Source organism: Castor canadensis, chromosome 6 (genome assembly GCF_047511655.1).
Source record: "Castor canadensis chromosome 6, mCasCan1.hap1v2, whole genome shotgun sequence".
In the NCBI taxonomy this organism is placed as follows: Eukaryota; Metazoa; Chordata; class Mammalia; order Rodentia; family Castoridae; genus Castor; species Castor canadensis.
Genome location: NC_133391.1, coordinates 142,687,879 through 142,832,057, shown reverse-complemented (window position 1 = coordinate 142,832,057; position 144,179 = coordinate 142,687,879). Strand labels below are relative to the sequence as shown.

At 34.6% G+C, this 144,179-nt stretch overlaps 1 pseudogene; it reads right to left on the bottom strand.

The window, feature by feature from the left end:
• Positions 1-14,926: 14,926 nt before the first annotated feature.
• On the bottom strand, positions 14,927-15,823 carry LOC141424308 (dnaJ homolog subfamily B member 6-like; annotated as a pseudogene).
• Between the last annotated feature and the right edge of the window lie 128,356 nt (positions 15,824-144,179).

The following is a 144,179-nucleotide window of genomic DNA, read 5'->3' as shown; positions in this document are numbered from 1 at the left end:
AAATTTGCTCATGAATCAGATCAAGGACAATTTAAGAAAAACAGACCACTGCCACTTTTAAGGGCTCTGCAACTGACTTCATCTGTTGTAACTTCCGAAGAAATAGACAAAGTACTTTTTCCATCTAAAACAGAGTGGGAAATTGAATCTTGCTGCTAACAACATAAACAGGATCATTTTCAGAACTTGACCTTTATGCAAGGTATTTTTTTCATTATAATGCATGTCAAAGAGGAGAGAGAGAGAGAGAGAGAGAGAGAGAAATTGGTGTGATAAATATAAAACTCAATCTACTTTCATGATAGCAAGTCTGAAATAGTTGGAAATCTTTGTTTTCCACAAAATTACATGGTTTATCTGAGACCATGTATCCTAGTATTTGAACACATTTTATATGCAATAGAAGAAGTAGGCTTTTAATTTATTGGAAAGGGTTTCTGTTGTTGGCTTCTCACAAATATAACTGAGAGTTTCAGAATCACTTAAGGAAGAAAAAGTTTACTAAAGTAATACCACATTAATGAATAGAGAATGTTTAAATTGAAAACAATCCATAGCAAAAGATGTTATTTAAATTTCTATGACTTCTAAATCTAGAGAAGTAATTCGTACAGTGTCATTTGAAGAGTGAAAATGTGCACCCTAGAATAATGTAATAAATTTCTCTGGGTTTTTATGGCATTTTCCCCTTAAATTGCCAAAAAAAAGTAAACTCAGTTTCAACCACACAATTTTACAATTATCTAAACAGCGTAAATTTCCCCAAATGCTCCCTCCAGTCATATCTCTACTGCTAGCACTTTAGCACTTCTTAGTCTTGATTTGTGTGTGTGTGTGTGCTTCTTCTGACTTTACTTCCTTTTACTCCTTTACCTTTTATAGTTCTATACTGTCTCAATGATTATAAGTATGTATTTTAAAAATAAACATGACATAAATGGATGTATTATTTTTATTGCCTTTATAGAATAGTAGCTGAACAAGTAAAAAGTTAGAAACACCAATAACTTCTACAGAGAGCTTTAAAAGGTCATGCAATTGCAGACAACCAATGACTGTTAAATCTATGAATCTTAATGCTTTCTAATTCAGACATGAAAAGTGGAAAGGGGGTGAGAGGCAGAGCCTGCAATCTCATTTCTTGGAGAGAGAACATATTGGTGAGGGTACACATTTTGAGTTTTTTCCTGGGTGGACAAGAGTTCATACCTTATGTCTGATAAGAATAGATAAATATTGTATCTATTTGAATGTACTCATTTGCAGAGGGATTGCCTTCCTGGTGGGGAAAGAAGACTGGAACCCACATTAATATATAAAACAACAATTCGCAAACATTTCTGATCAGCTTGTGTGACCCTAACAGTGCCAAGATAACAGAAAATGACAACCAGACCCCATATTCAAGGGGAGTCTGGAAGTGTGAGTCCACAATTAGCAATAAGTCCTGTTGATATAAGGACAGATGATTTTGATACTTTTACGATTTGGGGCATGTGTTTAAACAGCCAGGACTGAATGACTAAATATGTGAGCATAGAAAAGGCTACAGAATTTTAGGGGTTCATGCAACTTTGCTATCAGGTATCCTCTGACCGAGTAGAATAGATATGAATTAATAAATATGTGCTATTGTTTGCCTCACTGCATGTAATATTGATGACTGGCAAAGCAGATATCTACAGAAGAGAAGTGATATTTAACAACCAATGTTGAGAAAACCGGCAATCCAAGGGAATCTTCTTGGTGGGTGTCTTGTAACACAAGATGCTGCATGGTTAGTCATGTAGCAAATGGAAAGAGCTCCATCATTAACTACAAGAGAGTTTAAAGAATATGTGTCCTTGGTAGAGGGGCTTTTCCCCAGTTGACCATCATCTAGAAAGTGTTGATATTAGTAATTGTTCAATGATAGGTTTTCAGCAATGGAGGCACTTTGACAGAGAAATCAAACCAGGATAGAAAGCATCACTTGTAGTAGGAAGAGGCAAAAAGGCCAAATCCGATAAGTCTTATATGTACCCTTGAGAAAGCCTGAGGACATTTAAAGAGGAGCTCTCAATAAAGGGAGTTTTGCAACAGTAGGGATTTGCAGTGTCAAGATTTGTGTACTGATAGATATTAATGTTACTATTCACATACTGTGTTTACTTTATTGTTAGTGTGTTAGGGAGAAGATGTCTCTCACATTACCTAAGATGAGTCTTGAAGAAGATTTTTCACAGAAAGAAAAATTGGAAATTACTTTTCAAGTTATTGTGGCAACTTTTCATTTATACATATTATCAGATTATGATTTGTGGCTTTCAAATATTTTAGATAACAAAAGTTTATTTTTGAGAGTCATAAAACTTTATTTTCAATAAGCAAGGTTTTAAAAATGGTTCAGCAGTAAAGCTTGGAGAGTTTAGTTTTCACAATCTGTTTTATGCATCATAAGCCAAAATATACAATTGTAATTAATGCCGAGCAAGTGACACCACATTTTTCAGACTCAAAGGCCTAGGAATTGATTTCTCGGCTTCCTTTCACTGTTTAAGAACAGGAGTGAGAACTTGAAGCTGGACCTGATAGTTCTAAAGTCCCCCACCCATATAGTTTTCTGAACTCCCCAAACATCACTGCATCCTTCCAAAGGGACATTGGGAGGCAGCTGGTCCAACATCATTATCTTTCATCTGAGATAACTTGCTCCTTCCCAAAGTCAGGTATTTTCTCTGTTAAGGCATACTTTCAGTGACAGCATGTGTCCTTACTCAAAGACCTGCTTTTACACCTTGCTTTGGTATTTTTCTGGTATTCCTCTTCTTACCAAAGTCTTCTTCTCTAAAAATAAAAGATGTTTTAAAATATCCCGCTGTCTTTTTTCAATTTCCCTCACTTAGAAGCATGTTTTCATAGCAACAAGTGAGATTATTTTAAAATAACATTTTCTTTAGTTTATTCCTTTAGAATATATGGTCGGGGATTTTGTTTTCTTGCTTTTGTTTTTGCTATGGGAATAATACTTGCCTGACTTAGGAAGATCTAATGATCAAGAAATCCATGAAAAAAAATATCATTCATCATCCTTTCACTCATTCCTTTGAAAATACACATGACTGGTGATTGGGATCTGTAAAATCAAGGGTTTCTTTTATTCCTTGCTCTGTTATTGACCCACTTAAGGATGTAATTCCTCAAATTCCTTTTATCTCAGATATTCTATCACAGAAGTTAACTGACTATTCATAATCTCTCAAAATAAAACACTATGCCTATGAAAAATGTTATTCCTCATTGTTGGCCTGGTAGGTTGCTTACATGGCCACATAGCATAATGCTATGAATTACATGATGCCAACAACATGTATAGATTTTGGTATCACATTTTGGCAGCCAGGGCATCCTGTCTCACATATTTTGCACTTACTATATGTTAATCTATGTCACAGAGATTTACTTGAGTTGTTTTTACTTTGTCTTCACAGGAAGTGTAAGTGAATGCTATCATTATCTCTGTCTTACAAACGCAGTAAGAAAGGCACATAAAAGTCAAATTATTCAAGGCTACCTGGCTACAGTCTGTGGTCACATAGGTAAAGCAATTGAAGTGTATTGTCTCATGGAAATTAGTAGATGGGTTGGCATTTAAGTTTAACCTTTTTATTTGGAGTTGAATAGTCCCATAAAATTCCTTGGAGTTTTTATACTTGTGAGTTTCTGAAATCAAATAGGGGTTGTATGTGAAAGGCTGCATTTTAAAATGCCAGTTGAATGGGCTGTAGGTATAGTTCAGTGGGTAGAACACTTGCCTGGCATGTGTGAGGCCCCAGGTTCAAATCCCTAGTACCAAAAACCATGAAAATCCTAAAATGCCAGTTAAAAAACAGCATCAGGGAAAGCTATTCTCTTGGGAGGATGTCAATCACCGCTGACTCTTTAGTTAAGGAAAGGTTGAATCATTGTGCTTTTAATTATAGATCACATTTCCAAGTTTAATAAAGAAGAGACTTACTTTCCTACATTTTAAATGTCAGCATCAGGCAATGTGAAATTGACCAACTTCTTCTGCTCAAAGGAAGCAGTATAGAATAGAGTATTATTGTAAATTCATGTTAGTTCCTACAGCTCCTTTTCTAAGCATCTAAGTTTAGCTTCATAGTTTTGGTAAATCTAATAAGCTGAATGAGAACACATGCACACAAGTGCAACATTTCCAGTGAATGTGGAAAACCTTATGCTCCCACGTTGTCCCCTAAACCACGCAAGATACAGAAATGTTAAGCAATGAACCTTATAACAGAGGTTTATTGGTGTCCGGCCATACCACCCTGAACGTGAGATGTTTATTCGTATTTTACCAGAAATTACACTTGATGTGATCTATGTCGTGTCAGCCTCATTTGTTTTGGCTCAAGAAATATAGGGAATGGGAGGATGGAGACATCATAAAGAAATTTAATCACACAGAAATCCAGTGTGGATAATATTCACAGTGTATAAAAGGGGATCTTTCTACTTAAAACATCACCTGCCTAAAAATGACCAAACCTGAATGTTATATTTCTTTAACATTCATTGAAATAACAAAAATGACTGTGAACACTGACAGGCCCATCAGTCAAAGGTGATAACTGATGAATAACTTTGAAAGTTACCAGATTTAACTGATGATTCTTTTCCAAAGAATGAAAAACAAATGTTGTTCTAAGCAACCATTCCTTCCTATTCAGAATGTGATTTTCAGGACTTAATGAGCAGGACCATAATGAACCCTACTTTCTAGCATGCTAAAACCTGTAGTTTTAGCCATTAATGTAATTCTTCAGCAAATTGCTTTTTTGTGTTCCTTTGTCTGAGAAGGAAATAAGAAACTCATTGTGTTATTGATCACCCTGCTAGTAAGTATCATTTACTTACATGTGTATACATTGTTTTGGCCACCTCAACTCCCTCCACCCCCAGCCTCCAGGCAGAACCTGTTCCACCATTTTCTCCAATTTTTTGAAGAGAAAACATAACAAATAATAAAAAAAGACATAGCACTTTTGCTAGTTTGAGATAAGGATAGCTATACAGAGAGATTCTTAGCATTGCTTCCGTGCACATGTGTATTGCAACCCACATTGGTTCATCTCTACCAGACCTCTTCACTACTTCCTAGTCCCCTTTCCATAGTGGCTTCTGCCAGTTTAAGATTGCTATATTCACTTCTCTACAGTGAGCACATCAACCACATTCAAGTTTTAGGTTTCCTTCCCTTTCCCTATTCCTCCCATGCATGGTCTCCCCTTAGTGTGCGACCCATGTCTAATTTATTACTGCATTTGTTTTACTTATAAACCACATATGAGGGACAACATGACATTTTTGACCTTCTGAGCCTGACTAACTTTGCTTAAGATAATGTTCTCCAGTTCCATCCATTTACCTGAAAAATGACAAAATTTCATTCTTTTTTTGTGGCTGAATAAAATTCCATTGTGTATAAATACAACATTTTCTTAATCCATTCATCAGTAGTGGGGCATCTTGGCTGTTTCCATAGCTTGGCTATTGTAAGTAGTGTTGCAATAAACATGGGTGTGCAGGTGCCTTTGTAGTAACCTGAGTCACGTTCCTTTGGGTGTATCCCTAGGAGTGTTATTGCCGGATCATATGGCAGCTCTAGTTTTGGTTTTTTAAGAAGCCTCCATATTGTTTTCCAAAGTGGTTGTACTAGCTTACATTTCCACTAGCAGTGTATGAAGTCCCCTTTTCCCTGCATCCTCACCAACATGTCAACATTTGTTGTTTTTGGTGTTCTTGATGATAGCTATTCTAACAGGAGTGAGATGGAATCTTAGTGTGGTTTTGATTTGCATTTCCTTTATGTCCAGGGATGGTGAGCATTTTTTCATGTGTTTTTTTGGCCATTTGGACTTCTTCCTTTGAAAAGTTCTGTTTAGTTCAGTTGTCCATTTCTTTGTTGGGTCATTGATTTTTGATTAAGTTTAGTTTTTTGAGCTCCCTGTATGTTTTTGTTATAAGTCCCTTGTTTGATGTATAGCTAGCAAAGATTTTCTCCCATTCTGTGGGTGGTCTTTTCATCTTAGAGACAATTTATTTTGTTGTGCAGAAGCTTTTTAATTTCAAGTAGTCCCATTTGTCAATCCTTTCTCTTAGTTGCAGAGCTGTTTGAGTTCTACTGAGGAAATCCTTGCCTATACCTATTGCTTCCCTGCTCTTTCCTGTACTAGCTTCAAGTTTTCAGGTCTGATATTAAGATCCTTAATCCACTTTGAGTTGATACTAGTATTGGGTGACAGGCATGGATCTAGTTTCAGTTCTCTGCAGACAGATACCCACTTTTCCCAGCAACATTTGTTGAAGAGCCTGTCTTTTCTCCATCGTATGTTTTTGACACCTTTGTTGAAGATTAGGTGAATGTAGTTGCATAGGTTCATATCTGGGTCCTGTATTCTGTTCCTCTTGTCTTCATGTCTGTTTTTGTGCCAGTACCATGCTGGTTTTATTGCTATGGCTCCGTAGTATAGTTTGAAGTTGGGTATTGAGATACCTCTAGCATTGTTCTTTTTGCTCAGTATTGCCTTGGCTAGTTGCAGTCTTTTGTGTTTCCAAATGAACTTTAGGGTAGATTTTTCAATCTCTGTGATGAATATCATTGGGATTTTGATGGGAATAGCATTGAACATATAGATTGCTTTTGATAGTATAGCTATTTGTACTATGTTGATTCTGTCAATCTATGAGCATGGAAGCCCTAGTTGTTCTCTCCCTTCTCTAACAATAACTTCTGCTCTTCTTACATGTGTTAACATGCTACATTAACTTGTCTATACTTAAAAATTTTACTTTTTCCACTTAAAACTCAAATACAAGCTATGCCACAGTATAATTTTAATGTATTTAATTCTATGTAACTAAAACATTCTAAAGTTCTTTTTATCTTGAAAAGGGATTTTGTCACCTTTGGCTGGAAAGTTGTGCAGCAGAGTTACTGTAGAGATATATGTGTTACCATCATTAAGATCATGTGTCATAGGCTTAGGTGCCAGCCACCCGCATTCTATTAGATTTTCCTTGTACTGTAGTCATCATCTGAATGCCTAATTTCTACTATCCACACATCCCTTACTGGAGAATTTCTTAGTCTAACACTGTACGATGGCTCCTTCATTCTGAATCCCCTGATTCAGTGAGATTTCTTCCTTTAAAAGCTGTTTCAAAACTCAAGTCTAGTAAATTTTCTGTGATCAACCCTATTACTCTTGGATTTTGTCTCAGTTTTTGATATAAGTGTACTTAGATATGTTGTTTTTGATGTGTTTCTTCCTAGTTGTACTTTTATTGCTGGCTAGCTTACAAGAATATTTCAAGTTCTCTATTATTCTTCACAATGTCTCCCATGTCTTTTACAATCTCTCACATCATCTCTTGGCAATAACAATGCACTGTCCTTACAGAGACTGAACACTGATCAATGCAACCACTCATCAGTGTAATCAGAGGATATCTCTTTGAGTGGGATAGGTTATCAGTTCTAACTTTTAGGAACTCCTTTGTGGTATAAAAGGATGCTTAAATCAGTATCTGTAAAATATGCAGTAATTATTAGAAAGGAGGATCAAAAACAGTCATACACTCTGCTTTGTTGTAAACTCAGAGAAGTCAGCTGTCCTTAGCCAATTTGAGTAATCACCTTGCAGGAACAAAATATAAGAACCCAGGTGGTGGCATCCTAATTCCAAGTTTTGTTTTATTTGTTTTCTTTTGCTGTCAGATTTACTGAGGTTTAATTGAGAAATAAAAATTATATATATATTTAAGGTACACAATGTGTGTCTTAATACAAATATAATTGTAAAATATTACCACAATCACGCTAATTAGCATATCCATCACTTTATATACCTACCTTTTTGTGAGATGAGAACACTCAAGATCTACTCTCATCAAATTTCAAGTACAAAAATATATTATTATAAAGTACAGTTATCATACAGTACCTTTGGTCTCCAGAACTTGTTTATGCTATTTGGAGTTCGTAGCTCTTGAACAAAACCCTTACTTCCTCCCATTCCGTAACCTCTGGCAACCGTGTTTCTACTTTCTGATTCTATGAGTTTGGCTTCTTCAGATTTCACATATGAGTGAGATAATGTGGAATTTGTCTTTCTGTGTATGGCTTATTTCTCTTAGCATAATCTCTTCTAGATTCATTCATCCATGACAGGACTTCTTTCTTTCTCAAGGTTGAATAGCGTCCAATGAGTGTGTATAATCACATTTTCTTCATCCATATATATGTATATTCTATTCATATATTTACATAATGTATTAATGCTCACTTCCTTGAGGAACATCCATGTTTTCCCTAATGAATATACCAATGTACAATAGTGTACAATGGTTCTCTTTTCCCTACTGCTTTGTTGATGTTTGTTACTATTTTACTTTTTGATTATGGTCATCCTAAGAAGTGTAAAGTGATAGCTCATTGTGGTTTTTATTTTCATTTCCCTGATGATTACAGATGTTACACACTTCTTCATACATTATAAATGTATAATAGTCTGTATAGTATGGTATTGGCATAAAAAGCAACACATAAACTCATGGACAGCGAGAAAGCCCAGAAATAGACCCACAAGTACACAGTCGACTTATCCTCAACAAAGACTACAAGAATACATAATGGTGAGAGATAGTATCTCCAATTAATGGTACTAAGAAAACTGGATAGTCACATACAAAGGAGTGCCATTGTACCCTGATCTTACACAATACATAAAAGTCAACTCAAAATGCACTAACAACTGAAGCATAGGACTGATAACCCAAACATTCTAGAGGAAAACAGAAGGAAAAAGTTTCATGACATTGGTCTTGGCAATGGTTTACAAATATTACTCCCAAAGTATTGCCAAAAAAAACCAAAAATAAGCAAGTCAGACTACATCAAACTGCAAATTTTCTGCGTAACAAAGGAAAAAAAATCTGCAATGTGAACAGGCAACCTATGGGATGGATGAAAATATTTGCAAGCCATATGTTGGATAGGACACTAATACCCAAAATATATAAGGAACTCATACAATTCAATAGCAAAAAAAGCCCTCCAGGTTTTTTAAGTGGAACTTGAATAGATATTTTTCCAAAGGACATAGATAAGTGACGGAAAGGTAAACGAAAAAGTGCTCACACCAAAACTCTGTTTTGTCCTGTGCCTTCACTCCTATCACACAGGAATTTGTTGCTTTACTTTATTAAGAAACCATAATTGGTCATACCATTAAAAAATCATTTTATCACCCCAAAATAACCCATAATATATTTCCAATCAATGTGGGAGACTCACACCAAATCACAGTATCACCAGGAAAGTATTCAGGAACACTGTTCAGATTTTGCAAAACACATTTTGGGTATACTTAAAAAATAGAAAATGACTGGAAGTGAAACAGTATTCAAGAATCATTATTTTTATTAGATATGATTAAGGTGGAATGCTATATGTTTACTGCAATATTTGGCTCTTCCCTTCCTTTATCTCTCCCACTTTACCCCATTTCACAGGGGAATCATTGTGCATAATAACTAGAAGGTTATCTGATTCTGCTAAAAGACTAACATTAAAGTTAGATTGAGAGACTTCTGAGGACAGAGAAACCAGCCAGCTTGCATGACTAGGTTGGATGACTTCTTCCTGTTTGCGAATAAATGTTTGCATGTTTGGCTGAACGTGGTTTAAGATTTGCTTCCACTGTAGCAAGTCTCTTGTTAGCAAGAAGGACATAGTGTTCTCTCATGGTTGGAGGCTTTCTACTACATACAACACACAACAAAAACTTCCTGGTTTCTGAAAGTAAAACTGGCTGGATAGGTTTGCCTTGATAAGATTTTATCATTGACTGGCCAATGTCAATGATGCTGCCTAAATGTTCTTCCCATGATAATACACTAACCATCGAAGAGAAACTACACTTCCCTATCTTATCTCTAAAATAGTAACTGCTTCATGAAGATATTATCTGATGAGCTTTTTAAATTACCATATCTCTCAAAGTATGTGTGTATTCTTGACACATTAGCATTCTGATACATTTCATTTATCAATGAACTTCAGTACGTATATTTCACTTAAAGAATGGTTGGTGTGAGGACCCATCACTGTATATCAGTTGCATTTCTAATGGTTATTTTCTTCACAGCCTTTGATGCAGCAGAGGGCAGTAGTGATCTATGCATGTCTTGTGCTTGTCTGGAAACAAACCAAATAACTATAACAGTAATTTGAAAGCCATATCGAAAATGTCCCATATTCAATACTGTTTTCGCTCCCCTGAATGAAGAATAATTCACTTGGGCCATAATCCACTATGTAGTGCTTAACTATTGATCTCAGACTTATGCTTCAGTTCAAGTTACTTAAGATTTGAGTATAATACTGTTTTTCATCTAGTCTTTACAACTGAAGTATGAGCAAAAGTTAGACATTTCATGTTTTTTTTGCTAAGAAGAATGTAATTCCCTTAAGGAAATTTTATAATACACAGGTATTTTAGCTATTTTTAGACTTAAAACATTGTCTTCTTCAAGAAAAATATATTTTTATGAAATGTGAACTTTCTAGGTCTTTCAAATAAATTATATAAAAAAATGCCTCTTATCAAATAACATTTATACAACTTAAAAATTGTAGAGTTTTGTAATAGAAAAAAATGTCTCTGCCATTCTTCAAAGTTTATTTCTATTTAATCAACCTAGTCAGTTCCTCTTTGTTTTTTTTTTTTTTTAAGGTCTTGGAGCTTGAACTCAGACCCTCATCCTTGCTAGGCAGGCGCTCTTACCACTGAGCCACTCCACCAGCCCAAGTTGCTGTTTTTTGTTTTTCCTTTGAGTCAGGGTCTCACTAGGTAGCCCAGGCTTGCCTGGAACTTGCTGTTTGGTCAGGCTGGTCTCAAACTTGCTATCCTCATACCCTCAGCCTTCTAAGTGCTGGGATTATAGCTGGAATTGCACTACCATGCCCATCTAGTTTGGGGTGTTTAATAGTTTCCTATTTCCTGATATTTTCCTAAATATTTTAAAACCACATTTATACTAATTTTTCTTACTTTTACCTTAAATATTATATGGAATATCTGAGGAAGTATAGATGGTAGGAGCAGAGAGCCTAAGATGTTTCTGCTCTCAGACTGACAGTCTGGAGACAGAACCTAGCAGAAGTCCAATGGATGAGAAACCTAGAAACTGACAACAATGTCCCAGCAGGGACGGAGGCTTCCTCAGCTAACCTGGTACCCTCTACTGTACAAACCTACATTGGAAGCCAGAGGGCAATGGAGGCAATTGAAAGGTCAGATTCCCACAGCACAGAACATTATGGCAGGATGGCAGATTGTATCTGTAGGGGCAAAGACTCAGCACTGTCATTAGTCACGGTTTCTTTAATCACGTGTTTATCTATATATCATTTATCTATGATCTATCTGTCTATATCTATGTTTTAGATGTTTTTGTTTATGTTTTGGTAGGCCACTTGAATTTTTATGCAGTTAAATATATCATTTCTTGTATTATCTTTAGTATTAGGGGGCTCTATTTAAATTGTAATATTAAATTCACTTAATTTTATTGTCATTGAAAAGAGAGACTTAATGTTACGTATACAGTTTTGCATCACCTAATGATAGGTTAATAACAGGGATCCATTCTGGGAAATGAGTCAGTAGATGATTTCATTGTTGGGTGACATAGAGCATACTTACAGAAACCTAGATGGCATAGTCTACCACACATCTAGCCAAAATGGTAAAGACTATTGCTCCTGGGCTGCAAACCTGTAGAGCATGTTACTGTACTGAAAACTGTAGACAATTGTACACAATGTTGTATATTTGTGTATATAAATAGAGCTAAATGAGAAATGATACAATAAAACATGGTACAAAAGATTTTTTAGGGCACTCGCCATGAATGGAGCTTCAGGTCAGGAAGAAGCTCTGGGTGTTGGGCAGTGAGCAAATGATGATCTGTACACTGCTGTACGTTACTATAGAGGCTATAAGTACTGTAAACTTGGGTTACTCTAAATTCACAGACATATTTTCTTCCTTTGATAGCAAACTGCATACTTTAATTTTGTTAACTTTGTAATTTTTAAACTTTATGACTCCTTTGTAATAATATTTACCTTAAAAACACATTTTTCAGTTATACAAAAACATTTTCTTTCTTCATATTCTTATGATACAAGATTTTCTTTATTTTATTTTTTTACTTTTTAATCTTTTCTGTTTTACCCTAAAATAAACACAAACCTCATTATAGCCCCTCACAGGCTCAGCATCATCAATATACGTCTTCCACCTCCACGTCTTGTCACACTAACAGTCTTCAGGGGCGATAACACGCACGGTGCTGTCATCACCTATGATAACAGTGCTCCCTCCCGGAACATCACCTCAAGGACCTGCCTGAGGCTGTCTGTAGTTAATTTTTAAAATATAATTGAAGATGTACACTCTTAAATACCTACAAAAATATGATATAGTATGTAAGTAAGCCAGTAACTCAGTCATGTATTATCATTTTCAAGCATTATGCAATGAAGATAATTGTGTATGCTATACTTTTATATGACTGAAAAAACAGTAGGATTGTTTACACCAGTATCACCGTAGACATGTAGATGATGCAGTGTGCTACAATATTTCAACAGGCACAGCCTTACTAGGCAATAAGAAATTTTAGTGCCATATGTTGTCGGACCACTATTATATATGCATTCTTTTTTGAAAATTAAAAATTAAATTTTAATTTATCATACATCAATAAAAGGAGGGGATTTCATTGTAATGATCATGCATGTGTACAGTGTACCTTGAACAAATTCACCTTTCCATTATAATCTCATTCCCCTCTCCCTCTTCCCCTTTTATATATGTGTTCTGTCATTGAGCAAAATATCATTATATGGTGGATGGTTGTGTGAATGTGTGTGTGTAAAACTTTTCAGGGTAATCCATAGTTTCTTCACTGGATTGTTTTGTTCCTTAGCAAATTTTATAACTTTGATTTTGTTTCATGTCTTATAACAATTTCCAGACCCTCAGATACAATATTGGTGGCACTATTTGTAAAACTACTAATTCATTTTTTAAGGAAAGAATGCAACAAACACGTTTACACTTCTTTTCTTTTTTAAAAATCAAGTAAAAAAGACCTAGCATTCCAGTTTTTTAAAACCTAAGGCTAACATTATCTATTTAAACAATTGTCAATACCTACTGAATTGATAGCATTCATGCATAACTTGAAAACATCCTTAATTTGTAACAAGCCAGAAATATATTACCACTAATGCATTAGTATCTTTCATAACTGAATACTGGAAGAAATTGAAATTACTTCTGTAGAAGATTCATCCTGGCAATAACTTGACAGCAGAATCACACCACTTGGCTCACGTTTCAAACTCAGTGCAAAGCACATTCATGATGGTGAGAAGAAACTTGTCTTAGGACTATTCAAGAGACATAGGGCTCACTTTGGATTATATGTAATAAAAAAGCAAACTCAAAATGACATTGAAATATTACCTTGCTCTAGTCAGAATGGTTATCATCAATAAATACAACAGCAAATGCTGAAGAAGATGAGGCAAAAAAGGAATCTTTATCCACTGTTGGTGGGAATGTATATTAGAGCAACCACTATGAAAAGCAGTGTGGAGCTTCCAGATAAAACTAAAAGTAGAACTACCATAGGATTCAGTGATAGTACTCCTGGGCGTACACCTAAAGGAAGGTGGTTCAGGACACAATAGAGCCACCTGCACACCCATGCTTATTGCAGCACTATTCACAATAGCCAAGTTACAGAAACAGCCCAGATGCTCCACAACTGATGAATGGATTAAAAAGTTTGGTATATATGCATCGTGGAGTTTTATTGAGTCATAAGGGAGAATAAAATTCTGTTGTTTGTAAGTAAATGGAAGGAACTGGAGAGCATCATGTCAAGTAAAGTGAACAAGGCTCAAAAGGTCAAAGGTCACCTGTTTTCCTTCATGTGTGGAAGCTAGACCTAAAAGATCAATGTACACATAAATACATATATGATCTTTTACATACATACATGAAGGAGAGAGAGAGAGAGAGAGAGAGAGAGAGAGAGAGAGAGAGAGGAGAACATGATGTATTAGTGGGTCTATTTGAGGAGGAGACAACAGAGGGAAAGAGAGTGTTAGAGAATGAAAAATATTGAAACATTGGATCTGTGTGTGAAGAAAATATAATGCAATACATTGAAAGCTGTTGAATAATAGGAGAGCAAGGCAACAAGGAAAGAGTAAGTACAGTAAGCAATTGATTAAAGCAAAATATATACATAAGGTGAAAACCCCTTGAATTATTAATTGATGCTTTAAAAAAGTGAAGGACAGGTCCTGTCCAGGGGTGGGTACAAATGGGAGCAGGGAGGGCATAATGAAAGGGTGAAGGAGGGAGAATATGGCAGATGTGTTTTGTATTCATGTGTGAAAATAGAACAATGAAGCCTGTTCAAATTGTTCTAAGAGGACAGGAGGGTGGGGGATAGAATGATGGAGGAGATGAATCTAATTAAGATATTGTAAGCACATATATATATATATATATATATATATATATATATCCTCCATGTACAGCTACTATATACCAATAAAAATAAAAACGTAAAGTGCATACAGATATTGTAACAATTTAAAAGACAAAAACGTGGTCCTATTGTGTGGTCCCAACAATAAACTCAAAAGTCTATGACAAATTTGAAGCTCCAAAGAACTTCCTATAAGTACTTCAGATTAAGTACCGTTATACTGAATGTTGAGTTTAATTGAAGTCTTAAAAAAGTGTTCCTATTAATCCTCAGATAGTGCTTGTTACTGTTTAAGATTTCAGTTAAATGCATGTGTTGAATTACTTATTATCCAAGCACAGCAGTTTCTCTTACTATTTGCTGTTAAAGACTTTAAAACCGGCCTTCATCTCCATTTTCTACTCTTCCTTGACCCATCATGACAATTCTCTTTGTAGTGACTTTTCTGCCATTAACTATTTTAGTAGAAGTGAATATGTATTTAAAGTTACTTATCTGACGGGTAACAAATGATGTGAAAGAGAATGGAGTGAGGCTATAGGGACCTAGTGATCCTAATGAAATAAAGCTTGTATCTTTATTTCCAAAAGATAGAAATTAACTGAAGGCTGAGAAAAATGAGCCTGTACCTCAGTTTCTGCTTCCTGAGTCCTCTTCGATTTCCAAAAATGTCTTCAAATGGTTCTTCAAAGAGGTCTAATGAAAATGGGTCCCTTCCACAAAAATTTCCCTGAAGACATCATCTGGGTTCCAGAATGTGAAGCCAAACTCAAGTGGATTATCAAAATTAATTCCACCACCTTCTCCACCATTTAATCCTTCTTAATCCTTCCTTGCCACTTCTGTCATAGAAGTTTCTGGTTTCAACATCTGAACATACTCAGATGTTGTTTGAATTTTTGCTTCTTTTTTTAATCTCAAGATTTTTATCTGCATGCCACTTTAGTGCCATTTTCTGATCTGCCTTTTTGATATCCTCAGGTGAGGCATGTCTCTGCACACCTGGGGCTTCATAGTAATCCACTGTGTTTTGACAGATTGTTGGAACAAGTCTGAGGATGAGGGGAGAAGGAGGGAGGCAGGCAGCCGGGTCCTTGTCACTCCTGCACCACTGTGCTGCTGGCTTCTTTTCAATTTTATTAAAAATTCCTTTGCTACTGACTATGTGATAATTCATTCTTCCATCACCATTCATAATTTGATTTATGACTCTCTGATCCAAAAGCCATTATGGAATACTCTTAAATTTTTAAGGTATGGCTGGATAGATATGTACAGCAGTGAATGAAATTTAGTGATTGTGCTTTCATTATTTTTTTGAATTGCCTTTGTACTTATTTGTAGGAAAATTAATATTTGTGACATTTGCATTTTAGGACTTAGTACAGAATTCTTTGTAATCCACTGAGTGTATTTTCCCCTGATGATTATTAAACATTTGAAAATGTGTATTTAAAAGTTAAGTGTACAGTTATTAATTTAATATTTTAAATTTACTTTTTGTCTTCTTGATAGATAATGCTTAAAAGATGTACTTTATAGTTAACATGTATAAAAAGCTCATTCTGAACATAATAAAACAAAATAGCATTTCCTTAATGCCTTCCACGTAGAGTTTTGTGTTGATCTTAGCACTGCACTATTCTTGTTTGAATTTCACAGTTCTGCCTATTTTTTCTTTTGTGGCAGTACTGTGGTTTGAAGTAAAAGCTTTGTGCTTATTAGGTAAGTGCTCTACAACTTGAGATAAGCTTCAGCTATTTTTTAGCTATTGTCTCACATTCTTGCCCAGGCTGGCCTCATTTGTTGATCCTCCTACCTCTCATTCCCATATAGTTGGGATTACAGAAGTGTACCACCATACCTGGCTTTAGATTTATTTCTTAAAAGTCAAATACTTTTGAGTTTTATTAATAACTTAGTGTATTATCTTAATAGAAAGATTTAACTTATATTAATTTCAGAGCAAATTATCATGTCTGAAATGAAACTCATCTAGAAGAATTTTCATTCTTTACTAGCACTGACAATAAATAGCACTGACAAATCCAACTCCAAGTTGCCAATCACAAGTTCTCCCTGTTAGATAATTTGAAAATTCAATCCATCAGCAAATCCTATTTACCATACCTCCAAAGTGAATTTCATTTTTACCTGTGTACCTCATTGTCTAATCCATTGCTATTTCTCTCTTAGACTCTCCCAATGCTCCTGTAGTGAATTCCCCATTTAGAAGCCAAAATTATGTCTTAAGAATGCAAATCAGGTTATGAAATTCTTCTGCTCAAACCCTTCCTGTGGATCCTCATATGTATTAACCTACATGCAAACTTATTTGTTCACACAAGCCCTATATTGTTTCACTCCTGAATCTCTCCTCAACTTCAGATCAGTTCTCTCTCTTATTCTCTACTGTCCATCCAGAGTTCTTTTATCTTTAAACAAGCCAAGTTCATTCTGTGATATTGCTTTGAGAAGAACAATTTAAAAGAAGAAGGATTTATTTTGGCCCCACTTTCACAGATTTCAATCCATCATGGCAAGGAGGACAGAGCAGAGCAGAGCAACTCATATCACGATGGCCAGGAAGCAGAGAGAGACAATTTCTGCACTAGGTTGCTTTGTTCTTTTCCCCCTTTATTTACTCTGGGCACTAGTCTATGGGATAATCCACCCTTATTCAGGGTGGGTCTTACCCCTTAGTTAATCTTTTCTAGAAATGCCCTCACATACACCCAGAGATGTGCCTTACTGATCTCCTATGTGCTTGTCAACCCAACGAAGTTGACAAGATTAAACATCACACATATCTTTTATCATACTCTACCATAAGTAATAATTTTAGCTATTGATATTGCCTATAAATTAATCATGACAAATATAGATATATTTATATATATATTTATTATGTAAACATTTATAAATATATATATGTAAATATATAGAGATATATTGCTAACAATAATTTACAAAAATGGATAAACTGGTTATATTATTTGCATATCTTTTTAACCTTGACTGATTTTCATGTATACAGTAGTTTATTATTTAGTAGTTTTTGTGATTGCCCTTGCAATATATTATTAAAACTTCCTTGAAGTTAAAAACACATTTTTTCTAGAGTAAAATAAGACTAATTAGTATGTTTGGACTGACAGTGAGGATATAATTTACTGACTTAAATAATGTAAATTTTTTTTATAAATGGAGTATGCTCTGAAAATTAATTAAAATATATGTTTCACATATATAGGAAAAAACCTTTTATCTGAAAAATTATATTTGTAAAGATCCAGTGCATAAAACCACTTCAATTTTCCAAAGTGTTCTGAGATGATTGGATTAAATGTGGGAATGTGAAATTCATAGCCATTTGATACTTCTTGGAAAGGTCATTTGAGTATCCATCTCAGAACTTGAAAAACTGAATTCCATAGAGGTCTGTCACCAGCAAAATTTTAAATAAAATATCATATGAAAATTTAATTCAGCCTTCATTCAATGTCATTTTTGACATGTAATTCAGATGATCAAAGAAATAAATGACATTTCCATGATACCATCTTTGGTTACCATCAATTATTTATGTTAACTAATATGACTTCTTGAAGCTTATAGGCCTTAAAATGAAAAGTACCAATTGTATGGGTTGACTTTCTAGCAGCATAGTTTGTTTTACTCTACTTCTTTCATTACGTGGAGAATTACATGCATGTTACGTCATTTTGGTACTAATGCATATAATGATAGCACAATACAAATGCATTTTTAGGCATGTAGTGTAGTGGCACAGGAAATAAAAATAATATTTATTTAAATAAATATTTTTTGTAACAGAGGTATAAAAGATGATATATAAAAGATTTGAGAGCTTAGAAAGTACTTTATTAGGCTAAAATCCCTCTATAGAAGTAGAATGGAAATATGTCTTCAAAAAAAGAGAGGAAAAACGCAAAATTTCCAAATATGGGTTTCTTCATGTAACATTTGGGGATAGTTTTAAAATGATTATGTTATCTTCCATTGGCTATATTTAAAAGGGAATTGTAAGGCTGGGATGTGCTCAGTTGTAGAAAACGTACCTAATTTGCACAAGGACCTGAGTGTGATCCTCAGCAGTGCAAAAAAAAAAAAGTTAAGAAGTTGGTTTCAACAAGTCTATGTTTACAGTTTTCTGCTAGTGTTTATGCTTCTGTGAATAAATTGAATATCACTTTAAAACATGCAAACAGTCCATACTAGTTTAGAATTTCTTGGGGGAGTTGTGAGCAAAGAAATTTGGAGACCACTTCTTTCTGTTACCAATCTCTATTTTCTTCAGCCTTCATGGCCTTTTGAAACTGATTGCTCTATTTCTCAGAAGTTCTCAGGTCTAAATAACAGGTGACACTCTGACTGATATCAGAAGGCATGGCAATTATTAAATATTGTAAACAACATTCAGGGATTTCCAGGAGAGCTAAGGATATAAACTTTGAGATTATTAAACCAGTAACAGTTCCCAACCATGTTGTGGTCTCTCAAAATGACTCTCTTGGCACAATCACAGTCATGTGACAACCCTGGACTGAAGTTCCTCCAATGGCATCCCAAGACTCCAGATGTCTCTGTCTCTGACTTCCAAGTGACTGCTTCACTGCACATATTTTTCCCTTGTTTTCTCCTGTGCTTGGGCACAGTGGTTGAAGGCACCTAGACTGTATGCTTGTACCTGAGCTAGAAGAGAGTTGGGTATGCCACTTATAAACTACTTAGTCTTAGTTATTTTGTTATAGAAACAAACTTTGGACTAATTCATACCCTGCTCATTATTAATCTATTTACCACATTGTTCTATTAGCTTAATGTAAACTAGTGATATTGCTTTTCTCTGATTTCTGCAAACATGTATTACTACTAAAAAAATACCCACAACCTCTAGTAAATACTTTTATCCTCATAGCATAGTATAAAGCCAGCTACTGTCCTCATGACAGTTTATGTCAACATAAACCAGAAGCTCTTTAAATTAATCTTTGTTATGGATTGAATTGTGTCTCACAAACTCATATAATAAAACCATAACCCCTACTGTGGCAGAATGTTTCTTTACTTGGAGGGATAGGGCTGGTATAGAAACAATCAACATAAAAATGAGGTCACAGAGTGGTCCCTAATACTATATGACTGGTGTCCTTATAAAAGGGGTAAGCGCCATCCCAAGATTCCAGACAGGCACACAGGGAGAGTACCTTATGAAGATGAAGGTAGAGGTCAGAGTTATGTTTCTACCAGGCAAGGACCATCAAAGATTGCAATCTATCAGGAGAAGCTAGCGCTGAGTTGTGGAATGGATTTTTCCCCAGAGTCTTCAGAGGTTTGGTCTTTGACTTCCAGTCAGGGAACTGTGAGCAATGACGTTTATACTGTTTAGACCGTTCAGGTTGCTGTACTTGGTTATGGCTTCCTTAGCAATGATATTCAACATCAGCTCCTCACAAAATTTCTCTCTCTCTCTTAAACCTGAGTTTTTTGTAGCTTTAAGAAAATTTTAGTTGGTACCAGTGGGAGCGGGGAGGATGAGAGTGATATGGTACAAATACTGTGTACACATGTATGTAAATGAAAAAATTAGTCCTGTTGAAGCTATTCCAGAAATGGGGAGAGGGAGGATATAAAAAGAATTCAACTATTATATATTTTGATATATTCTAAAAAGTTTTGCAAATGTCACAATATACCCTAAGCACAACAATAATAAAAATATAATAAATAAATGAATAAATAAAAACATTATCTTTGCCCCACCTTGAAAACAATTCCAGTGGAAGTTCAAAGCTCCTTTTTATATCACACTACTGCTTGAGGAATGAAGCTGGGAGACTAGGGTCAGATCTAATGCCATTTGTTGGACTTCCATGCTGGATGTCAGTTTTTCTAGGGAGCCAAGGAGAGAGGAATCCAAAATTTATTGGAATATACATTACTTTGAGTTACTTGTCTCCTGAGCACAAGTGGTACATAAGTTTCCTCCTCCTCCTTCTTTTTCTTCTTCTTCTCCTTTTCTTTCTCCTCCTCTGTCTTTTTTTTCTTCCTCCTCCTCCTCCTCCTCTTTCTTCTCTTTCTCCTTTTTCTCCCTTTTGTTTTTGCAACAAGGTCTTTCTATAACCCATTTGAACTTGAACTCTCAGTCTTCCTGCTTTAACCTCCCTAGTGCTGGGGTTAGAGATGTGTACTACACTCCCAGCAGCAAATGTTTTTTCCTGCTTCTGAGAAGCCCTAGCTTAAGCAAACTGGAAGTGAGAATTCAGAAAGGCTGAGGCAAGTCTCAGGAACAATTTGTTCTACCCTTGTCTTATCTTCCTGATCTTTTCTTAGAGTTAGTTTTCCTGTTTCTTTGCAACAAAATAGTGGCATTTGAATAACTGAGATTATAGTGGGAGCCAAGAAGACAAGGACCAAGGAAGCAGTTTGAGATCTTGCCCCTCCATCTCATTCAGTCTCATTCACCAGGAGACTGCATTGAGGTGAGGGCAGTTATTAAAAGCCTATATAAGCTTGCTCTTATCTTAGACGTTTATCTCATGACCTTGAATTGAACTTGGTGGTGAGTCAAAGATGGGAAGATTCTCAGTCTCAGTTAAGCACCACATAATCCTAATTAGTTGCATTACTTGGGGTCTGTCCTCTTTTTATTCTCTACTAAGTTTTCATTCCTATATCCTCAATAACCCCTTCTCAATATACAGTACCAATCTGTTCTCAATGTGGAGTACCCTTCTCTTCTTGTCACTAAAATTTTATTGTTCAGGTACCACTGTCCCTCTCAAATTATTTTGTGTATTTTTTCTCTAAAATACAAAATGGGAGCCTCCTATTTTTGTCTTTCTATCCCATGAAAAGGAAATGGAAAGAAGATAAAAAAGTGCACACTGATTATAGGCATAATAAAAGTTGTCAAAGCATATCTCTCATTCCAGCAGTAATCAAATGAAATGGTAATATGCTAGCAAGGCATTCCAGCAATTCTTTGCAGTTTTGGTGCTGCAGATATAGCACTGGAAAACCAACTTTCTAGAGAGAGAGAAAAAAATTGTTGGAAGTTGTGTTCTACGAAAACTTGAAATAAAAGTGCTTTAGATTATTTGTAATAGAGGGGGGATGAACCAATTCAGGTTATAAAACATATATATGTAGAAATGTCACAAGCAAACACCCTGTATAGCTATCTTACACAAACAAAAGTGTCTTTTTTTCAAAAACAGACAACAGGAAGTTAAAAAAGATCCCGTTTGGGGATTGTCACCAATGGGAGAGAGAAGAATATAAGGAGAGGGTGTAGGTGGGTGAATAAGGTGGAAATATTCTGTACTCATGCATGAAAATGGGAAAATGAAACCTGCTGAAACTATTCCAGAAATAAGGGGAGGAGGGATAAAAGAAAATGATAGAGGGGGTGAAGTCAACTATGATATATTGTAAGAACTTTGGTAAGTGTCACAATGTGCCCCTAGTATAATCGTAAAAAGAATAAGCTTTATAAATAAAATGCCCAGGTGTCTGTTTGGTTTTGTTGTACTTTGTATTACTTAATATTCAATTAATTACAGCTTATTGTTGTGCTTGATGTTTCCAGATGGAATTGCTTTTATAGAACTCATGGGGAGGTTGTTGCCAGTATTGTTACTTAATTTGTACGGCCAGTACACAATGAGAATGCAGAACCTCTTGTTAAAAAAATTATTAAGAATTTCAAGATTGCAGAGCTTCAAGCCAGGCATGAGTTCCTTTTAAGTGTGAGTCCTGTGTAACTGCACAGGTCATATTTTCATGGATCTCTTAAAGCAGTGGGAAAGGGCCATTTAGTGCCTCATCCCCAGATTTGTTCCACTAAGCCAGCATCTTGGTACAGTTTCTCCATGGTTCCCAATAGCTTCTTGTCTCAAAAGGCTGCCTAGATCCTATTTTCCTCTGATACTGACAGACTACATAGATTTTAAGATGTCTGATATTTCATGTTCTTCACATGTGAATGTGTGGTACAGATTTATTTCTACTGCTGTGTAATGAGATAGGGTGATAAAGGAATCTGGCATTTTGTTTTCCAATGCCATACTTGGATATCTGCACAATTCAGTGTGAGCACTGGTTCCGTACACGTTCTTTTGTGCATTTTTAGTAACTCTCAGGGTTTTGTGTCCATGGAGTGAGGTGGTGTTATATTTTAGTGCATCTCATAGTTTAAAAGTTATGTGGAAACAGATGAGAAAAATATAAGAGTAAGCCGTTATTTATTTTACATCTATGAGAAACTTCATCAAACATATCATGTTCATATATTATGTCCTGAATAAGATCAGTTCTTAATTTAGAAACTAATACACCAAGTATTATCCCGAAATGCAGTAGGAGTTGCCAGTCCCACAAGATTTGAAAGAACCTATAATGATATCTCTCATGTATAAAAATCAAGCATCCTGGACAAATATTTATGTGAAAGTAAAGCAGTCTGAGGTCTTTTTTGCTACTTACAAATAAAAATGATTTGTTTTCCACTGTGATTATTCACTACCTCACTGTTATCGCAGGCAAAAAAGGGGAAGATTAATTCAGGATTATTCTAAGTTTTGTGACAGCAAAGGCAATGCCTCTGGCAGAACTGTCTTCACAGCTGGAGACCTATGCAATGACACAGAACTCTGTTCTCAGAAGGGCCTGACCTTGGTTTAACAGTCTGTTTTGCTGTCTTGAAATCCTTAATTTTTAAAACAAGTGACTCCATATATTTATTTTTAAATTTTAGTCTGCAAATTATATAGTGGTTCAAGTTCTTAATTAGTGAGATTTAGTGAATTTTGTGTACTCGCAGCACATAGTTTATTTGCCAATTCTTGAACGTGTTTTCTTTTATTCTTGACATCTATCACATTTTAAAATCAATTACTTACTTAATTATTATTGTTATCTTTTTTGTGGAACTGGGGCTTGAACTCAGGGCCTTCACCTTGAGCCACTCCACCAGCTGTATTTTTCTTTTTTTGGTGAAGGGTTTTTCAAGATAGGGTCTCGCTAATTATTCATCTGGGGCTGGCTTTGAACCGATCCTCCTGATCTCTGTCTCCTGAGTAGGTAGGATTAGAGGCTGAGCCACCGACGCCCAGCACACTTTTTTTTTTTTTAATGGAGGAAAAATTCACCCTTATTTCTTGATTATATTTCTGGTGTTTTTTATTAGGGTATATTAACTATACATAGTGAGAGGTTTTAAAAGTGCCGCTGACCTCCAGGCAGCCTCAGACTCTTCATCAAATTCCTGGCTGGGCTAGACCACTACACAGACTATGGATGATTGAGATTTGGTGGGAGTAAAACTGGACTCAAGGTTTCTGTCCTAAAGTGCTCTCCTTTCTGCATTTCCAGTCTCCATTGGGGGCAATGTTGTCTACTTGATCTCTCAGTTGGAATCTGGAAACCATGCTTAACACCATTCTGCAAATCATAATCTGAAACGTTTCTTAGCTCTACCCTATTTTTTTACTTTTATCTCCAAGCTATGTTTTTCATCTTTTTTATAAAGTACTCCAAGTTAGTTTGGATTCTGTGTTCTAATCTCTCCCCAATATACTGCTTAATGTTAAGCAAAAAGTTACTTAAAATATAAATATTGAAGAATTGTGCCCAGGATAAATCTTCAATTTCAAAGTAAGGAACTTTATTTTCTCCTAAGTACTGCCTTAAATTATGACAAAATAAATTATGACAAAATAAACTCTTTGTGTATTTTTCTGTTTTCAAAATTAATAAGGATTCAATAGATTAAATGAATCTATTCATTATACTGTTCCATTCCGGTATACCATTATTCATTTTATGTTCAAGTTGTCACACTCCGGCAAACAGTGACTCCATTCATATTGACTTCTGGCTATCTTTGAAAGCACTCCATCTTGGGAAATGTTCTTGTTCTTGGATTTGCCCCAATTCAAGATTTTACTTTTATCCTTGGTCATGGAATAAGTAATTTCTCAAAGAAGACCTTTTCATTTTTTATTAGGAAATGGATTTTGAGCCCTTATGTGCATGCTCAATGGGCAGGGCGATTGATTCTTGGCTGACAATTTCTTTTAGTTTGTTTGAGAAAGAGCTAAAATTTATATTTTACATGTAAAGTTTTTATTTATCTTTCAATTCACTATGAATTTTGCTGTGTGCATTTTTTGGGAACAGGGTCTTGCTACATAGCCCAAGCTGACCTTGAACTCCCAGTTCTGTCTTGCCTCCCAATTGCTGAGATTATAGGTATATGCCATTACTCCTGGCTTAACATTTTTTCTTTGAAATGGTGGGAATATAAAACTCAGAACTTCATACATACTAGGCAAGCAATCTAATACTGAGTCACATGCCCATTATTATGCTTTAACTTAAAAAATTTAGTTTTGCAAAATTGTCTCTTTTATACTGTATACCTTGATTTCTAAGGTATACCTTTATTACTTACTTTAATATACAATATAAGATAAAAGTAATTTCAGGAAGTCCTGATTGTTGAGGCAAATCTCTAAGTTAAGGAATGCTAGCTAAAAGTGGAAGAATTGATAAAATTAGAAAACTGAATTTTATAAATCTAAGTGTAATTATTTATTCAAGAAAGGTTGTCACTTAGTTGATGAGAAACTGGACAGTTTTATAATGCCCAGATGTACCCCAAAGATAAAAAGCTGAAGTATAACTGTTCAATAACAGAATTAACGTGTGGCAAGTTAATCAGGGTTACACTTATCATCAGTAGTGGTATGTGGATCAGATATTGTATGTTTTCTAATTATATGCTATACAAAGAATATTAATGTGTATACAATAAAGAGAAAAAATGAAACAAAACTTGAAAACAAATTTCATTCCATATGCATCTTGGCAAATAAAGATTATACCTCAATAATGTCACACTTTGGTATGTTAGCAATATTTTCAGTATTTGCACTGAATTAGTCCTGTGGGGGAGGCAGTATTTCTATAACTCTTTAAAGACTACATTTTATAGAACAAAACAAAAATCAAATACATCATGGTCATTTGATTAAGTATGATTTTTCTGATGAATAGATTAGACTGAATGACTTTTTCCCATTTTTCTTTCCTGAGATTTATGTTATTATTATTACTACTATTATTTCAGGAGTGTGTTTTGAAATTTGGAAGCACTTTTTTATGACCTGTTTCAATGATCACATAGTAATCTTCAACTTTGTCATTTAAAATAGTAAAAGATTTTTCTTTTTTGTATTTAACTTTTTATTCTTAGAATAATTTTTATGAAACTGAATTTGATTTACTGTCCTTGAATTTTTAAAAATAGGTTTTATTTTAGGACAGTGTGTTACAGAAAAATTTGAAGATACAGAGAATTTCTGTTTTCTCTGTAGCCAGTCTCCCTTTTTGTTAATATCATATATGAATATATTTGATATAAAGAATGCATAATATTGGTACATATTATTAAAGATTTTCTTAGTTTTTACCTAATATCCTATTCTGTTCTAAGATCTCACCAGGATAATTTGTCATGTGTCTTTAGGCTTATCTTGGCTGTCTAAGTTTCTCAGGCTTTCCTTGTTTTTGGTGAACTTAAAGAATTTAAGAGTACTGGTTAGGTACTTTGTAGGATGTCAGTTGGCATTCTTTGGTATTTCTCATTATGTTTTTTATAGGAAGACCACAGAGATAAAATATCCCATCATTTCAAGACTGCATACTAAGACTGTGATTTGTTAAGTTTATATTATCATGACTAATTGGCAAAGGTAGGCCTTCCTACTGTAGACTTCCCTCTTTTAGACATTGTGATACATTGTAATCTTTTTTTGTTTCCTTTTGTTTTGAGATGGAGTCTCTCTGGTTTGCCCAGGCTGGTCTAGAACTCCTGGGTTCAAGTGACCATCCTGCCTCAGTCTACCAAGTAGTTGTGTCACTCAGTGACATTTTTTTCTGTAAGGAAGACACTACACAACCCCCACTTAAGAAATGAGGAGGGACAATCAATATATTTAAGTTATTTGAAATTCTGCATGGGAAATGTCTCATCTTCCATTTATTTACTCATTCAATAAATCACTGTTTTTATAACAGTATGAACCCCTGAATATTTATTGCACAGTTTGGATTATAATTCCCAATGATTTCCTTGCTAAAATTGTTTCAGCTTTGGCCATTGGGAGCTTTCAGTTGTTCCTTGTGTTCCTTTGACATACTGAGTCATTGTGGGGATTTATTTGTTTGTTTGTTTGAATGTTTTCTTATTTTCTGGCACCCAGAAATGCATGAGTTATCATATATTTCTTATCTAATTTCTGAAACCCATGACTTCCTCAATGGGTCTTGATTCCTTACAGGTTTGTGCAATTAATTAATAAAGCTGTTATGCAGGTTTTTATACAGATGTGAATTTTCAAATCAGGTAAATTTCCAGAAGTGGGATTGATACATAGTGTGGTAAGACTATATTTAGTTTTGATACCATTTTGTATTCCAACTAGCAGAAATTCCTATTGCTTTGCATTCTCAAAAGTAATTGGTAATGTCTGGGGTTTTTTTTTTTTTTTCCTCTTTTTTTTTTTCACATTTTAGCTTTTATGATAAGTGTGTAGTGGCATCTCCTCATTGTTTTACTTTGCAATTTCCTAATGATAAATGTTTTTTCAAATGCTTTTTTGTTATCTGTACATTTTATTTAGTGATCTGTGCATATCTTTGCCTATTCATTACTTGGACTATTTGTTCTCTTATTGTTGAGGTTTAGGAGTTCTGTGACTATTTTGACTGCACATTCATTACCAGAAATGTGTTTTGTAAATATTTTTTCCAGTCTGAGAATTATCTTTAGATTCTATCAGTAGAGCCTGTGCAGAGTAGACATTCTTAATTCTAGTAAATTATATCTGATAAGTATTTTCTTTCAACAAAGGAATATGATATTGAAAAATGTTCTAAAAACATCATAACCCTAAATTATAATATTGATTTTTACATTTTTGCATATGGTCCATTTTAGATTACTCTTTGTAATATATATAATTTTTTTGGGCATGACATCTAAGCATTCCATAACCATTTTTGTAAAAATTAGCTTCTCTTTATCATGTAGCTTCATCTTTGGCAAAGGTCAGCTAGCTGTATCTGTGAAGGTACATTTATGGCCTTTCTATTCTGCTCCTTTGATCCTTACATCTGCTCTTTCACCAACCCCTTATTGTCATGATTACTGCAGCTTTACAGCAAATCTAAAAGTCAGAAAATTCATTCTGCCCTTAGATATTTTTCTTTCTTCCTGAAGCCCAGATGTTCATTATAGGGAGATATTTCTTAGTTATACAGTATCTCATTGTATGTTATTCCTTTTTAATCTTAGTCTCCACTACTCCATTTACCAAAACATTTAAGCAATTTTTGTATTAACTAGCATTCTATATTAGGTACCTCCCCACTCCTACACTTAGTCTTTTCAGCAGTATTATCAGGTTACGAATTATTACTGTTCCCATTTTACAGATAAAAGAAACAGGCTGAGAGATGCTAAACAAGGCATCTCTCTGAGTACAGCTGTGTCTGCTCCAGACCCATCGCCCCTTAATCTCTCAACATAAATCCTCAGTCTGGCTAGTGTACTGATCATTATTTGATTTCCCCCTCCCCCACTATTCCTACCTATACTATTTACTTGATAATTATTTAGCTATTTTTATTTTAATATGCATATAACTACTTTTCCAAACAGGGAATTAGTTTCTTAAGAACATAATACATATCATTTCCCATGGTCCTTAGTGGCACATCATATAGTGCCATGGAAAAATTGTTTAACAGATATTGCTCAAATTTTTAAAAAATTAATTGTGTCTCAAATCTTAATGGAACACTTTTTTCTGAACAAAGCTGTCAGAATTATATAATACGAATTTTGAATTAAGGTGTACATATGTAGCAATTGTCCCAAAATAAAGGACTGCTTAGACCACTGAGGAAAGTCGGGTCGAAGGAAGAGTGGGGTTTGGGCTTAATAGTATGTTACCAAAATTTTCAAAAAGACTATAGCTTTTTTGTTCCTTATCGATGCATCAGACTTCTGTTCTCCATTTCTGGGTTGATATTCTTCTAAATGAATTGATCTTTCAATTTTAAGCATACCTAAGTTTCTCACATTTTCCCAAGGCACACTGGATGATGATGTAAAAAGCAGGCATCCAAAATTAGCTTGTGGCCAGGACCACAGTTGGTGTTGACAAAAAAGAGTTGCTAGTATTACGGTAATGGGCTGACTCCTTTGACACCAAGAACATGCTTTTCTTACCGCAATTTGTTCCTCCATATTATTTCACCATCATGACTCCTTGTTTAAAAGCTGTTTACTGAGCACCTTGCCAAGTATTGTCTAGAACCATTTCAGGAGACTTGTGTGTGGAATTCAGATTTTGTTATTAGACCTTTAACTACTTTTTGCTTGACAAGTGCATAATGCTGACAAAAATTCAGGTTCCTCATGGCTGTTGTTACTTGCCTATCTTCCTCTCCACTCATCTTTTATTTTGGTTTCAGAAAATATACTGCCTCCTGATACATTCTTACTTTCTTGGAGTCAGTTCCAGGAAAGTTAGTTATGCGGTGGTCTGGTTCCTTCTTGTTGCACTACAAGTTGGCTGTTGATTATTATTTTAAATGAAATGATTTTACTGCCTCACTCATTTCTCTGTGTATGAAAAATCTCAGAATACTCTCAGTGCCTCCTTTTTAGATGAGTAAATTCAGCCGTAGGGAAATTGTGGTGAGGATTTGGTGGTTATTGATATCCTGCAAAAGAACTCATGATGGATCTGTGATTCAGAAATGTCTGGAGATGGAGGCATGTCTACAGCCATACTAACTAGTCCTATAACCAGAGGGGCTAGCAGGAAGAGGTGGCAGTCTGGGACACTGGAGCAGGGATCTGAGGAACCTAGCCAAGAGGTTGCTGCCCTGAGGGCTTCCCAGCTTTCTCAATCACTTGCAACCACTCTGACATTGCTGCCAAATACAATCAATGGTGACAACAAGAAAAACTAACAAGATGATAGACAAACATATGAAGGAGAGCATATTAAAATATTAGAAAAGAACACACAAAATCAGAGATTAGTGTGAAAGGACAAAATTTCTCAACCAGTATCTGCACTATCAGCCTTGCATAGCGAGGTGCTTGAGTCTTGTTCAGTCTTGGTACTACAAAGCAAAACTAGAGAGCCAAGCTCTGATGCCAGTGAGAATTTTCAGCTTCATTTGTCACTCAGCAGTGATTCTGAGGAAAATATTGTATTGTTCTTACTGAACACGTGTTATCTTATGGATTGCAGTCTTGCAACAGGTTCAATGTGAACTTAAAGCACAATGACGATAAGACTCACTAGTTAATTCGTTCTTGAAACTGTAGGATTTTGTGCATTGTGAAAATGTGTTTCTTCATTTTGTCCAGGCAATTCTTTTCTTTCTTGTTCTTTTTCATCCAGATCACAATTATACTTCTTGGTTGAATGACTACTCCTTTGAGAAAGCACTTAGGGGTATAAATTATTATATGTTGGTATTGCTCTTCAAAACTAGAAAAATTCACTTATTTCTTGATATAAGTACTTCTGGGGTATTGTAAAAGTTCTTTAATTGTCAGTATTTCCCAGAATTCTGAGATATAGGAATTAATATACAGACAAACACAATCATTAGCACAATGTTTAGTGTGTCATTTACAAACTTTCTGTGGCCATAAACCAAGATAGCTAGAATTGGCTGAAATTCCTATAAGACAAGGTTAAAAATGATTTAAACTGGGAAATCAGGGCATGACTTTAAAATCTAATATGAGATAAACCACTATCAACTGTAGGTATTTTAATAAATTATTGTAACTGATGCATAGAAATAGTATATAGTTCAACTTCTGCTCTTAATGTGAGAGCAGAACTAATTTTTCCCCATGTATGCAAATTTTATAAAATTTTGAATTTTTTTCCCTCAAATTTTCAAGGTGAAATGAATCCTAAAAGTCAATAGAACAGATATTAGTGGCACCGCACAGGCTTTCAAATCAATACTTTTAACTGAGACGATGCATGGGTCACTTTAGCATAACGTGTTCACATTTTCCTGTAGCTGATTTGGAAACCAATGATATTCTTATAGAAAGATAGGGTGAGCAAAACTAAAATAGATAAATTAAATTAAAACAAAATTTAAAATTTCAAAATTAAATAAAAGTGAAGTTAATTTTAAAGTTACTAATTTAAAATTTGATATTCTAAGACCAAGTACCAGTGGCTCACACCTGTAATCCCATCTACTTGGGAGGCAGGGATTAGGAAGATCCTGGTTCAAGTCCAGCCTGGGCAAAAAGTTAACATGACCCCATCTCAGCCAGCAGGTGGTACCTGTCTACCCTGCCATGCAGAAGCATAAAAAGGAACATTGCAGTCCAGGCCAGTTGGGGCATAAACGTGAAATCCTACCCCCAAAATAAGTAAAAAGTGCTGGGAGCATAGTACCAGTGGTAGAGCATCAGCCTAGCAAGCTCAAGGCCCTGAGCTCAAATCCAAGTACTGCCACAAAATTGATATTCTACTTTTTCCTGTAAATTTTGATAATTTTGAATACTTTGGAAAAACTCATTTTGATACATATATAAAAGAATTTCATTATTTTTTGGCTTTACTTTCACTTAGGTTTACATTTTTAAGGAAGCTGTACTTAGACTTGTTATGCTTTAAATATGTTTGCATGTTATTTAATCATTTATTCTTATTGTCAATACAGTGCAAATTATGAAAAATTTTTAATTATACTTGGCTATTGTTCTAAAATTGAAGCAATAAGAATAAATTTTACTAGATAAGCATGAATTAAATTCTGAATTATTAATGCACTTATTTAAACTTTTTTTTCAGTGCTTGGGGCTCAAATCCAGGGCCTTATGCATGTGAGACAAGTGCTCTGTCATTGGAGCTGGATCCTAGTTCTTTTTATAAAGTTTTATATTGGAACAGAATCTTGATAGATGCCTAGGCTGACCTTGAACTTGAGATTCTCTTGTCTCAGGCTCCAAAGTAGCTGGATTATGTTTTATAATTCATGTACACATCACTAACACATCAACAGGACGACAGATGTGCTATAATAATGTTGTGCCCAGGCTTTGATATTTTCCTGACTGTTAATTATAAAAAATCTGTAGCTTCACAAATACGTTGAATTTTATTGTTTTGAGATAGAGTTAGCAATGTAAAAGAATAAGGCATCTTTAATTAGTTTGTTGTTTGATTCATAACTTTTAAGCAGGCAGGCATATGGTGTGTGTGTGGCTCCATTTGTTCTCTTGCCTCAGGCCCTACAAATGTTAGGGCTAGCTAAGGCTGACAGTCCCACATAGCTTGAATTTTACCTTTACCAGACCTGTGGAAGGGGCTTTTTCTCTGTGAATGAATGTTTCATTTTTGTGAGAACCCTGAAAAGATTATAATAAAATATAGAAGCTACATCATATGATGTTCTAAGTTTGTGAGATAAATTATTTAAAACTTTTAAATTGCTTTCTTAAAATTATAATTTCAGGAGTCTTTGCTCCCATTTCCTGCATGAGGGCAGGAAATGTTTTTCTCTCTTTTTCTACCCACCCCCACCCCTTGTCTATATTTTATCCTGTTATACTAAAATAAATCCTTGTTAAAATTATAATTTCAGTGATGATCCTACAGTCTAAGTTTGGAATTGTTTAGTAACATGCCCCCAATAAGGCAGGTCTTATGAAAAAAATTACTATTTATTAGTCATTATCATTTTGCTTATAAACTACATGTTTTTTAGTGAGGAAGTCCTATGTGATGTATTGTAACCATTTGAAGAATGAAAATTGGTGCTGTCCTCAGAGCACATGAGTGTTGAATCTGTCTGATCACTCATAATTTCTCCTCACTCAGTTGCTTGACCTCTTTGACTCAGTCCTCATGATTCAAGATGAGAGTCTGTCTGATGCTGTGGACTTCTCATTGCTGTCAGATCCTTTATCTGACTCAGTTGCAAACCTCCTTCCTTTTGATAGTACTTCATGTCTCACCATAAATTTTCCTAGTTTGCTTTTCTTTCCTTTTTTTTCTTTTTAAAATTTTTAAATTTTTTGGTGAGACTGGGGTTTGAACTGTGGACTTCACACTTATAGAGCAGTACTCTACCTCTTGAGCCACATCCCCAGTCAATTTTGCTCTGATTATTTTAGAGATAGGGTCTTGTGAACGATTTGCTCAGGCTGCCTTCAGACCCTGACCCTCTGGATCTCAGCCTCCTAAGTAACTAGGATTACAGGTGTGAACCACTGTCCGCTGGCTTCTTCTCCGTTTTGTATGTCTTGTACTTCTCTAATTATCTTTAGTTTCAAATAAATCTTAACTTGCAAAATTTTACTTACTTTCCACTCTTCCAAGATCAAGCAGTAATGCAGGGAATTAGGGTAAGTTACTCTGCCACTAGGTAATGGAATTGGTAACTGGTACACTGCCTTTAACAAGTTTTCCAGACACTTTCTGGACTTCTTTGAGACTTTTATTTTATACTACATATAAAATTAGCATTAGACAGACTAGCACTTCAGACCACTTGCAACTCCCTCATTTTCTGAATCATTACTAGTCACTCAAATACTCAAATTTGGTATCCATTTGATCAGTTTAAGATTAGTAGGTATGTATTTATAACAATATGTAAATTGTTACATAAAGAAGCAAGAAAATCAACTTTTATTTTTCCTCTAACTGCCTCCTTTTTTCCCTTGGTGATATACTGGAGTTTAAACTCAGGACCTCACACTTGGCAGGTAGGCAGGTGCTCTGTGATTTGAGTCACGCCTCAGCCCATTTGCTTGCGGTTGCTTTTCAAATAGGTTCTCATCTTTTTGCACAGATTGGCGTTGACTGATTTTTCTATTCATGCGTCCCATGTAGCTGGCATCACAGGCATATGCCAACATACCTACCTCTTATTGCTTGTGATGGAGTCTCATGAACTTTTGGCCTAGGTTGACCTGAAACCTCAGTCCTCCCAATTTCTTCCTCTGAAGTAGCTAGGATTATAAGCATTAGCTACTGTGTCAGGTTCTTAAATCCCTCTTTTTAATTTCAAGGAGTACTATACTATTTTATTATTGCAAGAAACAGTAAATTTGGTGATGTGGGGTATTTTGTTGTGTGTGATCTTATAAGTCTGATTCTTCTTAATCTATGAATTAAAGATGTTTTGTTCAAGACTGTCCTTATATCAGTGATCCTCATTGTATTCAGATGCTAGTTTCTCAGCTCCAATGTGTCACCTTTTTAAAGAAACAAGATCTTTAATGAGATGTAACTTACACACCATATGATTTTTCACCTGGTTAAAGTTTGTCATTCAAATGTTTTATAGTATGATCAAAGATAAGTTACATCTTAAATCAACATCTGAGTGAATAAAAGTTTATACGGGGATTGGTTAATGCATGAATTTCATTTGTTTTACTTATAAATGTTTTGTAATGACCTCACCTCACCACCCCTGTGCAACACACACACACACACACTCACACACTTTTTTTTGAGTTGGAGGGAAAAACAAGAATAATACGGAGTATATTTTTAAGCTATGTATCATGTTATACTTTACCTGGTGTGATATAACAAAATATAAACAAGCCGCTTAATAGGTTAGCATCCATTCCTCAATTGCACAGCAAAAGTGACCTACTGGGTATTAAGAAATCCTGATTCCAGTTATGATGCGCAAAGGTAATGTTTTACCTCCAGGTCTGCACCATATTTCTTCTATTAAAAAACAATAAAAGGTGAAAATTTCCATACAGCATGCTTTGTTCATTTTCCTCTACTATCCAGTCTTGTTTTGGGGACTTTCATCCTATTCTAAATAATCATCACTATTTTTAGACTTTCACAAACAACATTCTTCAAATGGGGGAATGTGTATCCCTGGGATACATATAAACTTTTCATGTAGGTAAAAATGGTATAAATGATCATTTTAAGTTACTAGATCTTCAACATTTATATACACACTACCACCTAAAAGGTATCTTTCTGAGGACACGTGTATGGTCTAAACATCTTCAAAATCACTTTTCTCCCATTTTTACACATAAACACACTTATTAACATTCAGTCTTACCTTGGCACATGCCCCCAGGTCTCAAAACTTTTGTGGCACCACATAAATAATTTGAAATATTTACGAAAGTGATGAGAAAATGTAGTGAGTTAGTAAGAAATATTTTTGCAACTCTAGTGTTTTTCAGTTATGTGCTTTAAAATATTGAAAGAACACATAATAAAACTGTCAAACAATAGAGCATTAAAAATACTTTTGGGGAAAGGTGACTTTTGGTATAAAACTCAGATGGTAACTTGAAGAATTGATAGAAAGACATCCTGTTTATGGATCTGAAGACATTAATAAATATCTATACTATCCTAAGTGATTGATGCAATTGGTATCAAATACCCAAAGATATTTTTATGGAAATAGAGAAAAAAATAATTCTAAAATGACAAGAGACTCAGAATAACCAAAACAGACTTGGGGCCTTATTCTTTTTTATTTCAAAAACAATACAAAGCTACAGTACTCTGAACAGTATGGCACTGGCATAAGGATATACATATACACCCACAGGACAGAATAGAGAGCCCCGAATAAACCTATGACTGTATAGTTAACAGATCTCTCTGTGTTTGTCTCTCTTTCTCTCTCTCCCTCTCCCTTTCTCCTTGGACAGTATCTCACTATGTGGCCTAGACTGGACTTGAACTGCTGATCCCCCTGTTTTTGCCTCGTAAGTGCTGCCATGCCTGGCCCAATTAACTAATCTTTGATAAGGGTACCAAGAATACACATGAGGAAAGAATAGGTTTTTTTTAATGAATTGTGTTGGGAAAGCTGAATATCCACATGCAAAAGACTGAAATTGTTTCTGTATTTTATACCTTACAAAAAATGAACTTAAAATGAATTGAGGGTTTAAATGTAAACCCTGAAACTATAAACCTCTTATAAGAAGCATAGATGAAAATCTTCAAGGCATTGCTTGTGGAAATTATATAATCTTAAATGGCTACATTATGAAAATAATATGTTGGGAATAAGTGGTCAAATTCCACACATTATAGGTTGAGGACTGCAGTCTCTCCCTTGCCACTGGTTACATGGGAGACCAATGTGGTTGGAAGTGGGCAAAGGACAAACACCCTTAAAGTGTTTTGGGTCATTATTCTACACTTTCTAACACTGCCTTAAGAAGTTGTCTGCATTCAGAAATTGTATCACTAGAAAGGCAAAAAAATTAAGTATACTTTTAAGTTGAAGGGTTTTTTTTTCTTGGCAAGTAAGTCTGAGTTCAAAAATCAATCTGAAATTAGATTTGGTTGCTGATGTTAATTTGAAATAAAAAATGAATGTGTTTTCTAAAGTTGGTTTATACCAGTCCCAACCATGCAAAGGGAGAAAAAGAGAAGCAATCACATTTTGTACTTGAAGTATATAATGCCTTTCATATAAACTGGCATTCTGAAATGTTTTATACTGTCATGGAAACTGTAAAAGGCATTCACTATAGGCACTGAAAAAACCAGAAAGGGTTAAAATAAAATTGCATTTGGTAGCTTGTTTGCTTTAATGAGAAAATGTTTACCAGACTTTACATATGTCGTATACTCTTGCGTGATTTCCTGAGCCACCCTTCACAGAAACTATCTTTAATCATCATTCTGAGATTATCACAGTAGAAAAATAATTTTATAGATGCAATGACAACCATGAAAGAGGTAAGTTTCTGAGCCATGGGAAAAGGAAAGGGAAACCACCTTTAAAAAGTCAAAATTACGAGAAAGAACCAGAGTTAAGCGAAGGACAACATGGTATGTAAAGTTAGCTAACTTAAGTAGTTCATGAAGTGGAAGTAAGAACACATTTGATGTTTTAATGGAATAAGACAAAGGCTAACGGATTAATAATTTTAAAATTAGATGTTTCTTTTTAAGATTTGAAGAAGATGAGTAGAATACTAATGACTGTCCAAAATAGGAGACCTGCAAATCACCTTCCATAGCATATTACTTGAAATTATTATTAATGCCGTTGTTGACTTATTTTTAGTTATAATTTAATGCCTTTTTAGAAGACATATTGATATATTTAGAAGACATATTGATGTGTACATTGGATTGTATAGGTAGAGATTTACAAAGGATTGTGGAGTTGAATGGAAACTTCCAAGTAGTTAAATGTAACTATCATTAATTCATTAATCATGCAAGAAATATCCCATTATTTAATTAATAAGTGTATTAATTAACTTGGGATACATCAGTTTATAAGCAGGTAAAAATCATTGCCTTTGTGGAGTGACATGGGCAATAGCAATCAAATATATAAAATAATGCAAGGGTAAAATGAAAAGGGGAAGGAAAGGTCATGAAAGGAAATGTTGATAGTTGCACTATGAAATAGGATGACGGGGGAAATTGTTACTGAGAAATGGCACAAGAGTAAGGTCTGAAGGAAGTGACGAAGCACAGCTGTAGTTATCTGATGGTAGTGCTATGCAGGAAGAGCCAAAGCAAATGGTTTGAAAAGTCTGGTCTTTCAGACTGATACCAGAAGTACAGAACACACCTAAAGGACACTCTTTTAGGAAGGCTATTTAAAGATGTGCTATTTTAATGTATTAAGGAAGAATTTGAGTCAGGGATGCCATACAGTATGTGGAGTGCCAGGAAAATAGCTTCTGAGGGCCCAAAGTTTATAAACAATTTGATTAAAATCCGTTGCATTCTAATAGACCAGGCATGAAGATTTAAAGTGATCAGTAGATAAGAGGTACTTTTCCTAACCATCAATTCAATCTCTAGCCCTTTGCAAGTCTGAGCAAGTGTTATCCAATTTTATTAAACCAACCAGTGTACTTGCAGTGGAGATAGTAAGAGACTTTTGTAAAAATCCATAGATAGATAATAGTTATCAGCTGTACCATATACTACCGATACATCACAAGAGATGAGGGCCAGGAAATAAGTGAATGCTAGCTAATGAGTAAACAATATCAGAGAGAGGAAATTCCATGCACTGGTCTAAATTTGATCTTCTGACGATACCACAAAGAACATAGTGACATACTAAATCTTCCTTCTTCATTGAGCCTGCTTGTAAAATCCAGATTCAGCGGAGACTTTGTAGATTGGTCCAAATAAGCTTGAAATTTTTGCTAAAATCTTAAAACTAGATCTACCATATGATCCAGTTATACAAATTTGGGTTATATGTCCAAAGGAAATGAAGTTAGCATACAAAGGAGATACCTGTGTAACTATATATTTGTGTCATTCATAATAGCTAATATATGGAATTAACTTAAATGCCTGTCAATATACATATATAACATGGAGTATTAGTCAGCCACAAAGTATGAATTCCTATCACTTGCAGCATGGATGAATTGGAGGACATTATGAAATAATCTAGGACAGAAACATAACTACTGCATGATCTCTCATATGTCAAAAGTGAAATATGTCAACCTGAACTTGAATAATGATTGTTAGAGGTTGTGAAGAGTGGAAAGTGGCAAGGGGGAAGAGAAGATAAAGAGAAGTTGGGTTTGATCAAAGCACCCTCTATGTGTATGTGGAAATAGCCCTCTGAACCCCATTAATACATACAACTAATGCATGTTAACACAACATAAAATAATTTTTAAAATTCTTATTCAGTTTCTTAGCTTCCTATGAAATGACTTCAATGTTGCTTTTATGTTAACAGCTAGAAACATTAGGAGCAGGGTGCATGGCTCAAGTGGTAGAGCGCCTGCCTAGCAAAGGCAAGGTCTTGAGTTCAAAGTCTAGTACCACCAAAAAAAAAAAAAAGAAACATCATTGGTGACTTAGCAGAGCAAATGAAATAGGCAGTGGAGATTAGTAGGATGGCAGTAAGTGGTTCAGTTAAGGATCTGTGTACCAAAGGCTGAGAACAAAGGAGCCAAACAATTATTCCTGACCCATCTACAGCCCAAACTTGGTTAGGTAAGAGGAACCCACATGTTTTTTACCTTGGACCATAGCTAATATGAGCAGTGAGACAAAACAAACTCATAGATAAAGACAGATAAGTTGTTAGGGAGTATTTGGCATCAGAAAATGATTAAGAAGGGAGTAATCATGGAATGAACCCAAATATAAATACTTAGAGGTAGGTCTTATCCCAGGTCTTTGTAACTGAAAAATGTGGCTGTTATGTAGCCTACATGCACTAATATATGGGAGTATTTTACTTACACAACTTAAAATATCATTATAACTTACACAACTTAAAATATCATTGTGACAGTTACCTTTTATATATATCTTATATTTTATGTCATTTTCAGCCTTACTTAAGATATTTCTGGTAAATGAAGTACAGGACTCAAAATATCAATAGGAGCTGCAGATGAATTTTTCTCTTTGTGCTTTATTTTCTGAAAGTTATTTTAAAGAAATTACTTGATAATTTGGTTCAGGTTATAAATAAGGAGCATTCAGGGATAAGAACAATCCATGAGTCATCATGAGTTAGCAATTCAGTGAGCCTGGGAACTGGAAATGAGTTGGAATGTAATAACTTTCTAGCACTTTAATGTGAGTAAAGCTTTTGAATCCCTAAAATTTCAAATGTTTGTGGTTGCCTGTTTGAAGACAATTTTGTAATACAAAGCAATTCAGGGAAAGAACTTTCAGACAAGACAAAAATTGCTACTGTGTCACACTAAGAAATATATTACTTGAGTAACTCTACTAAGTTGAAGTAAGAACTTTTATTATATGAAATTCTGGGGCACCCACAACTAGTGAAAGTTTGGATTGCCTAAGAGGAAACTGAAAATAAATCATTTCAGGGAAGAATCTCAATGACTGTAGTATTATAAAGCAAGTTGCCAACCACGGTAATCATAAAAGAAGGGACCCCACTTTTTTCAGAAGGTAACTGCATTTTATATCATCACTGTCTTCGGATCTATGGAGAGTTGGGGCTATGACAATAATGGGAAAGTCCTCATAATTAGCTGCTGTGAATTTGTTATAGAAAAGCAAATAAACAGGTAATTATCCATGATTGACTATTGAGTTAATTGGAAGTGAAAACAGGGATATTAGAAAGTTATAAATTCTAAACAATTGTGGTTGTCTAAGTAATTAATAAACACAATAACATAGTTATGGACAAACCAGAATGGACAGCACAGTCCTTCAGAATGGACATCAGCTGTAGCTATCAGAGTCTTACTGGTATTTGTTGGAATAGAAATTGAGATTATGAGTAAATTCATCTAAGAAATGAATGACACAGGTACGACTTTAATTTCAACTAAGTTTATTGAGTAACTCCCTTTCATGTACAAAAATTTATTCATATTTACATGCTAGAATTTGATCAATATCTCAGAAGCAGTTTGGAAATGTTTATTAATTTAAAATTTTTCAAAAAGTAAGTAAAATAATTTGGATAGGGGTGAATGATAACAGATTGAGTAACAGTTTTTTAGAACCCTTGTATGAGTGTGGTAGCTACATATTTGATTAATAAAAGAACTAGACAGTGGCTGAGTTGGAAGGACATACACAACTGAGGAGCCTCAGCTAGAAGATACCTTTTCCTATGTCTGAGTAATGTTCTGTGGTTTGCTTTGAATGCTTACTTAAAGAGATAGGGTCAGCATGGCCCAGTTTCTTATTTATGATGCTGTAACTCTAAAAACAGCAAACTGGGATTATTGATGTACCAGCTTATATCTTACCTCACTTCTAAATTATATTGTTGTGAATTAGAGCTTGATAATCCTGGATGTTTTCTCAAACTTCTTCTGATTCACTGGTCTTGTAGGCCAATGCTAAGTTAGTGAAAGTCAATAAGTCACAATAAACCGTCCACTTAAACAAGGAATTGTGGAGAAAATGCTTTAAAATTTTTTTTCATTTTTATTTTTAGGATAGGGCATGTTTTCCTTTTTCCATTGTTATACTCAGTCTGATTTACCTTATTAGATAATATGAAAGGCTTTTGCTTTTCCTATATTGTCCCATTGTTGCAAATTATCCCAAGACTCATCCCCTTTTTTCTTCTTATAAAATACTTGGAAATATGATGTATTGAAAATAGGCAAAAATCAGTTTTGTAAGAAGAAGAGCTCTGGAGATTGGTGTCAATCATGTGAGTGTACTTAACACGACTGAGCTGTACATTTAGAATAGGTTAAGATGGGAAATCACTTTTTATATGCATCTTACCAAAAGTTTAAAAAGTACTGAAAAAGTAGTCAAAAGGCAACTAAAAATGCTTGACACATGCTTGAGAAACTTCTTGGCATTTCACTGAAGGAAGTTCTGACAAAGAGCTTAAAGTGTCTTTACTCATGTGGCTTCATGATCAGCCTGTGCATTTATTTATGCATTTATTTTTTATTTTTATATGTATGCATGTATCTATTTACTTACTTATTTATACATTGTTTTTATTTTTGAGACAGTATCTTGCTATGCAACCCAGGTTGACCTCCTGCCTCAACTTCCTGAGATTATAGGATTAAAGGCCTGTGACACCACACCAGCCTTTTAGCCTCTCTTTTGAGGCACTCAGAGTAACTTATTTCCTGTAGGTTGAATACAGGAGGTCAGAGACTTTAATTTCTTCAATTCTGCATTGCCAATGCCTAAACAGTGCCTGGTACAGCAGAAAAGACACTCAACAAATATAGGGCACATTTCTTACTGCTTATGAGACATACTTGCTGAAAGTAAAATAAATCAATTTGTGAACATTTATATTTTATAGCTTTAAAATCTAGAAGCAATTTATTTTTAAGTCTTGTTTTTAAGCATGAAAATTTATAAGATGTTCTGGGCACAAAAGTATTTTGGATTCTAGTAAGACCTGGAAGTCTGGGTTACACCTTTACATTTGTCTTTATGTCTGGAATTTTCATATCTTTTAATAACCCAGTAAGCAATGAAGATCCTTGAAAGGGGAATTCCACCATGCTGTGCTTCCCAACACTTTTTTTTCTACTTGACAACATGCTTTATATTTTCATCTATATCTTGGACAATATAGAAATTACATTGGGAAATAAGAAATATAAAATCTGAACACTTTCACAAGTATCATTTCACATGTTTTTCATCCCAGCATATGGAAAACATAATAGAGTCTTGCGAGTGAGTGTATGTGTGTATGTGTGATACTTATTAAATATTTCCTGGAAAGAATGTTCCCCAGGCCCAGCCCAGTGATCCACAAAGTTTGGTAAATACAGTCACAGCTGGAATGAAAAGGGGCTAATTTTAAGTCAGTGACACCATGATAAATAGCTACTTGGTTAACTAAAAATTTGCCTATATATCTTGCCTTTCAATGATGTAATCAAAGATAGGTTTAAAATATACAAAATCTCAAAGAAACTCATAAATATTCTTTTGGTATTAATTTAGCCTTCTGAGATATGCTTAGGAAAACAGCATTCTCAGAACTCTTCACTTTCAGATACAGCCTCCTAACAGATTCTCCATTCCTGCCTTTTACCATAACTCTCCAACGCTCATCTTCAAAGATAAACACAGGTGTTTTATTTCTAATAGTAAGCAATTTATTTTAAGCTTCTGCAACATGAGACTAGTGTTTTTATGTTGAGTACAAAGACATTTCATGTTGATGCCATTTACTTAATTATATTTAAAATATATACCCAGCAAAGATTTATGTATACCTAAATCATCCAGTTTGTATGTATTGCACACATTCTGTTTAAACTGATGTTATTAAGATGTTAAATCTAGGTTTGCAGAGTTGAGTCTTGATTCTTTTTTATTGAGCTACTTAATCTCTTGCTAAGAATATGAAGTAACTCAAGCAAGTTAGTAAGTGAATTTTTATGGAGAATTCTTGGGAGAGGAATTGTGGGAACAAAGGATGTTGTGTTAAAATTTTTATATGTGTTATCAAAATCCTTCAAAGACTGCTGAGTCAATTACATTTTTCTCCTGGGAATTACCATGCTATTGTGGCCTTAAAGAATTTGCATATTATTAAATATTTAAAACTTCTAATTAATTGCTCCTCCAGTAGTTTTAAATGGTGAGTTATTTTGAGAACCTTTTAATGCTGTTTAGGTGTACATTGTTCTGCTTTTATAAAACACCCTTTTTTATGCTGTTTTTAGAATAAAAATTCTCAGCTTTTCTTATTGATTTGTAAAAATTCACTGTACTTTATGAAGATTAGCCAGAATTTATAAATATAGAACTGAGTGTGGAATCAAACTTATACTTTTAATAACACTCTTCCACTCAGTTACGTTCCCATATACTTTTGCAAGGTCAAGAAGGAGTGGGGTTATCCTAATAGGTTGGGAGCTCTGTATAATCTGTGGTCTGTTTCAACTGTGCCTTCTTGTGTCGATAGCACTATTACCTTGATTTCTGACTAGATTTTCTTTTTGTTCCAAATATGTTCATGGGAAAGTCTATGAATGTCACAGAAAAAAGTCTGAGAAATGAAATATTTATCTAGCATATTGTCTCACTCTCTTAAGAATTGAAGGGTGTGGAGGAGAGAGAGGTAAATTGGATGGAAAGGAAGAGAGAACTTATCAAGTGTTGTGGGATCTGACAAAGCTGCGTGAAGACCCCATTAGGACCCTCACATTTCCACCCTTCTCTGACACCTCGGTTCTCTGCCTGGTGGTCTATGTCTTCTTCAGACTTCAGCAAGGGAAATAGCATCTTAGAAGGGCTGCTGCATTCTTGATAAGGTTTCCCATCAGCCCCCCCTTGATAATTAGCTAATAGGAAGCAGTCACATGAATTTATTTGGGAATTGGCAGCTGTGTTGTTTGCTTTGATATTGCTGCTGCTGAAATAGTTTGCATCTGAAATCATTCTGGCAGTGGTCACATTTCTTTTGCCAGAGGATATTGTGAAAGCCTCCGTCACCACAGAAACAAACGAATGTTCCCCAGCTCATACTGGAAAACAGAGTTGGTGACAGCAGCTTGAGCTGCTTCATGGGAGGCCTCGATCTGTGACTCAGTCTCCTGAACAAACGTCCCCAAGCACTATGGTCCTTTCCCTCTCCTGCTCACCCTTGCTGCTGCTTGCAGGATCCATTGTTCAGTCTTTTAGAAAAGTTAAATTTTTATGAGTTTTTCAGATTTCTCATAACTTTTTGATGACTTCCTTATCCTGTCTAGAGAAGAAACCTCTTTTGTGAAACTGAGGATTAAAATTTTTAGGTTCTGATTCTTTTTTTTTTTTCATTGTTGTGCTGGGTGGGGGCACACTGTGGCATTTATAAAAGTTCTTACAATATATCAAATACATCACATTTGAGTTCACCCCTCCACTGCTCTCCTTTATCCCTCCTCTTCCCATTTTGAAGCAACTTCGACAGGTATCATTTTTCCATTTGCATAATGTGTACACAGTATCTATTTACCTTCTCATACCCTTTCTCCACCTCCTTCCCCCTTTTACTGCCCCCCGCCCACAGGATCTGTTCTGCCTTCCTGTTCTCTGATTTTATAAAAGAAAAAAGATGACATTTTTGTTTGTTTCAGACATTTTGTTTTTGTGACATTTCCATGTATATATGTATTATAATCTGAAAAAGGAGCCCTCATACACTGCTGGTTGGAAAGTAAGCTAGTATAACCACTATGGAAACAGTATGGAGGCTCCCCAAAAAACTAAAAATAGAACTGCCATATGATCCAGCAATTCCACTCCTAAGGATGTACCCAAAGGAATGTCACTCAGGTTACAATAAAGGCACTTGTATACTCATGTTTATTGCAGCATTATTCACAATAGCTAAGCTATGAAAATAGCCAAGATGCTGATGAATGGATTAAGAAAATGTGGTATTTATACATAATGGTATTTTATTCAGCCACAAAGAAGAATGAAATTTCGTTGTTTTCAGACAAATGGATGGAACTGGAGAACATCATCTTAAGTGAAGTTTAACCAAGTTCAGACTGCCAAAAGCTGCATATTTTCTCTCATATGTAGAACATAGACCTACTATAAATACAGAAATATTATGAAAGTAGGTTCTGATTCTTGAGTCATAATCATTTATCCTAATATTCCAAGCTAACAAAAGTAATTATAGAATATTTACAAACTACAAATAAGGAAGCAAAACAGAACAAAATCCTAAAGAAATAACTCACTATGCCAGCACTCCAGTATTAATCTTGTTGACATTGTCATGGTTTCCTTTCTATGAATTTATGTTATTTAAGATCCATGAAAGCTTTTGTTTAGTAAAAACAAATAAGAAAAAAGAACAGACTATTTTTATACTCAAATAATATGGTACTTCAATTTAGTGAAACATCCATTTCTATGGTATGAAAAATAATTTAATATGTAGTGAGTATACTAGTATGGCTTAAGAAGACTGTTTTCAGAAGACAGGTATTACCTTGGTGTTTTAGTCTATTCAGGCTGTTATAAAAGAATACTACAAACTGGATTTCTTAGAAACAATAAACTTATTTCTCACAGTTCTTGAGGTTAAGAAGTCTAAGATCAAGGCATTGGCAGATTGGTGTTGGTACTGGCCCATTTCTTGCTTTGCAGATGATGCTTTATTGCTGTGTCCTCACAAGGTAGAAGAGGCAAAGCAGCTCTCTAGACTGGCTTTTATAAGGACGCCAATCCCAGTCGTGAACGCTTTGTCCCCATGGCTTAATCAACCCCTAGCCTCACCTCTCAATAACACTACTCTGGGGGATAGAATTTCAACACATAGATTTTGAGGAGATATGTAAATGCAGATCAAAACATATGGTTCTTCTTTTCACTTAGACATGAATCTTTCAGTAAAAAATTGCTTAGTGTGTTTAGGCCTACTTTATCCATCTTTACAGTGGGGGGTTGAGGCCCCTATGTTTTTTAAAGAGCCTTACTTTATGATTCTACTCTAAAGCTAACATCAAAGAAATCTCTCAATTCAGATCTCAATTTTGAGCATGAGAAGCACCATGGTCTTCTCATAAGAGCTTAATTTACCATCTCAGAAACACCAACAATGTCAGATTATTATTTTTAGTCACAAATATCTTTCAGTTTTGTGAAGACCAAGAAAATGACTCTTTCATTGTAAGCGTACTATTTGTTGTCTTAGTTTATTATTTCCTTTTAGAATATGGCCATAGCCCTGAAAGTCTTCTGGTATATATCATATAGAATAATTTTTTCTTACAAATAATGACATGTATTAAAACTTCATCACTTTTATTTGAAAATGTGTTTCATGAAAAATTTTTAAAATTCCAAAAAAAGCACAAAGATGATGTAAAAAAATGACTTCAAATTCTACCACCACAAAAGAACTAGAATTAGCATTTGGTGAACATCATTACAAATGTTTTCTGTGAATTTATTTATACAGAAAGACAAATAGACTAATAGAAAGATGGAAGGAAATATGGTAAATATGCATAGTATGCATAGTTCAACTGTATAGGTAGGACTAGTTAACATTGTAATCATGTTATACATACAATTTTAATAATGTTTTATAGCTTTAATATATTTGAAACTAATGAAAGAAATGATGGAACTGAATTTGAAGTGAAATACTGTTGGACTTCAAGTCAATGCTTCTTTAATAAAGGAGATAGTTTATGTGTCAATTTTCTTGAAATACTTACTTCTCAAAATAAGTAGTAAGGAGGTTAGGAATCTTACATTTCCCCTACATTTCCTACACCACCCCCATCTTACTGTTATTGATTATATTGTCAATATTGATTTTCATGGTTTTTAAGATTTCTGCAGACACAATTGTTACTCTTGTTTAGTATTTGTTCTCTATTAAATTGATTCCATGAACATTTTTGGTATTCTTTTTCTAAAGCCCCTCATGAGTTTCTGAGTAGTTTAACATAATCTCTTGATTAGTCAGATTTGGTCATCAATAAAAATTTTTGAGAAAGGTTTTGTCAGAGTCCTCAAACTTTCTTGCTTAAGTTTGTCAGCCTTGCCTTCATTCTTGAATTGTGATTTTGCTAGGTAAAATTCTGGAGTCTCAGTCTTTTCTATGTGAATTCTATAGTTAGTAATTATATTTCCATTGTATTATGTCACTAGACATGACTGAAATGCTGGTTGAAAGGGAGTTAGAAGAGAACCTGGAAAGCACATAGAAAGTTCTATGCAAATGGTTTTTAATAATTAACAGCATGAATACAGACTTTATGTAAATGCAAAAATGATACCTGTTGAAAATGTTCCAAGAGTCAAGAGAGGGGGAATGAAAAAGCATGGTAGAGGGGATGAATTCAAGTATGATATATTTGATATACTGTAAGAACCTTTGTAAATGCCACAATGTACCCACATGCAGTACAATAATAAAAAAATAGATTTTAGAAATTCCTTTATAGTATTATTCAGCTTGTGTGCATGTTTCAAGGTATTATTATCTTTCTATTTCAGTGCATTGAGTAGAATGCCGTAATAGTGTTTTGCCTATCTTGGAATATGATATATTACTTCAAATAGTGATTGCCTTTTCTCTTCATTTTGAAGAACTTTCTTGATTTTTTGAATACTTTCTTTCCAATTGTATTTATTAACATCTCTTTTAGGGATAATAATTTTACTTAAATTGTTTCAATAATGCTTCTCCTGTATGCAGTCAACACCTTACCTCTTAAATCTCTATATTTTTCTCTGTGCTTACTGTGACTATCCCAAGCCTTTTCATATTAGTTATATTTTTAGTCATGAATGTCTTTTCTTTTCTTATTATTTCTAAATAATTTTCTAGATGTATAAGAGCATTAATTTGCTCCTTAAAGATGTTTCCATGGCTGTGCAATCACCATTTTTTCTTATTGTTGTATCATCTTTTCTGTCATTTCCAGTTTTATTGATTTACTTTTATAGTGCTATCAAGGGGATCTATTTCTGTTCCTTGGATTTTATTTTTGTAGAACTTCTTTGTATTTTCCCTTTCTCTCTCTCCCCTCATCCCGCCCTCAGTGCTTGCCTGAAGCTTTGTCATAATCTTTGACTTCTATAATGGTGTAGGAAAAACTTATTTCACATCCTCTCTGGATCATCTTGGAAGTTTTGTGGCTATAGATTTAATTAAGCCTTAAGATTATTTGTAGTCAACAGTCACTGGCTGAAGATGTAAAAGTTGAGGACAGAGGCAGAGATCATCTGGAACTGCCTTTGGTGAGGGAGAGTGACTCATTTACTCTCATTTCTCCTAATATCCCTGTGCAATTCCTGTATTAAGGGATGAATCCCATTTCTATGGACTTTGGCTCTATTTCTAACTTAATACAATGGCTATAGCAGAATGGCAAAGCTTGGCAAAGAGACAAGATATGCTATTTAATAGTTAACAGTAGCACATTGCATCTCAGAGTAGTTAGAACAGAGGACTTTGAATATGTTTACCATAAAGAAATGGTAACAGTTTAAGGTGATGGATATGCTTATTACCCTAATCTGACCTTTACCTAATGTATGCATGAATCAAAACATCACATTGCATCTCACTATATACATGTATATGTATATATATATATGTTTGACCTCAAAATAAAATTAATAAAATAAATGATAATTTAAAAAAGATATGCTATATGTTTTGAAATGCTGTGCCACATAAATAATAATAAATTTCTTTATCTGTTCTATAAAATGATATAAGTTAGGAAGCCCTGGTCTAATCACTGCCTCCTAAACTATCTGGAGTGAAGGGAACATTACCTAAATACTGCTTTCAGTGTGTAGAAGATCATTACTTTTGGATAAATTAAAATAAATATTAGTAAAAAATGAATAACTGAAAGATGGCACAAAATACACACCATTGTTCTTTTAAAAACATTAATAAGTTTAACATGTACAATGTTTCCTTACTTAATTGCTATAAAAACTCAAAGTCTACTCTTAATTTCTTACTCTTTCAAGTCAGTGACTCACCAACACTAGTTTTCAGGTCATACTTGGAGTACCTCTGATCTCCAGTGTCTCATTCAAATTTAGGGCTATTGGAAGCAATGCTTCATTTGATGTTGCTATGTGTACAGTTTTATTAAGTTTTCTCATCATTCCTTTATAATAAACTATTAGGAATGGAATAACTGGGGGTCTTTTATTTTTCCATTAGATTATACAAATTCACCTTTTTGCTTATAACATCATTTATTACTGAATATTGGTGTGAGCCTTATCCTTTGTATTGTTAGATTTATGTATTTCTAGAATATGACTACTTTTCCATATTAAAAAAAAAGATGTATCCTAGAATACACAAAAATGATTTTAAAAAAGAATTATAAAGTAAAAGGAATCTTGCCCCCTAATGTTAAATGCTACAGTAATCAAGACAGTACAGAAGAAGTGGAGGGAAGGATGTGTAAATTGATGTCACAAGGCAAAGAAGTAATAAAAAAAATTCCACATGTGTATGTACATGTGATTGGTGTTTTGAGAAAAGGAAAAAGCAATAGTGTTCCCATAAGTGGTGCTGAAGCAATTGGCTCTCCATAGGCAAAGAAATGAACATTGGCCTAAACCTTACACTTTATGGAAAAATTATCACAAAATGGATCATGAAATTAAATATAAAACACAAAATATAATTCTTATAGAAAATCTGGGCATGGTGACACATACTTCTAATCCCAAGACTTGGAGGCAGAAGTCAGAGGTCACTAGTTGCTGGGCTACATAGCATGACTTTGTATGAAAAAAATTTAAAAGATAATAATGAATAAAAGAAAAAAAAGATGAGAACATTTTTACAACCTAGGATCAAACAAAGAGTTTTCATACTGATACCAAAAGCATGATCTATGTGTTAATTCTGCATTACTGGAACAAAACACTTGAGATGATAAACTTGAAAAGAAGAAAAGTTTACTTTGGTGCAATTTTGGAGGTTTCAGTCCATGACTGGTTGGACCCATTGCTTTTGGGCCTGTGTAGAGACAGCAAATCATGGCAGGAAAACCTGGTTGGAAGAAGCTGTTTACCTCACAGTATCAGAGAAGCAAAAAAGAGAGGAAAGGAAAAGACCAGAGTCCTACAATGCCCTTCAAGAGCACCCCTTAATGATTTAAATCTTTTACTAGGTCTTAGATCCCAAAGGTTCCATCACCTTCCCATTGCACCAAGTTGAGAACCAAACCTATAAAATATAGGTCTTTGGGGAAAATTTAGAATCAAAACTGTATAAGCTACAAAAGGAAAAGACTGGACTTCATCAAAACTAAAAATTTTGTACTGTGAAACACCTTTTTAATGGGATGAAGAAAAAATTCTAGATGAGTATAATATTTGAAAATAACAGTAAAACATGGACTTGTTTTTAGAATCCAATGCACAAGATGCACACAGAGACATTTAACTGAGGAGGCTAGACAGATGGCAAGTAAGCACATGAAAAGATGTTTACTGTCCTCCAGGGTCATAATCCAAGAGTCAAGGAAAGGCAAGTTTTGAAGGCAGTACTCAGGCAAGAAGGATGAAAATGGTATCACCATTATCATTGCCATCAGCCCTGAGAGAAATGAAAACTAAACCCAAAATGAGATGTCACTATATAACCACCAGAATAAAATGAAAATGCTGTAATAACAACAAATGCAGCAAGGGTGCAGAGAGCATGTATCATTCATACTTTGTCTTTAGTAATGTGAGGCGGTATAGCCATCCTGGAAAATAGTTTGTCATTTTTTCCATACTAATAATAGACCTATTATGTGACCTAGCAATTGCATTTTTGTGCAGAAAAATTGGATACTTGTAGTAGTGTTTTTTAAATCCTAATGGCCAAGAATGGGAAATAACCCAGATACCCTTCAGTTAGTGACTGGTACATGGAAGTTATCACATGTTATTCAATAATAAAAAAAAAGAAGGAGCTATTGATACACACAACAACTTGGATGGACTCAAGGACATTCTATCAAGTGAAAAAGAGCCAGTTTCAAAAGGAAATGTACTTTGGATTTATTCATGATCCCATCTATGTAACATTTCTGAAAGAGCATGATTATAAGTATGGGAAACTGACTCCTGTCAATAGGGGTTAGGGATGGGGTTGGGATTAGAATGGATGTGGGTAGGATGAAGGAGTTTTATGATAATGGTGATAGTTACAAAAAGGTACACTTGTGATAAAACTGCAGAGAAACACTCATGAGTGAAAATGTAACTGGTGAAATAAGAATAAACTCCATGAACTGAATCAGCACGAATTTCCTGGTTTTGGTGCTGAATTATAATAATGGGATATGTTAATAATGAGGGAGACATTAAATATTAGATAGATATATCTGTATGTGTGGAATTATCAATTTCATAATTTAAAATTCTATTTTCTAGTGAGTCATTGGAAGAAGAAAAGAAAACATGAAATGACGTGAGGATAGGAGGCTTGGAGATTTTTCAAAACTGAAGAGACAGCATGACATTTACCAGTATAAATCATCTGTATACTGACATCTCAGTTTTATATCCTTATTTTATGGTGGAGACAACAAAGAGCTACTAACAGAAGCCATAGGCAGACCTGTGAGTTGGCACTTGGTAGTTAAAGCGCTCAACATTCCTTGGTACAAGGGCACTGTTCAAGTTCATGACATTATGATATCTATGACCTCAAATGCCTTGTTGAGTAAAGCAAGGAAACTTTCTTTAAACATGATATTTTTATCCAAATGATTTCCTAGAACAATACTGAAAATGATAGTGACACATTAAAGGAATGGGCACCAAGTAAGGAGATAGCTTTGAAATGATGTCTGGAGATATTTATACTTTACATACTAAAACTTGAAGGAATTCTCATTTCCCATCAATGAAAACACCATTGTTGTGATGGAATTACTAGATCATCATGTAGTTTCCTAAATGAGGTATTTTCCCCTAAGTTGGCTGGAAAATCTAGGGTTTTTTATTCCTTGTGTGTAATGGGACCAATGGGAAAAGAGATCCCATAGGAACTTGAGGAGAAAAAAAAGTATTAAAGGGGAAAGGATGAGAAATGGATGGCTCAAGTGAAAACAAAGCAAAACAAACCAACAAAATAAACCCCAAAACATAAAACAAGTAAACCCCAAGCCCTCTTAGGCGTTTACTAGAGATGACCAACCACCCAGTCTGCCACTGATAGCTATAATGCCCTGTGTTGCTTCTTCTCAAAGGCAGAAGGCAGAGAAAACATTCTGAGTACAAAGCTGGCCCTGCCACGAGGAAGCTCACATGGAAGTCTTCACCTTTAGCCACCTCAAGTGAAGCGACTTACCCTTAATATGAGACATGGGGTGATGTGTACAGTATGGCATAGGGAAGGGAACGAAAATGCATCAGCATTCTTTTCTGATTCCTGAGTTAAGCTTAACATTCAATTTATTTTGCTGATTATCCTATATGATGCCTTAACTATCACAATTTTTACTAAATGAAATGGATTTGCCATAATTTTAAGTAAAACATCTTCCAAGGTCAAGGTAAAAACATACTTGGATAAAACCACTCATGGACCCTTAGAAAATCAAGACAGTGATTAATTTTCATTATATTTTTAATTGATTAAAGGTAATTAATTACCTTTCAGTGTATTATGAGGCAGGGGTCCAACCTACCTCAACGAGTAAATTATAAGATACAATTTTTTTCCTTCCTTCCTTCCTTCCTTCCTTCCTTCCTTCCTTCCTTTTTCTTTCTTTTTTCAGTACCAGGAATTGAATCCCAAGCAGGGCCTCATACTTGCTAGGCAAGTGTTCTACCATTTGAGCCATGCCCCCATTCCTATTGTTTTTATTTTATTTTTGAGACAGGGTCTTGCCTAGCAAGATAATTTTGAAATAACTTTGCCTAGATTGGCCTCAAAATGACTATCCTCATGCCTCCACCTCCTAAGTAGCTGGGATAATATGTGCACCACCCTGCCTAGTCCTATTTATTTTCTTTATGATAGAACAATTAATTTTCATGATTCTGCTAAAGGAGATAGAATTCTGATATGTGATTAGATGGAGAGAGAGAGAGAGAGAGAGAGAGAGAGAGTTGAGAATATTTAGAAGAACATCATTTTAAGTTAGAAGGGAGCATCATTTTGAGTAAGAATGAACACTGGAACCCCTCTGCCTAGGGTGTAATCCTGACTTCACTTACTAGCTGTGTGAATTTGAGTGAGTGAATTAACTTTTGTTCATCCATAAAATAAAGGAAATAAGTAACTTATCTTGTTTTGAAGATTAAAGAAGTCATACTTTATAAATATAAAAACCTTACACTTCAAGAGAAACCATTAAAAATGAAAAAATAAGCCACAGACTGGGATAAAATATTTGTAAATAATATAGATTAAGGCATTTTACCCTTAACTTGCCTAAACTTTCCAAACAACTCAGGGAAAACTACCCCATTTAGGAAACTATTTGATGGACTACTAATTCAATCAGAATGATGGTGTTCCTTACAACTTGACAGTAAGAATTAAATGACTCAATTTTAAAAATGGGCAAAAGATATAAATAGACACTTTTTAGTAAGAGTAGAGAGGTACATAATGGGTAATGGGAACATGAGTAGATTATTAAGAGTCATTAGGAAAATTAATATTAAAATCACATTAGACACCATTGCTTATCCAACAAGAATGGCTTTAAGTTCAGAAGACTGAATATACCTGAGCTGTCAAGGATGTGGAAGAACAGAAGCCCCCACAGAGATGGTGGAAAAGCAAAATGATGCTGTCACTTTGTATAGCAAGTTGATAGTTTCTGAAATAATTGAACATATACATACCATCTCATTATGAAATTACACTGAAATGTCCACCTATGAGAAATTAAAACACATGTCCACACAAACTTATATGTAAATACCCATAGCAGTATTATTTATAATACCTGAAAACTGGATATAAATCAAATGTCTATCAAGTGGATAGAGAACAAATTGTGATATACACATAAGACAGAATGAAAATGAAAAGAACAAACTATCAACACAGCAACAACATGACTGAACCTCAAAACCACAGTGCTTAGAGGAAAATGTTAGACATACAAATCCAAGTATTGTATAGCTTCATTTACCCAAAATTTCTAGAATAGTCAAAATTATAGCAATAGTAAGCAGATTGGTGGTATCCTGGTACAAAGAGGATAGCAGGAATTGATTGTAAATGGGTATGTGGAGTTTGGGGGGAAGTATGTAAATATTTCAAAACTAAATTGAAAATAAAGTTTCACAAAGGTGCAAATTTGCCAAAATGTGTCAAACTCTACACTTACAGTAGGTCAGTTTTTGTGACATGTAAATAATATCTCAATAAGGCACTTAGGTAACATTATTTCTATATTATTTTATTCACTCTCAGAAAATACTCATTCATAATTCACTACTGAAAACATCATTTTATGGTGTAATAAAATTATATCATAGCTTCTATTAAACTCTTATAAATTTTATTTTGAATACTCTGTTAATGTAGTCATAAAACCAGACTAGTGTTTCCTGTAGTTGCTATAAAACTCTGCTATCCAGAATTCATATATGCAAGAAAATATGTCAAGAATAAAGACTAAAATAAGTTTTTTTATTGATTCATAATGAATGTTTGAATATCTTAGAGGCCAGTGACTCAATACTGAACAAATAAAAGTAATACACCTTAGAAATAATTGTGTAAAAGTACAACTTAAATCCAAGTTACCTTTACAAACCATCCCCAATTCCTCTTCACCTGACAGTAAAGGAAGAACACCTGAGAGAAGAATGGCACGGAAAGACTGAGAATTTGCTTCTATGTTCAAACTGGTTTTGTGATCATGAGGCTAAAGAGGTCTGATTCCCCAGCACAGGTAACAAAGTAGCTGACCATGTTTTATTAATGATACATTGGTATTCTGATATACAAAGCGTCATGCACAGATATGCAAACACTTTTTATTAATTAGAATACTGCTACAAGGTTTCCAAGTGTCAGAATAAAACATGAACTATTATAGACAATGAAGATAGAGTTTAAAATATTCATCTTTTGGTATATTATGGACTGTATACACATAGTAGAATCTATTTTACTCAATGAGTGTGTTTAAACTACTGACCTAACTGCACTTTTATAAAGACAAAGTGTTACATGCAATAGGTTAAAATATCTGTCACAAAGAACATTTTCTTACAGCTAATTCCAAATCAAGTTTGGCTAAAGTTTCACTGGAGAAAGGAGTCATGCCCAGTTGGAGAGAATAGTCATTTCCTTTAATCTCATTGGCTTTTCCTTTTTTTCAGAAGAGGCCTACTGTAATTCACAAGCCTGTTGAGATTCACCCTTGGCAAAATCTGGTTCAGAAACCATTGTGTGGCAATACTGGGAGAATATATTTTCATTTTTAGCCCCATGGAGTTTGTTCTGAGGATGTTACATAACAGATTTGAAATATTCTTAGTAAATTTTATAAGCTATCCAAAGGAAGATCTCCCAACTTGAAGCTAGACATTCTGGGTTTCAACCACTGCATTATTAGCTACCTGTCTGAATACATTATGACACCTCTCTGAGTCATTTTTTAATGTGCAAAAGGAGAATTTTATGTAATTTTGTTATCCCTGAAGTCACTTCTAGCTCCTACATCCATTAGCCTTCATGACATTTAGTTTGATGGTGTTGCCATGCATTATTTTCTTTTCACTGTAATCATAAGGAGAGGTTTCTGCCATTCATCAAAGACCAGAGGAAATAGTCATTCTGGGAAAGAATCTTGAGTAAGAGGTATAAAGAGATTAAATGTTCCATTCTCTAGTACTTGCTCTTGTTTTTTAGTAACCCTAAATAGATAGTATGATGCTTGGTGGTATTGAATCTATAGTCAAAGAGCAGAATGATCAGAGGAAACAATGGAAAGAAAATTTTAAAAATCTAATTACAGAAGTCTGGAATTGGTTTAGGAACAATAGTAGACACTTGAACTGTATTTCACAGCAGAGATGACATCCTTCAATCTGTCCGTCTACTAGGAAACAGTCATAAGAAACAACCAATGCAGTGAGTTAGCTAGGTATTTACTTGATGAAAAATCTATCCATATCATGTTTGTAACATCACAACACACTTTCACTAGAGAGAATAAAAAGCTGATTGATCAAACTCTGTCCCATGTACCCTCTCTTCTGCTTGAAATGATATATTTCTGTTTTTATTAGGACACATACAACCAATCTATAAGAAAGTGCTTATAAATCTAATGAGCTATTTAAATTTGTTCAAAATTTTTAGGTTAACAAATTTGAATGGATACTACTAAATTGAAAAGCACAATCATATATTTGCCTTGGCAGGAAACAAGTCCTACATATGGTCAAGAACCAAAGGTCAAAAGAGATAACAAGACCTCCAGAAAAAACAAATTATGCAAGAGAGTCTGATAATAATTTTGCCATATTTTCCCTATACATACTGCATGTCCTTGTTTGAAGTCATAGGAATGACATGCTGTGTTTTCAGTTACAAAAGAGTGAAAATACATTTTATCACATTGGAATTGCATTAGTACCAATGGTATGCTCAGTTTGCAATGCTCTAAAACATTATGATGAAGCAGCTGTGCTCAGTGTGAGCTGACAGGGTGATGTTGTCAAGTTGAAGGGCTTTTGCAGCTGCTTTCACCAAACCAAGTGCAATACTTTTTGTTATTGTCTGCCCTGTGGAGAGATTTTCCTAAAGTTGGCAAAATATTTCCCAGAAACACTCAGCGTTGAGTCTGACTATTTTATGATGCTGGCCAGTCAGTGAATGTGAATATGTTTGGCACTGTTTACCTCAGCCAGGCAGCTACTGAAGTTTAGCTGTTCTGGGAAGAGACAATGATGGTCCCAAACATTCCAGTGCTTTCCTTAATTGTATTCCCTGAATCTGCTTGAGGAAAGTCTTTTAGCAGATGTCCCAACAATATGGAGCTGCCCTAGCAATTAATTTTTATAACTCATAGTTTGAGAATGTGTTCAGGGAAATATGCCTGTTGGAAACATATGTGGTATTGACACTTTTTATAGAAACAACTCAGTATATTGTGGCAAATATCATATTTACGGAAAGTTGAGAATCTTTTGTACAGCATAACTTAGACATTTTTGTTCCATCGTATTTCCATTCTGCTTGTTAAAATGCTGGATATCCTTTGTTATGAGCACTTCTGTCCTTTCACTGAGGTCTCTGATGCTGCTTTGTGTGTGCGAGTGTGTGAATCTGAATGGATAAGCAGCTAGGTGTTTTGTTTGTTTGTTTACTTCTCAGGTACCTCTCTCTGGCCACTTCATTAAGTCCCTGAGAGTCTTATCTTTATCTTTTCACACTTGGCCCAATAGATGCAACAAGAGTTTTTGAAACTTGTCAATATCTTGCTTCAAGATTTACATTGACAACTTGACTTCTTTTTTTTTTGGGGGGGGTGGCACTTGGATTTGAACTCAGGGCCTCACTCTTGCTTGGCAGTCACTCTTACCACTTGAGCCAACCTGCCAGCCATCTGCTTGCCTTTTTTATTGTATTGTTTCCTCTCCTGGAACATATGAACACCTTTTTGGGTGATTATAGAAAGGTGCTCATAATCTTCCAGATTTCTATCAGATTCATGCTAAAAACTTATAAGACAAACAGGAATGCAAATGAATGCCAGAACACTATTGTGTGAATCTTTGTTAGCTTCCTACAAATATATTGTGGTTATAAAAGGACTGGTACTTAATTAAGAAATTGGATTTCTTAATAGATTTATTTTTCTCAATAAATTTACATTTTAATTATTATTACTATGATTTTAATCTGAATACCATGTTTATTCACTGGATATCTAGGAAGTACAGTACTACATTTGACCTTTGTCTAATGAGGCTGAGAGTTAAATTTATGGTCCATAAGAAAGGAGGCCAGAATACCCCTTTTAACCACACCACATGAAAGTGTGTCTCATTGTAAACTGTACCAGACCCTAATTTCTCCTTCTGTCTAGTTCTTCAACCTATCTTAAGTTGTCAATGTTACTTTTAATTTTTTTCTCACCTTAAAAGCATGTGAGCAGACATTAAGAAAAGGAATAACCAATGCCACATGAGGAAAGATGGGAGAGTGTGGTTGTCCTGGGAAGCGAGTGATAAAAAGAAGTGATGAGCTGTGCCCCATGGTGATGAAAGGCAGAGTGAGATGAAGTCTGAGAAGTCACCACTGACTTAGTAACATGGAGGTTGTTTCAGTGGAGTAAGGGCGACGGCTTAATTGGTGTGGATTTACAAATGTGAAAACTATAATAGAAGGTGGGGAACAATTTTTTAAAAGAAATTTTGTAGCAAGGAGAACTAGAAAATGGAATAGTGACTGCAGAGGGAAAGCAACTCAAGGTTTTGCATTTTTAATGGAAAATATTACTGATTTTGAACACCAATATCAATATTATTTTCTTTAGTTCTTGATTTTTGAATAAACGGTCGACTTTGTGCACTGGAGATTTGGACTGTCTTTTTTCTTTAAGAAAGAAATTTGATTAATTTGATTGATGAAGTTCAAGTTAATTTTTGAATAATTCAGTGAGGTGAAGAGAAAATAATTTATGAAAAACAACAGATTGTTAAAAACTGAATTAAGTTGGTATTTAGAAGAATTTTGAGAAATTATAGCACAATAACTGATTTCTAAGACAGGCTAGTGATCACACTTCTGAGACCTTTAACTCTCAACAACAATTCAACTTATTCAAACCTAAATAATGAGAATAGCATCGAATTTTTAAGAGGAAAGAATGATAGTCTCTGACCCTGTGGGAGGAAAACACCATGAACATCCTTTCCATCTCTAATTTTGGCTGCAAAGATTCTTTTAATTTGACAGCCTCTGGGAAGACATGGCCGTGTTTTGGGTGAAAAGATCACAATACTCGGCTGAGTTCTAGTGAGATGATCAGGCATTCGTGAGCTTAGTTGGACAACCACAATCCCTGAGATGTGCAGATGAGGCTGGGTCCACTGCAGTGATTGTGATAGTGACAGAAGTGGACTGGATTAGGTTGAAAGCAGACTTTTATTAATCATTTTTCCAAAGCATTTTTATTAGCATACATTAGTCATATAGGGGGGGATTCATTGTGACATTTTTAAATATGCTTACTTCGTATGTTGGTTAGGTTCACCTCCTCTACCACCACCATCTCTACTCCTTATCTCCTCCTCCCTACTCAAAATGACTGCAAAAGTTTTTGTTGTTCCATTTTATGTAGAATATAATGCACATGGGCCATATTCACCCTCCTTTCTCCCCTCAGTACATCCTTCCCCTCCACAAACATCCACCTCCTCACAGGACCTATTTTACTCTCCTGTCCTTCATTTTTAATTCAAAAGTCAGTGTTCAAAGGGGGTTTTCCTTTGAAAATATACTGTATTTTTGATATGAGGCAGTCAGGAAGAACAGGGTGGAAACTTCTGCCCAAGGAAAGCTGCTGCCCACAAGTCAAATTTCTTAATTTCTGGGAAACATCAGACTAATTTGAAGACTTTTCAACTCATTGAATCCATTTTACTCTGATTATCTAGAATACTCTACCATAGTGAAGCCAACATATTGCAGTTCAACCACACCTACAAATTGCTTTCATAAGAACACCTGTGTTAGTGTTTCATTGAGTCACTGGAAGCTATACCTTAGCGAAGTGGACATATAAAACTGACCACACCCCTAAAGAAGAATTATAAACTCTTGCAGGCTTTAGGAACACTGAAGCAGCCTAGAAAGATTTGTTTGAATAAAAGAAAGCAAGAAAAAATTGGCAATACCTTTCCAATGAAATACTGTAGTTAACTCAGTCATTTCTCCAAGTACCATGCTAATCTCTCTTAGTGAGTTAAATCCCTTTTAGCGTAGTGATGCAGGATCTTCAAGGATATATCCCCATGAGAATCCCCACTGACACCAATCTAATTTCTCAGATCTTTGGTGAGTTGACTGAGTATCTTCAAATAACTAGTATAAAACATCTAAGCCAGTCACAGGTACCCACACCTGTAACCCTAGCTACTTGAGAGGCTGAGACTGAAAGATGTGGTTTGAGACCAACCCCAGAAAAAAGTCCACAAATTGGGATGGGGCTCTCAATCAATAGCTGAGTGTGGGGCATACAACTGTCATCACAGTTAAGCAGGAGGCTAAGATCAATTTGGGAGAATGATGGTTCTAGGCCAATCCACACAAATGTTTGCAAGACCCCATCTCAATGGAAACAAGCTGGGCATAGTTGTGCATGCTTAAAATAAGAGGATCATAGTCTAGGCCAGCCTGCGCAAAATAACCAACCAAAAAGGGCTGAAGGCATGGCTCAAGTGGTAGGGTGCCTGCTTAGTAAATGCAAAGCCTTGAGTTTAAAACTCCAGTACCGCCAAAAACAGAGAATAATAAAAAAACTCCCTATTGAGGAAATTCCAATGACAATTTTAATGTTTGCACTTGCACTAAAAACTCCTCTCATGCTACCTGTGCTTCTGTTATTAACACTAGGTCACTTGTTCAAGTGTGGTATCTTAGGGTATGACAGTGGCTCATGTAAACATGCTCTGACATTCCAGGAGGTCATTAGCACAGAATTCTTTCTTTATTTTTTAGCTTTTTATTCTTTAAAGTTAATATTATTTTAATTTACATTTATACTTTAAAATTAATATTATTTTAACTGACAAATCCTGATTGTAGTTAGCACAGATTTCTAAAGTGATATCTTACCATGAAGAGTCTCAAGCTTGAGGTTCTTTTTATAAATTTCAAAGGTTTACATTGTGAAATAATTTATACATCTAGAAAGATTACTCAGCCCATCAGTAATAAATATTTTTAAATGAAAATGAGGATGGTTGGACTGTACTTTATCACCACTGTTTAATAAATATTAGGTTCTTGATTGTCATTGCAGTGTTTGTTGTTGTTTATAATGAATCAATCTGGGCATCACACTCCTGATGAACAAAATGTAAATGTGATAGAAGTAGAGAGCTGACCTGCACAACTTGCCTCAAGAATCTCTCATAGGAATGAAAAACCTGAAGTGAGAAAAATGTAAGGATTTATAGGAATTACAAATCTCAGTAATCCGAGCCAAGATTATAGCTACTGTCTCTTTCTATCCCCTTATCTTGCCTTTAGCTGGTCTTTGTGTGTTACAAAACTCAGTACTAACATTAAGTGGTTAATTATCACAATTTGTTTTCTCTGTGTGTTATTTTTGGTGATTAGGACTATGCCTTTAAAATTCCCATATATCATTTCTGGCTTTTCTTGTAACTTTGTCTTTATTAAAAATGTTAGAGGAATGAAATACTGCTGCTCAGGCAGAATAAGAGGACATTCAATATCAGACCCCTTGGAATATTATCAATCTACATTCACAGCTCAGTTCTGTGGGGGACTTTAAATTTACTGATTTACTAAATATTCTCTTGCACTGACTTTATAAATAACTACAGTTTATGAGTTTAAGGAAGTAACAAAGTTCTAAATAAAAAGTTGGCGCCAAGAATGTATGTGCAATTGTATGATCCTTCCAGGTAGGCATTCCAGGAAAATACACATTTCTATGGTCAAGTAACTAGAACATTTTTGGAATTTACTTGTTTTTTTTTTTCTTTTATTATTCATATGTGCATACAAGGCTTGGGTCATTTCTCCCCGCTGCCCCCACCCCCTCCCTTACCACCCACTCCGCCCCCTCCCTCTCCCCCCTCCTCAATACCCAGCAGAAACTATTTTGCCCTTATTTCTAATTTTGTTGTAAAGAGAGTACAAGCAATAACAGGAAGGAACAAGGGTTTTTGCTGGTTGAGATAAGGATAGCTATACAGGGCATTGACTCACATTGATTTCCTGTGCGTGGGTGTTACCTTCTAGGTTAATTCTTTTTGATCTAACCTTTTCTCTAGTACCTGTTCCCCTTTTCCTATTGGCCTCAGTTGCTTTTAAGGTAGATACCACATTTTCTTAATCCATTCGTCGGTGGGGGGGCATCTTGGCTGTTTCCATAACTTGGCAATAAACATGGGTGTGCAGGTGCCTCTGGAGTAAACCTGTGTCACAGTCTTTTGGGTATACCCCCAAGAGTGGTATTGCTGGATCAAATGGTAGATCAATGTCTAGCTTTTTAAGTAGCCTCCAAATTTTTTTCCAGAGTGGTTGTACTAGTTTACATTCCCACCAACAGTGTAAGAGGGTTCCTTTTTCCCCACATCCTCGCCAACACCTGTTGGTGGTGGTGGTGCTGATGATGGCTATTTTAACAGGGGTGAAGTGGAATCTTAGCATGGTTTTAATTTACATTTCCTTTATTGCTAGAGATGGTGAGCATTTTTTCATGTGTTTTTTGGCCATTTGAATTTCTTCTTTTGAGAAAGTTCTGTTTAGTTCACTTGCCCATTTCTTTAGTTTTGGGAGAATTTAGTTTTTTAAGTTCTCTATATATTCTGGTTATCAGTCCTTTGTCTGATGTATAGTTGGCAAATATTTTCTCCCACTCTGTGGGTGTTCTCTTCAGTTTAGAGACCATTTCTTTTGATGAACAGAAGCTTTTTAGCTTTATGAGGTCCCATTTATCTATGCTATCTCTTAGTTGCTGTGCTGCTGGGGTTTCATTGAGAAAGTTCTTACCTATACCTACTAACTCCAGAGTATTTCCTACTCTTTCCTGTACCAACTTTAGAGTTTGTGGTCTGATATTAAGATCCTTGATCCATTTTGAGCTAATCTTGGTATAGGGTGATATACATGGATCTAGTTTCAGTTTTTTGCAGACTGCTAACCAGTTTCCCAGCAGTTTTTATTGAAGAGGCTGCTATTTCTCCATTGTATATTTTTAGCTCCTTTGTCAAAGACAAGTTGGTTATAGTTGTGTGGCTTCATATCTGGATCCTCTATTCTGTTCCACTGGTCTTCATGTCTGTTTTTGTGCCAGTACCATGCTGTTTTTATTGTTATTGCTTTGTAATATAGTTTGAAGTCAGGCATTGTGATACCTCCTGCATTGTTCTTTTGACTGAGTATTGCCTTGGCTATTCATGGCCTCTTGTGTTTCCATATAAATTTAACAGTAGATTTTTCAATCTCTTTAATGAATGTCATTGGAATTTTGATGGGAATTGCATTAAACATGTAGATTACTTTGGGGAGTATTGACAATTTTACTATGTTGATTCTACCAATCCATGAGCATGGGAGATCTCTCCACTTTCTATAGTCTTCCTCAATCTCTTTCTTCAGAAGTGTATAGTTTTCCTTGTAGAGGTCTTTCACATCTTTTGTTAGGTTTACACCCAGGTATTTGATTTTGTTTGAGGCTATTGTAAATGGAATTGTTTTCATACATTCTTTTTCAGTTTGCTCATTGTTAGTGTATAGAAATGCTAATGATTTTTCTATGTTGATTTTATATCCTGCTACCTTGCTATAGCTATTGATGGTGTCTAGGAGCTTTTGAGTACAGTTTTTTGGGTCTTTAAGGTATAGGATCATGTCATCTGCAAGTAGGGATATTTTGACAGTTTCTTTACTGATTTATATTCCTTTTATTCCTTCTTCTTGCCTAATTGCTCTGGCTAGGAATTCCAGTACTATGTTGAATAGGAGTGGAGATAGTGGGCATCCTTGTCTGGTTCCTGATTTTAGAGGGAATGGTTTCAGTTTTTCTCCGTTAAGTATAATGGTGGCTGTAGGTTTGTCATATATAGCTTTTATAATGTTGAGGTACTTTCCTTCTATTCCTAGTTTTCTTAGAGCTTTTATCATGAAACGATGTTGGATCTTATCAAAGGCTTTTTCTGCATCTATTGAGATGATCAAGTGGTTTTTGTCTTTCCTTCTGTTAATGTGGTTTATTACATTTATTGATTTTCATATGTTGAACCACCCCTGCATCCCTGGGATGAAGCCTACCTGGTCGTGGTGAATAATCTTTTTGATGTGTTGCTGAATTCGATTTGCCATTATTTTGTTGAGGATTTTTGCATCAATGTTCATTAAGGAGATTGGCCTATAGTTCTTCTTTTTGGAGGTGTCTTTGCCTGGTTTTGGGATAAGTGTAATAACGGCTTCGTAAAATGTGTTTGGCAGTTTTCCTTCCCTTTCTATTTCATGGAACAGTTTAAGGAGGGTTGGTATCAGTTCTTCTTTAAAGGTCTGATAGAATTCAGCAGAGAATCCATCAGGTCCTGGACTTTTCTTTTTGGGGAGACTCTTGATTGCTGCTTCAATTTCATTTTGTGTTATAGGTCTATTCAGGTGATTAATTTCCTCTTGGTTCAGTTTTGGATGATCATATGTATCTAGAAATCTGTCCATTTCTTTTAGATTTTCAAATTTATTTGAATATAGGTTCTCAAAGTAGTCTCTGATGATTTCCTGGACTTCCATGGTGTTTGTTGTTATCTCCCCTTTTGCATTCCTAATTCTACTAATTTGGGTTTTTTCTCTCCTCATTTTAGTCAGGTTTGCCAGGGGTCTGTTGATCTTGTTTATTTTTTCAAAGAACCAACTTTTTGTTTCATTAATTCTTTGTATGGTTTTTTTGGTTTCTATTTCATTGATTTCAGCTCTTATTTTTATTATTTCTCTCCTATTTGTTTTGGGATTTGCTTGTTCTTGTTTTTCTAGGAGTTTGAGATGTATCATTAGGTCATTGATTTGGGATCTTTCAGCCTTTTTCATATATGCACTCATGGCTATAAACTTTCCTCTCAGGACTGCCTTAGCTGTGTCCCATAGGTTCCGGTAGGTTGTGTTTTCATTTTCATTGACTTCCAGGAACTTTTTAATTTTTCTTTTATTTCATTGATGATCCATTCTTCATTAAGTAATGAGCTATTTAGTTTCCAGCTGTTTGCATGTTTCTTCTTTACTTTTGTTATTGAGTTCTACTTTTACTGCATTGTGATCAAATAGTATGCTTTTAATGTTTCTGTTGAGAAGTCTGCTGTGATTTTGATGGGTTTACCTTTGTATGTTACTTGTTTTTTCTCTCTTACAGCTTTCAATATTCTTTCCTTAGTTTCTGAACTTGTTGTTTTAATGATGATATGTCGTGGAGTGGTTCTATTTTTATCTGGTCTGTTTGGTGTCCTGGAGGCCTCTTGCATCTGTATGGGAATATCTTTTTCTAGATTTGGGAAATTTTCTGTTATTATTTTGTTGAATAGATTACACATTCCCTTTGCTTGCACCTCTTCTCCTTCTTCAATGCCCATGATTCTCAAGTTTGGTCTTTTGATGGAGTCAGTGAGTTCTTGCATTTTCTTTTCACAGGTCTTCAGTTGTTTAATTAATAGCTCTTTGGTTTTTCCTTTAATCACCATTTCATCTTCAAGTTCTGGGATTCTGTCTTCTGTTTGTTCTATTCTGCTGTATTGGCCTTCCGTTTTGTTTTGCAGTTCTGTTTCATTCTTTTTCTGAGGTTTTCCATATGCTGGCTGGTTTTCTCTTTAATGTTGTCTATTTTTGTCCTGAGTTCATTTATCTGCTTATTCATCATGTTCTCTGTTTCACTTTGGTGTTTATACAGTGCTTCTATGGTTCCCTTTATTTCTTCTTTTGCTTTTTCAAATTCTCTATTTTTGTTGTCTTGGAATTTCTTGAGTGTCTACTGTACATTTTGGTTGACCCTATCCAGTATCATCTCTATAAAATTCTCATTGAGTACCTGTAGTATGTCTTCTTTTAAATTATTCTTGTGGGCTTCATTGCATCCTTTGGCATAGTTTATCTTCATTTTGTTGGAGTCTGGATCTGAGTTTCTGTTTTCTTCATTCCCCTCTGGTTCCTGTACTAATTTTTTGCTGTGGGGAAACTGGTTTCCCTGTTTTTTCTGTCTTCCCGTCATTATCTTTGGTGTTGTTACTGTCCCTGTACTGTGTGCAATTAAGTATTTTCTAGCTTGTAATAATAACAATGGTAATATTTAGAATGGAAGGGTGAGCTGAGATAGAAAGCAAGAAGTTAAAGAAAAGGAGAAAACAAATACACAGACAAGAGGAAGAAAGAAGAACAAGGTTTCAGACAAGAAAGTTTCAAAGGTATAAGCAGGGAGCGTTAGTGTACTAATTGACAGTAAGCTGAACAGACATTAGAGAGACAGAGAGGATTGAAAATCAAAGATAAAAAAAATAAAAAATAAGTAAATGAAAGAAATATGTATATATAAAAATGAATTAAAATAAAATGGAAAATAGAAAAGTAAAAAACAAACAAAAAACCCAAAAACCAAAAAAACCAAATAACCTCCAAGTTCAAATGCAATGAAGTTTCAGTCTTAATAATTTGGATGTCCATCTCAGTCTCCAATCCTGGAGATGGTGCCTCAGATGTTGTTCTGTGGTTGTCTCATCAAAGGGGACACATAAAGTAGAACAAAACTACACACACACACACACACACACACACACACACACACACACACAAAAACCCCACCAAGTGTCCCAAGTTCAAATGCAATACAGTTTCAGTAAGTTTTTCAGCTTGCAGGTGTAATTCGGTTGTTCTCTCATCAAAGGTAGGGAGAAAAAGAAAAAAAAGAGTCTGGAGACAGTTCTGAGTATGATGTCTGCAGCTGTGGTTGCCTGCCTGCTGCTCTCAGCCTGTAGCTGGCGGCGTTATTTATGCAGATCTGTGGTGTGAGCTTAGCACTCACCTGGCCCCGCAGGCTTTGTTTGCTCAGAGTTCTCCTGTGTGGGAGCCTCTGCTACAGGCTTTCCCCTTCCAAGCACTGGGAAAGGTGACACCGCACCTGTGTTGTCAGTCCTGCGTGTTTATTTACAGTTCATGTGGGGGGTGGGTCTTCCCCCCTCTCCTCTGAAGTTTTCCTCCCACTGCCACTTTCAGAAGCTTTCCTGCTCCTGATTACTGGGCGGTGCTGCTGCTCCTGCCAGCCGCCATGTTTGTTTACAGTTCACATGGGAAGTGGGTCTTCCCTCCTCTCCTGTGGAGTTTTCCTCCCTCCACCACTCTCACCAGCTTTCCCGCTCCTGGTTGCTGGGTGCGCACTCCCGCTCCTGCCAGAGCCTCTCCGGCCCACCTGGCTTGTTTATTTACAGTCCTGGGAAGGATTCCCTTCCCCCAATCTTCAGCGCTCAGGGTGCCCCACCCTCTTTCCCACATGTCTTTATTGTTCTTATTGCTTATTACTCAGTTTCTCTTTTTTCCCCGGGTGGAGGTCAGTCTGTCCAGGGGGCTATGCTGCTCTGGCCCAGGCTTGTCTGTGGGAGTATCACGGTACCATGAAGCTCATCTGGTCCTCATCTTCCCAAGCTGTCTGGGTGCCGGCGACTGGTGGCCCAGGGGCCCTCCTTGTTTCTCCATTTAACATGAGGTGGAGATTCTCTGTGCCAGCTGGCAGTGTGGAGGGGTCAAAGTTATGCCTCTTCTCAGTGATTATGCCTGCAAAGTGTGTCTCCAGCGTCTCTCCAAGATTTCACTATAGGAGGCTTGCTTTCTGCTTCCTACCTCTAGCCGCCATCTTGGAATCCCCGAATTTACTTGTTTTAATTCTCAGTAGAGCCTACATTAACTTTTAATGTTTTCTACAAATTTTTGAAGAAGGACATGAATATCTCCAGGATATAACTTCATGTTGGGTCAACAACAAATTATAAAGTTAGAGCCATATGTGGATAGGATATGTATTACTTAGCTGAAATGAAAGAAAAACACTCAAAGAGAATTTTCTAAAAAATCCTTTGTCTATAATGCATACACACACATACACACATGATATCTTTTCAGGGGTACAGCATCAATACAAATGCATATTGGATATGTTTGCTTTAGAAAATGATCTCATATATGTAATGCTTTCTTGGATACTATAAACTTGTTTATTATTGATTTAAAATTACAAATTACTTTGCTCAGGAGCCTCAAAAGACCCCCCAAATATTTTTAAAATACTGTCTTTATTCTTCTATGCTGAATAAGAATTGGATTATCCTTCTTTCCTTCCTTCCTTCCCTCCCTTCCTTCCTTCCTTCCTTCCTTCCTTCTTTCCTTCTTTCCTTCCTTCCTTCTTTCCTTCTTTCCTTCCTTCCTTCCTTCCCTCCCTTCCTTCCATCTTTCCTTCCTTCCTTTTGTTTTTTGAGACAGGATCTCTCTATTTTGCCCAAAATGGCCTCAAACTCAAGGTCCCCCTGCCTCTACTTCCCAAATGCTCTGATTACAGCCCCAATTCTGAAATATTCTTTAAGAGTCCTTCTTATGAGGAATTGGTTTTCCAAATTTCAAGCTAAGTTTAATAGCAAGGTGATATATTATTTCACAGAAGATAATGTCAAATACTTGAGCCAGTTTTTACTAATTCTTTGTGCTGAGAGAAGAACCCTGAAAACATGGAGGAATAATTTGCAATGGGAAACAACATTTAAGAAAGGATCAGAATACACCCCAGTCTTGTACCAGGTGGGCATTCCTGCAGGGAAATGCACTGTAAAAGTAAGACATGTCAGGAAGAAGCAATTCTTTGGGAAAGGAAGGAAACTAAGCAAATATTTTTACATTTAATTCACTGAAATCTTCAGTGAACAACATATATCTAGTGAAGATCTTCATCTATATGAACTAGCACTAGAGCCAAACTTTTATATTGCTTTTGAGAGACTTTTTTCCCCAGCTTTCTCATACTAATCACAGCTATAAAATAGCCAAATTAGTAACACACTGAACCAAATAAATTTTGTGACTGTTTTCCATTATTTCCTCAGTGATGTTACTTAACCTCTCCTTTAGTTGGAGAGAGAAAATTTCATGAGCCTGTTTGAAATAATTAAAGTGTTTTTAAAAATCTAATTGCAATTATTGAATGTAAAAATGCCCTAACCAAAATAAAGTATAGATAGGAAAATTTTGTCATAAAATAAATTTACTAGATAGTAAAGAAAAGCACTGCTTCTATTTGCATAAGACACTATTTGAGACACTAAGTGAACTTTTGTCTTTTTTGTTGTTGTTGTGTTGGGTGGGGTACATTGTAGCATTTACAAAGGTTCTTACAACGTATCAAACATATAATACTTTTATTCACTCTCTCCACTGGTCTTGCTTTTATTGTCTTAATAGTGCTGTTTTTATTTTAAAAGAAATGATCTTCATATATTATAAGCATTGGATACATAATTGGGGCAATTAAAGAAATATCAAAGCATAATATTAAAATAGAGTTATAGTCATAGTCAATGAGAGTAAGCCAAAAATGTCACCAAAAATCACATGCTGGTTAATATTTTATTACTTAATATTAACACATAAGCTTGTTCAAACAAATATAAGCCAGTTCCTGGATATTACAGAGCGACTTGAGTATCACTTTTGGGAAGCTCAGATTGAAAGATGAGACCTTTGATATCTAAATTTAATGAGAGGAGGCATTCTGAATTTAGTTATGCCAGAGACTCAGTGGGGCAGAAAATAAAGCAATTTCCAGCACTTTTGATTTTAGTCTTGGTTTCATGATTATCTTTTGGGTATTTGTATTGCATTCTATAAGAAGTTTGTGCAGTATTCATATGTAATATATTTGAAAGCTCTTAGAAAGTTTCTAATTTATTTCAAAGACCCTGATAATCACTTGCCAAACTCAAGGTTCTAATAGAGCTGAGAATATCTCCCAATTTATTAGTCTGTTAGAGCTGCCACAGCAACTTACTATCAACTGGGTGGCTTGGACTACAGAAGTTTATTTTATAACTATCTTGGAGATCAGGGCCACTAGGCTTGGTTTCCCCTGATGCCTTTCATTAGTTTGAAGATGGTCATCTATTTGGTGTACCTTCACCTGGCCTTTCCCTCTAGTTGCACTTTCCTGGCATCCCTCTTTTTATAAGTGCATCAGTCCTATTGGATTAGGTCCCACCCATAAGACGAGATTTTCCCTATATTACCTCTTTAAAGATTCTTTCTCCAAATACAGTTTCATTCTTAGACACTGTGGTTAAGGCCTCAGCACCAGAATTTGAGGTGGGGGAGAATGGGTATAATTCACCCATAGCAACCGAACATATGAATAGCATATTTTTTTCATACTAAGTGGACATAAACCAGGGAGGGAGGATGTAAAAGAATTACAAGCAATAAGGTGTGGAGTGGGCTAATACTGGCTCACAAGAACTAATTGCAATATTTTTAGAAATAATAGCTTAACTAATCTGTAAACTGGTAGTTTAAAACAGCTAGTTTTAAAGATTAACTCTATATACACTTAAAGTTAATACTCATCACTCCTTAATCATTTCTATTGCATTTTATTTTTTTCTTTTCTTTTGGAGTTCTGTGTCTATTGTATTTGTATTATATAGTGATGTGCTACTTTGCATCTTTTTTCAACTTACAGGTACTAGCTTGGCATTGTACATGTTAGGAATATTGATATGGATCAGAACTGCTTTTGTTATTCTGGAGATCCAGTTAAATACTTATTAACAAACAAACTACCAGGCAAAAGAATGACATTATATTGAGTATTATGAAGAGAAAAAAGATAAATTCAGAAAGGTAAGATGCTCATTATTTATTGTAATTTATTGTTGTAGATTTTGAACTAGGTGGGAAATCGAAGGGATACCCATTTAAAAGCACATCAAAATGTGCCTGCAATGTGTTGCGTAGGATAAGTCCAGTCATAAATAACAAAGCTTAGTAACAAATGCTATGAATGTGGAATGAACATCTTGCTCTGCCTTGTACTTAACTTCATCTACATTACTCAATCTCTGTCAACCTCTACTTCCTTTTTTTTATGTGAGAATAGCATTTCCTTCTTGAAGATGATGGGAAAAATAATGTGAAATATGTTAAGTGTTCAGCATAGTTGCCCAACTCAGAGCAAAAATTCAATGCAATTACCTTCACCTGGAAAAAAGTGACATTTATAAAAAGTCTATATTTATAGTATGTATGGCTCAGGAGATTATTGAAAGTCACTATAAAGATATGGAATGCATGGGTGACAAAGGGACTCTCCACCTTCAATAGGGAAATAGGACTTGATAAAATATGGCCTATTTATCCACTAGTCTAGGAAAAAATATTATTGTCTTTTGAGAAGGCATTATTTGATTCTTGGACATTCCTTGTCTATATTGTTTCAGGTGCTGAAAAGTAAACTTTGTTTAAAGACAGACCCAATCTGACTCTTAGGTTCTGAGTCAATGATAGCCTGATTCATTTTCTAATAGCAATATATAGGGGCATTTAAAAAATGCCTCTTAGAGCTACAAGTGCCACAACACAATTCTTTAGACCCCAGTTGCTGCACCTGGAAATTCATCAGTGCTTTTGTGCAGACAATGTGCCTCCCACAAATTTCCCTCAATCAATGACCCAGCCATGCAGGAATACAAAGCAGTGCTTTCCCAAGAGACACAAGATTACGTGAGCTCAAAACATACCATCAGCCTTACTGCATGTCTGTACAACTTCTCTGTAATCTGTTATTTGTCCACCTGACCATTATTTACCCCTACTCTGCTTTACAATGGTTGTAATGTAACAGTCCTTCTTGTCTTCTCTGACTCCCACCTTATTTTCCATCACTGGCATACCTGCCTGATAAGTAATTAATATGCCCCAGCATCTACTTCTAAACCATGTAGACTAAAATTGGTGGTAATCCCAGTAGTCAAAGAAAATAACTGGTAAAATCGAGATTTGAAATTGGGTCATTCACTATCCAGCAGGGGAAAAGAACACCATCCTGGTTGAAACGTAGGGCATAGATAACCATTGGAACACATTGGCAGCTTACCCAAGCCTTGTAAAAATTTCCCAGTGAGAGAGTGAAATAATGATGTAATTTGAAACATATTGGGAAAGGGATACTAAAAGAGTAATTACTCAAGAGTTGTACTGATGATATGCAATGGGAAATGGGAGACTGGGCCTTTAAAAAACAATTGATTGTGTGTAAGAGCAAAGGACCCTCATAAAAAGACCTTTATCCTCTGCAGTAGAAGAGAAGGCATAATTTGTGTGCCAGGCTGGGTTGAAATTGTTAGAGTCACTGATCTCCAAAGATGTTGACTTTCATAGCCAAGCTAATTCAGTATGTGAAGAGAATGGTTCTGGTGGGGAAAACTTGTATATTGAAATATGAGATGGTAACATCTCCCTGAATGCCCTGGGGAGATGGACTGTGAATCTTCTCCAAACTTCTCATCTTGTGGAGGTGAGAATCATTCGGTGATAGAATATACTGAAGAGGCCTCCTCATTGTGAAGCAACAGGTGCTTGCTTCAGGAACTGTCCCCACATCTTATCCTGGCTGCCAGACAAAAGTCCAGGATTAAATCTTAGCATTACACAAATGGAGGAAGTACATGCCTGATACAGGAAGAAAAAGAACATACATAAAGTGATTTGCAAAAAATTTATCTGATATGTATCTGTAGGAGTCAGAAAAATATTTGTTATTAAATCTTGAAAGAGTGCTTGGTAAGGCTGGATAAGGAATAATTTAGTGACTGAAGGGTCACTTTCTCAGGACACAGGATTTAACACCCTGGCAAGAACTCCAGAGGACAATTTTGCTACTGGGATGACCCTTAGAAGTTGAATAAAATGATTGCCAACATTCAGAAATAAAAATGCCTGAATTTCCTTGGCAGACAGAAGAAGTAATAAAGAGACTGAGGGAAATATGTATGTTGGAATGGATAGACACTATGTGAAGTTAGAATATCCCAGGGAAAATGGTATTCCATGGGAAAAACCAAGCCCCATGGGACTACACTGATAAGAGGGGCACCAGAATCATTAAGAAATTCTGTGGTGGTTCTTCTCTGCAGGCCAGTGCTGATGGTAGAAGCATTCACAGAGCTGAGTTATTAATATTGATGGAAGTGCAGCCATAAAGAAATAGAATCCAGGAATCAACAATTACTGCAATGACCAAGAAGTTTGGATAAACCACCAAGAAAGCTTGACCCAAAAGGAATTGTGGAAGTGGTTACAGAGCATTGGTCTCTAAGTACAAGATAAAAGGTTACACCCCTGGATGCTGCTTAATACTGATAACTCAGTAAAGAGAAAAACATGGAAGACCAGAATGTTGAAGAAAGTCATCCAATAAAATTTCAGGAAATCTTGCTTGCGGCAAGATTCTAGCAAGTTACTAGATCTGGAACTCATTGATATTCCAGAGAAAGAGGCCTGGTGTCTTCAACATGCACACAAGTTGCTGGCTTTTCAAGGGAAGAGACTTTTCTCAGGAACTCAGTGTAAGATTCTGCTGTTGAACATTTGGACATGTAGATGCAGTTGTACCTGGGTGAACCTTAGCAAATAAAACTCCTATCAGCCACAGTGATCATCCCCATTCATATGACAACCATATTGGTTCTGGGATGGCTAGTGAATTGGCAAGTCATCTACTTTACCTTCCATCCTGTATACTTCCTGGTAGTCCTAAGCATGAGGTAAATATCTCTGTACTTCATGTCCACATCATGTGTGCATGACCCTATCTCTTCCTGAGAATTCCCTGTTTCCCATCTTGTAGTCCTTTTTTTTTCCAGTTATCTCCTCAGATGGACAGAACATTGTCTGTTGCTTAAGAATCTATATGTATTCTGGCTTGATGCCACTTTAACATGATAAATAATAAGATACATGAATTGCAGCTTCTCTCATTGGGAAGTTTTCCCTGTTTTTTTTTTTCTTTCATGGACATACCTGAGTAGGATATAATGTAATCACTGTCCATTTATCACTAGTACCCATGTACCAGGCCAGTCTATTTAAAAACCAAGCTGAGCATGCAGTTAAATATATTTCATGATCATATAAGTGCTTATTCTTTCAGTTCCTCCAAGAAGCATATGCTGAGATTAGATTAATTGTGTAAGGATGATATTACACAAGATACTCCTCAATAGGAGTAATGGCAGGGGGAGACAGAGAAGTCTGGGAGAACCAACAGATAGTGATGCAAATAAGAGCCAGGTGAAGGAAAGATGGAGGGAAGATTGAGTGCAAGAATATTAGATTTTTGTGTTGTCTAAGAAAGACTTGATAGAGCCCTAGAAGAATCTTCATGCCAAAACTGACCATCAGGAATCTTGTGGGTACCTAAGACAGAATTCTATGGCTTCCCTGATGAACTCAGTCCCTGGCCAGCACCGTCCTCTAAAATGTGTGGCTTCTGCCTAAACGTAGTGATGGATTTTAAAGCCAGCCCATGGGGTCCTTTCATTAATTTATATACTGTTGTTGAAGGTCTGTTAGGTACAAATTTTTGGACATCAAGTTTAGGGCTTCCCTGAAACTTTAATATGTTAACGATAATTTTGAATTTCAAAGAGAGGTTAGACTGTGCCACATTTCCCCAAATTTATTGTTTTTCATATTTCTTTGTGGGGTCTGTGAATGGAACTTTGGGAAATATTGCTTTGGAGTGGCCTTAAAGATGGGAGATGATACTTGTTTTAGAAGTAAAATCAATAATATCTAAAATATTTATGAAGACCAGAATTAAAAATCAATAACCTAAATATTAAACAAAAAAGTCTGCAAACCTTTGAACCAAGCAAATACTCCCAATGAACTGAAACTAAACCAAACATCCATATATACAAACCAAATGGGCCTGTTCTAACCTACCGTTATGAAAACACCACACCAGACTATGTGACATGTATTCACACACAAGCTGGTTAAAATGTATTAATATAGGAAACATTAATTTTAATTGAAATATTTTTAAATGATTATTTTAAGCTGCATAGCTGCATATTGCTAAGTGAAATTTCTCCCACAGTGCTATATTTAAAATTTTTGTAATTGTTTCCATGCAAATACACATAGCTAAATAGTTGCCCTCATGTTTCTCATTTATTTTATACATTCTAAAATCTTTACTATGTTAATTAATTTTATAATTGACTCTTTTCTAAATAAAGAGTATAAAGTGTTCCACTCAGCTTTTATTTGTATTTTCACCATTTATATATTTAGAGACAATATATTAAGCTTTTTAATATTATTTTAGGAAAAAAATGAATGAACCATTATATGTGAATCTCTTAAAAAGTATTCTTATAGGCAGAGACATTTCTTCACTGTGAAGATTAACCTTGTGAACTGGTTAGATTGAGAAGCACACCCTGGGTGTGTCTGTGAGAGGGTTTCCTGAGATTAACTAGGGGGGTGAAGGCCTGTTCTGAGTGAGGGTGGCATCATTCCATAGGCTAGAGGCCTCACAAGGAGAAAATGGAGAAAAAAGAGAAAACCAGCTAGCGCAGGCATTTGGTGCCACCTGGTCTCCATAATTTGCTCTTCTCTGTTCTCTGACACCCTCCCTGCCCCGATGGACTAAAACATCTGCAACCATGAAACTAAGTAAGCCTTTCCTCCCTTAAATTGTTTTTCTCAGGTATTTGTCACAACATCAGAAAGTCTGAACCACATACCTCTTATCTGTATATATATAGCATCATTTGTAGTTTATGAGGTCAATTGGCAAGATACTAAGCACAAATTCAGTATGAATCAGATTGGCAATTTCTGAAATTCTCTTGTTGGAATTTATAATGCCTCTTAGAATCTGTGTATGAAGAACAAGGATCTAGAAAAACTTAAAAACAGGTTTAATTTATCATAATTAATCAATACCTGACACAAAGAAACTAGCTTATTACTGAATTTCTTCAAAATTTTATGTTTGTTATCTATTGTTAAGTAAATTATACTTTCTGTTGGAATTAAAGCCAGTGGTAGCACCAGCAGAGAAGATGGTAACAAATGACGCCATATTTACCTCTTTCAGAAAGGAGGGTCTTTATAGTCACATGGGAAGCTTAGACTGGCCTGTCCAGGTTGGCACATATTGCAGTAAATCAGTGATATTGTGGTATATGGCATATTCATGTAGTTGCTAAATATCGTAAGTAGAGAGCAAACTCTGAGCAGGGCTAATCAGCCTATAATTTCCAGCATAAAGTTAAAATAGTCTGAAGTATTGGAAAAATCTAGGTAGAATTATGAAATTTGTATACACGTTCATTCTGTAGTGCCTGCCAGCTACTATGTCTATTTTGATAAATCTCGATTAATTTGAAACTTGTAAAGTTATGTTTTCATTGGCTTTCACATGGCAACATTTTTTTTTGTTTTTCACCCTTTCCTCCTCCTTCTTCTTCTCCTTCTTCTCTCCTTCTCCTTTCTCCTTTTCTGTACTGGGAATGAAAGCCAGGGCCTTGCAACTGTTAGGAAAGTGCTCTATCACTGAGCTGCATCCAAGCCCTTTTTATTTTTTATTGAGGCAGAGTCTCATCAAGTATTCCAGTTGGTCTTGAACTCAGGATCCTTCTGCCTCAGTCTCCTTAGTTTGGATTATAGCATGTGTTACCATGATTGGTAAACATCCTTCTTAACTATGAAATTTGTATTAATTAATTTGATAAGTTTAAATCAATTACAAGCAAATCACTTTACATATAGACAGAACTTATAGGTCAATTTTCTCTTTTATCTATAATGAAAGAATAGATTTCCCCTGGTTTATTGTAGTCATTCTACCATTCTGGACTCTATTTTCCTTCATACTTTTAGAATCATCATAGGGAACTCAAGAATTCTTATGTAGGTCAAGACCATATTACTGTGTTAAGTATTTGTCTATCATTTTTACTGCTTATTGACATTATATTGCTGATTATCACATATTGAACTATGAACTCAGGAAAATTTTTTAAGATATTAAGCTTTATATTAACATTTTGTATATAATTCTATGAGTTTTAATGCATAGATAGAGTGATATAGCCACCACAATCATTCCCTCTAGAAACAAGCTTTCTGTGACATATTTTGACTTAGTTTGAATATATACCTAGGGATGGAATTAAAGTGTAATACAGTAGGTGTATATTTAACTTATAAGAAACTACTAAATTATTTTCCAAAGTAACCAAACCACTTTTAATTCTTACCAATACTGTAGGAGGGTCCCATTGCTCTCTATCTTCATCAAAACTTGATATTCTGTTTTTTAATTTTTTTCACAATTCAAAAAGGTGTGTAGCCTTACAGTAAATCCTAAAATCAGTTAATGTGAGCCCTCTAACTACGCTTTTTCAAAGTTGTGTTGACCTTTCTAATTTATTTACCTTTCCATATAAATTTTATTTTATTTATTCAATTAATTAATTTATTTTTGCAGTACTGGGGTTTGAATTCAGGGCATCATGCTTGTCAGGCAGGTGCTCTACCATTTGAGCCACTCCACCAGCCCTGTTTTGTGCTGAGCATTTTCAAAATAGGGTCACACAAATTATTTGCCCAGGCTAGCTTCTAACTGTCATCCTCCTGATTTCTGCCTCTGAAATCACTAGGATTGTAGGCTTGAGGCACCAGTGCCTGGTTCCATATAAATTTTAAAGTAAAGCTTTTCAATAATAAGAAAAAATCTTGCTGAGATTTTGAAATTGTGTTAAATCTATTAATCAATTTGAGAATAATTAATATTTAACAATATTGAGTTTTCCAATATATTTATTTAGGCTTTTATAAAATTAATGTTTGGTGACTTGTAATCATATAGTTACTGGTTACTCTATTTTTCAATATTTGTTCCTACATAATTTGATTTTTTTGTAATGATTGTAAAAGGTACTTTATTTCAATGCTTATTAGCTCATTATAAGCATATGGAAATAGAATTGAGTTTTCTATCTTGACTTGTATCCTTTGGTCTTCTAAATTCACTATTAGGTGTAAGAGTGTGTGTGTGTGTGTGTGTAGATTCCACTGTAATTTCTATGCTAATTAAAAAAAATTCTCATTCTGTGCTTTTCTCTTGGTAGAAGAGGCATGGTAATTAATATTTTTCAAAGAATTTGTGTCATAATTAGGTGAAATAGCATAAATATAATAGATTTCTAATAAACAGCACTGCCTTTCAGAATTTCAGTTTAGATTCCCTGCAGACATTAAACTAGCTAGAAGGCTGGAGGTTAAAAAAAAACAAACTTCTCTTAGGACTGTATTTCTATAAATTCATAGAAGTAAATGAGTTTGTATGGATGTCAACTGTTTTTACTCACATGGTATATGTATTTGGTGTGGTTTTGATTGGTCTCATGGATAGAGGTAACAAGAAAAGGTAAAATATCCCTCTGTTTGCATTTCCCCATTGCACTACTATTGGTGCCAAACTTTGTTGTTTGGTGAAATGAGCCATAGTTCATGATTTTTATAGTCCCTGGATGGTAGTAAATGAATGCACCAGTTAAAGGTCATAGTGCAAAAAGAGTTAGTTACAGTGTTTGCCTGCTGAGAATCTAAAGTGCTGAAATCTATTAAATCATCCTATGGACAAAGATTCCAACAGAGAAGTAGAAGGTCAGAAATGGTGGTTATTAAATCCTTAAAACCATGATTTTCTGTGTCTCACTGGTGCCCATAAACTTCAATGACTACAGCAAATAGGCCTGAATTTTATCAACAAAGTTTTCTAAGAGGAATATAGAAGGGTGGCTGAGCAAATTCCAACTGTGGGATTCTGACTGTATGAACAGTTGCTGGGCTATTATAAATAAACTCATAAAAAAGAAATTCTCCTCTGAGGAAAAGTCAAAGGAGATGGTCAAAGTTTAACTTTTAAGTAAGATTTTTAAAAAAATGTCTTCTAAAACCAATGTGTAGAGTTTGAACAAGTGGAACTTTTGGAAAAATGTCAATGTATTGGAGAAAAACCAACTGATCTTGCCCAAGAAAGAAAACAATTGTAATGGAAACTATATAGTAACTAAAGAAACAAAGACAAAGAAAAGGAAATATATATATATATATATACACACATATTTATATATAATATATATTTATATTATATTTATTTTATTTATAATATATATATTCCTTTCTCCTTTGCCCTCCTTTGCTTTTTGTCGCCTTTCTGCTATGAGGTCTTCTTTATGATAACACCTTATTTCTTTAGTTTTTCCAAACTGTTCAGCCTCAGTGACAGAGTAAACAGATGTCTACTTTCTCTCTCACTATTGCATGACTCTTAGGTGAAATTGAACTTGGCTACAATGATGAATGTTCCCAAGTAAAGGAATATGTTTAGACCTCCAAAACACTCACAAGTAATTTTAATGAATTTAAACATTTATAATGAACCTAAGCACTTTCCAAGAAGATGGAAAAATTTTAAAAAATCAAATAAAGGCAAGATGGCTACACGATTTACTCAAAGTGAATGTCTGTGCTTTGGAGTATGAATTACATATTCTTTTAAAAAAGTGCACACTACTCATTTTGGGTTTTGAGGGGATCTATGCTTTAGCAATATTCTACCTGCTCAGCCCCATATTTCTCTTTTCCTACAATGTGTGTCAGCCAGAGAAATCAAAATTTCTGTTAACAGAATACACACACAGTCATCTGGATCCCTTTGCTCGTGACGATTCCTCTTGACTAAAATTCTCTTTGTTCAATATGTCTAACTTGAAAACTTACGTGGCCTTTATGATTTACAAGTAGTAGCAAAATTTTGCCTCTAATTATCCCCAAACCTATTATATATCCTTCCAGAAAATTCAAAGATTTATGTATTTTTTTGTAATCTGCTATTTAGAAAATGTGGATCTAAGCCTTTAGAACATAGCATAGAGTCTAGCCTGAGGCGATAGCATCCTAAGATGACTGCTTCTTGGACACACAGCAATCTGAGGATACAGAATTCAGAAATCACAACATCCTAGGGACACAGATTCCAGAGAGTACCATATCCTCCACATACTAGGTATTTGATTAGTTATAGGATTGGAACAGGACTTGCTATGGGCCCCAAATCCTAGAACTAAGAAACACATTCTAAGAGGCAGCATTCAGGAGAAAAACTAAAACCAAAGTTAACATAAATTATAGGATGCAAATTTGAAAGAAATAAGCTGGGTAAAATGGTGAATTAACAAACAGAAAATTCAGAGAAGAATGTTAGAATCAGGGCTTGGAAGAGTTTTCTGCTTTCTTATAGACTTGAGTGATTTTTATGCCTCATTGTAGGTATATACGAAACACTTTTGGTAGGTATATACGAAGTACTCATGAATACCAACTGGATGACTAAATGAATAAATGCAGACACGTACCACAAATAGAGAACTACTCTTTAAATTCTAGTGAGAACCCGATCAATGGAAAGCTGATAGAGTTGGACTTAATGATACTGTAAGATTAAGTTTTAAATAAAGAATCATCCTCAATCTAAAGATTAACTGCAGTTAAAGGACAAGAACAGAGTAGAAACTTGTACCTACTGAATTTTTGGGTAAATTGGCTCATGAATTCCATAAGACTGCACATTTGAAAGATGAAATATAATGCCAGCAGCTACTACTTATACTTCTAGTTTAGAATTTCTAAATTTTATTGATTTGACACCATTACTTGTAAAATTAAATTTGACTGAACCTCAATATATGCCTTTATGAGTTGTGTTTGTGATAGCACTTGTATATGGCGTAAAATTAAAACAAATACATCAAAAAAGTAAAGATGAGCCTAAAAGCACTGTAGGTTCTTGCTAATAATGATAGTTCATGTTTGTGATCTCAAGAATTGCACAGTGAGCAAACCCAGAATTTTTACCCACACTGTCAGTATTAGAATCTGGCTCTACCACTTTAACAACTCTATCACCTTGGAAAAACCATTCAACCTCTCCATTTTCTTTTCCTAACTCTGACATGGAATGACTAGAGTTTACACTTCCTTAGATCATTGTAATAATTAAATGGAATAGCATGTGTCACATACTTTACACTGTAGGTAGCACATAAAAAATGCCCAAGTAATATGAACAGCAATTATTGAACAGTTATTATTATCATATATAAGGTTCAACCCGAATGACAATGAAAATACATCTACATTTAAAAAAGATTTTTTGTGATGATTGCCAGTTCTATTCCTCTGACTAAGAGTTCCATAGCCAATTAGAGGATTGTGCTTCTTTTTAATAGTTCTTTCCTCAAGAGTTTAGGTGCCCCCTTGCTCTTCCAAGCTGGTTGCAAATTATTTTTTTTGACTGACTCTTACTTATACAGAAATCTTTCAATTATGGTTGCATGAGACATGTGTTCATTAAAAACTACACATAAGCATAAAAGCAAAACAAAACCATACCACAGAAAAATAATCAGTTAAGCCTTTGAAATGCATATGTATGTATATACATGCACACACAAACACACTTTATATATGTGGAATTTTTTTTCAGTGCTGGAATTGAACGCAGGGTCTTGTATATGCTCGGCAAGTGTTAACCACAGAGCTACACTACCAGTCCTTTAAAGGAAATTCTTGTTGATTTCTCTTGTTTACCTTTGGCTGACTTCTTGTGATATCTGATTTGGTCATTGTTGCCTATGCCTCATAAAATAACTGAAGAAGAACTGTGCATAAGAAATCTCTGGACTCTCTTTTTATTATTGTTTGCTATTTCCTATATTATGAGCATGAACTTAAATCCATCATTTCTTAAGAATGCATTATTCTATTCTCCACTGCTATATTTACCTTGAAATTACATGATGTAATCCACAAAGCAATTCAAATGATTATAAGTAAAAGCCATTGGGTCTCAGTATCTTGATTGCAAAGGAAAGATGGAATGCACCTTTGCTTTTTTCTTTATCTATCACTGAATCACAAAATGCTCTAAAGCTTAGTGTCTTGGTACAAGTAATATGTTAAGTCTTGGAATCTTTGTGAGTTGGCAATTTAGGCAGCCTTGACTGGGCAACTTTTCTTCTTTACATAATATTGAGTGAGGTCATTTAGTGGTATTCAGCTGATAGATGGACAGATCATGGTCCAAGATGTATTTCTTCATATATTTGGTGACTTGTCTAAAGTTATTGAAAGTCTTGGGTCAGTTGAACTGTTCAGAGCACTTACATGTTTCTCAGTTAATAGTGTCTCAGGGTAGTTGAATTTCTAACATGGAGCACTGGGGTCACTGAAAGAATATACCAAAGAAGTGGGGGCTGAATGTCAATTACTTTACAATTGAGCAAATTAGCTACAGAGACTACTCAAGTCAATAACAACCTAATCAAATTAGTGTTCATCCATAATTCTTGAGAGTTGTTAATGCTAGGCCTTCAGAAAGTTCCCTGAAAGTATTTGGTATATAAATAATTAACAGAAATAGTTAATAGAATTAATTAAATAATAAATAATTAATAGAAATAGAAATACTACTATATTCTTCCCAAACAAGTGAACAATTGTGCACATGCCTATTTGAAGCATTACTAGGCAAGTACATTTCATTTATGTTATTGGCTCTAACAATATTATTCTGTTTTACAGTAATATACTTACTTCAGTTTGAATTTCAGAGAAATTCACTTCTCTCCTTAGTGTTCTGTTCTTTCTCCAAATATCTTTGGGTAGAAGTATGGTTAGGTGGGGCCAGGGTCTACAAATGGAGGCAACCAACAGCATTTACCATAGGGATGATTAACTAGTTGTCCATATTAATCAGAGATCTGAAAATACAAGATTCCATGGACAAACATCAATGAATTTATCTTGGCTAATGTATTTTATTAAATTACAAAGGCTAGATTTACAACATTATAATTCTTGACCTATCATCATTGTCATTGTTATTTTCTTCATTTTATTTAACAAATATTAAGTGACCCAACATTTGAGGCATAGAGGAAGATCCCTCTAAAGAATCAAAATACATTAATATAATGATGGTTTTAGGAAGGGTCTCGATGAAGAAATCCAGTGCTTCCAAAGCATGATTGATCATAGAACATGTTTTTCTACATAATTCCTATTAACATCTTCTATAAACCACACTGGGAAATACTAGTTAGTTATTTAAATTATTTTTAATTTACTTTTAAAGCGATACACAGAAACATAAAAATTGGATATACAGATCAGTATCATATGATATTTGATATATACATACGTTGTGTATCAGGTTAAAATCTGTCTCCTCAAACATTTATCATAAAACATTCAATATCCTTTCCTCTAGCTTCTTGAAATATATAGTACATAACTGTTTTCTATATAGCCCTACTGTGCAATAGCATACCTGAATTTCTTACTCCTGTAAGTTAGTACCCATGGAGCAACCCTTCTCCAGCCTCTGGTAAAGTCATTCTACTCTCTCATTCTATGAGATTCTTTTTCTTGGTCTAACATTGAAGTATTGAGTCATATTAAGTCTAGAGAGACAATGAAAGCTCAATTTACATTGTATGAGCCCAACAGTCATTCCAATCATAACAATGACTCCTATTTTCATAAGCAATAATGAAGCTCTCTGGAGATTTCTTTTTTGACTTGAGTACTCTATGTACATACAATGTAGAAATAAAACACAGAACCTTTTTAGTGGTAGACCATTAAGATGAAGTTTTAGGTGTTGAGAGGAAAGGTTGCATTGGTGAGAAAATAATGTGTTATGTTTTACATGGCATAGTTGTGAGTGGTCGATTGAAGAGGTCTGTTCTACAAAGTATAAATAGATATCTGTCCAACATGCTTGCCAACTTTTTTCTTTTCTGCTGCATCTGGCACCACGATGATGATGCTATGCACTATAAAAATTTCAGTTGCTAATTTTTAGTTTGTTTATAATCACTTCATCCATAAGCTCTCCATCATACTACTTGTGACTGGAGTTGATGATGTCTGAGGTAAACTATAGAATCTGATCATAAATAGAGAAAATCTAAAATTTCAAGTTGAGAATGGTATGAGGAAGTGATATCACTATTATCTTTCTCTAAGGAAACCTAGATAATGATTTTTGACAATGTGTGAACTCTCTTTGAAAGTGATGCTCAAAACAGTATGGCTTTAATTAATTTTTTTTTTTTGCAGTACTGGGGTTTGAACTCAGGGCCTCACGCTTGCGAGGCAAGCGCTCTACCACTTGAGCCATTCCACCAGCCCTAGTATGGCTTTAAAGTCAAGCAAAATAAATGATAAATTTTGAGTATACAATACAATACACATAAGTGGCAATGTTCCAGAAAATCCCATCAGAAACACAAAAGACATGATCTATTAGGAAAATATTTATTACACATATGCAGGTGAATTGTTTGGATTCATGGTGCTTATATAAACCAATAAGAAAACAAATATCAATCAAATAAGATATTGGAAAGGGATATCAACAAAAAATTCACAGAAAAAAATACAAATGCACTTAAACTTTAAAAACTGTAGAGCAAAACAAAAAGATATTTTGATCTATAAATATATTGCCAAGGATTATGTATGGTATTTTGTTAAAAAAGACTGGAATAACATGGCTTTCATACTTTATTGGTAAAAGAGTATGTTGATGTCATGTGTTTGGACAGTAGTTTGATATCTAAAAAAAAAATCCACAAAGATTTTGACATATTTTTAGTGAATCTTACAATAATCATTCTTACAAAAGAGTACCACGATATTATAAATTTTATTTCAACATTTTTTTATTATTTGAGAAATCTAAAAGTATCTTTAATTTCTACCAATAATGCAGTTAGGTCCTAATTTTTTCCTGTCCTTTCTCCCTAGTTTTCTGTGAACTTAGTATATGTCACACTACAAAAAAAGAAAGGAAAGGAAGAAAGAAGGAAGTAAGGAAGAAAGAAAGAGAAAGGAAGAAGAAAAACTGGTTTGGGCAACAAATTATATGGTCACTCAATGCAAAAAATGTTTCTAAATTTTCATTTTCAAACTTTCTTTACAATTTTAATTTTTCCATGTGCATGTGTAGCTTTTATTCTTAGAGTATATTTTTTAAAACATTAGAGTATTATTCTCTGAAATTCTCTGAAACACCTTTACCAAGAATGGACTTTTATATTCCCCCACAAACTATTAGAAATAATTGTCTTCAGAGTTAATTTCAGTGCATATAATGATTAATATTGAACTCTTAGGGTTCTAATCCTCTGAGGCAGGCAGAATTCTAGTTAATTAGGTTTTAATTGAGGAAATGTAATTTTTTCTACATAAGGTGATACCAGAGTCTCTTAGTTTGATTTGAGTACAGTGCTTGCTAATTTCTGAAGTAGGATGTTAATGGTTGCTGAATGAAGAAATTTTATGCTTGAAGGTTCTCAATTTAAGCTGTGGTCATTTGGTGCTAAGTATCATGCTGAAAATAAGAAGACATAGTTAAAATGAAAATCTCAGAGCCCTTTAATATGACCTTGACAAAGACTGGAATAGAAATAATAAAATGCCAGAAGGGCTCCTTCTCAACATGCAAGGCATTACTCATTGTTAATAGTGAAGGTGCCACAGTAGGGTTCAACCCTATCTCTTATCAACTGTAAATTACATCACGTTGGACAAGTTAATCAACTGCTCTGTATCTGAGATTCTTCTATAAAATTAAGACAGTAACTACATTCAATTTATAGGTATATTTGTTTCCTATGGCTTCCATAACAAATTGCCATAAAGTGTAGTGCCTCAAAGCATCACAAATTTTCCCTCTTACAGTGTGGATGTCAAATGTTATTAATGGATGTTAATAATCAATCAAGGTATCAGTAAGATTATGCCTCCTCTGGAAGCTCTATGGAAGAATCTGTCCTTGCCCTTTCCAGCATGTAGATCTGCTTCCCTAAACTCATGACCCCTGCATCTTCAAAGTCAAAAGTATAGCATCTTCTCTCTTTAACCCTCCTTCTGTATGTTCCCATTACCTAGTCTTGTAGTCAAATGTACCTCTGTTTCCTTCTTATAAGGACACTTGTTATGGAATTTAGCTCCAATGTGGATAATCCAGGATAATCTCATAATCTTGAGATCTTTATCTTAATCACATTCGTTAAGTCTCTTTTATTCTAAAAGGTAACATTCACAGGTTCCAGAGATGAGGGCCTTGATATCTTTGATACCATTATTCAGCCCATCACAAGAGTTACTATGAGTGTTAAGGGAAATTGTAAGTGCAAGTTTCTTGACACACAAACTGTTGTGTGTAATACATTACATAGTATTGTTATTGTTACACAGTTTAAATGAGAGAATTTAGTGTATAACCTACTCATTTCATATCCAGTCAAGTTGTCCCTCAAGTATGGCAATAATGAAGAATATGTAAGGAAACAAGAGTTCAAGGAATAGCACCAGAGAAGACTTTAAAGAAATAAAATTACTCTGAAGCCTAAGAAATCAAGTTTTAATTTTAAAGAGAATAGTTGTAACAGATCATTGCTGAACATTGAATTTCCTGAAATATGAGTTAGCAAAATATGCTTATCATAGTTATAGAATAAAACATAATATAATAAATCTCAACAATGCAAAAATAGCAAAATATAATTTAAAAACTTGGATTGAAGGAAGTAGGAGGAAATTAGCATACTAATTTCTTTATGACTCTTCTTTGTGATTTAATAAATATGGCCTAATGTTACTGTATGCATCTAACAAAAATAATGGCTCTTACCTCAACATTTGCTATAATCTTATTTTTCTTAATTGTGCAGATACATATGGAGGAAATAATGTTTTTGGTGGTTTAATATTTATCTGAAATATCAGAGATCTTGTAATTTTATCAACCACAAATTCAATTTTAACACTTAAATTATAAGATAATGTTAATGTTATGATCTCATATTGACAAAGTTAGTTAATCTGCCAAGTTAGCATGATTCTAGCACCTATCCAAACATAAAAAATACCATTCTGAATGAAGTAGACAAAATCTTCACCCTAGTCATTTCAGACGTAGTAGAATTTGAACTTGTATATACTTCTACTTTGTAGTCTTCGTTATTAATGTGAATTAATTCATAATAATTTCCTTGAACACTACAAAGTTACTGTTTTTTTTATCATAAAAGCAACAATGCCTCTGGTAATTAAAATAAAATCTGTATGACCACTATGGGTCTTTTACTTGTCACATCTAATACTATTCTGACCTCATAGACACCCTCCTAAATGTTTGGTTTTTCACTTTTCTAACCACCACTCTGACATTGGTACTCAAACCTTGCAACATATTAGACTTGCCTTGGAAGTTAAATCTCACTTCTAAGCTGCACTTCAAGCCAAAATAACTAGAATTCTTGAGGGGAAATGAGGCAACATTTTTGCTCATTTGTTAATTTCTAAGGGATTTCAATGAGTAGCCAAAGTTGTGAACAAACATCATGCTTTTACATAGTCAGGCCAGTAGCTTGCATCACAAAGCATGGTAGAAATACAGAGTCTTATGTCCACCTCAGACCAACTACAACAAAAAAGTATATTTTTGAAATGTCAGATGGTTCATATTCACATTAAAAATCTGAAGATTACTGATTCAGATGAATGAATTATAGGACTTATCCTAACTTATACTTATGACCTATCCCTGTTTCCACTGACATTGCTAGTGAAATATTTTCAGCTGTGTATTTTAATGAGGACCTCAAACTCAACTTCAACTTGTAATTGAACTAATATTCTCTGTTTGCATAATTATGAATCATCATTTTTCTTGTCTTTACTCGATTAATAACAACTGTGTTCATCCTGGCTTTATTTCTTATAAAACTTTAAAAAAAATTCTTCCTTTCCACTAGTCTCTTTGAAAGCTTTTATTTTATTCTTTTCCAGTTGCATCACCAACTCAGACATAATTGCCTCTCTCTTTAACTTTGGACACAGCTTCCTGACAGATTTTATTGCTTTCAGTTAGTCCTTATTTCAATTTATAAGGCACAATTGTGTTGGGTTATTATCCCCTCAACACACAGCATCAGCATCAGCTCATCATTGATATAAGTTGGCCCAATGATCTCTAAAAGGAATTTCATGTGTTACCCAGTCCACTCACTCAGTAATTTCACTTCAATGGAATTATAATCAACTATTTTAATGATCAGATTAAAGTAATGTCTATATTTCTGGTTTGGAAATGGAAAGTATATAACATAAAAAATGTAGACTAGCAAAACCTAAGTGTCAAACCAAGAAAGGTATAATAACCTTTGAAAGCAAATATAGCAATAGTAAATTATTTTCAGTTTGGAAATAACTCCTATTATTTAGAAATAACTCTGTTTCCCATTCGATTTAGTTTTTCCTTCCATCATTAATAATTCAAATTAATCGTTAACATTTCTAAGGGCAGCTGAAAGTACTTCATGTATTTCTTCAAGAACACAGTGTAATAGAATTAGTTGCTCAGAATGACATTTTAATAAATTCAAATTCTTGTTCAGCTAGTAACCATGCTATGCGGGAATAATTAAATTATATCTGAACTTGAATGTTAATGAAAATATAGTTGTCTAAGTTGTCTACTCATTTTAGTCTTTACTATAGTTCAAAAAGATGATTCTTTCATTTCTTTGTAATGCTTTTGCTCAATTTAACTATTGATGCAATATAAATAGAGTCCTTATATTTTTAAGTAGGAAAGTGAATGCAGAATTCCGAAAATCGAATTTGTCAAGTTTATCTGGGTAAGGGGTTGAAAGGAAGTAGGATAGAGGTTGATTATCACTTATACAATTAACTGGTTTCACCTACACACTGTTCCATGATTTGTAGTTACATAATCTATGAAGTAATAGAAAATCGTGAGTCCTGTGGACCTTCTTCTGAGTCAGTGAAGGAACTTGAACAAATATACTACCCATTTATGTCTATTTCTTGATGGGCAAGCATGCTTTCTGTATACAAAGGAATAATGTGAGATTACAGACTGAGATACCCTAGAGACAAAGGCAATTAAAACCATGGCATAAATATTTTCTGTATCTTTTTATCTTAACAAAAGATAAGGTTCCGAACTGATGAACTCAGTGTTCAGCCACCGTGTATTTTTACTCATTATTTAAATTATACTACTAATTCATTTCCATTTCCAGTGGTTATTAAATAGATCCTGCTGACTTAACTGCTGACTAATGAATGATGAAATGGCATACACTGGTCATGGCTATAGACACAGCAAGTAGCACATATTTCACAGCAGTAAAACAACAAATTTTAACCAACAACGATTTAAAGGGCAAGCCCTCTTCCCGGAAGAAATTGAAAAATATTTTTGGATCCTCCCTTGCCCAAATTTTGCAAAAAATTCAAAACATGACACTTCATAGATATCAAAACAAATAATTCTATGGTGATTTGAGTTAGGTATAGCTATCCTTATCTTAACAAGCAAAAACCCTTGGTCCTTCCTATTATTGCTTATACTCTCTCTTCAACAAAATTAAAGATAAGGGCAAAATAGTTTCTGCCTGGTAGCAAGGGGCTGGGGGGGAGAGGGAGCAGGGGAAAGGGCAAGGGAGGGGGTGGGGGGGAAGGGGAGAGAAATGACCCAAACATTGTATGCACATATGAATGAAAGAAAAAAATAGCAAAGTAATGAGCCTGTGCTTGAGTTCTGGAGCCAGGTGGACGGAGCGCGAAGTCCAAATAACTACAATTTGTTTAAAGGAGCTGTTTTCCTGCTTTCCTTGTGCTGCTATGGGCTCCTGTGACTGGTGACCACATAGCACTCAGAGAAGTGGTGGGCTCAACTCTTTGTACCTCAGATCTAGAAAATAGTGTCATCTCATCTCTTTCCCAGAAATGTGGGTCAACAAGTGAAGCCAGTACAACTTGACCCAGCCTGGGAGAATGGCAAAGGAGCAGTATTTTTCAGAGGAAAACAGGTGACATGGGAGTGGCTTGCCTGCACTGTACTGTCCAAAGAGGCCAGTGTGAGTGGCATGCTGCAGACCTCTTCTGTGCACACAGTAAACCCCAGTCCCTAACCATTCACTGACATGTTTGGAGAGGTCTCCTCAGAAGACAAGACAGCCTACAATCAAGCACAGTGGGTCTGTGCTTGAATATGAGTCAAAACAGAAATTGTTCCTCTGCAAACTGCTGGGATCTGTAGCACTCAGATTTACATGTTCTTTAGAGCTGACACTTCTTCATCCCTATCTTCCTCCTTGAACTATAAATGTCCAGGCAAATCAGTCATTGAACATTACCTCAGTAACCACCATCTAGCACACTCTATGTATAATTCCATCAAAGAGTTTACAATCTGGGGAGAGCAGATACATGGTTTCCCAAGTTTGCCTCAAATATATTTTATTTACAACTTAATTTCTTGATTAAAAAGAAAAAAAGCAAAAAAGAAAATATTTCCTCTTGATTGGGATTGCCATTTTTATGAGGGTAGAAATTCAGAGGTACCTAAGATATCTCTCTTCCACTGAAACATCTATTCATTCAGTATAGTCTAGTGCCTAGGTATCACTTGACTTAGAGTTAAGTAATACAGAAGCTACTGTACGTCCTGCAATTGCCTCTAATCAAGTCCTTACATTCTCTTGTCTTGAATAATGGTTTTTCTAGCTGTGCATCATGCTTGTATCTTTTCTCTCTTAGGAATTAAAAACTTCGTCTCCTAAAAATCCCAAAATAGGCTATTGTGGTCCTATGAGTAAACCAAAACTAAACAAATACAAACCTTCAAAGGTTTCCTAGTGCCCAAAGAGCAAAGTCCACACCCTCACTTAGATCAAGGTTGCTCATATCAGCATTTTGTTCTTTGGACTCTCAGGTCTAAAGTAGAATTTAAATGTAATAAACACTTCATAAACATTTATTGACCATATTTCTAGATTAATCCAAAAGATGTGATGAATTCTTCTTACTATGAAGAGTTTAGAGTCTTGAGAATAAATGTATTTTATCTTCATTAACATCTGATAAAATTATACTAGAAGCACATATCTGACTGTGATAATACCAGACTAATAGGTAAAACAAATATTAATTTAGCAGTAAATTAATGCTTTTCAAAAATATTCACTTAAATTTTCATTTGGTCTTGACATTTCTTTTTTTGGCTGTATTGGTGTTTGAACTCAGGGCCTTAAGCTTGCTAGGCAGGTGCTATACCACTTGAACCACTCCACCGCCCTTTTTTTTTTTTGTTTTATTTCCCCCCACATCCTGTATTCCACTGTTCTTGCCCTGAGTCTCCTACAGGAAACTATTCTTTCAGTGCACTGCTTATTTATAAATTTTACATAGTATACAGTCTTCTAAGCACAACATAGTCAACAGATACATGTTGGTTTGAGATGGAGCTTATCAGAACCATTTTATGAGTTTTAAGTATTTTACTTTTAAGAAGTAGGTCTACGATTTCTGTTATCTAATTTTATCATGACATTTGTATATATGTATGAGTATAAATAATGTAAAAGATAAAATCTAATAGGACACAGTCTAGCCACTTTCTTTAAATACTTTTCTATCTTAGGTGAAACTTTGTCCATAATATTATATATATGTATATATATTATACATAAAGATATAGATGTATGTAATATATAATATTACATATAATAATCTATATACGATATTATTGACTATACACACTGGAAAATCCAATATGTGGAGGACTTTATCCAGCACTGATGGATAAAGTAATCAGGTCACCACATGGCTAGATCCCCAGCAAACAGCAATAAGCACTGATTTCATGTGTACCTACAGTTTCCTCTGGATAGTCTGTTCTAGGTCAGAAGCCAGTAGAAGGAGGCAAGATTTTGCACTGACAAGACTATGCTTATAAACATTGAATCAATTCTAACTGAATCATAACTAATATTGAATATTTATCTGAGAGTTGAAATAAAAGAAAGGAAAAAACTATATATATATATGTGTATATATATATACATATGTATATGTACACAGCATGGGCATTATAGCACTCTTTTAGTTTTGGAAAAGTAATAGACAGTGCCCCCATGAAAATTCTCCTCTTTGTTCATTCAAAGACATTCCTTATACTATTTCTTTGAAAGTATATTCTTTTTCATTTGTGTGATCTTTCTAGGGACATAAGTCATGATACACTATAATGACAGGTACTTGGCGACATATTTTCTCTCCCCAGAGAAACCAACTAGTAGTTGATGGAATACTTTTAGTGAGGAAGAGGCTGATGATATTTAATTGTGAAGTAACAGAAATATTTACAAAAACAAGAACCAAGTAAGTTTATTTACCAATTCCCTCCTAAGGAAGCAGAATATGTAATCTTTTTCTACACAGAAAAAATAACCTAAGAATATTTAACATCAGACTATGATAGAATGTCTACATGCATGAGTTATAAATTATTAAATATTCTAATTATATTCTCCAGAATTATAAAGATATTAAACTAAAGAAGGGGAAGAAAGCCTGACTGTTGAAATGAATAAGGACATGGAGACGTTGATGGTATCTGCTCTCTTTTAACTATTTGGTTCCTATACAAATGTCCATTTCCTTTATTTTAAAAAATAAGATATAATTATATTAATGTATCATAATCAAGCAAGGATTTGTAGCAATAGAGAAAAAGAAAAAGTTAAACATTTTCACATTTCTCTACCAAAATAATCATGGCAGTTAGGCATAGGTTACTATTCTAAGCTTCTCAATAAATAGAAGATTGGAGATTTGGACAATGTGCTTCTATAAAAATAAGATCATATTGTGCATGCTCTTTTTAATGAAATAAATTAAATTTTATTCTATTAAATTTGGCCAAGAGAAAAAGAAACTAAACTGAATGTGAAGAAAATTTTGAAGCTCAGATTCATTTTTATTTATCTCAGGAGATGGTAGCTATTAAAATTCCTCTAAGAAGGAAGACAAATGGACATTTTAGAAGCACAATTCATTTTTCAGTTGTCTTCCTGCTTTGGAAGCAGTGGGAGTTAGTTTACTGTATAGTTTTTCCACCTCCCTCTGCCTGTGCTTAACTTTGCTAACTGGACTGCTATTTTAAATTGCTATGGCTTATCACATTTGCATTGTTCCATGAGTATAGGTCCCATGGATATATAATCTTAATTCTATATTCAAATACTCAGCACTTGTCCTTTAACAAAGAGAATCTGTTAGTTAATCTGTTTTTAATTTATATTTGCTGTTGTCTTTATCATCATTAAATTTTTGAAAAAAGGATTCTAGTTACCTTATTCTCTCAATTTTTTTCATGCCCAAGAAGGTCTCAGACTTTAATACATAAAGAACAATGTGGCCAGTTATAAATTTCTTATTATACTTTAAGTGTTTTAAAATGTAAATGTTGCTCTATTATTTTCTGGTCTGAAATGATGATGGAAAAATATATAAAATTATCACAGTATGTCAGCTTTTAAGGAACTCACTTTTTCATCTACACATTCAAATTAATTATTATTTTCTAAGCTGTGGTTTAGCATCAACATACTTTTTATCTGTGGTTATGTGTGCCTTATAATCAATCCACAGATTCATTTCAGGAAAGTTTTCAGCTACTATATCTTTAAGTGGTTTTAAAGGACACCAACTATCCTTATGTTTGATGGTCTTTTCACTCATTTCCATGTTTTTTTCCTGATTGGTTTCATTGTTTTTTTGTACTTCATTTTTAGCTACATTTATTGTAAATATGTTTCTTCAAGGAGAAGTTATGGAAATTGAGCTCTGTCCATTCTTTTACACGCTATTTGGAATCAATTTATTGGTTTGCGATAATGCCATTGTAATTCTGGATTTTTTCCTTACTTTTACAATATTTCTTTTAATGTCTTACCTCTGTTTTTAATAATCTCATCTTTGAAAACCCTTTTCTTCAAAATTCATACCTTCACTGAATTCTTCAGAAATATGAAGCAGTCTTGGAGGTTTTCTTATGGTGTTTGGATTATAATTTCTTCCAGACAGAATTCTTTATCTTTTCTTTTTTTTTTTTTGAGTATTTTGCCTCCTTTCATATTTTTGTTGTAAAATATTTGTGTGCTTGCAGTAACTTTCAAAATATTCTATTTGCTTTAATTTAGTTTTGAATGATCAGACTTTGACTCTCCTACCTTCTTTCTAAAACCTTTAACATGAAATTTGAGGAATTAATATTGCTTTCCAAATATTTCCTTCATCTCTGGAGGCACAGAAGAAGGAGATAGTGACTATATTTATACTCTGTATAGTCTTTTTTGGAGAACTGGACATTTACTTGCTTTTTTGAAATTTTATTAAAAGCCCTCAGTCAAGTTTAGTCCATCTAATGTTATGGTTTGAATTGAGTGTGTCCCCCAAATGATACTGAAATCTAAGGCCTAATGATTTTGATCTTATTTGGAAATAAATGATTGCAGATGGCTAAGTTAATATGTGACAATTAGGGTGATTCCTAACGTATTCTTTTTGTTGTTGGTACTGGGAGTTGAACTCAGGGCTTAACATTTGCTAGGCAGGTGAACTACAACTTGAGTCACTCTGCTAGCCCCCTGCTGTATTCTTACAGAGGCAAAATTTAGATGTAGAAATAAGGAATGACATGTGAAGATGGAGATAGAGTTCAAGATGATGTATCTATTAGTAAAGGAATGACAAAGGTGACCAGAACACCACCAGAAGCCAGGAGAGAGGCAGGAGGTCAAGTCTCCCTCACAGGCCTCAGCAGGAACCAACACTGCCAACCCTTATCCCAGACTTCTAGCCTTCAGAGCTGTGAGACAGTATATACGTGTGTGTAAGGCACCTTGTTTGTAGTACTTTGTTATGGTCACACTAGAAAAGTAGTACATCCAGTTAGAAGTGTGTGTTCCTTTTTCTATGGAGGAAAAAGGAAATTCTACCAATTCAACCCAAAGGCTTAAATATATGGGAAAAAAACTTTAAAATCAGGGAGATAAATAATAATTAAAGCATTGTGGGAATTAACTCTTGGATTGGGATAAGAAATTGTCTTTGGAACGTTCTCTTTATCTTGTTCTTTTTTTAATTAGTCATTTATTCACATGTGCATACTTTGGGTCATTTCCCTACCCTGCCCCCCCTCCCCCACCCTCTCCCCCACTCAGTTTCAGGCAAGTCCTGTTCTGCCCTTATCACTAATTTTGTTGAAGAAAAGACACAGGCATAAAAAGGAAGACAAAGCATTTTTGCTAGTTGAATTGAGTATAGCTATACAGAAATATTCCTAGCATTGCTTTCGTGTACACATGTGTTACGACCCACGTTGGTTCATGTCTAACTGATCTTTACACTAGTTATAGACCCCCTTCAAATGATAACCTCTGTTGCTTTAAGGTATCTGTATTAGTTCCTCTTTATTTTATTCTTAAGACTAGTATTACCTCATTTATTCTAAAAGAATCATTGGTCTTAGTGGCATATGTGTTGCAGAAACTTTTTTATTCTGAAGATTTAACCCAAATCCCCTTTCTAGATTCAGAGGGTTTTCTTTTTCTTTTATGCTCTTGGAAAAAAATGATCAAGCTAGCTGTCACTTCACTTTTATGCAAATCAGGAGGAAAAGAGACAAATTAGTAAGATTCTGGAATGTAATAAGAGCTGAAATTGTCGTGCTTCTCAATTAGTGACCTGATTTCAATTTATAATTCTACATGCTATTTTTCTCTAATTGCTAACATAATTAAAGATAATGAATTTTCTGAGTATTTCTCAAGAAAGGAAGTTACTTAATCTTAAATTGTGTTGCAAAAAAACCAAACAAATTAAAAGTTTTAATTACTAATGAATAGAATCTATGCCTTGTCTCATCACTTTTTTTGTATTTAACTAAATTATTTATTTTATTTCATTTATTCATATGTGCATACAATGTTTGAGTCATTTCTTCTCCCTTCTCCCTACCCCCTTCCTTTCCCTCGCCCCCTCTTTCTCCCCACTACCCCCTCTCTACCATGCAGAAACTATTTTGCCCCTATCTCTAATTTTGTTGAAGAGAGCGTATAAGCCAGTAATAGGAAGAACCAAGGCATTTTGCTAGTTGAGATAAGGATAGCTATACAGGGAGATGACTTGCATTGCTTTCCTGTGTATGTGTGTTACCTTCTAAGTTAATTCTTCTTGAACTAACCTTTTCTCTAGTTCCTGGTCCCCTTCTCCTATTGGCCTCAGTTGCTTTAAAGTTTCTGCATTAGTTTCTTTGCATTGAGGGCAACAAATGCTATCTAATTTTTTAGTTGCCTTACCTATCCTCATACCTCCCTTGTGTGCTCTCGCTTTATCATGTGATCAAAGTCCAACCCCCTTGTGTTTGCCCTTGATCTAAAGTCTGCATACGAGGGAGAACAATATGATTTTTGGTCTTTTGAGCCAGGCTAACCTCACTCAGAATGATGTTTTCCAGTTCCATCCATTTACTTGCGAATGATAACATTTCATTCTTCTTCATGGCTGAGTAGTATTCCATTGCATATAAATACCACATTTTCTTAATCCATTTGTCAATAGTGGGGCATCTTGGCTGTTTCCATAACTTTGCCTCATTAATATAATTGATAGAAACCTAACTAATATCATTTGAATAAAATAATACCCACATATTATTTTTGCTAACTCAAGTAAAACTCCAACTTTCAGAGTTAGTAAATATTTATTTGGAGAATATTTCTTTTACATTTCCATGTCAAGTTATAGTTTTCTGTAGCTTTCTTTTACATATTAGCCTACACAAGTCAATCAATGATCTTTAGGAGCTAATGTCACTATGACTTCTGACCTCAACAGTATAGGTCTTAATAAATCTTGATAAATATATAGATGTTTGAGTGTGTTTAAATGTACACAGTAACAGAAGACCTAACTGATAATGGATTAAACAAATAAAGTTTTTCCTTAATGACACAGTCTGGAAGTAGCTTTTCTTTAGTAGTTGGTGGCTAAGGGACAGAGTAAAAATGCCAAACATGAGGGTCCTTTCTATTTGGAAAGCAAGGGCAGTGTAGAAACAAATATTTGGCTAATTCTGTAAAGAGATGCTAGAGACAGGATTTGAGAATGCTTATTGAATCAATCATTCATCAGGAATATGAAAATAACATGTTTTATAGTTCCTTGTTTTCCTGCTACCATATTCCCTATATTTATCAACAAGTTTCTGTTGAGTAATAAGTATTCATTTAATTAGCCCCTTTAAATTTAGATTATTCAAAGATCTGTTGTTTCATATTCAGGATATAATCCAAACTGCTTTACTGGTCAATTCATTTTAGATTATTCTAACATTTGTATTTGGAAAGGACATTTGTAAAATATTTGCTAGCTCCAAAAGTTGGAATTTTACTTGAATTTGTCAAAATAGACAATGAGCTGGATGACAATTATGAAGGTCATAAATACTCAAATATATATTCTGATCCATTTCATAAACAAAACAACAAAGTTGGGATCAGTCGAAAAGAATGAGTCTAAGAAATGACTCCAGAGCTCTGAACTGACTAAAACTGAACAGTAACTCCTGAGGAGTTGCCTCAAGGGAGTTCAGTTATTAGACTGTGGGTTAAACTAACAACAGGAAGCCCTAGATGGAAGGATTGGAGTTAATATTTATGAAAGCTTTGAACTCCTGGGGCCCCATAGGTTAACTAGCTACGTAATATTAATGGAAAATTTTGGTTCTACCACTGTTTCCCATAGCATGGGGATATATTGAAATTGCTTAAAAACATTTAACAGAAATATTTTTTAAATGTTAAAATTTATCTGAACAGAAGCGTTCAAAGTGCTGAGAATATCAATATAGTTTACAAAGAATAATAAAGAGAAAGAAAAGAAGATGTGAAGAAAAAGTCAATTAGCATAATTTATGAGGCAGGAGTAACTTTTCTAGAGTTATATTCTGCTGAATCCAGCAGAGGGTCCTTCTTAACAGTCAATCACTATGAGATCTATGGCTTACTGGTGCTTCAGATAGAAGAGTACACTAAGTGTTGACTTTTGAAACTACTTCTGGAAATGTCAGAGCTTTGGAGTAAAGTGTTTGCTAAAGAGAACAGTCTAGAGATTTAACATGTTGAAAGTATCTGCCACCTACAAAAACAGCGTACTAGATTGGTAACTATTATGCTTGCTTCCATAACAAGAAGCTCATGGTGACGGAACTTATGCCCTGCTTCCAAATCTTAGGTGTGCAAATAAGTTAGTCCTCTTTTATTTATAGCCTTTGTTTGGCAAAAATATTTTTTAATTCTTTGATGAATCGTGTTGCTTCTGTTTTTCCTATAAGAACTCAACAGAAATAGGTTTTGTCTGTGAAATATGAATCCAGGAAACATGCCCTTACATGCAACAGTATCTGATTTTTAAGCCACAGTCCAAGGAATTTCACCAAACTTTTGAATAAGAACTACTGTCATACTCTGCTCTTCAGCTACATATAGAATGAAACACTTATCTAACTCCAGGGTTGCTATGATCTGGGTGGATAGAAGTGCTGTTTCTCAGCCCATTCCAGGTGTTCACATTCAGGTCCTTGCATTAACTCACAAAGGTGCTTAGCTATTAACCCTAACACAGGAATCGTTTTTTTCATAAGCCCGTAAGTATGGACTTCAAAAAATCATTTGAAATCAGTAGAGACAAACATTTTTAAAATCTAATTTAAATAAAAGACTTTTGTCAGAGATATTGTTTGAGTTTTGTTAGAGATACTTGAAAGGTCTATAATGTCCAGTAACCACAACTAGGAAGCTTTTCTCCATAACTTCTCAGCTTAAGGTACTTTTGGGAGGGTTGGGGCAAGTAACTCCAAATTGTGATCCTCCTGTTTTATATTGGTATATCCTGACTTACGTTCCTTTTGAGTAGATGCCCAGGCGCAGTATCACTGGATCATATGGCAAGCAGTTCTGTATTTAGCTTTTTGAGGAATCTCCATAATGCTTTCCATAATGGTTGTACTAATTTTCATTCCCACCAACAGCGTACAAGGGTTCCTGTTTCGCAGCATCTTTGTCAGCATTTGTTGTTGTTATTGCCCTGGAATATGGTCATTCTAACTGGGGTAAGATGAAACCTTAGTGTAGTTTTGATTTGCATCTCTTTTATAACTAGGGAAGTTAAACACTTTTTCATGTATTTACTGACCATTTGTATCTCTTCCTTTGAGAATTCCTTGTTTAATTTATGTGCCCATTTCTTCATTGGGATGTTGATTCTTTAGGGGTTGAGTTTTTTGAGTTCCCTGTAGATTCTGGATATTAGTCCCTTGTCAAATGAATATCTGGCAAAGATTTTCTCCCATTCTATGTGCTGTCTCTAGAATCATTTTCCATGAGTTTGTTTGTAAATACTTTAGAGAAGGATCAAAACTGCAGATGATAAAAAGACTTAGAATAGCCATGATTAAGATTTTTGATAAAATATTTAACAAGTGACAAAATATGCTAGTTATTAACTTTTTAGGATAATAACCATGATTGAAAGCATTATGTCAGGACCATTAAACTCTCCTTTATACTCTCTTAAAGACATATTTAAATTTTTAGTGTAAAAATGACTATATATACATATTATGTAATATATACCCTATTGTATACCTACCTATTATAAGTTACATTTATATTTAAATTCCCAATTCATTTGGTCTTTTAAGTATAAATACATAAAATTTAAATAAAGTAGAATGGACATGTTTCCAGATATATTCTCCAAGTGATCAATGCCCAATAACCAGAGTGCAATGTTTGGGCATGTATAATTATCTTCACATAAAGATGATAGTCATGATACAACTAGGAGCCCATGACCACAAGCCTGCCAAAGGGCAAGACACAAACAATTTTATTTTATTGTTTTATTATTCATATATGCATACAAGGCTTGGGTCATTTCTCCCCCCTTGCCCTCACCCCCTCCCTTACCACCCACTCCACTCCCTCCCTCTCCCCCCGACCCCCTCAATACCCAGCAGAAACTATTTTGCCCTTATCTCTAATTTTGTTGAAGAGAGAGTATAAACAATAATAGGAAGGAACAAGAGTTTTTGCTGGTTGAGATAAGGATAGCTATACAGGGAGTTGACTCACATTAATTTCCTGTGCATGTGTGTTATCTTCTAGGTTAATTTTTTTTGATCTCACCTTTTCTCTAGTTCCTGGTCCCCTTTTCCTATTGGCCTCAGTTGCTTTTAAGGTATCTGCTTTAGTTTCTCTGCATTAAGGGCAACAAATGCTAGCTAATTTTTTAGGTGTCTTACCTATCCTCATCCCTCCCTTGTGTGCTCTCACTTTTATCATGTGCTCAAAGTCCAATCCCCTTGTTGAAGACACAAACAATTTTAATTTGGAAAATAGCAGCTTACTAAAGTATTTCATCAAGCTTTGCATTTTAGAAGGCTTATATACTTTGGGAAAATAAATATACTTAACGCTTAAAGGATCCAGCAACAATTAGCATCACAGCTACAAAGAAGACCTTTACATGTTAATTTAACTTCTACCTTTGGAATAAAATTTATTACTTTTGGCTAGATAGGATAATAGTTTTCTGGTACTGACAAAAGTTAAAGCTGTAGACCTCTTAGAAATTTAGGGACAGTGTTAATAACCACAGATAGATTTATTTCCTGATGTACAAATGTGTCTCATATATACAATAATGCACATTTAGTCAAGAGAAATAGGTGTAGGACAGGTTTTAAACTGCAGCACTTCCAAAATGACAGATATTTGTTTTCCATCTGAATGGCACTAATGATAAACAGAAGATATGACAAAAGTTTTATTGGCGATTTTTAAATATTAAAGGTCCAGATGTAATTATATTGTATCAAAGAAAGCACTTCTTGGTTACTTTATATGAATTAAATCTACATACTTCTAACTTTGTAAACTTTTAAATGACATTTGGTTTAGATACATAGATCAACATTTTTCCTGACACAAATGTATAGGTGTTAATGTACTAGAATCACTTAAAATAATAGTTGTTTGCTCAGTCACAGCTGTATAGCAATCCTTTAAAATATTTATTTTTGCACAAACAAGTACTCAAACGAACCTTGATTTAGTTAAGAGTCAAGTCTTTGGATAGTCAAAAGCCTGACAAAATTAGTAGAAAATATGAGCAATTATCTTGACAAAACACAAAAATCTTTCCCCTTTTGGTTAGTTTTTTTGGTAAAAATGTTATTAATAATAAAACAATATCTTAAAGACAGCATTTCAGCTTTAGATATAGAGAATTAAATCCTAGTGTTACATTGGGATAGAAATTTGGATCTATATAAGTCCTTAAATTACTCTTAAATTATAGCCAATTTTATAATACATATAACATTTTCATAAGAAACATCTTTTAGGTATTTACAATTTACTTAGACCACTTTGAAGCTTTGTCACTATACATTTTTTCCACTTAGTTTTTTTTATTTTTATTATTTTCTTTTTATCATTTACTTACATGTATATACATTATTCGGGCCATCTCCCTCTTCCCCCTCCCATTCCAACACTGGGCAGAACCTGTTCTGCTTTCTTGTTCTCAATTTTGTAGAAGAAAAAAACATGAAAGATAATAAGAAAAACACAGTGTTCTGCTAGGTTGAGATAAGGATAGCTATACAGGGAGAACCTTTGTGTTGTTTCCATGCATATGTATATTACAACCCAAATTGGTTAATCTCTATCAGACCTCTTCACTACTTCCTACTCCCCTTCCTATAGTGGCTTCTGCCAGTTTAAGATTACTATATTCACTCCTATTCAGTGAACACATCAATCACATTCGAGTTTTTGGTTTCCTTTCCTTGTCCTAGTCCTCCCATGTGTGGTCTCCCACTTTGTGTGTGATCCATGTATAATAATATTACTGCATTTGTTTTAGGTCTATAATCCTCATATGAGGGAGAACATGCGATTTTTGGCCTTCTGAGCCTGACTAACTCTGCTTAAGATGATGTTCTCCAGTTCCATCCATTTTCCTGTGAATGACTAAATTTCATTCTTCTTTGTGGTTGAATAAAATTCCATTGTGTATAAGTACCACATTAATCGGTTTTTAGTAGTAGGGCATCTTGACTGTTTCCATAGCTTGGCTATTGTGAACAGTGCTGCAATAAACATGGGTGTGCAGGTGCCTTTGTAGTAACCTGAGTCACATACCTTCAGGTATATCCTTAGGAGTGGTATTGCTGGATCATATGGCAGATCTATGTTTAGTTTTTTTAAGAAGCCTCCATACTGTTTTCCATAGTGGTTGTACTAGCTTACATTCCCACCAGCAGTGTATGAGAGCTCCTTTTTCCCACACATACTCACCAACATTTGTTATTGGTGGTGTTCTTGATAGTAGCTGTTCTAACAGGAGTGAGGTGGAATCTTAGTGTGGCTTTGGTTTGCATTTCCTTTATGACCAGGGATGGTGAGCATTTTTTCATGTGTTTTATAGCCATTTGGATTTCTTCCTTTGAAAAACATCTACATAGTTCAGTTGTCCATTTCTTTATTGGGTCATTGATTTGTGGGGAGTTTAGTTTTTTGAGTTCCCAGTATATTCTGGTTATCAGTCCCTTGTCTGATATATAGCTAGCAGATTATCTCCCATTCTATGGGTGGTCTCTTCAATTTACCGACCATTTCTTTTGCTTTGCAGAAGATTTTAAATTTCATATAGTCCCATTTGCCAATCCTTTCTCTTAGTTGCTGAGCCACTTAAGTTCTACTGAGGAAGTCCTTGCCTATGTCTATCGCTTCCAGGGTATACCTTGTTCTTTCCTATTTAGCTTCAAGGTTTCAGGTCTGTTATAAAGGTCCTTAATCCACATTGAATTTATACTAGTACAGGGTGACAGGAATGGATCTAATTTCAGTTTTCTGCAGGCAGATAACCATTTCTCTAAGCAACATTTGTTGAACAGGCTGTCTTTCCTCCATTGTATGTTTTTGGTAGCTTTGTCAAAGATTAGGTGAGCATAGCTGTATTCTGTTCTGCTGGTCTTCATTCTTTTTTTGTGCCAGTACCATGTTGTTTTATTGCTATGGCTCTGTAGTATAGTTTGAAGCCGGGTATTGTGATACCTCCAGTGTTGCTCTTTTTGCTCAGTATTGCCTTAGCTACTCACAGTCTTTTGTGTTTCCAAATGAACTTTAAGGTAGATTTTTCAATCTCTGTGATGAATGTTATTAAGAATCTGATGGGAATTGCATCAAACATGTAGATTGGTTTTGGTAGTATGGCCATTTTTACTATGTTGATTGCGCCAATCAATGAGCACAGGAGATCTTTCTACCTTCTGTAGTCTTCAATCTCTTTCTTCAGTGGTTTGTAGTTCTCCCTGTAGAGATCATTTACATCATTGTTAAGTTTCTTCCTAGGTATTTGATTTTTTTTGAGGCTATTGTAAATGGAATTGTTTTCCTATATTCTTTTTCAATCTGTTCTTTTTTTGGTGTATAGAAAGGCTAGGGATTTTTGTAAGTTGATTTAGTGTTTTGCTACTTTGTTGAAGCTGTTTATGGTGTCAGAAATTTTGGGTGGAGTTTTTTGGATCTTGAAGATGTAAGATCATGTCATCTGTGAGCAGAGAGAGTTTGACTACTTCTTTACCTATTTGTATTCCTTTTATTTCTTCTTCTTGCCTCATTGTTCTGGCTAGGACTATATTGAATAGAAGTGAGAAGAGTAGGCACACCTGTTTTGTTCCTGAGTTTAGGGGAAAGGGTTTCACTTTTTCCCCATTAAGTATGATGCTGGCTGTAGGTTTGTCATAGATAGCCTTTATAATGTTGAAGTACATTTGTTCTATTCCTAGTTTCCTCAGAGCTTTTACCACAAAATGGTGCTGAATTTTATTGAAGGCTTCTTCTGCATCTTTTGAGGTGATCAGGTGTTTTTTTGTCTTTGTTTCTGTTAATGTGCTGTATTACATTGAATGCTTTATGTATATAGAACCATCCCTGCATCCTTGCATCCCTGGGATAAAGCTAACTTGGTCTTGGTGAATGATCTTTCTGATATGTTGTTGGAGTTGGTTTGCCATTATTTTATTGAGGATTTTTGCATCAATGTTCATTAAGGGGGTTGGCCTATAGTACTCCTTTTTGGATGCGTCCTTCTTCAGTTTTGAGATGAGTGTAAAACCGGCTTCATAGAATGAGTAGGCAGTGTTCCTTCCCTTTCTAACTCATTGAAAAGTTTAAGGAGTGTTGGTATTAGTTCCTCTTTGAAGGTCTGGTAGAATTCATCTGAGAATCTGTCAGGTCCTGGACTTTTCTTTTTTGGGAGACTCTTTATTGCTGCTTCAATTTCATTATGTGTTATAGATCTGTTTAAGTGGTTACTATCCTCTTGGTTCAATTTGGATGATCATAAGTATCTAGAAATTTGCCCATTTCTTCTCAATTTTCCAATTTATTTGACTTTAGGTTCTCAAAGTAGGCCCTGATAATTCTATGGAATTCCTTGGTATTTGTTGTTATCTCCCCTTTTTTGTTTCTAATTTTACTAATTTGGATCTTTTCCCTCCTCATTTCAGCCTGATTTGCCAGGGGCTTTCAATCTTTTTTATTTTTTCGAAGAACCAGCTTTTTGTTTTGTTGATTCTTAGTATTCTTTTTTTTTGGCCTCTATTTCATTAATTTGGGTCCTTATTTTTATTATTTCTCTCTTTCTGCTTGTTTGAGTTGAGCCTGCTCTTGTTTTTCTAGGAGTTTGAGATGTAGAATTTTGTCATTTATTTGAGATATTTCTGTGTTTTTAATATATGCATTCATGCCTGTAAACTTTCCACTTAGGACTCTGCTGTACCCCAGAGATTCTGATAAGTTGTGTTTTCATTTTCATTAAATTCCTGGAACTTTTTATTTCTTCTCTTATTTCTTCTATGACCCACTGATTGTTGAGCCATAGGTTGTTCAACCTCCAATTGTTTGTGTATTTTGTGCTGCTGCTTTTATTGTTGAGTTCTAGTTTTATTGCGTTGTGATCATATAGTATGCAAGGTGTTATTTCAATTTTCTTATATTTGTTGAGGCTTGCTTTGTGCCCTTTGGTATATTTTGGAAAAAATTCCATGGGCTGCTGAGAAGAATATATATATATATATATATATATAGTGCTATTGTCAGATTAAATATTCTTTAGACATCAATTATGTCTATTTGATCTATGGTGTCATTTAGTTCTAGGATTTCTTTGTTGATTTTTTGTTTGGATGACCTATGTCAATGATAGAGGGGTATTAAAGTCTCCCACTACCACTGTGGTAGAGTGTATATGTGGTTTTAAGTCCTTTAATTTATGTTCAGTGAAGCTGTGTGCACTGACATTGAGTGCAATATAAGTTGATAATTGTTATTTCTTTTTGATGTATTTCCCCTTTTGTTCCCTTTTGTTTTGAAATGTCCTTCTTTATCTCATTTGACCAATGTAGGTTTGAAGTCTATTTTGTCTGATGTAAGTATTGCTACTCCTCCCTGTTCTCAGGGGCCATTGACTTGGTAAATCTTTCACCCTAAGCCAGTGTTTGTAACTGACTTAAGGTGGGTCCCTTGTAAACAACAGCTTGTCTGATCTTCCTTTTTAATCCGATTTGACAAATGATGTCTTTTGATGGGGGAGTTGAGTCCATTGACATTCAGTGTTAATATTGATAAGTATGTGGTGATTCCTGCAATTTAGTTGTTTTTGTTGTTTACATATTATACAGAAAACCCCTTGGTCTTTCTTATTATGCTTATGTCTTCTCTTCAACAAAATTAGAGATAAGGGCAGAACAGGTTCTGCCTGGAAGTGAGGGGGGAGGGGAAGAGTAGGGGGCAGAAATGACTCAAATAATGTATGCAAATGTGAATAAATGAATAATTACAAAAAAACCCCTCAAACATCTGCAATAAGAAACAAGAACAGAAAAAAAAAGTGTCAAATGTTATAGTGCTCATGTCCATTATATTTAAAAATAAGAAATTTGTTAGGGTCCATGATGAGGGTATCTTCAGTGGAGTGGTAAGAACAGAAGTTATTTGCATTGAGTTAAAGAGCAAAGGGGTTGATGAACCAGGCAGAGTAATTGTGGACTTCTGGCAATGAGGTAAGGAGTTGACAACATAGTAGCAGAAAGAAGATTTTTTAATGTAGAAGGTATTAGATCACACTGAAATGATAATAGGAAAAAGATGCTTATAGATAGAGGATACTGAAGGGATACAAAATGAAACAAGCTGTCTATGAAAGCATTTTGTTTTTTCCTCTGTTGTTTCTGAACATGATAAGGTAGGTTTTGTTTAACTCATTTTAGTGACTATCTTGTTACCATTTTCATTTTGGGACATTTTTAATTATTAACAATAATGCTTTATACATAGGAAACTCTGTTTCTTTATTTGTTTATTCATTCCACCAATATGTGTAAATGCTATCTAAATATTATAGATACTGAACCAGTGCTGAAAATAGTGAAAAGAATAAGACATGGTCTTAGCCTTCAAAGGGACAAGAGTATTTTCAGAAAAGAGACATCTTTAGGTCTCATTTTGCCTTTTGATGCCTCACAGAATAAAGTTAATTCATTTGATAAATGGCAATGCTTCAATATTTGAAGACATTTATTATACCCTTATTTGTTTCTCCTGGCAACAATATACAACCTGATGATGTTGACCCTTGGAAAACAAATCTTTCATTATCCTGGCATTGGTAGCATTTTGTAAGGTACTTTTAAAAAGTGACATAAAAATGGAAATCAATATTCAATCGTGATCTGATAAGTACAAAATAGTTGACCTAGACACAATTGGTCATGTGTGATATTAAAATGATGTAAACCTTTTCTTGAGCATCTGCTTCTTGCTGTTGACAAATAATGAGATTTCAGGCACCTTCTCTTAGATTTTATGCATAACTATTAAGTCAGTACTCCTCAGCCATTGTTATATGCAGTTGATATTTGAAATGAAAATAAGTAACTCCTCACCTATTCACTTTACATTTAATCACAGATTGCATCAATTTTCCAAACTGTTAATCGCTAAAAATTTTATTCTCTTATCAAATGTGTTACTGATGAAACTTTCTTTAGAAAATTTAATTTATTTTAGTAATACTGAAAATGATGTATTAAGACGTCACATACAGGACCACACATAAATTTGTATTGCATGTCATCTAAGAACAATTCAGCCTAACATCAGTAGATTATATCATATTCTTTAGGTTCTATGGGGATTAATTATAGGGAAAGTGCCCTAATAATGTACTTAAATTGCTTTTTTACCACTTATACTATGAATTATCAAGAGAGACTTCTAAGATTTTTAGTAGACATTCCAGAAAGTCTGAGGAACAGAGGGAATATGCTAAATTATTATTTACCCATGTAAAAACCCATGTTTTAGTTAAAGGTTAACTTAATAATATAAAAAGGTCAGTGGGTCATAGAATATCCATTGCCTTAACCAAATAATCCAAAACCAAAACCAAAACAGAAGAAGTAGAAAACAAAATTCAACAACTTAGCAAAACAAAATATAAACTGATTTCTCCAGACACACCAAGATTTGTTTTATGCAAAAAGTAATTTTCTGTCTTTGCTTTGAAATTTTAAATGTCAGCCAACAACAGTCTTGGCTTCTTTTTCTGGCACTAGGTCTCCTTGGATACTTTCTGAAACCTCATAGAGACTGTTTACTTCCTTAAGCTACATAAACCTGGTAGTATATAGCTAAACATTAAGAAAATTCCCATTTAATATCCTAATTACATTGTAAAAGTTCTAAGTCATAATATACCTCTATCTTTAATGATACATCTTCTATAACACATAAATATTGATTCTCATGAATAACATGGTATAATTCTGTTAAAACTGCATTTTTTTCATAATTGTGTAGGGTGGGGGGTATACATTGGGGTATTTGCAAAAGTTCTTACACTGTATCAAATATATCATACTTGAATTCACCCCCTCCACTGCTCCCTTAAATCTCCCCTCTCCTGATTTCTGGAACAGTCTCAACAGGTATCATTTTTACATTTACTTACATATGTATACATTATTTGCACTACCTCGCTCTCCACCCCCCGGGGCAGAACCTGTTCTGCCCTCTTGTTCTTCAATTTTGTTGAAGAAAAACATAAAAGATAATAAGAAAATCATGGCATTTTGCTACTTTGAGATAAAGATAGCTGGATAGGGAGATTCCTTGTGTTGTTTCCATGCATATGTGTATTAAAACCCAAATTGGTTCATCTCTATCATACCTCTTCACTACTCTCTAGTCCCTAGTGGCCTCTCCAGTTCAAGATTACTATGTTTGTTCTTATACAGTGAGCACATCAACCACATTCAAGTTTTTTGTTTCCTTCCCTTGCCCTATTCCTCCCATGCGTGGTCTCCCTTCATGTGTGACCCATGTCTAATAATATTACTGCACTTGTTTTAGGTCTATAATCTGCATGTGAAGGAGAACATGTGATTTTTGACCTTCAGAGCCTGGCAAACATCACATAAGATGATATTCTTCAGTTCCATCCATCTACCTGCAAGTGAGAAAATCACATTCTTCTTTGTGGCTGAATAAAATTCCATTGTGTATAAATACCACATTTTCCTAACCCATTTGTTGGTAGTGGGGCATCTTGGCTGTTTGTATACTTTGGCTATTGTGAAGAGTGTTGCAATAACCTTTGGGTGTGCAGGTCCCTTTATAGTAACCTGAGTCATATTCCTTAGGGTATTTCCCTATGAGTGGTATTGCTGGATCATATGGCAGATCTATGATTAATTTTTTAAGAAGCCTCCATGCTGTTTTCCACAGTGGTTGTACTAGATTACATTCCCAACAGGAGTGTATGAGGGTTCCTTTTTTCCCCTGCATCCTTGCAAATATTTGTTGTTGGTGGTGTTCTTGATGGTAGCTATTACAACACAAGTGAGGTGGAATAGTAGTGTAGTTTTGATTTGCATTTCCTTTATGGCCAGGATGGTGAGCATTTTTTCATATTTTTTTAGCCATTTGTACTTCTTCTTTTCAAAAGTACTATTTAGTTCAGTTGCCCATGTCTTTATTGGGTCATTGATTTTTTGGAAGTTTGTTTTTTTTGAGTTCCCTATATATTCTGATTATTAGTTCCTTATCTGATATATAGCTAGCAAAGATTTTCTCCCATTCTGTGGATGGTCTCTTCAATTTACAGACACTTCTTTTGCTGTGCAGAAGCTTTTTAATTTCAAATGGTTCCATTTGTCAGTCCTTTCTCTTGGTTTCTGAGCCACTTGAGTTCTACTGAGAAAGTCTTTTGCCTATGCCTATTGCTAACAGTGTTTCCCTGCTCTTTCCTGTACTAGCTTCAAGGTTTTAGGTCTGATATTAAGGTCCTTAATCCACTTTGTTGATACTAGTACAGAGTGACAGGCATAGATCTAGTTTCAGTTTTCTGCAGGCAGATAATTACTTTTCCCAGCAACATTTGTTCAAGGGGCTGTCTTTTCTCCATCAAATATTTTTGGCATCTTTGTCTAAAAGTAGTTGAAAAAAGCTGCGTGGATTCATATTAGGGTCCTGTTTTCTATTCCACTTTTCTTCATGTCTGTTTTTGTGCCAGTACTATTCTGCTTTTATTGCTATGGCTCTGTAGTATCATTTGAAGTCAGGTATTGTGATACCTCTGGCGTTGCTCTTTTTGCTGAGTATTGCTTTGGCTATTCACAGTCTCTTGTGTTTTCAAATGAACTTTAGGGTAGATTTTTCAATCTCTGTGATGAATGTCATTGGGATTTTGATGGGAATTGTGTTGAACATGTAGATTGTTTTTGGCAGTATAGCCATTTTTACTATGTTGATTCTACCAATCCATGAGCATAAGAGATCTTTCTACCTTCTGTAGTCTTCTTCAATCTCTCTTTTCAAGGTTTGTAGCTCTCCTTGTACAAATCATTTACATCCTTTATTAAGTTTATTATTATTAAGTATTTGATTTTTTGAGGTTATTGTAAATGGAATTGTTTTCTTATATTTTTTATCAATCTGCTCATTGTTGGTATGCAGAAAGGGTACTGATTTTTGTAAGTTGATTTTGTATCCTGTTACTTTGCCAAAGTTGTTTAAGGTGTCTAGGAGTTTTGGGGTGGAGTTTTTTGGGCCTTTAAAGTATAAAATCATGTCACTTGTGAATAGGAATAGTTTGACAATGCTACTCTATGATTATTTGTCTTTCTTCTTCTGCAGTTTAAAACTTCCCATCCTCTTATGGTTTTGTTTTTCATCTTCTGTGTGTAGAATTCCTTGCAGAATCTTCTCTAGTGGTGACTTTGTGGTCATATATTGTTTTAATTTCTGTTTATTGTGGAAGATTTTTATTCCTCCATCAATTTTGAATGATAGTTTTGCAGGGTACAGTATCCTAAGGCTGAAATTGTTTTCTTTAGTGCTCGAAATACCTCCATGCCCTTCTTGTTGTTAAGGTTTCTGTTGAGAAATCTGCTGTTATTTTGATGGGTTTCCCTTTATATGTTATTTGTTTTTTTCTCTCTTATAGCCTTCAGTAGTCTTTCTGTGGTCACTGTACTGGGTAGTTTTTAATGATAATATGCCTTGGAGAGGTTCTATTTTGATCAAGTCTGTTGGGTGTCCTGGAGGCTTCCTATACCTGAAAGGATAACTCTTTCTTGAGATTTGGGAAATTTTTGGCAATTAATCTTGTTAAATGTATTACATATCCCTTTGTTTTTTTTAATTTTATTTTTTTTATTATTCATATGTGCATACAATGCACATTTCTTCCCCCTGCCCGCACCCCCTCCCTTACCACCCACTCCGCCCCCTCCCTCTCTGCCCCCACCCCCTCGATATCTGGCAGAAACTATTTTGCCCTTATCTCTAATTTTGTTGAAGAGAGAGTATAAGCAATAATAGGAAGGAACAAGGGTTTTTGCTGGTTGAGATAAGGATAGCTATACAGGGAGTTGACTCACATTAATTTCCTGTGCGTAGGTGTTACCTTCTAGGTTAATTCTTTTTGATCTCACCTTTTCTCTAGTTCCTGGTCCCCTTTTCCTATTGGCCTCAGTTGCTTTTAAGGTATCTGCTTTAGTTTCTCTGCATTGAGGGCAACAAATGCTAGCTAATTTTTTAGGTGTCCTCATATCTCCCTTGTGTGCACTTGCTTTTATCTTGTGATCAAAGTTCAATACCTTTGTTGTGTTTGCCCTTGATCTAATGTCCGCATATGAGGAGAACATACGATTTTTGGTCTTTTGGGCCAGGCTAACCTCACTCAGAATGATGTTCTCCAATTCCATCCATTTACCAGTGAATGATAACATTTTGTTCTTCTTCATGGCTGCATAAAATTCCATAGTGTATAGATACCACATTTTCTTAATCCATTCATCAGTGGTGGGGCGTCTTGGCTGTTTCCATAACTTGGCTATTGTGAATAGTGCCGCAATAAACATGGGTGTGCAGGTGCCTCTGGAGTAACCTGTGTCACAATCTTTTGGGTATATCCCCAAGAGTGGTATTGCTGGATCAAATGGTAGATCGATGTTTAGCTTTTTAAGTAGCCTCCAAATTGTTTTCCAAAGTGGTTGTACTAGTTTACATTCCCACCAACAGTGTAAGAGGGTTCCTTTTTCCCCTGCCTCCTCGCCAACACCTGTTGTTGGTGGTGTTGCTAATGATGGCTATTCTAACAGGGGTGAGGTGGAATCTTAGCGTGGCTTTAATTTGCATTTCCTTTATTGCTAGAGATGGTGAGCATTTTTTCATTTGTTTTTTGGCCGTTTGAATTTCTTCTTTTGAGAAAGTTCTGTTTATTTCACTTGCCCATTTCTTTATTGGTTCATAGTTTTGGAGTTTGGCTTGAACCTCTTCTCCTTTTTCCATGCCCAGGATTCTTAGGTTTGGTTGTTTGATGTAGTCACTGAATTATTGCATATTCCTTTCCAGCTCTTGAATTGTTTGACTAAGGGTTCTTCTTCTTTCCTTTAATATCTATTTTATTTTTGAGGCCTGGGATTCTTTTTTCCACTTGTTCTTGTCTGCTTGAGTGGCCTTCCACTGTCCTTTGTATTTGACTAAAATACAAATGTTTGATTCTTTTTTTCTGAGGTTTTCCATATCTTTGTTCAACTCTTCTTTTATATCTTGTGTTGTCTTCTTTATTTCATATATCTCTTTTTTTTTTACAACCTGTTTTGTTTCACTTTGGTGTTTGTTGAAGTCCTCTCTGAGTTCATTTAATTATTTCTTTGTCTTCTCAAGTTTTTTAATTGTGATGTCTTGATATTTCTCGAATGCATGTTTTGTTTTCCGGTTAACTATGTCTTGTAGCTTCTCCATGAGCTTCTCAGTGATCTTGTTCATGATTTCCTTTTTGAGAGTTTTTTTTGTGGGTCTCACTGAGCTCATTAGTGACATTTATCATTGTTTTGCTGGGGTTGGGAACTGAGTATGCATTTTCTTCATTTCCAACTAAATCCTCTATGGAATGTTTTTTTTTTTTGAGGAATGCAGTTTCCTTGCCTTCTGCTTCTCCCCATAGTTCTAGTTATGTTGTGTAACTATGTTCTTGATTGGCTAGTTGGTGGTTTTAATTGCCTGTTTTCTTTCCTTTGATATATTTTTTGTGTTGTGACTGGCTTTGTTATTGGCTAAGTTGATATGCTCTTTCTGTATCTGGCCTGGAAGTATAAATTAGCAATAACAAATTCATAGGTCAATGCTGGACCAGTTGTTTTCATATTATATAGAGAACCCCTTGGGATAATGTCTTTATACAATTGGAGTTGGGGGGATAATGATTGGTTGGAGATAGAAACTTGGATAATTAGTAAAGTTGGAGCTAAAAGGGGGGCAGAAAGAGGGGTATGGGATTGGTGGGGGAAGAGATATGGGAGATTCTGAGTTTTGAGGCCCTCGTTTGTATTTGGATGTAGCTCTGCTGTTGTAGTGGAGGTTGCTTATGTCAGGTATTACAGAGGGCTGGGGGTGTGTATGGTTGGTACAGTAGGCTAGTCAGTGGGTGGTGAATGTGTAGGTTGAAGGAGTAAGGTGGTGACAGGTTGGGGAAGGTAAGGAGTGTGAACTGAAGATGGGGAAGAGTGGATGAGAAGGGGCAGAAAGAATAGGTGGGGGAGGGAATAATGGATTGTAGCATAAGAAAAGAAGAAGTGAAAGGCATAAGAATAGGGATAAGAAAATAGTAAGAGTAAAATTTTAAAAAAAATCTCCCAAACCAGGTACAACAACAATTACAAATAGTTTGTTCAGTGCAGCAAAATTTTTGGACTTATTCCTTTAATGTCTAGTCCTGGTATTGGTGCTTGGTATTCTGGGCTATGTGGGAAAGGGTGCAGCCCCTCTTGCCAGACTGCTTGGTGGGGAGATGAGTAAAGGGTTTTTTTTTTTCCCCCCCGCTTTCTTGGTTCTTATGGGCCATCTGTTACATGTGGGTGCTCTGAGGTGGTCTCATCAGATAGCTTGCTTGTGAGCAGTATTTGGTTTCTTCTGTCCACAGGGCAGGCTGCAATTGGGACCTGTGGTAGCTTAGTACCAGTTTCTTCAAAATGGTCTAATCTGTTTTTTTTGACAGGCAGCAGCTGCATTGCCCTACTGCTTCAACTCTTACTGGTCACTCCTCCTCCAGCAAGGTGAAGCAATTCAGTTTTGAGTACCACCCTCAGTTCCAGTAAACTAGCTCAGTGATCTGCAGTGCCCCTGCTTTGGGAATTTGGCTTGTTGCACCAACCCTACTCTCAGTGCTTATTCCTCATCCTGCCTCCATTTGCTGAGATTTCAACTTCTTGCCCCATCCCTGTTCTCTGAGGTTGGGGTATAATCACCCCAACTGTCAGTGGTAGATTACAATTCACTGTTTATGTTTCTCAGTTTTGTTCAGAGAGAGTTCAATCTCCCAGGAGCTGTGCTGTATTACATTCCTGGAGGTTGCAGGGGAGCTCACATGTTGGGTCTTCAGATTTCCGTGGATAGCTTTGAATCCAGCTGGTGGGGAGAAATAATGTGCCCCCTTTCTCAAGGTGTTTACTGAGACTGGGTTTAGTCTGGTGGGGCATAAGTAGGCTTTCCATGTGTTATGGGTTCAGGATGTCACAGGGGTTCAGTTCTTTTTGATGCTGTATCTTCTGCTTTTTAAAAGAAAGAAAGAAAGAAAGCAGAGAAAAAAAGGGAGAAATAGCCAGGGGACTTTTTCTCAGGGCTGGTACTCTGGGATTTTCCCGGCTGTTAGGTGCAATTGAAAGCTGTTTTAAAGGTCAATCCTTGAATTTTATGTGCACCTAATGTATTGGTAGTTATTACTTTGGCTAGAAATAATCAGAATTGCCCAAGTGTAGCTCCCACATCTCGAAGTGGTTTCTGAAATCCCGTAGCTTGGAAATTTCTGAGTCCCTATCCTATCTATCATCTTGGATCTACTCACATTTTTTTGCTTAAAGAAGCAGAGCTATATTCAATATTGTAGAAAACTTGAAAAATAGAAAAAACATAAGATGAAAGTAAGTCACCTTCAATTGTTAATATTTTGCTAAAATACCATTTTTTTTTTGGTGGAACTGGGCTTTTGAATTCAGGGCTTCATGCTTGCAAAGCAGACACACTATCATTTGTACCACATTTCCAATTCATTTTGGTCTGGTTATTTTGGAAATGGTGTCTTGTGAACTATTTTCCCAGGCTTACCTCAAACCATGATCCTCCCAATCTCAATTTCTCAAGTAACTAGTCATGAACCACTGGTGCCCAGTTAAAATATCATTTCAAGTACTGTTAATAAAATATAAACCATATATTATAAAATTAACTTTTTAACCTAGAAATGAATTATAAATGGCCTGCTATAATTTGTTTAGACTATGTATTAGTTATATCTTTGTTTATTTTCATTGTTGTTAAATATTATATAATAAATCTTTGGATGTACCTCTGAATTTATCCCACAAGGAATAAATGTAAGATTGGAACAAATATGTCAAAAAAAAAATCTCTCTCTTTTTTTTTTTTGACATGGGGTCTCACTATTTGCATAGGCTGGCCTCAAACTTGCAATTCCCTTGCCTTAAGTGAGAAGCTTAAATTATAGGCATGTACCACTGTGCCTGGTTTAAAATCTCCCTTTTTAATACTTTTGATACACAGTTCCAAGTCACCTCCCCAAAGACACCATTATCACTAGCTGTATGACATTTTAGCTGTATCACTAATACTTACTCTATTTTATCACATGTCTATCCATTTGTTCATCCCTCTCTTTTCATCAATTTATCTCTTGAAATACTTCAAAGGAAAATGTCAACATTAATATATTTCCCTCTAAATATGTTAGCATACACATTTAACAATTGCTCAATGTTTACTTAGTTTTTCTTTAAATATAAAAATACAAAAATGATAATATTTTTGCTGAGTTTTGACTAATACATATGCCTGTACAACCAAACCTCCTATCAAGACAGGGACCATTATAGTTATGATTTTCTATGTCCTGATGATTTTTAAAACTTCTCTTTTTCTCACTTCCAATAACAATCCTGATTAAGTCTATCACAATCCTACTTTCATTTTTTCTGTTGTTCCTCTCATTTTCCCCCTTGCTTTGCTGGATCTATACAAAACCATTTCAAATGTGTTCCTTCTACTTTTTCTGTCTTTTAGTCTACTTTTCATATGGCAGCTAGAGAGATTTTTGAAAAATATAAATTAAATTTTTTTGTCTTTCTGCTTTTAGTGCAGAAGGATAATAAATCTGGTGTGGTCCAAAAGACCCTGCATGATCTGTCTTTTCTACCTTCATCCGTTGAGCTGCCTCCCCTTGGTCTTTGCACTTTAGCCATACTGGCCTTCTTGCAGCCTTTTCTTACCTCAGAACTTCTTACACCTTTTATTTTTGTTCTTTTCTGTAGTACTAAGGCTCCCTGTTCTGCCTTAAATAACTTGTTATCTTCATATATCTCTCCCTCTCAATAGGTTTTCACTGACAACTCACTATATCTGCTCAACTCTTTCCAATGTTAGTCTCTTGGATCAACCCTTGGGTTTGTTCTTCAGGCATTTATTATAGCACACAATTAGATGATTTTCTGTGTGCTTTCTTGTGTAATGTGTTTCTCATTCACTACAGTGTAAACTGAACAAAGATAACCCATTTTGGGGCATTTCATGTCCTTAAATTTATAGTTTCAAAATACTCATTTTAGACAATATTATTTTATCAATGCTATACAAGTTAAGCTCACATAATATATAACCATAAGGAATATGCCATAATATAGAAGTTATTAATGATGACATTTTTATTCCTGGTTCATAACAATAGCTTAAAATGATACTTTAGCTTGATCACAGTTTTTAAATCCTTTCTGACATGTAGATAAAAATATTGAGCAATTATCTATTAAGTTTCTGCTGTGCTTTTAGTTAAAGAAACCCTATCATTTTTTCCTGTAACTTCTGATTGTATTATTCCACAGCAATAATATGTCAGTGAATTATATACCTATGCCCAATATTCTGACTATTGGAGGTTCAAGAAATACTAATTTGCTCTCTATGGCAAAGACAAATAAGGAGGGAACATTCTTTTCCTACTCTAGTCTGCCTAAGAGGAAGGAAAGATATTTGAGTTCTGGTTCATCACGTTACTTTTTATTCTTAAATGTGAGCTCCAAAGTATTATATTCTACCAAAAAAGCATAATGGCAAATAAATAGATGTGAATCCAATGTCTTGCAGCTTTGTTATGTCTCTATTTCTTGAGTTTCATTCAATTCATATAGAAATCCCTTTCATCCTTTGAAGACTACACAGGCTATTATTATTCTTTCTTAATATGATATAGACATGAAGGAAATAGATTCAAGGATCAGAAAGAGTCAAAGTCAATTTTTAAACAGCTTTACAGTGAGAGAGCAATCTCTAACTTGAAAATCATTTGATACTTTGCCTCCCTCATATGTCCCAGTCCATGCAGAAAGATGGAGGTCCTTACAGTTAATATGTCTCCTGCTTCTCTTCCAGTTTGAATTCTTCAAACTGCAATTGGAAACCACCTCTGTGGTTATCATGTAACAAGCCTCTGTTTTTGAGCCTCTCTCTTACCTGGTTCCTCGATGTTTGTGAGTAACTTGAGCATCTATGCTTAACCCAACAGGAATCACTTCTCCCCAGCCTCTAGGAAAATTTGAATGAATTAGTAACGTTGAATCATAACCTTCATGTTCAATCTCAGATAGACTTGAAATTGGACATAGACAATTATTTGGATTTTTTATTCAGACAACAGAAGATAAAAAGACTTTGCACTGCTCCTTATGTAGCTCCCAGACCATATTCTAGGAGAATTTTTTTCCCTTCTTTTCTTTGAGTAGCATCACTATGTCCTTCCAGGTGTATGGATAGGTTCACCGTGTGTCAAACCCTGACAAAATGATAAATATTCACAAGCCTTAAAGAAGGGAAAGTGGAGAAAACAATTTACCCTATCACAAGCCTGAGTGTGTTCCTTTTCCTAAGTTGCAAACTCCTTGAAGGCAAGAATCTGTCCTCTGAATTGTTTTGCCTAGAATAGTGCTGAATACATAGTACATGGTCAACAAACACTTTCTATCTGAAAACTGATAAACAGAACCTATTCTTAGATATATCTTATGTATTATAAGATATATAATTCTCTATTAGAAGTTGGTTCTCTCATAAAGATTTGTTGATTACACACACATGCACACACACAAACACACACACACACACACACACACAAACACACACACACACACAAAGTCAGAATGAAATAATCAAACTTGAGGTTCTGGTCCATAGAATAAGAACAATGTAGCAATATATTTTAAGAAATTTTCCAGGGATTAAAATGCTTTACTACTTATTTTCTTGTTTGTATCATCACTTCCACATTTGTCACTCTAATTGTATTGTGTCGTAAAGTTAATGGGAGAGAAATCTTGAGAATTTCATGAAGTATTAAATCTTGGAAAGAAAAAAGAAAGAAAAAGACATAGAAATAGTCTACATAGTTCAAAATAGCAGCTCTCCAATTGTCACTATAATGACCATCTTGACAAGGTGGTGAATACCATGGAGCCATATTTAAGTTATGCCTGGAGCATGCTAAATTAACTTAGGCCCCCTTTCTCACCAAAATGTCATCTCTGTTAGGACTGTAAACCTAAACCCTTCCTTTTGTGGTTCATTTCTCCCCAGTTCTTTGTAAATAATTCATTCTTTATGAAGGAGAACATTGGGAGGGGGTGGGGGCAGGGGGGAGAAATGACCCAAGCCTTGTATGCACATATGAATAATAAAACAATAAAAAAAAAATGAAGGAGAACATTTCACTATGAATGCAGAGTATCAAAACATCCTTCTTCTTGTATGAGCATAGACATAGGTATCTTCACACAGTGATCATTCTACCATACCATTTATAGGTTATATATGAAAAATAACTCTACTGCAAAGGTTCATCATATCCATAAGAACTGATGATATAAATTGGAAAGAGTCCATTAGCCAAAACCTCCCTCCCATTTTCATTGCCCAGGATGAATTGCTTTAAACTTACTTAGCAAATTCTTATAGCTTGGTCACCATATCCTTAAATGATATGCCATAATAGCATATCTGATTCATCCATTATAGAAATTGTCTATTGATTTCCTGTAAGGAAGATGCAGATTGAGTTTGGCAACATATCATTTCTATGCCTGGTTTTACCCACTCAAGCTATATGACAGTTTTTGTTCTCATAGAACATAATGACTAGATATATGTTGTGCATTGCAGAGCCAGGCAATACATGATCTTGAGATTCTTTTTTTTCATATTTCCGTTATATATATTCACATGTGACATTTGCTACCCATTGCCCTTTCCCCAGCATGCCAGCATATCTTCTCCATGTCCAGTCCCCTGTTCATGCAGACAACCTTCCTTCCTTCCCTCCTTCCTTCCTTTCTTCTTTCCACTTCTTGAGATTTTTACTTACATTATCAGTTTCCCTTTAAGCATCTCCTTAATTGCATTTCGTTTCACCTGTTTTGATATGTTGCATTTTCATTATCATTCAATTAAAAGTATGTTTTAAAAAATATCCTTCTTTTTAATCACATCTCTAGAACTAAGCTGTCATATATAAAGGCTACTGCTAATCAGAGACACCACTGAGTTCAATGGGTCAGGACATAAATTCAGGTTTATAATCTGGTCTATACCCAGAGTTCATATTCTGATCTAATTTTATCAGTTAAACAGGGTTTTGTTTTTTTTTTGGCCTTCCCCCAAATGATCTTTCATATAGAAGTATACCTGTGTATGAAAATGGAAGTATGAAACCTATTGGAATTGCTTTCAGAATGGAGGAAGTAGATGGAGGAGAGAGAATGTGATTGAGGTATAATGTATGCATGTGTAGAAATATCATAATGAAACTCTTTTGTACAAATAATATATGCTAATTTAAAAAGAGGAAGAAAAGTAACTGAGAAGAGAGACTTCACTAGGTATCAAGAGTGGAAGAAAAGGAGCTAGATCAAATATCAAGAATGGGGGGCTCTCCATAAACCAGATTAGTAACATTCTTTGTCAAAACTGGGCTCCATAGGCCAAGGAAGAGGCCAAATTTAGAAGGGTTCAAAGGAGTGTGACTAAAAGTTCATCATGGAAATTCTTGTCAGTATACTCTGTACAGCACAATACTTCCTTTTCTATCCCTATACTTCTTCTCTCTCTCAAGAGAACCAAATGAAGATATTAATACCAACTTTTAAAAAGGGCATCATGACACTATTTCACATAACCTGTAATTGAATACAGTCACATTGAATACAACACGTATGTGTTGTGACTGAATTCCCTGAATGTCACTTTCTCCCAAAGGAAACACCCATATAGAAGATAACTTCCCCTTTCCCTCATTTTCCTTAAACTTTAAAACAGAAATTCAGAAGGTAAAAGAATCCTCCAAATTATCACAATCTTGTTTTATGGATAACCAAACAAGGATTATGAGAGGCAAAATAATGAAAGCATAGAAAGCTAATGAAGAGGTGTTGTACTTCCTTGTACCTATTCTAGCTTTGTTCCAAGACCTAGTATGTTATTCCCACTCCAGCAGGTAGTATTTGAAGAAACGAGATTTTTCCTTTATCATACTTTACTCATAAAATTGTTAAATAGCATCTTTAATTAAATTGAATTAAATTCAGAATATTATTTTTATTGTTATTTTGTTATACTTTTATTCCCTGAAATTATAATTTAATCTTGATCCTCACTATTAATACTCTTAATGGTTCCTGGCCTGATTAATGTTATATAGATCTAAAATAATTTTGTATTTGCAAATCTATAATATGTTTATTTTGAACAGTGTAATTTTGGGAGCAAACAGGAAATAAACATCTCAAGAGTGAGAAATTTATAACAGCTACCATTTGCAAGAAATTTACAAATAAATTGTTATATTTGAGTACTAATAGACTTTGTGAGCTTTGAAGGGTGTTTTGTTTTGGTACTAATCTAAAAGAAAATTCAAAAATGTATATAATCTAAGTAGTACAATTGTAGCTATGAGGTTTCAATCTTATCTCCATTTTTTTTAAAAGAAAACAATCTCATATGTTCCTTACTCTTCATCACTGTGAAGAAATACTGGCAGAGACAACTTAAGGGAGGAAAGATTTATTCTGGTGACCAGTTTCAGAGGTGTCAGTCTATCACTATGGGTGTGGCAGAGCAGAGCAGTTCACATGATGATGGCTGGGAAGAACAGGGAAAAGATTACAGGAAGGGACCAAGGCAAGATATAGCCCCCAAAACACATCCCCAATATGACCTACTTCTTCCAAGTAGGCTCCACATCCTACTTTTCACCACCTCCCAATAATGATAAATACTAAATCCATCAATGGATTGATGATTGGTTAGGTCAGATCCCTCAGGAGTCAATCAAATCTTGTCAGCTGGTAACCAAGTCCCCAATACACAAGGCTATGGGGCACATTTCATACTCTGTGCATATCACTATTGATACAAAAGCAAATACAGACAGCATTTTCCTTAATTGACACAAAAAAATGCATCAATTCAGAAAAAACACTGTTAACTAAATTGCACTTTGAGTTTTTTCCAAGTGCCCTAAACTTGAAAAAAAAGACTGGAATGTTTGACTTTGACCACATTATTGCATATGCATACAACCCCAACCTATAAGCTTTTGTCACTTTTTACTTTTAAAATATTTTTGTAATTCTTTATTCCAAATGCTGGTAGACTTCTTAAGATCAGCCAGAGGACAAGGAACAGCTTTGAAAGGTAGGTAAATTATTTGTAAATCAATAGGTACTTGGCAAATTGGAATGTATATTTATGAGGTTATTCCATGATGTTGAAATAGCAGTTTCACCAGGTCTATGATGGATGGAGTGGCTTAAAGAGAGTTTTGGTTCTTTTGGTACTGTGATTAGAATATTGGTGAACTTACAGGTGATTGCTATTGTACAATCACAGAATTTCATGGTGTTTGTCAAAAGCTTCTGTAATTATGAATCACATACAAGAAACATCCAGGGGAAACTTGAGACTTCATTGAAACACTATGATTTATAATCCGTTTTTCCTTCGATTAGTTCTACTGTTGACACTCAGGGCTGGGCTGTTTCCTTCACTTAGAACAGAAAGAAGAATCTACAGGGTCTGGCTCAAGCCATGTTAAGTGGCTGCAGAATTCATAGCTGCAACTTGGGTCAAAAAATTGATTTTAAAAGCATTCAATTCATTTTAAAATTCTACTCCAGTCTGACTAGAACTTCGGTCTCTGTCTAAAACTTTAACCATTACAATAAAATGTATAGTCTTACATCTGGAATTCATCTAAAAGCAGAGAATATGTTTTCTTATTGAATACTTTAATATTTGTTCTGGAGCATTTTTCTGCATTGTTACATCAATCCTTAAACACGTCATGTAACTCTAAGACCTAACCCAACCACATAATTGTTGAGAATAAGACATGCAGCATTTCACAAATCCCAAAATTTAGGCCAAGTTTGATTTCAAAATGGCATTTTTAAGATTTAATGTTTTATTCTTTGTCTCATTGACCAACCTATCCATAAGAGAAGAATGAAGTTCCAATTATTTATGGGAGTAAATATTTTTCTTCAAATTCTTTTCTCTAGGGCTATCACATACTTTCATAAATATATATCTCAACAGGCTGTAACCTGGACTACAAAAAGGAAAACTTCATCTCTAGCCAGTTTGTATGCTGGACAGTTTTCTAGCCAGTTTGCTTCTTATTCAAACTGACATTTTTCTTTTTTGTCTCTCTCTCTCTCTCTGTGTCTCACTCTGTCTGTCTGTCTCTCTCACTTTCTTCATGCTGGAGATAGCAAGTTTTAATACCCTTTACACTTCAGTTAAACCAGGCAATCTTCTACCCCTTATCTCTCTCTCTGACCACCAGAAGATCTATTATTCAAGACATACAGTTTCAGAGACATGGCACTAGGGCACGTGAAGAACCCATGACATAACCTATCACGAGGCATGAGTTTTGACATATACTCAAACTGACCCCTGAACGTCCTTTTAAAAATTGTACATTTTTACTTCAGAAGTGGGATGACAGAACTTTGGAAGTTAACTCTACTTTCCCTCCTGTTCATCTGATGAATAATAAACCTTATTTTCTTTTCCTCAAAAACTCTGCACTTGTTATTTGTAAGTTGATTTTGAGACCAAGTGACTCAGCTTTCTGGTAACAAAATTAAAATAAGGTTGACTTCTATTTAAAGCTATTATTTTGCTAGTTACAATTCTTTAGTATGGAATTCATCATGTAGCCATGTATTGGTCTGTCTCTCCTATGGCAGAACCTCAAAAGCACAGTAGAGTAGATGAAAAAAGAATATAAATTGTTTCATTTTTTCCAAGGTAAATGCTCTCATGGCCAGTTATACAGAATAGTAATTTAGTTGGAGAACTACATAGAGAATTTAGGTCAAAGAGCTAGCTACCTTTTCTTCTTTTTAAAAAGTTTAATTTTAATCACACATAATTATGTGGTACAGGGCGATAACTGGATACATGTATACAAAGTGTGATGGTCAAACCATTTTAATTACCTTTTCCATATTCTCATTTCTTATTTATTTGTGTCAGAAATCTCTTAACTACTTTCTTTTAATTCTTCACAAAATATATAATAAATTGAAGTAAAATATATTTACCCTATCATTCTACAGAACACTAGAACTCATTACTTTGATCTTACTGTATTTTTGTACCTGGTTATCCAACCTCTCTCAAAACCAGTCTGCACATCAGCTAAACTCTAGTAGCCATGATTGCACTTTCCACTTCTATGATATCAACTTTTATTTTCATCTTCCAGATATGATAGAGAGCAGGTGACATTTGTCTTTCTGTCTAGGTTTATATCATTTAACATAATGTCCTCTAGTTCCATGCATTTTGCCATAAAAATTTTTGTTTTTACGACTGAATAATTTTTCATTGTGCTTATGTACAATATTTTCTATAACATTCATCAGTCAGTGGACAACTAAGCTGATTCTGTATCCTGCCTATTGTGAATGGTGGTGCAGTAAACATTCATTTGTAATATAAATTAACACTAAAGTCAGTTTATATTTTGACTGCATGATCTGTCTATTGATTGTAGTGAGGTTTGAATTGTTAACTACTATGGTTTTGGAGTCTATCACTTATTTTTAATCATGTTTGCAAATAATAATGTAATATAATATGATATGACAGAATACATTATAATCTTATATATATTGTATAAAAGATTAAATATATGTTACATTGTGTAATATATTATGCACAACAAATATAATACAATATATTATGTATATTATTAACATATATCTTATAATAGTATGGCATATTACATAATAATATAAGAATGTAATACACGAGTTATAATTATATGATATATAATTGCATGAATTTTATACCATATATTATACAAGTATGGAACAATATATAATAAATAAGTAATGTTATAGCACTTAAATATTTCATTTTAAAATATGTAATATAAATTATATATATAAGTACACAATTATATAACACAGTATATAACATATTATTTACAATGTATAACACAATAATCTATAAATTATAATGTTTATGATATATGCAATGTATAATATGACACAGCATATATAACATATATAATATACATATATACCATGTACTAAATAATATAGTATGTGTTTATAAATATATTTATGTATATATAATATAGTGTATGTTTATATAATGTATATATTTACATAATATGATACTCATAACAATATACCTATATGATATTCTATGATGATATTCAATATAAAATTCAGTAAATATAAATGAAATGTAAATATAACTCAGAATATTTTTACATAAAATAAAGTGACATATAATGTATGCTATATATACACATTAATGTGTGTCATATCTATCACATTTATATATATTATACATACATTGTAGATGTGTATCAACATACCTATCTCAAATATTATATTGATATAAAATTGTGTGTGACATATTAAACATATATATTACCATTATATTGTTTTGACATATGTAATATACATTACATGTACTATACATCATTGAAATATCATAATATATTTTAACACTACTATATTAAAACATGCTATATTTCTATTATATGGAAAATGCAGCATAACACAATAGGATATAATATTATATATTAAAATTATGTAATATTATATGCTTAATTATTTGTTTCATATTATTTGCCATATCAATATGTAGTATGATATGTAGCATATAATTAAATATTGCATTACATAGAATATAATCATATAATAGACAACACATGATCAAATATTGTATAAGTTTTTTATGATGTGTTATAATATAAAATATGCATGAGATATGATGTGTGATATATAACATTTAATTTATTATATACAATAATACATAACACAATGCATTCAATAGATGACAATATGGCACAATACATACAACATATGTGCCATATACTGCAGCATGCATAACATTGCATTTAATGTATGTATCATATACACAATAGTTTAGTGATGAAATATAATGATGCAGAATATATGGAGTACACATATAATATATGCCATATACATAACAATGTAGTATACATGATATATTATATTCTTCGATAGCTGCATTAAGGCTTCAGTGATTAGAAATTTGGATGAAAAATGTTCATAATGCTGACCAATTATTATATTTGAGCCCTTGAACTCAAGAAGAAAATACTTGATATATTAATGTATTAGTTTATAATCTATTTGGTTTTATGAACTAATAAAATATAGTGTATACTACACAACAGACATTGTTTTAATATTTTAGGTACATTAATTAGACACTCATAGTAACCCTGGATGAATTCTAGCATTTTCATTCATATTTAAAAGATGATGAAACTGAGATAATTAAAGGTGAAGAAGCCTGTAATGTGGTAGCCATTCTTAACTACAGGCATGGTCTTCATTATCGTGCTATACTTCCTTAAGACTTAAGATAAGTGTAAAATAGGGTCTCAGATGCTTTCAAAAAATCTTGAAAATCTCAAATTTGATTTCAGAATTTTGAACAATTTAAGTTTTTGATGGGAGTGAGGTTGGGATTTTTAGTGATGATTTATAACTTTGATAGAAAAATCACTTTTACAGGCAAACTTTGGCTACTTGGTTCCAATGGTAAAGTGCCAGAGTGCTTGCCTAGTAAGTTCAAGAACGAGTACAGAGAAAAAACAAAGAAAAATATAGAAAGAAATTCACAATCCTTGATACAGAAAGAATTTTCCTCCTTGGATGATCTTTAACTGAGGAGATAATACAATTACCGATTCTACTTTGTATTTCCCACCCTAGAAACTGGAAACCTAGACTATTTTGTAAGTATTGCTTTCTCACTTCATTTATTTTAACCCAGAGTTTGGCTGACTATGGGGTTGACCACCCACATAAAATTTAGCAATCATATGCAGCATGCCTTGAGCGATGGGAGCTATCATGTAGGAAATAGTTGAGAAATCAAACTTGATTACACAGAAGCACAAGGTAATATTCCAGAGTCTTACTGCCAGAGGAATTATCAGACATGTGTTTGGCTGTTCACACTTGCTGCTTTGCTAGAGGACAAAGGGCAAGGTCTTGTCTTAGTTCATTTGGATTACTAGGACAAAATGCCGTAAACTTGGAAGCTAGTAAATAACAAAAATATATTTCACAGTCCTGCAAGTTGAAATGTCTAAGATCAAAGTACTGGAAGATTTGATATCTGGGGAAGGTCCACTTTGTTATTCACGGACTTGTACCCTCTCATGGTAGAAGGAGAAAGGCAACCCTGTGGGATTTCTTGTAATAAAGGCATTAAGCCAATCCATGAGGGCTCTACCCTCATTGCCTAATCACCTCCCAAAGGACCCACATCGCAATATTATCAGATTCCAACATATGAATTTGGTATAAAAACAAACATTTAGACCACAGTGGGTCTTAAAGAAAGGGTTTTGTTATAATCTGGCTTATTAGAGTAGATGAACTAATATGATATATGCAGTATGAAATAATACCAAAACATTAAGAAGCATGAGTTTGAAGAGTCTAGCAATGATTAAAACATGTTGAGGGGAGTGCATGACACAGAAACACAGAGAAGGAAAGGCAACTTTGCTGGAGCTACAAAATCAGTGTGAAAGTCTTGTAGTACAAGACTCTAGACTTCTGAATGTAAAGAAAATAAAATCCTTATATTCTGTAGAATACTGAAGAAATATATAAGGAAGAATAAAAACCAGAGTCGGAACTGTATGATATCCTAAAAATATATCATAGAAGAGGGATTCATGCAAATATATGTCTAAAAACACCCTCTGTGCCAGTCTTTCTATTCATATGGTCAGAGTGGAGAATTTCCAGAGAAGAATCCTAGAAGACAAAGAAAGATCTTAATGAGCCAAAGTGAGGAGAGGTAACAGGACCAATAGAAGGTGTGCTAGGGTGGACATTATTAGAGATCCTCCAGGGTTCATCTCTAGAGTTATTAACAAGTAGCAGTGCACTTTGTATTTTCCAATCCTTTTCTGTGGCTGCAGGACTAGTTTACACCAATAGAATCTGAGAAGAAGTGATATGTGTGTGTGATGCATGATGCCCCATCATCTCCCCATCTGTTGCTGTCTATAGATCTCTTGATAGAGTGCCTTAGGCCTTACAGATTGATAAAACTCTGAAGTGAAAGAAGTATGTCTCTTTGAATTACCATATGGAGAAAAATTACCTGTCAACTGTGGACAATCATTTTGGACTATCTGCTAATGAAACATAACATTCTAACATTTTGTAATACACTGAAACATTAACATTTTGAAGGTTATTGGTTATAAGCACCAGTACTGCACACACACACACACACACTAAAATGTGACTATAAACAGATTGTCAATTAAATACAATTTCTCTCTGCTATTGTTTTTTCCTTTTAGTCATGATTTATTGACACTGACCAAAAATGAATCATTAAGATTAAGAAAATTATCAAAATCTTCTGATCTCTTGAGAATGAAATACAAAATTGGGAAAGAATAATAAAAACGCTCTTTTTCTACTTGCTGAACATTGGCGTGTTGACAAGAAATAGAATGGATGATATATAAAGTTTTTTTTTTCCCCTGTGTTTTGTGATGTTCCTTTTTTTTCTTTTATGTGTATACAATGTTTGGGTCATTTCTCCCCCCTTCCCCCTATCTCCTCTCTTAACCCCCCACACCCTCCCTCTCCCTCCCTACCCCCTCCATCTCCCTCCCTAATCCCTCCCTTTCCCTCCCTACCCACCTCACTTCCAGGCAGAAACTATTTTGCCCTTATTTCTAATTTTGTTGAAGAGAGAGTATAAGCAATAATAGGAAGGAGCAAGGGTTTTTGCTGGTTGAGATAAGGATAGCTATACAGGGAGTTGACTCACATTGATTTCCTGTGCATGTGTGTTATCTTCTAAATTAATTCTTCTCAAACTAACTTTTTGTCTAGTTCCTGGTCCCCTTTTCCTATTGGCCTCAGTTGCTTTAAAAGTATCTGCATTAGTTTCTCTGCATGAGGGCAACAAATGCTATCTAGTTTTTTGGGTGTCTTACCTATGATATACGAAGTTAATGGGTAACCAAGTGCAAAACAGAAGGTAAGAAAACTTTTTGCGATGGAATCATTCAAGCGTATCATTTGACAAAAGCAAGCTTTAAAGTGGATTCATAGGAGAGAAAAGATTTCCAAAGAAACTGTGGAGTCAGCATCTATAGTGAACCTAAGTAGTGACAGGAGCAAAGGGTTAACTTGGGTGTCTGTGGATTCCAATAAGAAAGTTTCAGAAATTAAGAAAAACAAAGGCCCTCTCCTCCAAAATGCATATGACATAAGTAAAATAAATATTTCTCAGAGAAGTTCATTACCTAATGCCTGGAACCTCTAAATATTTTATATTATATGGAAGAGGGAATCAAAGTTGCTGATCACCTGACCTTGAAGTTATTTTCCTGTTATATAATGCACTCAGTGTAACCACTTCCTCCACAATTTAGTACGGGGAAAATCTTTTCTAAAATCCTAATTTTAGCTCAGGGAGTCTCTTCCTTTTCTATGTAATAGAACAACTTATAGTCCTGGCTTACACATAGACGTTTACACATTTGTCTGTTAGGGCTACGGGGGGAAATGTTTATCACTTTTTTATCCACTTAGTCATCGACTTAAAAATTGTTCTAGACTTCATAAAGTATTTACAAAAGTTTGTTGAATGTAAATAAAATAAACTTCTGTGCCTTGGCAGAATTCAAAACTAACATAAAGTTTGGATAAAATACAAAGAAAAATTATTAAAGGGAGTCACTTTTTAATGATGCAGTTAGAGAAAAAGGAACTAATTATCTATGGTTGTTAAGCTGGAAAACTTTATTTTCTATGTTTCTTCAACTTCTCTAGTGAAGAGAAGGAAATTTAACTGAAGGGGTTGGCTCAAATACAAAGCACAGCCAAGTTTAAAAGCTTGTAGAAAACATAATGAGGAACCACTTAAGAACAGTTCTGGCAGCTTATTATAAAAGTAAACCCCCATTGTTCATATAACCCTGTACTTACGCTCATAGATATTGCCGCAAAGAAATTAAAACAGATGTCCAATAAAAGACATGTGCAAGAATATTCATAACACATGCTTTATAACAGCCAAATATTGAAACATCCCATGTCTGGCAATAAATGAAGGGATAAATAAATGGCAAATTTTGAAAGTGGAATGGCAGTAAGAATGAACAGACTACCAGCGCAAAGTAATATGGATGAATCTCAAACCATTCTAAGCAAAAGAAACTTAACACAGAGCATCTACTATGAGTCAGCCTAAAATAGGCAAAACTACTTCATGATGAAAAATCTCAGAACAGTGATTGCCCAAAGGACTTGTGGATGAGAATTCACTCAGAAGAAATGTGGGAGAAATTCTTAGGATTACAAAATGCTCTACATATGGAGTATAAATGTTTATCAAAATTTATCTAATGCTGTACTTAAAACAGGTACATACCACTACATATAAAGATTTGCACCAAAAAAGGAAACTATAAACATATTTTTACTCAAGTTAATGAAATGTAGTAATGTATGCAAATTTATTTTAAAAGAAGAATCAGCAATAAGGTGGATTGATAGATGAAGGAAGGATAGACCATTAAGGAAATACAATAAATAGTGATTGTAGAGTAAATATAGGTAGTGGGTAGATGCGTGTTTTCTGTAAAATACTTTCTACTCTCCTTTCAATGTTTTTATAGTAAGAATTTTTAGGTATGTAGGAAAGATCTTAACCTGCTGCAAATTTACTTGCATCTCAAGGAACTTCTAATTGTCATTGTTATTTTTAGTGAATTTTAATAAATTTTAGAGATTTGAAGAGTATTAAAATTGTAGAGATGAGTAAATATAGTTTGTTATCAAAAAGTGATAGAAAGTATTACCAATGGTTTGAGTAACAATTTCAGGCATGGTTCTAGCATGGTGTAAATTTCAAAGGTCATGGATTAATAAACTCAAATATGAAAAAATATGTATAAACTTTGATATGGCATAATTTTATTTTAATAATTATCTCTGATAATTTGGGGACTTTCTTTTGATAAATGGTTTTCTCCCAATCACTCCTAAGGTTGCATGCAGGTTCAGGGTACCTGTTATAGAGCTAGGGCATCAATGAGAAGTGATGTATTCATGAGAAGTCCTGCCTATCATAAATCTCCACCCCAAGGCAGTCTCTGAAGTGTCTTAAGTTTCAGGAGGACTTCATTCTCTAGGTCCCAAAGGAAGGTATCCAATCCCTATTTTCTTAGTTCTATCCAAAAATATGCAGCATTTTGGGTCTCTTGTGTAGTGTTGTGTGGCTATAGGTCCACATGCAGAGGATTGCAGGATCTGCCTGGTTGTTTCCACCTGGAAATGGGCCTTGCTTACCTTCAAATCTCCTATGCACTCTAAAAGTTGTCTCTTAAATGAACTTCAACCACATATATTGAGTCTTGAAACAAAAAGAAATTTAATTTATTTTTTAACTCTTGTACAATCCAGGTCAGGCACAGTGGTTTTCTCAGCCTACTTAATCGACTCTCTATTTTAATAAGAGAACATGTCCACAAGTTAAAAAAAAGTCTAGGTATGGAAAGGGTTAATATTTCAAAATACCATTCTGCAGAATTAATACATGGGTGATTTGTAGGTAGCAAAATATGTCATGTTGACTTCTTGTGATTACCAGGAGCAAGAGAATCTTTTAACCTAATAGCAAGCAATTGCATCTTTTTCACTAATAATCTTGAAATCATAATTAATGAAAATTTAGCCCACATTGAATGCTTGGCCTTCAGGAAGGCATTTGGAAAAAGCTCTCAATGTGTTATTATAGCACCATGTTCCAGAAAGTTGCAATGGATTTTGGCAGAAATAGCTGAAATTGCACCTTGCTAAATGATTAGAGTTGAGCATAAAGAAATATTTTTATATACTCAAAGACAGATTCCAAGTGTTATATCACAGAACCTTGGTCTTAATGAACAAAAAAACATCCATCAATAATTTAGAGTAGAAGACATCTTTGAGGATGACATAAATCTTGGAGTGATCCCAGTACTTGGGATGATAGATCAGAATTTAACAATTCTTACAAACTAAAATAAAGAACTTAATTTGGTTCTATTAAGTACTATACAGAGGGGTAGGAAAAAGGGAATTAGGAAAACCCTGGTTAAGTTTAAAAATCTAAGTTAAGTTTTAGTTACATTTATTGTTTAAATCTCTGCATTTTTCATATTAAAAACATATTTTGTTCCCAAAAGGCAAATAAATATCTAAGAACAGATTGTTTAAATATGATTTGTATGTGTTGAGTATGTTAGCACTTTAAATGTAAACTCAGAAAGGTTCTCCAGTTCCATCCACTTACCAAAACTTGAAAGTGTCTGATGTCCCCACTGTAGAGGAGCTAATACAGTAACTTTAAAGCAATGGAGGTCAATATGGGAATGTGATTGGGAACTAGTGAAAAGGTCAGGTAGAGATGAATCAATTCGGCCTGTAACACACTTGTGCATGGAAGCAATGCTGGGAATCTCTCTGTATACCTATGCTTATCTCAACTAGCAAAAACACTATGTCTTTCTTATTATTGCTTATGTCTTCTCTTCAACAAAATTGGAGAAAATGGCAGAGCAGGTTCTGCCTGGAAGTAAAGTGGAGAGGGAGAGGGTGGAGGGCAGAGGGGAGAAATGGCCCAAACAATGTATGCACATATGAATAAATGAATAAATAAATAAATAAAAGAAAGGCTTACCTGGGGGCTGATGGTTCTAAAATTTTACAGTGACCCTTGGAGCATAAATAATATATGAAATTTAATGCAGGAAACAAAAGACCTGCTACACATTGCTGTGGCAGGACTACCTCTGGAATATTATAATTTTTTGTATTATTTCCTGGTGTCTTAGACAAAAGACTGCTCCTAGATGAAAAGATTTATTCAAACAACTCAAATCACATCAGGATGAGAGGTATGAGAAAAATCAAGACATCCACAACAGTAATTTGCTGCTAAAATACAATTGTTACTTTTTATCTTTGTGTATAAGAGCCTCCTGTGAGTAGGGAAATTCTTTACAAATTAAGTTCAGAACAACTTCCTGATGAAAACTTTTGATATTCTGAAGTAATTCATAGAAAAACAAATGTGTGTGTGCGTGTGTGTGTGTGTGTGTGTGTGTGTGTGTGTGTGTGTATAGCACAAATTGGGGGAAGGAAAAGGACAGAATAAGCCTTAATTCTAAATGCAGGGTAGTCTACAGCCATACCATCCTGAACGTGCCCGATCTCGTCTAAATGCAGGGTAATTTTAGTTCAATTAATATAAAGAAAATCAGTTATTTATTTTTGTATTGAAAAACAGTTGTAAAAATTAAATTTATGCTTTCAAGAATTTGCATAAAATTAATTGTATCAACACATATGCTTTATTTTAGAAATTGATTATGTTATCTTTGCTAATTAGTGTTAAAACATTGAAGAAAGCTTTAAAAAACACAATCACAATAGAAACTTTAGAGAAGGACATTTATAATATAGCAGTTTTATATGCAAGTCAAATCAAACACATTTATTTGTGCATTGAACTCTGTCATTTATCCATAGGAATTAACTTTGTGAGACATTTCTAGCAGAGACAAAACATCTATATTGTTATCATTTTGATATAAGTGAGTGTGTTCCCCATAGATTCTCATGCTGGAAACTTGGTGCTCAAGGTGGTGATGTTAGAGGTCTTAAAACATTTAAAAAGATGGGACTTAGTACAAAGTTATTAATTCATAGAATGCCTTCCTTGAAGGGATTAATTCTGGTCTCCAGAAGTGAGAACAAGCCTGATCTCTGAGTCCCCCTACTTCCTATGTTTCTGTGTGATTTGTCATTCTCACAGTACTCCCATCACAATGCCATCTGCCATGTCAAAACACAGCCAGTGGGCTCTCACCAGAGGACAAACAGATGGAACTGCTCAATCTTGGACTTTCCGCCTCCAGAACACTTTCCTTAATTAAAGTACCCAGCCTCAGGTATTTTGTTATAGCATAAAAAATGGATCAACACACATGGCTTAGTAAATTTATTTTATACAATTACTTCACTGGCCATAGAATATGAACGTCCTGAAGGATGTCTGCATGAGATCTCTGCTGTCGCTGATTTGTGAAGGTCACTGATTTGTTCAGATGTCACAGTTTTGGAATGCATCTTCAGTTCTGATTCCTGCTTATAGGTATGATATATTTGGAAAATGAAACTACCTTTAGAAAAACATTCCACATTGTGCAACTAGTACTCATTTTCTTATTATGAGAATATACCAAGATCTATTGCTAATGAATAATTTCTTCAGATTTTTGCTAATATGAGCAGTGTTCTGTTCAGATTGTTGTGTATGTATTAGGGGGAACACATGTTTTCATTTCTGTCGGTTGCATACCTTGGATTGGAACTGCTGAGCCATTGGGTGATGTAAGGAGAATTCTAAAATTTTCTACCAAGAATAGGGAGATTATCCAAGTGGCTCCATGATAGGGATTTGTTTGGGAGGGGTTAATCTAATTATATGAGCCTTTTTGTAATTCAAGAGCTTTCATCAGCTGGGATCAGATGAGGAAGTCAGAGTGAGTGGAATGCAGGGAATACGTGATACATAACCATTGGCTTGAAAGTCTAGAAGCCCACATGCAATGAGAGGAGACTTGTGGTCCCAAGGAGGTGAGCATAGCCCTGACAGCAAACAAGGAAATAGAAGCTCAGTCCTTCAACCTTAGGGACCTGAATTTTGCCAATAAGTTGAGATGAATTAGGATATGAATTTTTCCCCAGAGCTTCCAGACAAGAACTCAGCACCCTCAATCCATGATTTTAGCCTTGTGATACTCTGAACCAAACCATGTCAGATTTCTAAACTACGGAACTACAAACTAATAAAAGGTTTGATTCTAAGCCATCATATTTGTGCTAACATCTTGTGCAGCAATAGAAAACTAAAAAAAGGGGTTTTCATGTACTCAATCTAGTAGATGCTGCAAGAGTTTTTGAAAGTAGCTGTGTATATTCTCACCAGCAGTGTATGAGCATTAGGCATGCTGCATATCCTTATCATCTCTTGTTTTGTCAGTTTTTCTTTGATTATTGTAGTGGATTAGTGGAGGATTTTATTATAGCCCTTTGTTCTATCATTTACTTTTTGTACGTCCTTAGATCTATCTCAACCTGTCACCGACTTCTTATCAGTTACATGGGGGTAGGAGAACTTTCTAAATGTGAAAGTGCCCAGAACTGTTCCTAAAAGGTAACTTTTATTTTAAATTTGTGATATAAGATTTCCAGTATGAAAAATTTCATCAAGCAATATTTATGTTTTTAGAACGTTAGAATAAAGACACATTGTTAAGGCCCAAAAGTAGCACAGTAGGATCTTTAAAATAAGTTCATGCAAGAGATAAAACAGTGTTGCATTGAATATCTTTAGATGATTCAAGCATTTGAATTCATAATATCTTCTTATTTGAACTGGAAGCTTTTGACTCCTTTTCTCTCTAAAATCAACTCATACTGCTTTTGCTGTTGCTATAGAATTTTAGAATCTTATCAGAAAATTGCTTAAGTGTCTAAACATTAATGATTAAATAAAACTAAACATGAAATGTAGTTCAGTTTCTCAAGCAGAACAAGTACAATTTCAATAAATTGTAACATCTGCTACTCAATTTTAGTCAACACACATGCACACATAAAGTGAAAATAAAATAAAAAAATGGCTCATGAGCCAAATAAGGAGTCTTGTGAGAATAATTCTATTTTTATCACCTGGAAACAATGAAACACTATTTTTTTTGCCATTGATCATTCAAGAAAAGTAGTGATGATAAGTTATAGTTATTTAATGTGATAAGAATTAAACATAAAATAACATTTGTCTTTCCATAAATCAAGTAGCTTTAATGATAGTGATGTTTAAAAATCCTGTTGTTTGATTCAATTTGTTTCACTACTTTTTGTTTTGTGAACTTTACTTTTTTCAACCTAACATGGTCCCCCAAAAATTGGATAATGCTTTTTAATTACAAAATCTATAATACATAAAACTTCTACACATACTGTGAAGAAAGTTTCTGTGTTTATTCAAAATTTAATATCATTTAGCCTTTGGTGTTTTAATTTCTTTTTATACATTTCTTATTCACTGTTGCTACTCTCATAGTCAGTTTGACTCTATTGTTTTGTATAATTTTTTGAAATCAGTTTATTTAAACAATATATCCAGAGTATTATAATTTTGACAAGCAGCCAATATAAAATATTATTAGTGAGCTATTATACCATTTTCTTGCTAGATCTTTGAATACCACATCTCCATTTAGGTAGCTACATTTCATGTTCTTCACAGCCACAGGTGCATAGGGCTTTTTTTCTTTTCTATTAGTGTATATAATTGTATAAAAACAGGTTTCAATTTGATGCTATCATACATGTATATAAAATACTTTAATAATATTCTCCGCCATTACCCTCCCCTGAGCCCTCCTGCTGGTTGCCCTTCCTCACCTAAATAATTCTGAATAAGTTTTTTTTAGAACTAACTCTAAGAATTAGAAAACACACAATTTATTCATGGTCTATTTAAAATCAATGTTTTCCCACTTCTATATTTAGAATTTAGAAGTGTTCCCACTACAAAGTCTTACTAATTTCTCTCTTTTACGCTACCGCAGTTGTAAGTATTACAGGTGCATCATTAAAACTCTTATCCAAAAAAGTTACAATTTATGTTTTTAACCATCAAGGACTCAAGAGAAGAGTTTGGTGTTATATAAACTAGATATTTCCCTTTCTGTTACTGTTTCATTTCTGATATTTCAAATTTCCTTCTGATATCTCTCCCTTGCATCTGACAAACTTCTTTTAGCAATTCATTTAAATTAAATCTGCAGCCAGCAACTGCTCTTAGTTTTCTTTCCTTTGAGACTGTCTAGTTCATTTAATTCATTAAGTACACATCACCCATATAAAATCCATGTGTTTCCCTTTTCAGACTTATGACCAGAAATTCAGAAGCAAACTGTTTCCAGGCAGAAAAAGAGAAGAAAGCAATAAATACAACAAGTTTGGAAATGCCATTTTGTATCTGCAGATTGATCAAAGATTCTCCTCCTACTAAGACTCCTTCTGGTTTCTGTCATGATGACTTTCGCCATTACTATGTTGCTCTAAGATAATAGAGAATAAAAAAAAGAAGGAAACTCCATTAAGTTCTCCCTCCTGTTTAAGTTTTAGGAGTTGCTTTCTCCCAAGAGATATTCTCCTAAGATCTCTCTCTGTGCACAGAGCTCATTTCTAGGTGTTGGATGGTGTTGAGTTTTTGCCAGACCATAACAAAGGAGAAAAAACTGGCAAACTTGTAGGATCTCATTGGTACATTGATTCCTGGTGTTCTTCCCATCTGTCTTCCATTTACCCCTCAGAGTTCTCATACAGCTGTTTGTGTATTCTGTCCAGGTTTTGTAATTGAGTTCAGGAGGAGGTAAACATATGTTTATATGTTTATAGTCCTATCCAGAACTAGAAGCCTATCATATTTTAATTTTCCTGTTGATATCTTTCTCTATACAACACTATTTATTTACTTATTTGTTTGCGGTATTGAGGTTTTGTGCTTGGCAGGCAAAGGCTCTACCATTTGAACCACACCCCAGCTCTTTTCCTTTAGTTATTTTTCAGATAAGATGTCACATTTTTTGTCCCAGCTGGCCTCAGACCATGATACTTCTACATATTTTCCTGTATAACTAGGATTACAGATATGAACCACCACTGCTTGTTTATCAAGATAAGATCTTGCTAACTTTTTTCTTAGACTGGCCTTGAAATGCGATTCTCCTCCTCCTTTTTCTTCTTCTTCTGATTCTTCTTCATTCTGAATAGTTTAATATATTTAATATGTCCATATTGATCTTTCTGTCTAGCATAATACAATATTTAGCATATAGTACATTTTCAAGATATATATACATATATATAGGAGGAAAGAATGGATGATGAATTAATAAGTAAAATTATCCTTTAATCTTGGCAATTTATATCCATTGGAAATCTGGCTACTTTACTACATTCATAACAACCAAGTAGTGGAATTATTAGAGTCTCGAGAAATAAAAAGTATTTCTTGGTCTTCAAAATGTTATGGAAAGGCTGTGTATGGTAGTACACATCTGTAATCTCAGCATTGGGAATTGGAGGCAGGAGGTTCATGAACGTGAGGCCAGCCTGGGCTACCTGATGAGTTCCAAGCCAGCCTCAGTTATACAGGGAGACCTTATCTCAAAAAAAAAAAAAAAAAAAGCCTCTTGAGTGAATATTTGCATTGCCTTCAAAAGCCATTTGTTGAAATCCTAGCTACCGAGGTGCTGGTACTAAGAAATGGGGACTCTAAGAGGTGATTAGGTTATGAGGCTAGAGCCCTCATGAAAAGGATTAGTGCTCTTATTTTAAAAAAAGAGAGAGCGTTATTCTTCCCTCAAAGTTCTCTGCCATGTAAAGATATAACCACAAAATGACCATGGTGGAACCCCTATCTCAAATTTCCTTCCCTCCGTAGCAGTTAGAAATAAATTTCTTTTGTTTTAGCTGCCCAGACTATGGTATCCTATCTTAGCCAGGCAGGCTGACTAGCACAAATGAGTTTTAGAATCTTATTGAATTTTGGCTGGAAATATAATTGAGTGGGAGAGGGCTTGCTCTGTATGTACAAAGTCTTAGGTTCTGGCCCTGCAACCACACCACACACACACACACACACACACACACACATCCTAAAATTATGCCCAGCAAATACTTACATGATCCTATGAAACAATAAACTAATTCATACTTGACATGGTAACTGAATTAGAAATATATTTCCACAATCACAAACATATTTTTAGTATATACATTGTTATTACTGTTATTTCTTTTGTTGAAATTCCATCTAGTTTTTATTATGGAAGTAGAACTATGTTAAGCCTAGAAAATAGACTTGCCACTCAAAATATACTATTGTAAAAATTAGCAATATAAAACATTGTTGTTTGAGAAACTGTAAAGAAAAACACAATTTTCATTAAAATTTAAGCTATACCACTCAATGATCACCAAATATGAATATAGCAAAACATATTTTTTCATTAGGTTTTTATACCACATTGCAAAGCAAAAAAACCAAAATAAAAAGGAAGGACATGGGAAATAATTTGAGAACTAGTAATTGATGAGTTTCTTATGTAAGAGCAATTTATATCTATCATTAAGGGAAAAATATACAAAGCAAAATCATTATAAGAGTTCCCCTAGTTTCATATTAAACCTAAATGAAAAACGTCTGGGAAGCTTAATAAAGTTGTCCCAGCTTTTTTATAAAACATAATTTAATATTTTTCTCTTGTGTTTTATTTTTCATGAGCCCTTTTGAGTTTTTCTTAGAAGTTAATGAATTTCTCAAGTGGACTAGGAAAAAGGGAGTAGTATTCTGTTAATATTTGGACAAATAATAACAAATTAACAATATTGAGTCAGTATGAAAAAGTTAGCTTTAGTCTCTAATACCCCTAGTAGTCACCAAATGTACCAAATCCTGCCTGAATGCACAGTTCTTCTCTCCTTCAAAAGCTAAATGGCCAAGACTCAGTTCCCACTCAGTTTGTCTTGAGTGGGAAAGGCCTATTGTTTTACAGTATGTCTTAAGTAACTAAAAGAAGTCACTGTTCTAGAAATAGGTCTTTTAAAGGATGGTGTGCCATCAATGCTGCCCAAATAAAGTTGAGCCCATTCTTCCAATAAAGTTGTTAATTAAATGCTTGAGACAGAATCATACAGCTGTCCAACTTCCAAGGTGCTAAAGTCCTTTGGGAAAATAATTGTTCACGAGCCTCTGCTGGAAGCAGCAGGTAGTTGTCTGGCCAGAGCGCCCTTATTACTGAGAATTCTCTGCCTCTCTGCTGCAGGAGAATGAATCATCTTTGACATTGCCATGTTATCCACTGAAATAACTATTCCCCACAAAGAAATAGGCAGGATTACCTTCACAGCAACCAAAGTTTTCAGATTATCTATTTCAACTTTCTCTGGCCTTCATGGATTTGAAAGATGGTGTCCTTCACCCCACCAAAGAGCGTTATGGGCAATATCTGAACTTGCTCAGTCTATTATCACCCATCTGGTTCAAGGGACTCCATCCTACTTCTTCCTCTCTTTAGTTCCTTTTAATGATCTTTCTGGAGAAATTCAGAAAAACTGCTATTGTGGAACTTGACAAACTTTTGCTGATTTTTAAATGTATACCCCAGATACCAGATCTGCTAGAGAAAGTTCTGGCTCTAACAAGAGTACTATGACTACCACAGATTTGAGACTCAGTACACTGGGCCTTGTGATGGTCCTATTTTTGCTCTCAGTGGAATTTATGGAGAACCCATTTTGGAGAAAGATTAGCAAAGACTAATATTTAGCAAAGCAAAATATTGATTCTACATGGCCTATTAAGAGGCTGAGGGAATGTTATGGATGTGTTCCCTGTGAGCATTTGATTTCTTAATTATTCTTCTTGTTCTTGATTGTTGAGTAACTCACTACCATTTCTTGTTGATCTTAAAGTTCTTGCTTGTAGAGATGACCCTCTACTTTCCAAACAGTTGTTCTTAACTTGTTAAAACTTGGAATAAGATATTTATATAGACTGCATGAAAACTATGAATAACTAGACCTTGAGTGAAAACCTGAAGAAGTATTCAAGGAACAATATCTGTGTACATTAAGTACCAATCTTTGGCATCTCATTTGGCTAATTTTTTTCTGTTTTATTCCTAGTGAACTAGCAACCTTATCTAGACAGATAAGAAAAGTTCCAGGAACTCTGAAGTATCATTGATTGTATTATTCTATTGACATTTGACTTTTTGTGTATGTTTTTCTAATCTCCCAATTATGTTTTACTTCCACTGAGATGGAAATTTTCCTTGTATCATGGATAGCTTAGTCTCAATGGTTCAACAAATATGTGGGGGATAAAACCACATGTTCCATATCTAGAAATATAACTCCCTTTGTTTTAAACATTCATCATGCAGTACAATGTGTAAATGGTGTCATGCAGTGATTAACCAGCAGTTTTTCCAAATATCTCAAGCCTGACTTTCATTATTATTTCAGGACAAGTAAGAAGGTCAGTACCAACAGTGAGTCAGTTTGACTTATCTTCCATCCTTCTCTTAGCAAATGTGCTCACACCCCTAGATGAGCAGGTTCTGATTAATTCATTTCTTAAAACTTTGAGAGAGCAACATCAGTACCCAACTTCTTAAATCTAGATAATAAATTGGAAGTCAGTTTTCTAACCCCTTTGCTAACTTGTACACCTAAAAAGCAACTTTGAAAAAGTTGCAATTTTAGGAAAGGGTGTCAATCCACTGAAAGTCAAGTTTCAAATGTAATATTCCTGAAATAGTGCAGCTCTGCAACTCTGTGATTCAGAATAAAATTTCCAAGGTTTCCTCCACTGTAAATTCAATTCATTTTCTTTTTCTTATAAAGCAAATCAGTTGGATCAGGACCTCTCTTCCCACTTAGGCTGTGCCACAGTAGCCCCTAGACGATCAGAAGAAGAGTGAGAAATTCAGTTCATATTATAAGTTGGTTAAGCAAAATCCAGAGATTTACACATGATATCAAATCATATCTCCAAGTCAGACATTATCTTTTGAAAGGTTACTCTGAGTTTTCAGAAAAGCAAAATGTCTAGATGATAGAATTTTTCACTTTTTGGTTTTCTAGACTCATTTCTCTAGATGATACAAGATCAAATATCTAGCCCAAAGTATTCACTTATTTTCAGTATTCAGCAAAATTTAGAATTTGAATAAACTTAGAGATCAAAATCTTAGTGAGGAAGAACCCATAAAAGTTCAATTGACTGATAATTAAATTCCTTTTAGGACAACTACACCTGAACTTATATAGATGTATAAAGAGTCAATAAATAGGAAGATAATATAATTGTCTTACTTTTCTGTGAGAAGAGTTCTGTGGACTCTTTCTTACCTCTATTCATGTTGCCTTGGATTTAGTAATAGGTAGAGATACTGTAGTGAACAAACTAGATGAGCTAGACCAATGAGAGTTGGTTTAAAAGAAGAACATGCAGCCTCTGAGAAAGAATGAAATATGTATGGGAATTGGGAAATGGAAAAGTAGGAAAGAGTATGGAAAAGTCTTTTAGATTGTATTTAGGGAGAAATAGAATAAAAGAAATAGGATAAGAATAAAAAGATTTCTAAGCAATTTTTCTTCTGTGTCCTATTTTTAGAGTAAGAATGCAGAAGAGAATGTTTGGAGTCTTGCTGTATGTTATGAATATAAATCTCACTTGATTTTTCAAGATACTCTAATATACTCCTATTAAGGATGTTCTTCAAACTTGTTATTCTGGGCAAAACAGCATGACATTCATAAGCACCAGCTCTGATGCCAGACTGTCTTGTATGAATCCTGGTTATTTTGCCTTAATTGTATAACTGTGAGTAACTTACTTAACAGTTCATGGGCAAAGTGGAAGTAACAATTGTATCTGCCTTATTGTGTTGAGAAATAAATGAATTAATACATGAATAATATTTAGAAGTTTGTAACATATATGAGATCAAAAATGTTATTGGTTTGGATTTCTATTTCTTTTGGAGTCTTATTTTGTGTGAGATGGAGAGTAAGTTAAGAAAAAAATTTTTACATGCATAAATAATACGAAAATACTTTCACAGTTTTTAAAACTGCTAAAATTGAACAATCTGCTAAAATATTTTAAAGCACTATTCCAGAAGTAATTTCTAAAACCAAATTAAAAAACCAAAAAATATTATTTAAATATCTTATTCACTTTTCTATATTTATTTATTTAATTGGAGGTTACTATGATTAAGGCTCAAATTGATAAATTTATATATCAATTAACAATTCAATCACATGGACATGTCAAAATAAAAGACCTGGTACTTTTAGATGAGTAGATTGAGACCAAACAGATTCAAAGAGACTTGTTCAAGTTCAGACAACTAACCATTGTCATATCAACACAGTGAGTACTGGTTTATTTGGGAGCAAATTCAGGAAACTAGATTCACAAAGATTAGGAAGCCAGAAGGTCCTCAGACTAGGCAAGTGCTCAAAGGTCAGCAATAGTGAATTGCAAGAAAAGAGTGCCAGAAATAGGCAAGAAATCCAAACAGGAAACACAGAGATAATAGCAAAAAGGAGAGCTTGAAGTTAGTGCAATCTTATTGGAGGTAGGAAGCTTTTATGGTGGATGGTGAAGAAGGTGGTGTCCAATCAAGTCTGAGAGGAGGACACTAAAGGAAAATGTGAGAGGCTTAAGTAGAATGAGAAACTAATTTACTTGGTAGAAGACTGAAACTTTAAATGTTTAGCTTGAAAATTAAGGGTGATAAATCAATTTGGGGGAATTTGGGGGAAAATTGCTTAACATAAAGAGCACTGCTCACAACTAACTGAGCCAATTCTTTCTAATCCATTTATCACACAACAAGTCAATCTCTGTCTCCTTGTATGAGTTTATCCTGAATTGTCAGGGCCATGTCCATGACTTCCATCAAACACAGGCCATTGAGACATGAGGTGATAATTCAAGTACAATACATTGGAAGACAGTAGGTTGACATTTCTGTTTGCATCATCTTTATAGAAAAACTCTTATCAGGAGAAATGATTCAAAGGCCTTACCAGAATCTCCCAAAGCTCTCCTAGCATTTTTTATATGCTTAAAGAAGAGCAGTGAAACAGATTATACTTTACTGAGTCTTTAGAAATGACAGATTATCAGGATTTATTTTTGACAAGGACTTTTAACTGGTGCTCAGATTTCCCTAGAGTGTAACAGGAAAGAAAATCCATGAGACTTTTTCCTTTTCTCAGAAGGCACATGATATACACTTCAGCTACTTCAGGGCACTGGGCTATCACAAATACTTAAAGACTTGGATAAAAGCTGTATTACTCCAACCTTTCCAATTTTAGTGGGATTTAATGGGCTAGTTGTACAGTAATTTATTGCTTAAGATAATTCATACCCCACACAATTCTACTTAAAGTCTGCTTTTGGTCCCTGTAGAATTATAAACTTGGTTGTTTACCTTTAATATGCTAGCAGGGAAGGAGGGCCAATGACGTTGTTATACATTCTTTGCAGCTATAATTATTTGTTCTGACAAAAGATATACAGAAAAGATCCATCAGAGCTCAAAAAGGCTATTGGCCAAAAGTACTGGGGAGAAGTTTTATAAGTGTTAGACAGTTTGAAGATTTGATTAAAATACTAATGCACTTAACTCCTGTTAATCTTTTGTTGTAGCTCACTTTCTGAGAGACTGAGATAAATTTATCTAACTCCTCAAATGAGAACAACCATATAATAACTTCATTTATCAAGCATATTAGTAGAATATGTGTGCATGTCCTGGAACACCTGTTACTGTGTTTACAGGATGAAGTGAGTTTGAATTTCTTATCCTTGCATGACTAGTATAGCATGACACAAACCCTGTGGTTGCATTCTTCAGCTGGCACTTCTTAGACTAGCCCTATGGGTATTTAGATTATCTTCAGTGGTCTACTGCTGAAAATTGCCTACTTTCTATGAAAAGGAGAATAAAAATGTCAGAATGGACAGCCATGGAAAAGGAATGCAAAAAATGTCACAGGGCAATTTTCTTTCTTTGTTTCTGGACTTGAAAGGTGGTGTGTTACTCTGCATATAAAGAAGACAGAAGTGTGGGATAGTACCAGTAAATATGAATTACATCTTCCTTTACATTTTACAAAGGGCTTTTATATATAAGATTCCCAAATTCATGTTTAATTGGAAAATGGTGGAAGAGTATACCTGTTTCCTGAAACCTTGTTGAGAGCAAATGACACAATACAGCATAGAACTTGGAAGTATATGTTTGTGATTCAGGAAGAATTCTTATTGGAAATAGGATAGATCCTTGAATATTGAAGTCCTATACCTTCTTCATCCCCCTTCACCATACTATCTTCAGTTTAAAACAGTGTAAATGGACTATGGCTGATAGTCCTCTGCACTGGTTGATCTTTCCAGTGGTGACAACTTTGGGAATACTTTCAAGAGAAAAAAGTGAGGTGACAGAGAGTCATGTCCATTCATTTATATCCTCATCATAATATGTATCTTTGACTGTATGTTTTTGGTTAGGTTGTAAACCAAAGAGGAAATGACAGTATATCTGAGTTATCATTCCATCCATTCCTCAAACCCAAATTAGCTATTGTGGTTTGGTATAATACAAATGCCCAAAGTATTCTAAATTGAGTGACTTTCTGTTTTGACTTAATTAAAAAAAAACTAATCCTTTTGGTATCTTCTGGATAACATTTGTTTTGCATATTTGTCACAGAGTTCTTGAATAATAATCAT